Here is a 134,342-nt window from a genome sequence, read left to right on the forward strand (position 1 = left end):
AATGTATCCATTAATCCACATTTTTATACAACTGATAGCTATTTTCATGGCACCTTATTAATCTTGTTAATGTATCCATTAATCCACATTTTTTGCTCCACCTTTGCAAGATTAATTAGTGGAGACAGTGGAAAGTAAATGTAGGAAGTCAGAGGATATGAAAGTTGAAGATTTCAGCTATAAATATGATCCCAAATCACCATTCCAAATACACCCAAAACTCCAACAATAAAACCCTAACTTTTTGCCTCAAATTGATTTTCGAAATTCTTTTGTTCTAAGCTATTCAGTTTCGTTTTAAAGCTTTAATCTTCATATTTAAGCCTCTAATTTTATTCCACAAGCTTTCAATTTATTTGGATTCAAGTTTCAATCAATTTGTCATTTTCTCCAAAAAAAATTACAAACTTTCTTCAACATAAATTCCAAGTTTTCAAAATACATTTTTCTTCACTCCAATACTTCTCTAAATTATTAATTCCTTTCTCACTTCCATATTCAAGCTTATTAAATTATTCCAATCTTTGTTTTGAATTAATTTCTCATTTTTGCAATTCTCGAATTTTCACTTTTGATTTGCTCCGCCCTTCATTCAAATCTTATTTGTTGATTTTGATTAACCAAATCGAATTTCTGAAAATAATTCAAGTTACTTGTTGTCAATTTTTTCATATTAAATTTGACTCATTCGATTTGCGGTGTTCTACAAACTGATTCCCACGCTTTCTTTCTATATCTTCACGGCAAGTTACAACTCGTTTTTGTTAAAGCATGCGGCCTATATTCACTTAAATTCTCGTTTGATCATCCATAGCAATTATCATTCGCAAATACGAAATTAATTTCAGCTCCAAATGCTATAGAATTGTTAATTTATTTCCAGCTTCAAATTTGTTATTTTCAATTTCAACTTCGTTAATAATTATTCATTCATATTCAATTCAATTTTGACTAATTTCTATGGTTAAACGTGATTTCTCTATGAATTTAATGTAGTTTTTCAGTTGTAATTATTGCTTTCTTTTCCGATTTCTTCATTTGTAATCAAAATAATATTTCTAAAATCAATAAAAATGAAAAATTTCCAAATCCTTGTTGATTTTTTTTTCATAGTGTCATTAGTTAAGCTAGTAAAGCTTCTTATAGTGGAACTAGGAATCCAAGAAGATTTTTATTTTTCAATCCTTGAATCGCTTTATTTTTTAGAAGTTAAAATTTAACATGCATCTTACAATCCAAAACCATTAAAATTAATTGGAAATTAATTTCTCTGATACGTCTGCATCAAATCCACACAAGTCAAGGTTGAAACTGGCATATACACAAAATATCGCTAACAATTTTTGGTATGCCCAGTGTGACCATCATAATTCGGCCTACTACTTCCATGATTTTTTTTTTTTACATTTTCTATCCCACTTTCACTATCATCAAAATTTCCTAGTCTATCGCTAACAATTTTTGGCACGCTCGGTGGGACAATTTCATTGTCAAGTAGACGCAAAGCAATAAATCATAACAAGGACAATATACCACGATGCAAAGGATGCTACAATACTAGTGTATTTTGATGGTTTCAATCGAGATCGCTATTTTATAGTAAATACAAATGTAGCACAGGTCCATTGGAACACTATTTTTACATGCTACACATATGGATGGCTATATTCAATTTATTCATAGTGATGAACATGATATCAACTGTGAGTGTTGTGTTTATTTTCATCCTACGTCATTTTATGATGATGAATATGGTTGCTATGTGGAGCGAGTCTAGGAGTCCCATGAAAAACCATATGATCATGATTATGTTGAAATATAGGATCATCTATGCACAGTAATCCTTATTGACCGGACAATTATTTTTATAACAATAGGGACCAAAACCTTTATGAAAATTATACCTACTCTAATACTATGGCACAAATTCTTTCGAAAAAATCTAGTCATGATGCAGATATAGAAGCAGTACAAGTTGTTGAAAAAGACGGAGAGGCTGCATCCTTGCTTGTAAAAGAGAAGCAACCAGTGTAGGTTTTTTTCGAATCTCTTGCTAAATCAAATCAATCCTTGAAGCAGATGGCTAATATGTTAGAAGCTTATGCTGCTAAATTTTGCTCAAAGGACACTCACAATGAAGAAATTTAGCATAATATAGAACTAATGATGTCTCCCACACCTCTAACTCCTCTAAAAATAGGAAAGATTCCTGACTTGGATGAAGAGGCAACAATAAAAGGGAAAGAAGAGGAAGATGCTCCCACGACTGTAATTCTGAGTCTAGTCATAAAGATGATGGCATTTCCAATTTATAAGGAGTTATAACACGAACGATAAGGCAATTATTGAGGTTGATGAAGTCGATTTAGAGTCTCCACTTTCCATTGGACTTTTTACTCGGACCACATTGGATAGCCATATTGTAACACCCTGCCCAATACCATGTAGATATTGTCTGATCTGGCCCAAATCCAACACATTGGGTTTCATGGCTTTAAAACGCGTCTGCATATATTGGATTCACATCTTACTAATAAGCCCCAATCACTCCCTCTCCATTTCCGATATGGGATTCAGTTCATTCCTACCCCCATCGACATCCCATAGGGCCGCTCCTTGCTCAGGCTTTCTACCCCGGCGCCACCCACTCCGGACCGAGTCATTACAGGCCCGCCAGCTTCCGCCTGGTTCATCCCCGAACCATACATCGTACGTGAAGAGTCGGGTCTGATACCAATTGTAACACCCTGCCCAATACCATATAGATATTGTCCGCTCTGGCCCAAATCCAACACATTGGGCCTCACGGCTTTAAAACGCGTCTGCATATATTGGATTCACATCTTACTAATAAGCCCCAATCACTCCCTCTCCATTTCTGATGTGGGATTCAGTTCATTCCTTCCCCTATCGCCATCCCACAGGGCCGCTCCTTGCTTAGGCCTTTTACCCCGTCGTCACCCACTCCGGACCGGGTCGTTACACATATGGAGTAGTGTATCTTCTATATATGCTCCAAGCCTAGTAGTTTGTCAACTTCGGCCATGATGACCTTCTGCCTCTTTGGTCCATGGTTTCGTTTCTTTTGTATAATCGGCTTTGCCTCTAGATGTACATCTAACGTATGTATCATGACCTCCAATGACACCCATGTGACATCCTTTGGTCACCAAGGAATGGTTGAGATGTTTTCTTTTAAATTTTCAATTATTTTCTCTTTTGCCTCTGCTTATTTTTCTATTTCTCCTACTAGTTTGGCTTATTATCTCTCTTCCTTCCAGATCTCTTTATCCTTGGGTTTCATTTGGAGTGAAGTAACATATGTCTCTTTGGCAATCTTTTTTATTTCCCTAAGATGTCTCCATTCCTTATTCTACGTGTATTTTCAATGTTAGGCATCGTATAGAGATGGCACTCAGATTCTAAAATTAGGGGTCTACCGATTATTGTATTATATGAGAGAGTGGTGTCTACCATGGGGAACTTTGTTTGCTCTTTCCATTTAAGACGTTTGTCTCCAATTTCCACCCGTAATTTAAAACTACCAACAAGGGGTCATATGGCCGCTTAGCTCGATCAATAGAGTAGGGTGGCTCCAATCTGTCTGCATCAGTTTTTAGGACATTATATGCCTTATAGGTGATGATATTAGTTGACCTACATGTGTCGTCCAGAACCCTTCGGACCATGAATTTTTCAATCCCCATCTACATGAGTGGGGTGTCCTCGTATGTCTTATTTGGCGTGCCTTTAATAAAAATTCAAATGTAGAATCCTACAATCATTGCTTATCGTCATATGCCCTTTTTTGTGGTGTGATCCCTGGAGGTCCTCCTACAATTATATTGACTACCCCGGGGTGCTCTTTCTTTTACGAAAGATTTTTTCCTCTCTGTTGTAAGTGATTTAGCTTCCTTCTTCAAGAAGCGATCTAGTATCCCTCCTTCAACGAATTTATCTAACTCGATGGCTGGTTGCTTATAGTATTTTGTGCTATTCCCTTCCCCTTGTGGAAGTCATAGTAGGTTTTGTTGCTATATCGACCAGATTTCTTCAGCTTCAGGGGGGAGTTGATACGTTGTTTATTGGTTTTTACCTAATAGAGGACCTCATTTTTTAGAGTGTGGAGCTATGTATTTCCTTTCGGACTATTGTTTTGGCATGTGGTGATCTCTATCTCTATCTCCCCATCAGTGTTGTTTAGAGTTTTGTTATAGAGCTAAATGATATTTGGCACTAGAGCTTTTTATGAGAGGGTTTAACATGTGACTAACCCATTTGACAAAGTCTCTAGCCCATCGCATCAATTTTGAGAATGTTATGGTTTGTCATGTTGTAAGCTCATATGATTTATTATTAGTTTCTCATACCAATTCACAACTCAAATAAGATTTAACCCATAACAAAAATGACACACAAAAAAGCTTAGACATTTGAGTCTTTAGCTAGACAATTAGGTTTTGATAAGGAACAAAATACATTACAAAGTTTAATATATATTTCATTGTTTGAAAATTTTCTCCGAGTATGTGTTTTCCGACCACAAGTACAATCTACTATTATTCGTCACTCATTGAATCTAGTTTGTCTTTCAATGCTGCAGCCAGGGGCGTAGACAAGAGGGGCCTGGGGGGTTCGGGCCCCTCCAGCCACAGGAACCACCTTGACCCCGGTAGTTTCGGCCCTCCTGTCGTAAATTTTTTTTATCGAGTATTGAATTAGCCCCTGATGCGCCTTCGGTGAAGAATACTCACTAAGGGATAAGTGTACCCCGTCGTTATCAAGTAATAAATCTGGAAAGTCCAGGTATCGAATCCACATGACTTATTTACCACAAGTATCGAATTACTTGGTCTCAGGTGTTATCTAGGCTTTGTGGGTTTTGAATTTGTTTGCTTAAGTTAATCTACTCCTAGGTTGAATTACGCTACTCCTAGCTAAGTTATACTAGTTCTAACTAAGTTATTCTATGCCTAATTAAGTTAAACTACTCCTAATTAAGTTATACTACTCCTAATTGATCTTTCACTAATGCAATTACCCGAAGGAACATGGTATGAACGATAATAATGAAGTTAGGTTATCAGGTCTATTGATTAAAAACCTAATCTAAGTCACTTGTATTCAAGGCGATTAACCCTACTTACCCTCCTCAAGTTCCTAGTGCGTGATTCCCTTGTAGGGCCGAAACTAGGTCTAAGGCTCAGCAATTTGGGCTTAATCAACTAAGAGGTCGTCAATCTCCTAGGCTCTGACTAGGTCAGATTCAGCTCACAATATGTGCCTACTCGATTTTGGGGCTTTTGAATGAGTTAAACCAATTGAATAAAGCGTAAGACAGAGATTAAACAATTAAGCATAGAACAAAATAAGAGCTAAAATATTATTAAAGATGAAGGATAATGTCACAGGATACAATTAGCCTAGGATTCATAGACTGTATCAAAGAGTACAAACAAGGAAAGGTAAAAGGAGATACGAAAATCCCTTTCAAGGAACCTGTCTACTCTGCAATCGGCTTCCTAGGTCTTAAGGACGGACCTTGAATATTCCTCGAGAACAGCTTTGAAGGAGCTTCAATGGAGGTCGAAGAAGATGGAGGAGATGGAGAGGAAATTCAAGGGGAAAGCTAAAGTAATTTACAAATAATGAAAGATATCTAATTACATTGGAAAAATCATATTTATAGGCGTGGCTCGGACCCTTTTGATGACATATTTCGTGTCCTTATGCAGGTAGGAAGTCGTGGGGCCGATCGTGGAGTCGTGGGGGCGGAATTGGTCTTTTTGACCAATTCCCGCAGGTCTGCTCGCCGAGCAGGGCGAGCTGCTCGGCGAGCAGGCACTGCTCGTCGCGAGCAGGCTCCCTGCTTGCCCGAGCAGGCCTCTGAGGGCCTGCTCGGCGAGCTGGCCTACGAAGGCCAGCTCGGCGAGCTGGCCTAAAATAGGCCAGTTCGTCGAGCAGTCTTGCCCGATACGCCCCCGCGCGGTTGTCGAATGCCAACAATGTGTTTTTCGCCCGAACTTATCCCTGCGCATGCACAAAAACTCCAGATAACATTAGTCCAATGGCTAAATTGACCCGCCAATCGCTTATTTTGAGCAAACGCTTCGTTTGGTGCGACTTTTGACGGATCAATTAGCTTCAAAAGATAACGGAATTATAATATGCATGCCATTTTGGCCGTATTTGCCTAGGTTGATCATAAAACGAGCCTAAACAACGAAAAGTAAATAAAACATTTCCAATTTCTAACTAACTCACACAAAAGCATTTAAATGTGAGAATTGCTCGCTTATTAACTAAATAACGCTAAAACTCGTCCTAAAACCGTACCCAAAGATAGGGGTTTTTGACCCCTATCACCCCCCCCCCCCCCACCAAAATGGCCCATTATGTGTTATGCTTGTCCAAAATTCAAAATTTCATTATTTTGGACCTATTAGGTACTCTCTAAATCCAAGTTTCTAATTTTTTTTTGTCCTGTTAGGCCTCCTTAAATCCAAATTATTAATTTTTTGGTTTGGTAGGCTCTCTGAAATCAATTTTTTAAATATTTTTTACCTGTTCAGCCCTCCCTAAATCCATTTTTTTTACATGTTAGGACTATTAAACGAAATCTAGCTTAATTTTGAGAAATTGTGCATTAGTACTTAAAAATTGGTTCTTGACCATTCAAATTATAACACGCATGTACACACAAAAAAAATTGAGCAAGTTTGTTTTAGAAAAAAAAAGTTACGAACGCATGTGTAAAATCGGCCCCCCAACCGAGTAATCATGTATTCGTCACTGGCTGCAGCTAGTTTTGTCTTTCAGTTCTGCTACTCATTGAATCTATGATGAAATTATTCGTCACTTTTATTTACAACAACAACATCAACTATCGTATAATATCGAAATTTTTTTATTAGGAAACAATACATTCAACTAATTAAAAGAGAGCCGCATATTATTTTACGAAACCGATTGATATTAAAACTTAAGGTGAAGGCTATGCTTACTTTGTCTTTGACAAAGTAAGCCTTACTTTATGTGTTATCATCATTGGATTAATTTTATACTCCATCATCCAATGGTGAAAACATACCAAGTAACGGTACTTTGTCAAAAACAAAGTAACCATAGAAGGCACCTAAACTTAAATATAAAAAGGCGTGGAAGAGGGATCGTTCTCCCTAGCAACACATCAAAAGTATAGATGAGTTATTATCATCCGATTGCAGTGGGATATCATACATACAATTATTATCAAATCATTTTCATCACTTTAATTTCTCCATTGACAATAACCAAACACATTTCTTGGCCCCCCTCTTTTTTTTTCTTTAATTTCTTTATACTCACTCATTAGATATTAGTCGTTTTATTTTTGGGAATTAAATCTAAATTAAGATGTTTAATCACAATTACAAGAAATACATTATGTAATAGGTTTTTTATGTGATAAGAATTCTATTACGGAGCCGGTTACGTCGTACCAAACGGGTCAATATACAAACTATAAATTTAAAAAAAAAATCAATGGTCTTAGTATTTTTTTTTTTTAAATAAATTGGTGTAGATCTCTTCCTGACTTGGCAAGCTTAACCGGATTTTATACTAAATTATTTTATTTAAATTCAACTTAATTTACAGTGCATTTACATCAAGCTCGAGCCAAATTGGATTAAGGTATCCAAATTCAATCCGTCAAACTAATATATTCATGTTAAAAGATAAGTTTAAACTATAATTATGAATAATAATAATATTATTAATAAACTAAAATTTAATTAATTAATTCAACAAAAATTCAATGAAAATGATTTTAAATAAATAAAAATCAAATCTAAGTAAAATTATAAAAGCAAAAATCATAGTTAAACCCTTGAAGTTTTCATGTTATAAGGATCAAGTCTTTTGATTAATTATTTTTTCACATTGAGCTGTTGATCATTGATTTTGTTATGGATATGATCCTTATTTAACTTTTCCATCAAGTTTGGACAACATATGCCATTAAAGGATTCGCTTGCTGACGTGGATATTTTCACTTTCGTGTTGACAAATAAAAAAAAGTAAGCTTTTTTATTAGGAGAGAGAGTAAAAAATAAAAATAAATTACAGAATTTGATTTTCAATATGTTCTTCCAAACTGGAATTCGAGCTTGGAAGAATCTGCTGGAAATGGATTTTGGTGTTAGCAAATGAGATTGATTTGACGATTCTGATGCTGGAAATCACGAAAGAAGATTAGAAGACGAGTTTGGAATAACCTACTAGAAATTGATTTCTACAATTTCTTTTTACTCTATATCTCTCCTAGTCAATGAACTCTTATTTTTATTTGTCCACGTCAACAGACCGAATCGCCCTAACAACGCTTGATGAGGACATCAACTTGAGGGATCTGGGAAAAGCCTAAAATAAGGCTCACACGCCTTGTGGAAACAGCAACATGTCGTGTGAACCATTTAAAGGAGTCCATAATCGGAGAAGAGAAGGCCACACGGTGTGTGACCTTAGAGTTTTTGTTTCTATTTTGATAATTCACATGGTGTGTCACTCAAATCACACGTCGTGTGAGTTAAAATGTGCAGCAATGTTCACATGCACCTTAATGACCAAGTGAATTTGGTCATTCACCGTTAGATCCAGGTTTATTAAATCTAAGCTTTTGGATGCTTTGAATATCTACCCTAGAATTCTAATAAGCCTAGAATTAACGGTGAATGACCAAATACTACATGGTCATTAAGGTGCATGTGATCAAAATCGTAAAATGTGATGGCTCCCAAATCAGCCTGAAGGAAGGCCACACAGCATGTCATTCAAGCCACACGTCGAGTAACCTAACTTCATAGTGTCAATTTCTGTGATTCTGCCACAAATTCTACCAAGTGATATTTATTGTTTTGCCATCTTGTAATTGATGTTCTGCCATTTTATTCGACCTTATTTATTTGTTTGTCATTATCTTATTTCCTTCCATTTTACTCCTAATATTTAGCCACTATTTGCAATACCTAGCAGGAGTTATTAAGTTTTTTAGTATCTAAGGTTGGGAGGTATATAAGCTAAAAGTTTTGTAAGAAAAAATAACTTTTATCAATTAAACACAGATTTCTCTATTGGAGCCAAAGTTTATACTTTTGAATGATATTATTTTCTACTATAGTTAAACTAGTGAAGAATATATTTCTTTATTGGTTTACGATTAAAACCTTTATATCGTCACTGATTCGTATTAACTATGCCATCTAAACTTATCGGAAAAGTTAAATAAGGGTTTAATCCATAATGGAATCAATGATCAAGGATTCAATGTAAAAAAAATTGATTGAGTTATCTTTAAAATAGGCAAATTTAAGGAGATTTAATTATGGTTTTTGCCAATTGTAAAATAATATTGTAAAAGAGAGGGACAAGAAGAGACATTGGTGGGAGACAAGAGAGTACCAACTAGATCCCATATGTGTAGTGATTTGAATAGCACATTTGCCTTTAATTACCATACATTACTTTCTTTCTGCATTATATAGTGGAAACACTACTTTTTCTAGATTTTTATTTTATTTTAGCCTTTCCCTTTCATGCATGCAAATACATATATATATCAACACTTGTGTCCTTTACTCATACTAACCCTTTTCTTTTCTTTTTAATTTAAAATTAAAGTTGGTGATGTAAAGTTCCTATTTTGGACATGAAAATCCGTTAGATTTGAAATGCGTACAATACATACTTATTTTATCGTGTTAAAATTTCATTAACAAATAGAGTACTGAGGATTTAAACTCTCACTCATGTGATCAAGAATGCTTTGATATAATATCAAATAACTATTTGTTAGAGGTGATTAACCAAAAAAAAAACAAATCGAACATAGAAAAAACATATGAACAGTAAATCTAAAAATCAAAATGAAAGAGTTAGACAAATCTGAGACTTGTATTAGAAGTTTCCTTAAGATAGATATTGTCGCTATTGACAATCGTCTCCCAGAATACAACAGATTACGCAAGCGAGCTCAAACCATGTGAAGGCACGTTATCACCGGAGTAGGAAAACAAGAACACTATGAACAGACAGAAAGCATGAAAAATTCTAGAGAATATCTTTTCAACGGTCTAGTCACTAGATTTGACAATTTCATTCTATATAAATAGAACTCAAATGATATGTCTTTTCACGAACGAATATGAATGTACACGGACGGACACGACTGTTCATGTAGGAACACGACTGTTCATGATGGACACGACTATTCATGAAAAGAGGTGTTTGTTGGTATTTAAATTAATATATAATTTTATTCAAAATTTTCCTAACACTATTTGACCTAAAAAATTAATGTAATGACCTGATATTGATCAGAGGATAATGTCGAGGTAAAAGGTTTGAGCAAGAATGGGTTCCAAAGATGATGACAGGGGTAGGAATGAATTGAATCCCGATCGGAAATGGAGAGTGGTTGAGTTATATTAGTAAGACGTGCGTGTTTCTAATACATGTAGACGCATATCAAAGTCGTAAAGGCCCAATAAGTGGAATTTGGATCAAACCGGACAATGTTTTATAGTATTGTACTAGATAATTGCAATTGGTATCAAAGTCAACTCTCCATGTACAATATGTTGGTTTAGAGACGAACCAGGAGTATCCCGCTGGATTTGTAATGACACGGTCTTGAGAGGATGGTATCAGGATGAAAAACTTGAGCAAGAAATGGTCCTAACAATTGCAAGAAATGCAAGAATGAACAATCTCAAACCGGAAATAGAAAAAGAGTGACTAGATCGTATATTAATGAATTGTATTTCTAAAATATGTAGACGCGTTTTAAATCGTAAGTTCAATTAAATAAAATTTGGATTAAAGCTAATAATATCTATATTAGAAGACACATTAGACTTGCGCTGCGAAAAAAGAAATAATGTGAAACATTTATAAAAAATTTCTGAAAGATGTTTGTACTGTAGGGTTAAGTTATGCTTACTTTGTTTTTGACAAAGTAAGCTTTATTTTGTTTTTTCCACCATCGGATGGTGATGAACTTTGATAAAATAAGCTAATATTATAAAAAAAAATCTATATATATTCATAAACATTAAATCAGCTGGATGTTTATATTCCATTAAAATATTATCTATTGATTTTTATTTTAACTTTTTTTTTTAGTAAAAAGAACTTGTAACTTAGTTGAAAGCGTAAAATTTTCTTTTTTTATTATTGATTTACTATAATTTATTGGAAAAAAGATTTAGAATAGGAATAAGTTCATGCCTAAAAAAAAATTAGAGAATTTAGCTCATTAATGTACAAACTTAGTTGTTACTAAATGGAATAAGTTACAACTAACCATTAGAGAACTACTTACTTTAGTGTTATAAAAATTACTCGTTACAATAATTAGTAACATACAGTATTTAACTCCTTAAAATCCAAAAGCTTTCAGATCTGACGCCTGGCACGTGGCCTACACGCGCCAGATCTGACGCCTGGCACACCAGGCGTGGCCTCAAACTTGTAGACTGCTTTTTTATAAAAAAAAAATACCATTTAGTCCATCAATAATTACAATTGCAGTCCTTTTTATTAATTAATATTATTTTTTTACCCTATAAAATTTTAAATTTTTAATCCCTTCTAGTGGGATGTTACTTACATTTGTTGCTATCTCCCCTAAAGTTACAATGGTTATTACTAACGTGCCATTACTAACGTGCGAAAGTGAAATAATAATGAATACACATCAAAGAAATATCCATAAATGAGATTTTCTTTTGATTTCATATAATCTAAAAGAAATAAAAAAAAATAAGTGTTGGGGTAATTTTAATTTTATATAAATAAATTGTATAGGTTATATTTTAATATATAGTTAAAAATAAAAATGAAATAGAAATTACAAAAACAAAAACAGAAAAGAAAAGAAATAAACATGTGGGAGTAAAAGTTGTTACTTTTTAATATTCCGATAGCTATATTTGACTGGATTATTGGGTGTTTATTTGATGAAATTTTAGAATGCGGATGAGGAATCCTGAAAGTTCAGGTTGCAAGCTTTCCAAAGACTATTTATGAGCATTAAAAGAACTTGTAACGATGGAGTTATGAATTTCAGTGATTTTCACATAGTCAGTGATGGAAAAAAATCTTCTGTCCCGAATTCCCTGTCCCCTTTTCTGTCCCCCATTCAATTTTTGACACGTGTCCTTTTAACTACACTTTAACCAAAGTTAAGTATATCTAACCATAGTTAGTAGCAATAAAGTAAGATAAAAGGGACACGTGTCAAAAATTGAATGGGGGACAGGGAAGGGGACAGGGAATTCGGGACAGAAGATTTTTTTCCGTCAGTGATTGACCAAGTGAATTTGGTCAGTCACCGTTAGATTTGGAAGGTATAAATCTAAGTCATACGATTGTTTTAATCTCCACCATATGTTTTTAACAAACCTGAATCTAACGGTGACTGGTCAATTTCACTTGATCAGTCGTTGACCAGGTGAAAACTACTGTATGGATTTTCAAAGATTGTTGTAGAAACAGAAAAGGAAAAACAGACTAAAATTGGGGCTCCTAGTTTGTAGGCTTGTTTCAGCCATGATCTTCAAGCTCTGCCCATGTTTTTTCTTCTCTAAACCTCCAATGAAGTAATGGGTAAGAGGTTAAGTATTTTTAGGAGCTAACTTGAGTAATGGGTGTCCAACTTGGCTATCAATAGAGATTGTGTTCTTCCTTTTAAAGCCTAATCAACAACCAACAAAAAAATTAAAATCAAACAATCAAACAAACAATCTATCAACAACTAAACTCGGTAAAATCATTGCTTATCTCGTCAATTTTGAGTCTACTGTCTTCATTTCCAGGTTCAAGTTTATCTCCTTCAACTTTGAATTTTAAATTTCACCTCAAAAGTTTTGTTAATTTCATACCTTTTGATAATTGTTTTGCTAACTGATCATTCATACTCTTTAATTTAAGCCTAGTATACAATTCTTAATCATTGATTTAGATTAATTTCTGTCATTGTCATCTTCAACCTTAGCTTCAAGCTTCAACTTACAAACCGAAACACTTAAAATCTCATTTTTGTGATGTTTTCTGTTTGCAAACGTTTTCTAAAGCATATTTACAATCTATTCATTGATTCTAAACTATCAATTTTCTCATAACCAAGCTTTTGGTATTTATTCGATTTCAATCGAATTTAATTCCATCAAACAAATGTTTTGAACAACTCTTTTCTTGAATTTATTTCAACCACCACGATCAATCATTTTCCTTAAACTCAATTTTAGTCTCTTCATTGTCATATGATCTTTAGATTCCAGCTTTTGTTTCACTCAAAATGACTCTATATAGCCTCAAAAATCAACGTTGAAAGTGTACATCCAAAACTCGATTTTCACAAGTACATTTTCTCATTTAATTGGCAAATATTTACATCCTCCAGTGATCTGTTTCGCTCTAGTCACGTTTGGAATCATCAGAAAGTCCAACGATCTTTAAGCCCTCGTTCACGAGCTCTCAAACGATGCCAACGATCAATCCTTGGTCACTTGTTAATATTTGTTTGTTTTTGCACAATTTTTGTAACTAATTCCGTCGCACATATTGCTTTATTTTTACAATTTGCATAATTAACAATTAATTTGCTTGTTTAGTTACGTTTCCAAATTGTAATTTATATGCTTTATTTTCCACATTTGTGTTAGACAAACAATTACGTCTGTCTTAAAAATGTTAGATGTGATTAACCAAAAAACAAATAGAACACAGAAAAATAATAGAAACAGTAAAACTGAAATGAAAAGAATAGAGTTAGACAAATCTGAGGCATGTATTAGCAGTTTCCTTAAGACAGGTGTCGTCGCTATTGACGATCGTCTCCCAGGATACAACAGATTACGTAAGCAAACTCAAACCGTGCGTAGGCTCGTTATCACCGAAGTAGGAAAACAAGAACATTATGAACAGACAAAGAGCAGGAAAAATTTCAGAGAATAATTTTTCTAACCGTATGTGAATTTGACAATCCATTCTATATAAATAGAACTTGAAAGGATATGTCTTTTCACGAACGAACACGACTGTACACGGACAGACACGAATGTTCACGTACGAACATGACTGTACACAACGGACATGAATGTTCATGAAAGGAGGTATTTGTTGGTATATAAAATTAATATATAATTTTATCAAAATTTTCCAACAATCCCCCACATGAATAAAATTAGAAACGTGACGATTATGATGTGGTGATAACTTTCTACAGAAGATATTTGCATAGGATAGGTAGCTAATGTGCCTTGAACCTTCCCTTGTGAAAGTATATTTACTTTACTGGCTGACTAGTAGACACGATGTCTTTGAACTATTCTGTCGCTTGTGTAAACGATGATATTGTTAGGGATTAAAGCCAGTTAATCAACTGTAGCGCAGCGGAATTGCGGTTTAAAATTTATTTCTAATCCCTTTTAGTTTGATCTTTGTCCGTTAACCATTGATTGAATAAAACCTTTTGATCCGTTTAAGGATATAAACATACCCGGACTGTCTCTTCTAGAGACGGCTGAAGAATCCACAAGATAGTAAGATCTCCGTAGTCAGGTGCACGAACATCTATTGAGCTAGAACCGGTGCTAGCCGAAGAACGAAGAAGAACTGGAGAGATTCTGATATTCGCCAAAATATTTCCCTCTTTCTCACTTTAGTGGTTCTGCCGAAAATCCAAAGTGATTTTTGTGTGGTGGCCGAATGTGTAGGTTAGTTAATTAGGGTTTTAGTGTTTTAATTTATATATATAGTGTATTTCTAAATCTAATTGGTTTAGGGTTAATTGGTTAATTACAAAACTAATCCAATCCTAATCTAATTACATAAATAAATACCAATAATATTTATTCTATGCAATTAATTATGATTAGATTAAATTTAATTATCCCAATTAAACAAACAACACTAATTAATAAATCAACGTATTAGTTTAATTAATTATTCACCGAATGCAATTTCATTAATTTACAAATTAATTAATTACATCCCGTAAACTAATTAATCAATTAAATACTCAACACTTAAGACCATTAATCAATTACCTTGATACAAAGTATCAATTAATCAATTAATTAACCACCAATTAATTACCTTGATATTTTACTATCAATCAATTAATTAATTTCATCTCTCCAATGTACCGTTCTATAAGTTCTAACTCAGATGTTCGATGTGCACGATCCTATGGGACTGTCCTTAGCTAGCAGTGGGCTCACGGCTCACAGACAGTAAGTGGGTTCTAGCAAACCATTACTGCCCCTAACCAAGACAGAGTTTCAGCAGTCTAAAGATGCAGAGACCCTGTAGTTATCTCTTAACTTCTTTTACCATTTGATATCGATATTATAAACTAGAGGCATGACGGCTGTCATCCTCTCTGATGTTTATGATATTTCTTGATCTTAAGTAGATTGATGAAATAGATAAGTAAACTACTTATCAGGGTGTGGCCACACACTTGTCAATCTCACTTATCAAGTGGCTTGTGATATCATCTCACTATTACATGAGTGGTAATTCCATCACTTCAATATCAATACCAACGTGTTCACCTGTTCACCCAATCATACCCGTATTTAGCATCCTGTTACAGACCTGTTAGGCGTATGTCAAAGTGAATCGGATCCCATATTGATATTATAATGAAATCTGGTCTGAAGATAGTTAGAGACCTACTTAAGAAAACTAATGACACAACCACCATGTAGTTTTCTCGGGCGGATCGATCCAGTCACATGTATACAACATGTACCCATATTCACAACTGACTTATCAAGTGTTATGGCTAGTATCAATTACTACCATACAGTCGTCGAATATACAAGTCTGTGGTCCTAATCATTCCCATGATAGAATAGACTTGGGATATGGTTTTACGATTATCAATCAATGGATTCTCTATTCATATTATAGCACAAGATATAAATGAACTAGATTAATGCCTTTATTAACGTAACACAAATAGTGTATCTATGCAAGAATAATCAAAAAGCATAATACAATATACATGAACCAATGCCTAAGAACTAAGGCACACCAACAGTCTCCCACTTGGACTAGTTCCAAGTAGGCATTGCCCTAATCCCTATAGATCTGGTATGACCATCATGTAGGCGCTGTGCAAGTGCCTTGGTAAACGGATCTGCGACATTGTTCTCGGTGTCAACTCTCTGTAATGTAATGTCACCTCTCGCTTGGATCTCCCGGATGAGGTGAAACTTTCTAAGTACATGTTTGGATCTCTTGTGTGATCGGGGCTCCAGTGCTTGTGCTATGGCACCGTTGTTATCACAGAAAACATCAACTGCACCTAGGATAGTAGGAACTACACCTAAGTCAGTTATGAACTTCTTGATCCAAACTGCTTCCTTTGCAGCGTCGCATGCAGCTATGTACTCAGCTTCCGTTGTAGAATCGGCAATGGTAGGCTGCTTTGAGGATCTCCAACTAATGGCACCGCCATTAAGGAGAAAAACATAACCAGACTGTGATTGTTTCTGGTCCTCATCAGTCTCGAAACTTGCATCAATGTAACCTGATACTGCCAGCTCCTCTTGCCCACCAAAAACTAAAAAGAGATCCTTGGTACGCTTAAGGTACTTTAGGATAGCCTTAACTGCCTTCCAGTGCTCCTCACCGGGATCTGACTGGTACCGGCTAGTCATGCTAAGTGCAAATGCAATATCTGGCCTTGTACATAACATAGAGTACATGATAGATCCTATAGCTGACACATATGGGACCTTTTCCATGTTCTCTCTGTCCTGCTTTGTCTGAGGACAATCTTTCTTACCAAGTTTCAACCCATGGCGCATAGGCATGAATCCTTTCTTAGCCTGGTCCATGCTGAATCTTCTAAGAACTTTGTCTATGTACGTTGCCTGACTCAAGCCTAGAAGTCTGTTGGATCTATCTCTATAGATCCTGATCCCTAAGATCGTTTTGGCTTCTCCTAAGTCTTTCATTGCGAAGCATCTACTCAACCACTACTTCACGCCTTGCAGTGTTGGTATATCGCCTCCAATGAGCAGTATGTCATCGACATACAATATCAGGAAAGTGGATATGCTCCCACTGAATTTCATATACACACAAGGTTCATCAGGATTCTGCACGAAACCATATTCAGTTATGGCTTCATTGAATCTTTGATTCTAAGACCTAGATGCTTGCTTCAATCCATAAATGGATCTTTGAAGCTTACATACTCGGTTAGGATACTTCGGATCGATAAAACCCTCTGGTTGTGTCATGTAGACATCCTCCAGTAACTTCCCATTCAGGAAAGCGATTTTAACATCCATCTGCCATATCTCATAGTTATACCATGCAGCTATGGCCAGTACTATCCTAATGGATTTGAACATAGCAACTGGTGAAAAGGTTTCATCATAGTCAATTCCTTGGATTTGTCTATAACCTTTTGCCAACAGTCGCCCCTTGAAGGTGTTATCGGCTTTTAATTTGAAACACCACTTGCAGCCAATTGTTTTTAACACCCGGAGGTGGATCCACCAAGTTCCACACTTGGTTATCACGCATAGACTGCATTTCAGCCTCCATAGCTTTATGCCATTAATTTGATTGTGGGCTTTCAATAGCCTCTTGATAAGTCTTGGGCTCATCCTGGTCATCGACCATTATGTCCCCATCATCAGTCACGACAAAACCGTACCTTTCGGATTGATGACGTGTCCTATCAGACCTTCTAGGTTCCTGTGTAACTGGCTCAGCCTCCTCAATTTCTTGAGGATCTAAATCAGTTACCTGAGCATCCTCAGCATCTTCTGTAGGAGTCGGTGAGTCTTGAATCTCAGCGAGATCAATATTGTTCTCACTGTCTACTTTGGAAAGGAATTCCTTTTCTAAAAAGACTGCAAACCTAGCCACGAATGTTTTATTCTCGGCTGGGTTGTAGAAGTAATAACCCTTAGTTTCCTTAGGGTAACCCACGAACTAGCATTTGACAGATTTGGACTCTAGTTTGCCACTCATCAATTTCTTGACATGTGCATCACAGCCCCAAATCTTCATGAAGGAAATGTTGGGCTTTCGGCCTGTCCATAATTCATATGGTGTTCCTTCAACTGCCTTGCTCGGTGTATTGTTAATTATATGAGCAGCAGTTTCCAAAACAAATCCCCAAAAGGAGATAGGGAGAGAAGTTTGACTCATCATTGAGCGGACCATGTCGAGCAGGGTCCTATTCCTCCTTTCTGACACTCCATTCCATTGGGGTGTACCAGGAGGAGTGAGTTGGGATACAATCCCACACTCTCTCAAGAATGAGACAAACTCTTGGCTCAAGTATTCGCCCCCTCTATCAGACCAGAGCGCTTTTACTTTCTTGCCAAGTTGATTTTCTACTTCATTTTTAAAATCTTTGAATCTCAGAAGAGTTTCAGATTTATGTTTCATCAGATACACATACCCATACTGGCTATAGTCATCTGTGAAGGTAACAAAGTACAGAAAACCAGATCTAGCACTAGTGCTCATTGGACCGCATACATCTGAGTGTATCAGTTCCAATAGCTCCGTGGCCCTTACACCAGTTTTGGTGAAAGGCGCCTTTGTCATCTTCCCTCTTAAACAAGATTCACACGTGTCATAAGACTGCATGTCGAATGACCATAGCGCTCCACTAGAGTAAAGCCTAGTTATGCGTTTCTCATTTATGTGGCCAAGACGACAGTGCCAGATATATGTAGGATTTAGTTCATTAGTCTTAATCCTTTTAGCATTTATGTTATAGATTGATTCACTACGTTTTAGATCAAGGATATACAAACCATTTTCTAGAAATGCGGTTCCATAAACAATATTGCCACGATGTATAGAAATCCTACCACGTCCAATATTAAAATTAAAACCGGAAATACCCAACATAGAAACTGAGATAATATTCATGCGCATTGCAGGTACAAAACAACAATCTCTAAGTTCTAAAACTAAACCAGTAGGCATCTCTAAAGTGTAATCTCCGATCTCCAAGGCCTCTACACGAGCACCATTGCCGACTCGAAGATCCACTTCACCAGATCCTAACAACCTCCTATTTCTCAGTCCCTGCACATTTGAACAAATGTGAGTACCACATCCAGTGTCTAAAACCCAAGATGTAGAAATAACCAGATTTATCTCAACAATATAAATGCCAGAACCAGAAGATTTAGCCTTCTGTTTCTCCCTTAGCTTTGGACACGTGTTCTTCCAGTGTCCCTTCTCATTACACTCGTGACAGATATCATCTGCCAAGGCCAACCTACCTTTAGGAGCTGCCGCCTTCCTTGTCTTTGACTTGGCCTTTTGGGCATTCGCCTTGGACTTGGACTTGGCCTTTCCCTTAGGTGTGTTCCCTTTGTTGGCTGGTAAGGTAGCAATCAGTACAGATTCCTTCCACTCGTGTCTACAAACCTTTTGTGAGTTCATAGGACAGTCAAGGAAATCAGTCCCTGAAAGTTTTTCCTTTTCCAGGAGTGGTCTGAGTGAGTTGTTGCTTGTTGCATTCATTATTTCTTTTATGTAACTTGGTGATTTTTATCTACGTGGAAAAATTACATTAGAGTTAGAATAAAGGGCTTAAGCCAAAGATCAAATTAATAATCCATTTTAATTTGTTATTGGTGATATTTATTTGGCTGTCTTGACCAAGATCCACAATCCATCAATAATAGACCGAGCTAGGGCTCCGCCGTCGACCATTGATGATTTGGTAGGATAGACTATCCAATCCTCCACAAGGACTCTTGGTTTGATGGGTTTTGTGACACTTAGCCCATCTGTGCTTAGGGCCCGCTCTGAGCTAATGCTACCCACGTTGAGTCCAACCACCATACACGCGTTAGCCATACCGAAGTATCCTAACCCTCGACGGCCCACTAATTACTACAGCATACCTGCTAGGGCACGTCATACACTGTAGCACTACCTGGGAGGAAGAGGTGTGAATCTGGAAAGCACTTTTAAACGACTCAATATTTCATTATCCGGATTAATTAAGTGATACGGCTTTAACATATAATTATCGCGGGTGATGATCTGGTGATCGTTGCTACTTATATTTCATGTTATACTAAGCAATTGTATAATCAAAATAAATATAGAGACTCTATGGGCCTTATAATACATCCTAGTGAAACTAGATAAACTATCTAATCTTCACGGGCTTGCTTCAAGTCTCCTCGGGCTCCCACTATGGGCTTGGACCATCTGGGCTTCTTCACGATCAATTACAATTTTTTATAAATAGAACCTATTCTAAAATTACATTAATAAAAGAATGGCACGCAGACCATATTTCCCAAAATAATTAAATTACAAACCGACTTTAATTTAGGGCTCATAGAACTCTATAACACATTGCTGCACAGTAAGACATACAAATATAATGCATGATCATGGCATTCCAAAATCATCTAATAAAGTTAAGCCGAGTTACTTAGGGTGAAATCGCCAATTTTACCATATGTGACTAAGGCCCATAAAGGCTCAAACGGTTGACATCCATTTGTATGCAAAATTATAATTTCGCTCCCACTAAATTTTTAGGGTCGTCACATATCTATTGGGCCAATTTCACAAATTAACCATATTCAATTTTATACAAATTATCAATTCGATTAAAATTAAATATGCATGCCAATCAAAAACATTTTAATACCAATTAATTTTTATTCAAAACATGTTTAATAAGGTATTAGGACCCAGATTTAATTAAAATTACCCGAGAAAAATTTAAAAGATTAAATCTGTCCCAAACACCAAATTTAAAACTAAATTCGGTGATTTCGCGTTCAGGGACGGCAGTCGGGGCTGCTGTCCGTGGACAGCAGCAGTGCCGCTGTCCGCCAGACAGCAGCCGCGGGGCTGCTGTCCGCGGACAGCAGTCCCGCGATTACCGTTCCGCGAACCCGGACTATTTTTTTTCTGTTTTAAAAAAAAGGGCTGCTGTATTTTATTTAATTTATTATTTTAAAAATAATAATCTCATAACGAAACAAAAAAAATACAGACAGAAATAAAATTAGAAAACTTACTAGAACAATTCTATACGAGGAATTAATAGGAAATTTCAAAACTTGATTTGGAAAAATAATAAAAACCAAATCTTATTAATTTTCAACCAATCAAAACGGACTAAACCATGGCTCTGATACCACTGTTAGGGATTAAAGCCAGTTAATCAACTGTAGCGCAGCGGAATTGCGGTTTAAAATTTATTTCTAATCCCTTTTAGTTTGATCTTTGTCCGTTAACCATCGATTGAATAAAACTTTTTGATCCGTTTAAGATATAAACATACCCGGACTGTCTCTTCTAGAGACGGCTGAAGAATCCACAAGGTAGTAAGATCTCCGTAGTCAGGTGCACGAACATCTATTGAGCTAGAACCGGTGCTAGCCGAAGAACGAAGAAGAACTGGAGAGATTCTGATATTCGCCAAAATATTTCCCACTTTCTCACTTTAGTGGTTCTGCCGAAAATCCAAAGTGATTTTTGTGTGGTGGCCGAATGCGTAGGTTAGTTAATTAGGGTTTTAGTGTTTTAATTTATATATATAGTGTATTCCTAAACCTAATTGGTTTAGGGTTAATTGGTTAATTACAAAACTAATCCAATCCTAATCTAATTACATAAATAAATACCAATAATATTTCTTCTATGCAATTAATTATGATTAGATTAAATTTAATTACCCCAATTAAACAAACAACACTAATTAATAAATCAACGTATTAGTTTAATTAATTATTCACCGAATGCAATTTCATTAATTTACAAATTAATTAATTACATCCCGTAAACTAATTAATCAATTAAATACTCAACACTTAAGACCATTAATCAATTACCTTGATACAAAGTATCAATTAATTAACCACCAATTAATTACCTTGATATTTTACTATCAATCAATTAATTAATTTCATCTCTCCAATGTACCGTTCTATATTCTAACTCAGATGTTCGATGTGCACGATCCTATGGGACTGTCCTTAGCTAGCAGTGGGCTCACGGCTCACAGACAGTAAGTGGGTTCTAGCAAACCATTACTGCCCCTAACCAAGACAGAGTTTCAGCAGTCTAAAGATGCAGAGACCCTGTAGTTATCTCTTAACTTCTTTTACCATTTGATATCGATATTATAAACTAGAGGCATGGCGGCTGTCATCCTCTCTGATGTTTATGATATTTCTTGATCTTAAGTAGATTGATGAAATAGATAAGTAAACTACTTATCAGGGTGTGGCCACACACTTGTCAATCTCACTTATCAAGTGGCCTGTGATATCATCTCACTATTACATGAGTGGTAATTCCATCACTTCAATATCAATACCAACGTGTTCACCTGTTCACCCAATCATACCCGTATTTAGCATCCTGTTACAGACCTGTTAGGCGTATGTCAAAGTGAACCGGATCCCATATTGATATTATAATGAAATCTGGTCTGAAGATAGTTAGAGACCTACTTAAGAAAACTAATGACACAACCACCATGTAGTTTTCTCGGGCGGATCGATCCAGTCACATGTATACAACATGTACCCATATTCACAACTGACTTATCAAGTGTTATGGCTAGTATCAATTACTACCATACAGTCGTCGAATATACAAGTTTGTGGTCCTAATCATTCCCATGATAGAATAGACTTGGGATATGGTTTTACGATTATCAAGCAATGGATTCTCTATTCATATTATAGCACAAGATATAAATGAACTAGATTAATGCCTTTATTAATGTAACACAAATAGTGTATCTATGCAAGAATAATCAAAAAGCATAATACAATATACATGAACCAATGCCTAAGAACTAGGGCACACCAACAGATATACCCCACATAGATATCAACATAACACGATCTGGTTCTCATAGTTATGTTCGTTATGGTCATGAACATCACCTGGTTCTGTGAGAGTTTAAAAGAACTATGCCCCACTAGTCTCCATCGAAGCGACCCCACTTCACTCTAACATAGGTGATTTATTTGTTCAGCATTTCTGACGCACAATGTATCATTAAAAGCATATAACTTAACCTTTTTCCGTTTGTGTCACTGTTTACATCTAGGAATGGACTAAGGTTTAACCCCTACAGTGAACGTGCAAGGTTTATGCAATTAGGTTGTCCCTTTGAACCTAGAACTTGGGATCTCCAGTCAACTAGGTAGGGTTTTCTTTCACATAACGCCTCTTCTAATGGGCTTTAGTCCAATTCCTTTCGATGATTTTTCAATTTGATCTCGGTTTAACCTCTAGGTTAGCGGATCCGCTGGGTTATCCTTTGATTCTACAAAATCAACAAGGATGACACTCGTTGAGATCAATTGACTAACGGTGTTATCACATGGAAGCTTTTCTACTTGTAACTCATCATACATAAGCTTTTTATACCGCATATTCACCAACTGATATGATATTTAGTGTGTTAAATATGGACGCTAGCAAGTGTACTAGGTCATGTGTAGTATTTGGTAAGACCAAGTGTCGTATTCCACAGGGATTGCACTTAGTGAGAAGAATAGTTACCTTAAGTGTTAGATTCAGATATTGAGTGGGTGAATAATATCAAACTTAACATAAACAATAACTAAACAGTAATAAATGAAATAAATTCAAGATGAACAGGCACAGGCCTAACCATACACCTACGAACAACTGTGCCTAGCATTTATCTTTTAGTGAAGTAAATCCATATTCCTGAGTTGGGTCTCTCCCTCATTTGTCACTAAGGTCCGGTGTCCCATTTCCAAAGATTCTAAGTGATATTAACCAAGTGTCCTTGCGTTAATATACAAACAAGCATTAAGTAATAGGAAGCATTCATAAAGAAACCCCAATATGTGGTAGTTTTCGTGTCCGTCCACTACAACATATGTTGATTAGCTATTTCCGTTACGTCGGAGCACCGTCGTGCCATCTTCGGTAACTAGAATATAGATTTGATCTTAATCTATTTTTTAAGCATACTAATAACACTCATTCATGGATAGAAATACTTCATTAATCAACAAAAGATACTTACAGTCGTCATTTAATGGCTGGCTAGGCCTGCAAAAGGAATTACTCACTCATTGACATGAGCGAATAGCTTGTTCTTCCCAAAAACATTCTTCCTATAGTAATATAAAAACAGAGAATAAAAACTAATGGTGGCGGAAAATGAGGCCCCATTACAATAAGACTCATATCCTATTTATACCCTCTTACTAACATCAACCCTTAATTACAAGGGTAAAGAGTCACAAAAAGTAAATACAAGGACAAGTGAACAATCCTCCTATACTTGGCGCAAGATGGAAACTGTCTTGCTTTCCACATTTATCTCTTTTTCTCTCTCCTGTAGCTTGCTCGACCCGCGCGTTTATCCGTTTCCTTCGAAATGACCCGTTAATGCTGTTGTTTAAGTTATTATGTTCTATTGAGAGCCTGTTCGTGAGGATTCCTACTTTGAACTGTTATTTCTGCCTATTTCTTCCAATTCTGGTTGAAAACTAAGACTTTAAAGCTCTTTTCCATGAATGTTCATCCTTAAAAACTTGCTCTTTTTACTCGCATCAATATTTTTCTTTGATTCCATCATTGTGACGTACTTATTTTAAGGCAATTTGATTTCTAAAATTTTAGTGACTTTCATAAATTAAATCTAGTCAACTAGTGTTCATCTACCAGCGTCTAACTCGGTTAGATAACATTACTGCTCAGATTTGTCAATTTATGATATTTCACATTTCTAATGTAAATCCATCCTTACGCGCGAGAATATCAAATATAGAATTTTCGCATATCATCATCATCTCTAAAGAAAATGTATTTTCTTTTACCACAAAGTCTTTAAAATTCATACCAATGAATTTTTCTAGACTTTTAGTGTGGCTTACATATTGCCACTGGTACAAGTAGGCTTAAAGCGTCTGAAATGACCGTGTTCTTAGAACCGAACCCATCTTCAATTAACGTATGTACCATCATATGTCAAACGACAATTAATCTGTTTAAACAAACAGAGACAAGACAATAATTAACAAATCTTTCTTTCTGAAATCCAAACAAACCATGTTAGAATCAGAAAATCATAATCTATTTAAACAAATAGATACATAACAGATAATTAACAACACAAATATATACTATATATTTTTGGGTAAATTCCAAAAACAACCCCTGTGGTTTCATGTATTTCATAAAAAAAACCCTGTGGTTTGTTTTTACCAAAAAAAGGACCATGTTATACGCTGTTACCTGAAAAACGGAAAATGACTTAACACCGTTAAATTGAATGACGTGGCAAAGGGTAAAACTGGGAAAAATTAATTTTTTTTTATTTTTCTTTCTCTCCCTTCTTCTTCTTCTTCTTCTTCATCTCTCCCTTCTCTTCTTCTTCTTCTTCCTCCTCTCTTCTCTTCTTCTTCTTTTTCCCCTCTTCTATTTTTTTTTAAATTTTGATTCCAGAATTCTGGAAATTTTTGGAATTTATGGAAATTTCCAGAATTCCCTGGAAATTTCAAGAAATTCTGGAATCCGAATTTTAAAAAAAAAATAGAAGAAGAATTCCGCTGAAAATTTCTAGAAATTCTGGAATCCGGATTTAAAAAAAATAGAAGAAGGAGAAGAAGAGAAGGGAGAGAAGAAGAAGGAGGAGGAGGAAGAGAGGGAGAAAGAAAAATAAAAAAATAAAAAATGGTTTTTCCCGTTTAACCATTTACCACATCATCACTTTTAACACTGTTAAGCATTTTCCGTTTTTTGGGTAACGGCGTATAGCACGGTCCTTTTTTTTGGTAAAAACAAACCACAGGGTTTTTTGTGAAATACATGAAACCACATGAGTTGTTTTTGGAATTCACCCTATATTTTTTTATGTTATTCAATTTATCACAATATAATTTTGCAATTACGATCTGTTCGTCAAGAATAGTTCAAAGACATCGCGTCTACTAGTCAGCCAGTAAAGTAAATATACTCTCACAAGGGAAGGTTCAAGGCACTTTAGCTATCTATCCTATGTAGATATCTTCTGTAGAAAGTTATCACCACATCGTAATCGTCTCGTTTCTAATTTTATTCATGTGGGGGATTGTTGGAAAAATTGAATAAAATTATTTATTCATTTATATACCAATAAACACCTCCTTTCATGAATAGTCGTGTCTGTCGTGAATAGTCGTGTTCGTATGTGAATAATCGTGTCTATCCGTGTACAGTCGTATTCGTTCGTGAAAATGACATATCCTTTCGAGTTCTATTTATATAGAATAGATTGTCAAATTCACATATGGTTAAAGCTATTGTTGAAGTTTTTCAAAATACTCTTTGTCTGTTCATATTGTACTTGTTTTCCTACTCTGGTGATAACTAGGCTACACGGTTTGAGTTCGCTTGCGTAATATGTTGTATCCTGGGAGACGATCGTCAATAGCGACGACATCTGTCTTAAGAAAACTGCTAATACATGCCTCAAATTTGTCTATCTCTTTCCTTTTAATTTATAGTTTTACTATTCATATATTTTTCTGTGTTCATTTTGTTTTTTGGTTAATCATATCCAACATTCTTAAGGCAGACGTAATTGTTTGTCCAACAATTTGTAACCCAAAAACAATCGAAAAGAATTACAAAAATCAATTAAAAAATTAAAAAACGTTTTTGTGTTTGTTGATTTTATTTACTAGCCTCAAGAAAAACGTTTAATCGGCTGACCTGTCAAGTGAAACCGGGAACTCAAGAAGGATGTTTTTATTTTCATTCTATGTAGCCCTTGTCTAATCGCTTCGTTTTTTAGAAATCAAGTTTAGGCGCAAATCATTTATTTTATTTCTAACCCTTCGAGAATTAATTTCTCTGGCACACCCTACATTTATATTTAATATTTTTTAATCCACTAGTATATCAAAGTTGAAAATTGGGATATTTCAAATATCGCCGACAATTTTTTGGCACGTCAAATGGGACAAACACTTTACTTACTTGGGCTACCAAAAAAAATTATTTTCAATTAATACTTGTCTTTTCGGCTTAGTCAACAAAATTGCATGTACCAAGTTTTGGATCATTTTCAGAGGTTTGACTAGTCAAAACATCTGATAGTGGTTTTTGATGAAAATTAAGATAGTGGATTGAGCTCAAACCGCTAATTTAGAAAAAAAAAAACTGATTTTATGAGCTTCTTCAATTCGAGGATTAAAATATTTATATTAAAACACTTTTTTTTTGTCACAAATTACTACCCTTAATTACCTATTAAATATGAGATCATTTATTTATTTATTATTATTATTATTATATTTTTTTGGAAATTTGAACAAATTAAAATCAATTGAATTGAATTCTACCGAAAATGAGATTTTCAAACATTCTTGAAAGATTTAATTCGAATAGCTTTTATCAATTTAATAATATTTTATAGTCTTGCTTTTACTAAATTTTTAAGTATTGTTTTATTAAATTGATGATGATCGCAATAGTAAATTAAAATTGTAATGTAAGCTTAGTGAATGATGAAGTACTTTACATTGAGGAGTGACTTACTCTATTTTATACTATGATTGAGCTGTGAGAGGTGGTTATAAGCTTTAGAGTGGGTCGTGATATGTGTCATCTGTTGACATGTGCCATATGATTCCTAATCAAATGACCTTAGGACTCTAAGTCCATGTAACTTTGAGATATGTTTCTCATTTACATGTCCTAATCGATAATGCCAAAAATAAGTTGGTTTAAACTCCTTATACTTAACTCACTTAGTGTTTATGTTACCAATGTTATGAAAACCGGATCGGACCGGCCGGTTCGACCGGTTCAACAGTGTGAAAAAAATGTTGTGAGTGGGATTCGAACCTAGGCTTGTTGCCACTTAAGTCCAAGACATATAAACCATTGTTTAATGGTACCACAGTAAAATCATAGCCATCTTTGTCCAAGCAAGACACCGAGATTATGTTTATACTCATAACATGAACATAGTAACAGTTCGTAAGGACTAGAACTAGACATATTGGTATTTCGAGATAGAAATCGTCTGTCTCAAGGGCTGCAATCCGTATTATTCGAAACAGTAAAATCTTAGCCATCTTTGTCCAAGCAAGACATCGAGATTATGTTTATACTCATAACATGAACATAGTAACAGTTCGTAAGGACTAGAACTAGACATATTGGCATTTCGAGATAGAAATCGTCTGTCTCAAGGGCTGCAATCCGTATTATTCGAAACAGTAAAATCTTAGCCATCTTTGTCCAAGCAAGACACCGAGATTATGTTTATACTCATAACATGAACATAGTAACAGTTCGTAAGGACTAGAACTAGACATATTGGCATTTCGAGATAGAAATCGTCCGTCTCAAGGGCTGCAATCCGTGTACTATTTTCAACTCTAAGGCATACCTCACATGGTGCCAACACTCTCCAGTTCTGAAGCCCGGACACATTTGAACAAACGTGTGAGCCACATCCGGTTTCCAATACCCATAATGTAGGAACATAGAGATTGATATCTTTCTTTAGCTTTTCTATAATTGGGCTTACTATTTTGCAATAGCCCAGCTCATTGCAACAGAAGTAACCCAATTTCTTTCTTTTCAATTTTAAATTATTAGGCTCCAAGCCCATTAAATCTTAATTTGATTGAGCTCCATTTGGTGCTTATTATGCTTTATTGTTTTATCTACACAAATGGAAAAGAATGGTGCTTATTATTTTTTATTGAGATCCATTTGGTGCTTATTATTCTTTTATTGCACTAAATGACTTAATATCATATGTTAAATAGATCATGTTAATGTATGTATTCACTTAGTGTGGCGAGAACCCTATTTGGCTTTGACTTAGTCAAACTGAGTCTGTATATCTAAATCTCGGTTGGTTATGTGAGAAACATCGTTCCGATTGCAATCTTATGCAACTCTCGAATTTGAAAGAATTTATTTAGCACTTCTCATCCTATTTTTAGGGCCAAAGTTTATGGTCCATTTTAAGCCCAACCATCAACTGATGCTAAGGCATATCTAATACCCTTAACCCCTGTCCATAGATCCAATGCACCGGACTTGGCACGATCCCTATTTAGATGATCAACGCTTTGACAAGATTCGATTATGGAAAGCATTTTCTAACTTAATATTTTGGGATTGGTTACTATTTATATAACTCATGGATATACCAATGTGACATTACAAATGGATATATAACATAATATATAAATGTGAAAAATATATGCTCTTTTAAATTACAACCTAGTTGTAAAATTCCAGAACCTAAGTTAATCCTTCACCACCTGATCCGGTCCACCATGTCTAGGCTTGGATTCTGGGCTTCTTGAAATGAGATTTAATTTGAAAAACAAACTATTCTAATTAAAATAAATTATAAGAACATAAAAGGCACACAAGTTCGTACTTAAAAGTACAACCTAATAGGAAATTGATAAAAAAAAAAAAAAAAAAAAAAAAAAAAAAAAAAAAAAGCTCATATAATTTCACCACATCAAAATCACACACATAAACAATTTATATTTTAAAGGTCCGTAATCATTTAACTAAAATCACATGTCCAAAATTTACCTGAATTTACCTAATCAAACGTTGATCAATTTCATCCAATGAAAATATTCTACTACATTACTACAACTAATTATGCCTTAATTTATTCCTAGTGAAATTCCTTCCTAATGAAAACCATTCTAAAAACAAAAAAAAAAATATTTAAAATCTAATTTTAAAATCAAAGCTCCTCGATTGTCAATACAATTAACAAATAAATTCTAACTATTAGAATGTATTAATATTTTGTATTCAGTAATTATTTGGAACATTTTTAATTTAAATTAATTAATGAGTCTAGCCCAATTAATTTTAATTTAGATTAAGGGGACTAACCCATCCCCACACAATTGGATTAAACCTCTCTTTAGGGCTTAAATTATAAATTATTATAAGGTTGGGTTTGGTTAAAATTTATTTTCAAGGAATGGGCCGTTTTTTAACTATGGTTGAGAAATGTAACCATTCTGGTGCACATAGCGCCGGAATGGTTACTGTACCACTGCGTAGTGATATTATAGGTTAGTAACCATTCTGGCGCACCTGGCGCCGGAATGGTTATTGTTTTAATGGGTAGTGGCTTCACGCCACTACCCAAATAAATACATATGAATATTTTTTTGAATTATGATACGTACTAGTTGAGTGTGTCAACTGATGGTGCAAATTGTGTCCTGATTGTTTGGGATTCTTAGTGGTTAAATTATTCAAATAAGTTGTTCCTATTTTCTAGATAAGTTGTTCCTATTTTCTAGTTGGATTTTATTTGTTACAGCTGTTTAGCTGCTATATAAATCCTTTTGTTTTATCATAAGGGATATGAATAATAAATCCAAAAACACTTTCTTCTTCTCCAATTTCTTCTCACTTCTCATGTTTCTTATAACCATAGTCTGTGCTATTAAATTCAGTCTTATCAGTGGTATCAGAGCCTGGTTCCAATTATGGATACCCGTGGCAAAACTAATGTCGAGTTTCGCAATGAAGTCAATGACATCCTAACCAAACATGAGTCCTCATTTGATCAAGTTAATGCGACCTTACAAGTTGTGTTAACTGAGCTTCAAACGCTGCAAACTACACGAACCAGCCAACCAGAAGTTAATCCGTTTTGGCGAGCAGAGTCCTCTTCCAACAACCACAATACTATCAAATTGTTCATCCCTAAATTTGATGGTGTTGATCCTACTGGATGGGTGTATAGAGTTGAACAGCACTTTGATTTCAAAAACATTGCCCCAGGACAACAAGTACAACTTGCTTCCTTTCATTTGGAAGGTATAGCCCTCAAATGGCACCGTTGGTTAGCAAAGTTTCGGGGACCGCTGACATGGGGGGAATTTACTAAGGCTCTCCTCCTCCGTTTTGGGCCAACTGACTATGAAGATCCATCTGAAGCATTGAGTCTCCTCAGACAAACCTCAACAGTAGTTGTTTACCAAGAAGCCTTTGAAAAGTTATCGCACCGAGTTGATGGATTGCCAGAAACCTTTCTCATTGGATGCTTCATTGGGGGACTTCGCAATGACATTCGTATTGAAGTCAAAATCAAACAACCCAAAACATTGGCTGATGCAATAGGTGTGGCCCGACTCATAGAGGAAAAGACCCAAATACAAAGGAAACCAAACCAGACACTTCGTTTCAATCCTACAACCATCCCTCCCAAAGAAAACCATAACCCAACTGCTGGTATTTTAGGCCTTCCACCAAAAAGCAATAACTCCAACCCCACATTCCGACGAATTACCAATCAAGAAGCTAAGGACCGACGGGATAAGGGACTTTGTTATTATTGTGATGAGAAGTTCACTCCGGGCCATCGCTGTCAAAGACCGCAATTGTTCATGATTGAAGATGCCTCACTATCCTACGAAGAGTATAACACCCCAAAAGTAGAAGAACTAGAGTTAGTGCCAGAAATCTCTTTCCATGAAATTACAGGTACCAATCAATCACCCCCAAACCTTGCGAGTAGAAGGAAAAATACAAAGTACATCAGTAACTATTCTAATGGAGGTAGTACCCATAACTTTATTGATGAATCCATTGTTTTTAAGTTTGGTTTACCTGTAGCTCGAGATAAGAAATTTCAGATTATGGTGGCCAACGGAGACAAGATAGTTTGTTCTGGGCAATGTCGGGCACTCACTATCACCATCCAAGGGCACGTCATAACAGCAGATTTTTACGTTCTCCCAGTGGCAGCGTGTCCTCTAGTTTTGGGTGTTCAATGGCTGGAAACTCTTGGTCCCATTGAGACAGATTACAAAAGGTTGACTATGAGCTTCAAAGTTGGAGGGCATTCTCACACTTTTAATAGGTTGAAGCAACAAGCCATGACCCCTTTATCCAAAAAAGAATGTTGTCATCTATGCCACATACACGGTATGGGGTTCTTTTTTCAAATTGTTCCATATGTCGATGACCAGGTACCACAAACACACCCACCTGAAATTGACCAAATTCTAACCAAATTTTCCCATGTTTTTGAACCTCCCAATTCGTTACCTCCAAAACATTCACATGATCACCATATACCACTATTACCCAAAGTAGAGCCGATGAGTGTGCGCCCTTACCGTTACCCTTATTACCAAAAAACTGAAATTGAAAAATTGGTCAAAGAGTTTCTCGATGCTGGATTAATACGGCCTAGCTCGAGCCCTTTCTCTTCCCCAGTTCTTCTTGTGAAAAAAACTGATGGGAGTTGGAGATTTTGTGTTGACTATCGGGCCTTAAACAACATCACTGTGAAGGACAAGTATCCGATTCCGGTTATCGACGAGCTCCTTGATGAGCTACATGGGGCCAAATATTTTTCCAAATTGGATTTAAGGGCAAGCTATGACCAAATCAGGGTACACGATGAAGACATTCCAAATACCGCCTTCAGAACACATGAATGGCATTACGAGTTTATTGTGATGCCATTTGGCCTTACGAACGCACCAGCAACTTTCCAAAGTCTCATGAATGACCTTTTTTGACCTTATCTTCGAAAATTCATATTGGTTTTCTTCGATGATATTTTGATATATTCACAATCTTGGGATGAACATTTGGAACATTTGCAGGTTGTTTTAAATATACTGTCAACAAACAGCTTATATGCCAAGGAGTCAAAATGCAAATTTGGGGTCTCACAAGTTGATTACTTGGTTCATGTAATTTCAGAGCAGGGGGTAGCTGTTGATCCAACTAAAATCAAGTATGTTCTTGATTGGCCAACACCAACCATAATAAAAGGAGTTCGCGGGTTTCTTGGCTTGGCTGGCTATTATCGGAAATTCATCCGCAACTTTGGAAGCATTACTGCACCTTTGAACCAGCTCCTAACCAAAGACGGATTCCAATGGAATGAAAAAGCAGAAACAGCCTTCAAACAACTTAAAGGTGCTCTAACTACAGCACCCATCCTCCGCCTTCCTGATTTTACACAACGATTTGTCGTAGAATGCGATGCGAGCGGGATCGGAATTGGAGCAATCTTAATGCAAAATGACAGGCCAATAGCATACTTCAATGAAGCATTAAAAGGGTCAGCTCTAACCTTGTCCACCTATGAGAAAGAGATGATTGCAATTGTTAAAGCAATTAAAAAATGGCGTCCCTATCTGCTGGGTCAGGCATTCACTGTTCGCACAGACCAAAAGAGCTTAAAGTTTCTATTGGAGCAGCGCATCACTACTCCTGCTCAAACCAGATGGCTTCCAAAAATTCTTGGATATGACTATGAGATTGAATATAAGAAAGGATCTGAAAATCAAGGTGCAGACTCCTTATCCCGTGTAGTCGAATTTTAGTTTCTCTCTATATCCATGCCAAATGCAGATTGGTGGTCTGAACTATAGAAAGAGGTCAACGAAGACATTTTTTTATAAAAGCTTAATGGAAGAGTCTACAAACCACTTCGCTTCCAAATTGGTTCAGAGGGACGGAGTATGGTTCAAAGATGGCAAGGTTTACCTCAGTGCTTCATCTACTTTGATTCCAAAAATTCTTGCTGATAGTCATTCTTCACCGGCGGGTGGCCATTTTGGCTTCCATAAGACTCTTGCTCGCATCCGGCGCAGTTTCCTTTGGGCAAATATGAGGCAAGATGTGAAGGAATTTTTGAAACAGTGTGACATATGCCAACGCTGTAAATCAGACTGTATGCGACCAGCGGGATTACTGCAGCCCTTGCCAATCCCTAAAAAAATTTGGACTGATATTTCAATGGATTTTGTGGAGGGATTACCGCCATCGAAGAAGTGCACCGTGATCATGGTAGTGGTGGACAGGCTAACCAAATATGCCCATTTTTTGGCACTCAAACATCCCTTTACTGCTGTTGATATTGCTAAGGCTTTCATTGACAATATAGTCCGACTCCACGGCATGCCCAGTTCAATTGTCAGTGACCGTGACAAGGTATTTGTTAGTTCCTTTTGGAAGACTCTCTTTCAACTACAAGCAACTCAACTTTGCATGAGTTCCAGCTACCATCCACAATCTGACGGGCAAATAGAGGTAGTTAATCGGACACTTGGACAATATTTACGATGCTTTGCAGGTGATCAGCCACACAAATGGGTGGAATGGCTTGCTTGGGCTGAATATAGTTACAATACTTCTATTCACTCCTCCACAAAGATGACCGCATTTGAAGCAGTGTATGGTGTCGCACCTCCAAGTGTATTAAACTATGTCCCAGGGACAGCCCGTGTCCAAGCTGTTGATGAGTACCTTCGAGACCGCAATACCATTTTGAAAGAGCTGCAATATAATTTAGCTCTTGCTCAAAATCGAATGAAGATTCAAGCAGATCAGAAGCGAAGGGAAGTGACATTTGAAGTTGGAGATTATGTTTACCTCAAACTACAGCCGTATCGACAAACTTCAGTGGCATTCCGCAAATCCTTGAAGCTTGCCCCTCGGTTTTTTTGGACCGTACCAAGTAGTAGAAAAGGTGGGAGAGGTTGCATACAAGTTAAAGCTTCCACCAGGTTCTCAAATTCACAATGTCTTTCATGTGAGCCTGTTGCGTAAGCATATTGGCACATCAGCTCCGATTTCCAACCAACTTCCTTCTGCCACTGATGATTCTGTCATCCTTCCTCAACCTGAGACTATATATATACTTGATCGTCGGGTCATTACTAAGGGGAAGTATCGGCCTAAGCGGGAAATCTTAGTTCAATGGAAAGGTCCCCCAAAAGAAGATGCGACTTGGGAAAACGAATGGCGATTCTCCAAATCTCATCCGGACTTCATCCTTGAGGACAAGGATCAATTAAAAGGGGGAAGGAATGATACGTACTAGTTGAGTGGGTCAACTGATTGTGCAGATTGTGTCCTGATTGTTTGGGATTCTTAGTGGTTAAATTATTCAAATAAGTTGTTCCTATTTTCTAGATAAGTTGTTCCTATTTTCTAGTTGGATTTTATTTGTTACAGCTGTTTAGCTGCTGTATAAATCCTTTTGTTTTATCGTAAGGGATATGAATAATAAATCCAAAAACACATTCTTCTTCTCCAATTTCTTCTCACTTCTCCTGTTTCTTATAACCATAGTCTGTGCTATTAAATTCAGTCTTATCAAATTATATATATATATATATATATATATATATATATTTACTTTATTATATTATAAAAATAAAATTACATATAAATTATAAGGATGTAGATTAAATTTATATTTTATAAAATTTTGATTAAAATTTAAATTTAACCATGTTTGAAAATGTTAGGGTTAAATTTGCACAATTTCATACGTTAGGGTTAAATCTGCATTGCGCTTGAAATGTTAAGGTTAAATATTTAGTGCGTTACTGGCAAAAAAAAAATTTAGTGCGTTAACAACACAGTAAAATATCTTAGACAATTTCAATCGAAGTGCAGATTTAGCCATAACAGTCAAACAAGTCTTTTCAAATTTTCGGTAGCGTATGGTTAAAATTGATCTTGCTTAGAAACGTTAGGGTTAAATTTACACAATTTCATACGTTAGGATTAAATCTGCAATTCGTCTGAAACGTTAAGGTTAAATATATAGTGCATTAATAACATAGTGAAATATTTTAGGCAGTTTGAAAAAAAATGTGATGAATTTATATATAGTAGGTTTAGTTTTTTAAAACTGTCTAAAATATTTTACTGTGTTATTAATATAATTACAAAAAAAAAATATATGAAATTGCTTCAATTTATCGACATATTTCCGATGTGGCTAAATAACAGTTAAACAAGTCTTTTCAAATTTTTAGAAATGTATGGTTAAAATTGATTTTGTCTAGAAACGTTGGTGTTAAATTTACACAATTTTGTACGGCTAAATCTGCATTTCGCTTGAAATTGTCTAAGATATTTTACTGTGTTGTTAATACACTAATTTTTTTTTTTTTTCAGTAATGCACTAAATATTTAACCTTAACATTTCAAACGAAATGCAGATTTAACCCTAACATATGAAATTGTGCAAATTTAACCTTAACGTTTCCAAGTAGGGTTAAATTTAAATTTTAATCAAAATTTTATAAAATATAAATTTAATCCACATCATTATAATTTATATATAATTTTATTTTTATAAATACAAAAAATATATATTAATAATTCAAAAAAATATATTAATATGTATTTGTTTGGGTAGTGGCGTGAAACCACTATCCATTAAAACAGTAACCATTTTGGCGCTAGATGCGCCAGAAAGGTTACATTTCTCAACCATAGTTTAAAAATAGCTCCTCCTTTGAAAATAAATTTCAACCCAACCCAATCGTATAATAATTTATAATTTAAGCCCCAAATAAAGATTTAATCCCACATAATTCATCTTTGAAAAAAAAATTACAATTATGTCAAGTCATAATTTTAGATTATGTCAAACTTATAAAATCAGTACTTTTAATATATTTTAAGGATTAGAATTTATAAATTAGAAGTCTATAATATATTTTATAGAGTTTATGATTTATGAATTGGAGTCTAGAATTTTTAAATTATAGTATAAAATTATAATACATAGAGAATACTCACATATTAAGAATTGTGATATGAGTTAATTGTAATATTGTACTTAATTAATTATGATATTCATGTATTTGACCCTAAAAAATATGATTTTATTTCACAATTCGGCCTAACCCTCAACATAAAACGAAAGGGTTAATACACATATTTGCCCTTGTATTTTTCTGTTTTAGCACATATATCCCTATATCAAATAAACACATAAATATATCCTTATATTTTTCAAATACCACCAAAAATACCCTAATTTAACAGAATAAGTTTATTTGACTAACGGTCCAATACAAAAAAAATACCTCCCATTCATTGTTTGACACTTGTACTCCACTTAATCAATTTAATATTTTTATTACATATAAAAAATATCTCTCATTCATTGTTTGACACCTGTACATAAAATATATTCTTCCATGTTCTTCCTGTTAGTTCGATACAAAATCCAGAGCCACCGATCTATACCGCCGTCGTTCTAATGCCGCTTCCGATTTCCACCGCAGCTCTTCCAGACCGCCTCCGTTCTCCATTGCTTTTCTTCTCGTGATAAAGAAAATTCTTTCTTTCATATCCTAATTAAAAATAAACCAACATGTGTGTTTAGTTGTATTGCCAGAACTGAAATTCTGCTAAGTTTCTTCTTTAACATTACAACAAATCATAACTAAAATTTGATTGTTAATTTTATTCTTTAATTGGTTGAAAGATATAGGAAGGAAGAAGAGCCAGAACTAAAATTCATAGGTGAGCCAATGAGCGACGGCCGGTGACGAACGACATAAGAAGGTGGAGATCAGCAGCAATAGAAATCGGAGAACGGTGGAGGTGGAGAAAGTTTGATTTTATGGTCTGTGTTTTTGGGATTTTCTGCAAAGTTTGATTTTATGGTGTGTGTTTTTGGGATTTTCTGCGTGGAAGACGATGCATTTATTATATGTAGAAGATGATGAAAGGTCACAGTTGCAGTTATCAATGGGGCCAAAGATGTGAGTTACTTTGACACAATTGTCCAGATTATTCTCCAAGCTATCAATGGGGCCAAAGATGTGAGTTACTTTGACACAATTGTCCAGATTATTCTCCAAGCTGCATCATCCTTTGAAGAAGCCGTTTTCAGCCATGAAGGAAGAACTCAAAATTCAGCAGCACACAACCTTGCAAAATGGGATGCTAATTTATCTTCTCCTCATATTTTGTTGAACCATGTCCATGCTTCTATTTCATCTTGTATTCTCAAAGATATTTCTAATATTCAATACAAGGTTCTATTATAAGAAAAAAAATCAGTTAATGAGCTTTTTAAACTGATGAGCTGGGTTAAATGAAAAACAGGTGTCAACTAATCTATGGAAGGTCCTTTTAATAAGGAGGCTGACCGTGTTGACCGTTAGTCAAATAAATTTAATCTGTTAGTTTAGGGTATTTTTGGTGGTATTTGAAAAATATAAGGATATATTTATGTGTTTTTCTGATACAGGGATATATGTGCTAAAACGGAAAAATACAGGGATAAATATGTATATTAACCCTAAAACGAAATATCAAAATTCAATCAATTAAAAAGCACATGAGATTGTTCTGATTTGAGGGATTTTGTTGAGTAACTTCGGTGGAAAACCAACTGCCGAGCTAAAGTTTGAGGGACTGAGTACCTTCCGCTGAACCCAAAGCTATCGCAACACCTAATTCTTCAAAATTGTACTAATCTTGATTTTACTTGTTCTATATTTCCTAACATTTCTTCATTTATATGTGAGATTTGTTATAGAGTGCTTTGCTTTTGATAGTTATTGTGTAATTTGTCTGCTTAGCTTTGTCTATCGATGGATTTGGCTAGTCTATTGTATTGCTTTAGGGCATCTCCAACCCTCCCCATATGGAGGGTTGGAAATGAGGAATTGGGGAGAGTTGGCAGTCCAACCCTCCCCATTGTCTTCCCTAATTGTAGGGAAGAAATCAATTCTTCCCTACAATTGGGGAAGAATCTATGTTTCCCTGTTAATTTGGGGAATAAATAAAATAATAAAATAATAAATTAGAGATAAAAAGTAGAATAAATTATGGAATATAATTTATAGGGAAGAAAATATATAAATGGGTTGGAGAAAAAATAGGAATTGGGGATAGAAATATAAAGAATTAGGGATAGGGAAGGCAAAATAAAAAATTTGCCTTGGAGATGCTCTAAGCATATAAACCTCTTAGTTAGAATAAGAGATATTCAAGTTTTACAATCTAGCTCTAATTTCAGTAGAAGTACAGAGTTGTGCACTCTGTCAAACCATTGCTTCTCCTTTCAGAACGCTATATAGGGTAACGTGAACCAAATTTTGTATTTGAACCCTAGGAATTTCTAGCATTTTGGCCCCATGGCCTGAAGCTCAATTGTCTTATTAAAGGTTGAGCTTCTTGTAATTCTTGGTATTCTCAATTGAATATGACCCAACCCACAGCAAATTATAATTGAACAAAGTGAGTAGAGTTAAAAATCTCAAATCGGCATTTTGAGAAGAAATGGACTGGCTATCCATTTCTAGCATTGTAGACTTTGAAATGCGTCTGCTTAACCAGAAAAGGACTGGTTTCATCATTTAAACCTTTACTGTAGTAGACTAACAAATGCTGATGAGTGTGTATTTTTGTTATTTTGACCTTTAGGTTTTACTTAATAACAGGCTGCATAATGCTTAACTATCTAGTCAGTGTGGATGTATATTGGTTCCCTCTTGACTCGTTCCCTTGAAGCGATATTAGTTGTTGCTTTTTATATAACTCCCTCATCTCTTTGTTGAGTTGAGGGCAGCATTGCAGGAGCAACTACATTCCATTGTTTTTTGGATTTTTTTTTTTATCATATGCACTGTAAATGGAGCTTTGATGAGTCCTACAGACCTGTAATGATTTGCAGAAATGATCGCATGTCTTTTAAGAACATCTAAGGGACTGAGTTCCCTGTACATGGTCTTAATTCTGATTTTTTTTTTTTGGGATCAGTATGTAAACTGTGCCTAATAGATTGAAGGGAAAATTCTACCGCACGGCAATCAGACCAGCATTGTTATATGGTATGGAGTGTTGGGCAGTGTAACACTGTCACATCCATAAGATGTCGGTGGCGGAGATGCTTATGTTGAGATGGATGTGTGGTCATACGAGAAAGGATCGGGTGAGTAATGAAATAATTAGGACAAAAGTAGGGGTTACATCTATTGAGAATAAAATGAGAGAAAACCGACTAAGGTGGTTTGGCCATGTGAGACGTAGAGCGCTTGATGCGCCGGTTAGGAGGATCGAAGAGTGGCAAAGGGATGTAGTGGTGAGGGGTAGGGGAAGACCTAAGCAAACTTGGAGGAGGGTGATCGAGAGTGATATGAGTTTACTGGGAATTGAGGAAAATATGGTAGTGGATAGGACGGAGTGGAGGGAGCGAATTTGTGTCGCTGACACGACTTGATTTCACGGTTTTATATGATGGTTCATGTTAGCCGACCCCGAATCATTTCGGGACTAAGGCTTTGATGTTGTTGTTGTTGTTGTATCAGTATGTAAACTGTAAAGGCTTCATTGCAAATTTTAATTTTAACTTACTGCTTTACACTAAGTTTAATTAGTTCATGTTGTTGTTATGGAAGCCTAAAACACTGTTTCCCTCGCTATCCAAGGTTGAATTATCTCTGTTGCATTTGGATGTTGGGAACTACATCTCTTTTGTTGAATAAATGAAATGTTTTGTTATGGTATAGGTTCAATGGTGTATAAATTTTTTGGTGCATTTGTTGTGTTTATTGCTATATGCATAATACTCCATCTCCATGGACATTCAATGTATTGTAATCCACATAAATTGTATGCTTTTTTTGTTTATTAGTAATTTTAATGGCTTCGGAGCTTGATATGGTTCCGTTTGACACCTGTCTAGTAGCTTCTTTGTTTGAAATCACCGGCTTGAGCTCGTTCATGGTTCAAGAGGGTCATATCACCTGCTTAAATAAGGAGTCTGTAAAACCTGTTATCAGAAATTTTGAGCTCCAATACATGCAATGAGAGGACTGGTTGAGATGTTGAATTAAGGTCATTGATAAGCAAACAAAAAAAGAATAAAATTGTTGATAGAACTCAAGAAGTCTCTTAGGTTCTGTTAAGTCAGATGGAAGATGTTTCTTTAACATCTTCATTCTCCAGTTATGATTATCTTTGGCGTTTCTTAATTTCTTACATTATGTCTTTTTATAGTATTTTATTATTTTATTTATTCTAAAAGCTTGGTGGTTATTGCTCACAGTTGGGGGATTATATGCATTATAGTTGAGTTAAAAAGACAAATAAATGCAAAGGGTTATGAAAAAGCGGACCTAATTCAATCAATTAGTTTTATTTACACATTGTAATCTAGTATTCCTTTATGTACCTTGTTTCTTGTTTTCCCCTCTTGGTTTGTTTCATTTTCATATCTTTAATCTTATACATGGTTATTCTTCATAGGTCATGACACAATAAGTGAATTGTATAATGAACCACAGGTTATTGTGGTCGTGTCAGTTTCAAATCATATTTTGGAGATTAACTACCAGAGGCGGAGCTAGGGAGGGTCACGGAGGGTCGGACGACCCTCCAGCCGGCCGGAAAACCCCACAGTAGGATGCTCCGCCCCTGGTTATGATTGAAACCGCCATGGCTGGGAGCCCCAGCCCCATCTTTCTGTTCTGATTTTTGGGGGGGTACAGATGAATAAAACGAAGGTTTTGGGCTTTCAAAATTTCTTTCAAAGTCTGATTTTAAAAATTGGGAAACATAGTTATTAAAGGCGCGCCTGAGGCGCGCCTATGGCGCATGGCGCACCAGGCGCAGGCCTTAGCGCCATGGCAGCCCCATGGCAAGGCGCAATTGCCATGGCGCTCGCCTGGTGCGCCATTTTGCGCCAAATGCAATTGCCAAAGGCGCACCAAAGCGCGCCTTGGCAGTTAGAGGCAGTTATGAGAAGTTTTTTCATATATCTAGGATGGAGCACATGTTCTATTAACAAAAAGTATTAAAGAGGAGAGAAATTATATGTTTTAAACTAATTAGAAGACGAAGAGACAGAGTCATTTGAAGAGTTGAAGATGAACTCGTGTTTGAAAATGATACTCTAACATGGGGTTTAGTTGGTAAGGCTGCTGGAGTTGAAGAGATTGCATATAACACTAGAAGAGTAGGAAAAAAGGCTAAAGTATCATCTTCCAAGGGTCGAGGGAAAAGCCCATGTAGTTGTTCGAGATGAGGAGGAAGAAGAAACTGAGTTTGTTGATGAGGATGAAGAGGATCAGTTTGATGATGATGCTTTAGATGAGGAGTGTGATAGTGATGATGAGGAGTGATGGATTTGGAGAGTTTTGATTAGGAGTAGAACTTAGGAATTAGTATTCAACTTTAAAGTTTGCTAATATGGGGTTTATTTTGCATTTTAAATTTATTTATGCTTAAGATATTTTCATGATTTAGTATTCATTGCATTTTTATGTTAGTTTTATAGTTTTATAATTTTTATTTTTGTAAGTGCGCCTTGTCTCGCTATGGCGCGCGCCATCGCCGTGCGCCATGCGCCAAGGCTCCAGGACCCCTTGCGCCTTAGTGCGCCATGCGCCTTTAATAACTATGTTGGGAAATGACAAGTTTGACCTTACTTAATAAAAATAGAAATTGCTGTGAAAGGAAAGAAAAAAGACAAATTGAAGCTTGTGAACGGAAGGCTGCGACTGCGAGAGGAAGAGTAGAGACGCTGCTCTCGCCGACGAGAGTGAGAAAGGCTGCTGTCGTTGCCACCTGCTTAGGAAGAGAGAGAGAGAGAGAGAGAGAGAGAGAGAGGTAAGTACTTAATTTAGGGATTTTAATTATTTAGGGGTTTTTATTTTAGGGATTTTGATTAAATTGAATTGATAATGTGAAAGTTAGGGCCTCTAATTGAATTGATGATATTTAGGGGTTCTGATTTTAGAGTTTGGATTGAATTGATAATGTTATATTTTCAGGGTTCAATTGAATTTATGATATTTAGTTTAGGGGTTTTCATGAAAGTGATAATATGTCAAATTTTAGGGGTTTTGATCAAATTGAGTTGATAATGTGATAGTTAAGGGGTTTTAATTGAATTGATGATATTTAGGTGTTTTGATTAAATTGAATTGATAATATGTTAAATTTTAGGGGTTTACTTGAATTGATGATATTTAGTTTAGGGATTTTAATGGAATTGATAATATAAACTAACTAAAACTTAAAATTTGTTTAACTTATAACTTTACTGCTCTGTTATTAAACTTAAAATTTGTTCTCTGTTAAATTTAAGTTCTCTGTTAATGGAATTGATAATGTTGTTAATGGAATTAAGTTCTAAATATGTTTAAGTAGGATTTAATTTTTTTTTCCTTACACGGTCAAGCCCCCCGAGGTTTGGGTCCTGGCTTTGCCACTGTTAACTACTACTTGTTCTGAACTTCTTGCTTGCAGTTCAAGAACCCTTGACGGTTAAAAAAGAAGAAGATGCCACAGAGGACACGGCCTATGACAGCTCTGCTGGTTTTTACGGGGCTCAATTTTGTCTTGTTGCAAACAATTACTCCAGTCTATGATTTTGTTTGCTTTCACCCATATTGGGAAAGAAGGGTATGTTCTAATTTTCATTTCTGTAGGGGTAGAGGCACATTCTATTCTCTACTGCTTATTATGTTATTTATGAGTTGTTAACTTTTTTTATAAAGTTAAACATTGGCATTCTAGTTGAATAGTTAATGTCTAAGTGATTTAACTTACTAAAATGTTGAATAGACACATAAGCATACTTCCCCAATTACACTATCTGAGCAGACCCATGAAGCAAGTACATTTCTTGCTTTGGTTATTAATATGAATAGTTACATGTCAAGTGGAGTTTGATTTCCAAGTAGATAGAGATAATCCTTTCCAAGTTAACTGTCAGTAGGGCTGTAAATGAGTCGAGCCGCTCATGAGCGGCTCAGTGATCGGCTTGATAAAAGCTCGGCTCGACTCGGCTCGATTTGTAAACGAGCCGTTCGTGAACACGATTTACTGGCTCGGTTCGTAAACGAGCCGAGCTTGAGCAGGTCAAAGCTCAGCTCGAAAGCTCGCGAGCAGGCTCGATTAGAACATTTATGAACAAATTTTAGTTTTATAGAAAACTATATAGTTTTGTGTTAGTTCACAAATATCTAAACTTAATATTATTTCATTTGCTGTTAGATGAGTTCGTTCACAAACATAATAAATGAGTAATAGACGAACTATTTGTAAGCATCTTGTTTATTTATTCACGAACTTTGCTTGTGAGCTTGTTTATGTACACGATTAAAGAGTTATTTGCGAGCAAACTTCACAAATATAATTAACGATTTACTCACAAACAATTAATGGTTAGATAATTTTCTTAATGAACCAAGTCCAAAGAAGATTTTGGGCTCGAAACAAGTTCGAATCTCGGCTCAAGCTCGTTGAGCAAGCCAAAGCTCGGCTCGGACTCGGCTTGTTAATTTTATAGCAAGCTCGGCTCGGGCTCGAGCTCATTAATTTTATAGCGAGCCGAGCTTGAGCAGGTCAAAGCTCGGCTCGACTCGGCTCGATTACAGCCCTAACTGTCAGGGTCATGGTGTTTATAATCTTTTTCATTGATGTGTTTTCTTTGCCATATACGTTCTTGGAGGTGTCAAGACATGAATGAGATAGATCACCCCTGGGTCTTAGATGATTAGATTTTGCACAAGCAGTACTTTCCAAAACATTGCCTTAATAGTTCTTGTCTAATTTAGTAGAAATAACAGGTGGACACACATAAATTGTTGATGTTGCAGGTATACAGGGAAATCATATATGAGCAGAAGGAAAATATACATATATATATGATTCTGGTTACTTGTGTTTGATTTTTGTTTCAAAGAGATTTTTGGTGTTTAACTGATACAATTGTTGGTTACTTGTGTTTCAGAGAGAGTGTTGTCGCCAGGAACGTGAAGCTTCTTTAACAAGTGTTTCGAGATGAGCAGACGATGGCATTTACTTGTATGGTGATAGGAGATTAACCAGTGTCTGGTTTATGGAAGTCCCTTTTCACTCTTATTTCTTGAGTTGGGAGTGGAAGACAAGGAGCTAAATAACCTAGTTGCAAATTGAGTTTATGTGGATCATGAAGCAGTATTCAGCTCAAATTGACAAGTGTAGTGTGTATAATTTGCAAAAACTATAGCATAGTATTATTCATATACTTAAAAAGCTAAATCATGATGAGTGTTACATTTCCATCTGCACTTTTTTACTAAGATGTTGGATTAAGATCAGCAGATAAATTATAGAATATTTTGTGTTACATTTCCATCCCGCTCCTAAACCTAAACCTATAATCGTCTTCTACCAGAACTGAGATGTTCATTTATTGTTAAAATTGCATCATTAAAGCAATGTGTCCTGGAGGACCTGTGTGCACGATGGGGTTGGGGAGGTGGGGCTTTTGTATGATTTACAATGGATTGTGCAGCATCATATCTTGTCTGTAAGAAATAAGAATGATGTATCTAAATATATGAAGCCTTTTTATCTTTTGAATGTGCAAAGGAAGATTTAGATATTGTAGTGATTTGGTGAAAGTAACTATCATGTAAATGAAATTGCAGGTGCTCTTGTCTATGTTGTTGATTTCACTTTGGTGGACTTCAGCTTCTGATTCTTCTTTCATTTATTCAACTTTTGGTTCGTTTCTTATCCTTTGACCAGTTGACTTAAATTGTTAAATTGTTATTTTATTTTAGTAAGGGATAAGGTATAAAAATATTCCTAACGTTTACGTGTAGGAGTTATTTTACCTTTAACGTCTAAAATGGTACAGTTTTACCTCTAATGTTGACAGTCAAGAGCAATTTTACCCTCTAATGTTGGTAAGTTTGGTCAATTTTAGATATTATTATAAAACGAAGATATTTTGTTCATTATTTTGCACCAATTGTACGTAAGTAGTTTCTAAAAAATACATTTCATATTTGTTGTGATTCAATTGAAGATTAATATTTTTAAATTCGGTGAAATATTTGAACTTTTTTGTCCAATTCGGACAAAATACAATACATTTTTAAAAAAAAAATCACGTTTAATAATATGTTTGTGATCTGTAATTAATAAGTCATGAAATGACGTACATGTGAAGTGTAGATAATGAGATTTATGACCGATAAGACAATTTGATAAATAATTTTTCAAATTGACTCAACTTATCAACGTTAGGGGTAAAATTACTTTTGGCTGCTAATTTTAAGAGTAAAATTGCATCATTTTAAATGTTGGGTGTAAAATTGCTCCCAGATGTAAACTTTAGAGGTATTTTTTTTGCACATTATCCCTTTTAATAATGGTACATTTTTTCCTATATTTACTAACAGAATGAACCTTAATGTACCCATTTATCGATCTTTAAACCATGACGTTTATGTTTACAAATCAGTCAAACCATAAAAATTTTAAATTTTTCTTCTTATTTATTCATCATGCATATGATTAGTTAACTAGAAGCGGTTGATTAGTTAATAAAAACTCATTGATCAGTTCAATAGAATCGGTTGACTCTAATATCGGTCAATTTATTATTTCAATCGGTATTTTGCCGATTAATTGTCAGCCACGTTTCTTAAAGAAAAAAAATCTATAATTATTCATTTTAAAACTAATATATAATTGTGGTGAAGCTCTTAGCCTAGTGGTTGAGAGCTTACCTATGCCTTGGGAGGTCATGGGTTCGAATCACATCCGGATCTGGTGGGGATTTTTCTTTCTTCTTTAATGTAAGCGCATTGCGCAAATTTAAAAAAAAAAAAAAAACTAATATATAATTATTTAATATTATATTATAATATTTAAATTAAAAAAATACTAAAGTTTCTTTTAAAAAAAAATACTAAAGCTTCTAATATATATATATAATTTATTAGTTTCTAAATTTGTGCATATTAGACTAGTCAATTTCTGTATTTTCATAAACACGTTTTAAAGTCCTTACATTTTGATAAAATTAGTTACTTAGTTCATTCATTCATAAATTGTATATAAAATAACAAATTTACCTTTCTATTACTAATTAATTTTTATATATTTAATTAATTTTATATTTTTTATTATATTAATATAAGCATGAAAAAATAATATTAGTAATAAAATTATATTATTATTTAGTCAAATTTTAATTCAAAGCAGATACTCAAATTATACTAAGATCCTCTTTTTTTTTTTACTGAACTGAAATAAATACTACTGAACTTAACAATAATGATAATATTGTTAAATAAGATAATTACATAATAAAAGTAGAACCCTTGAGGATTTCTATTGATCAATCGGTGTATAAATACCAAAAAATTTATAAAAAACAATCCCTATAATTATGCCTATGATTATGGTATTATCACATTATTATAATTATACCTATAATTATGGTAATGTGATAATTTTATTTATTATCACATTACTATAATTATGTCTGTAATTATGGTAATATAATAATTGAAAATCAATCAAATAATAATTCCTAAATAAGATAATTACATATCTAACAATAGTAGCAACTAATCGGTGCGGTTCAGTTATTTCGGTTTTTATTAGAAACCGAACCGCACCGAAAACCAATATTCACCAAAATAACACATCGAATCCGAACCGTGTAATGATAAAACTGAACTGAAAAATCGAGCAGTGTCAGTTTTGTTCGGTTTTACGGTTTCAAACCGCATAATGCATAGCTTCAGAAGAGATGGATCAATAAACTAATTGAAAAAACTCATAAAATAAGTTTTTTTTCAAAATTAGCTTTTTGGACTCAATAGTCTCTTTTAACCCTTTTTCTACCAAACACTAATATTAAAGGTTTGACTAGTAAAAATCTTTAACGTGGCTCAAACCTTTAATTTTGCTTCAAAAAAGCTCTCAACCAAACAAGACCAATATCAGAAAAGAATAAAACAAATATGGATGTTAATGACTTTGAAAAATACTCATATTAATTTCTCAAAAAAAAAAACTCATTTTTATTTTGTTTTTAGAAGAATACTCATATTTTTATTTTAAGGTTTAATATATCATTTGCCTTCTGAATTTATCCAAAAAGTTTGATTGGTCCCTTAAACTTTTAAAGTATTTCGATAGCCTCTTCAACTTGCATAAAATGTTCAGTTCTCTATCTGAACTTGCATAAAATGTAATCAATTGATCAATCGATTGCAAAAAAAAAGTAAGTGAAATGCAGAAGATGTATTGCATGTGTCATAGAATATTATTATATAATTCACAGAATATATTAAAAATGAAGTTATTACCTATTCAATTATAAAACTTATCTTCTCTAATTTCAGAACCACATGCCACGAACTTGGTCATTTTACTTTTTTTAAGACACGTTCGATGCATATTTCGCATTTAACTTACTTTTTTGCAACCGAGTGATCAATTGATTACATTTTATGCAAGTTCATAGGCTAATGAATATTTTATGCAAGTTGAAGGGGCTATCGAGGCATTTTGAAAGTTCAGAGGCCAATCAAACTTTTTGTTAAAGTTCAGGGGCAAATGATGTATTAAGCCTTATTATCTCTTAAACTCCGTTAATGAAAAAAAAGATTCAAAATTCAGAAAAACTGGCTTATATATATGAGAAACCTAAGCTAGGGTTTTGGGGGCTGGTCACTTGTGCAGAAACCAGAGCCGTCGCAGAGCTTCATTCAAAATGGTAATCTAGCGGTATTTTTTATTCTTGACTTTTAGATTAGTAATATCGTTTCGTTTATATGATTCTGCAATACTATGCTTTTAGTTTCTCTGGTACTTTTTTTGTCCTCATTCCTTGAATACGGAGTTTGAGACCAAGATGGATTTCATATCAGATCCAACCAAAAGTCTACAAGTATTTACTGATTTATTACGTTTTGAAGGACAATGTGAGATCTGACATGAATGTTTATCATGTGTTTGCTTTATGCTACTTGATTTTGAAAATGGCAAATGAATCACTGGATTTTGTAGCATTGTTGAGAACTACCTATTAATACATAATGATCTTAGTTTAATTCTTTTATACTACACAGTGTCTGTCTATGGATTAGGCCAGTTGTTTAGGGTTAGAAACCTTCAATTGGCCTTCTGACCCTCGAAATCTAATATGTATGCTTTGAAATGTGTCTTCTCTTTATTTTTAGAGTTACTCTTGGGAGATTTCATTAAAATATAATAACTGAATTGGTTCTGTTAAAATGTTTTACACTGTATATTGATTATATGGACCTTTAGTTATATATATAGGCTGTCAAATGCTTCACTATCTAGTCATTGTGGATTCTAATTCCCTCTTGGCTGCTTCCCTTGAAGCAATAGTGTTTGTGTTGTTCTTAGTATATCCTCCTCATCTCATTGTTGAGTTGGGGTATCATTGGAGCAACTATATTTCTTTTACTTTCTTTTTTTTTTCAAAAAAGTAAATCTCATCACGTTTTAGATGGAACAGTGATGAGTCCTACAGACCTGTAATGATTTGCGTGAATGATAGCAAGTCTAAGAGAACATCTAAGGGACTAAGTTTCTTATACATAGTCTCAATTTTTGTTTTCTTTATGATTTGATGTCTTTTGGCAAACTGTAAAGGCTTACATTGCAATCTTTATTCTGAGATTACAGCTTTACACTAAGTTTGTTTAGTTAATGCTGCTGTATGGAAGCCAAAAACATTTGTTTCCCTCGCTATCCAAGGTTGAATTTTCTGTTGCATTTGGACGTCGGGAAACTACATTCTCTTGCTCATGGCTACAAAAAAAATAGAATTTCTACATATCATTAAAAGTGCAGGAGTTAAGGTTATGCTTTTATAAAGAATTACATGTTGGATGAGGTGATTCCTTTTTAGGCTATTTTAAAATATTGACAGAACAGTGATGAGTTCTACAGACCTGTAATGATTTGTGGTGATGATCGCAATTTTCAAGAACATCTAAGGGACTGAGTTCTAAATACTTTTTGAGTACATGTCTTTTATGAGCTTCAATTGTGCAATTTTGCTGTTCTTACTTTGGTTTTGAACAATTTGAGTCAACTATAAATACTGCATATCAGTCCAATTCTATCGTTATGTATAATCAGCTTTTGGTTTGATTTAATTTTTTTTTATGTTCAACTTGTAAAGCAGTACCTAAAAATTGATATATTTCTCAACATGCTGCTTATTGCTCTGGCATTGCTTCGATTTATTCCGTTTTGAAGGAGAGAGTGAGATCTGAAAGGGAATATTCGTTATGCCTCAGTGTAGTGTTTAGTTTATGCCATTTGATTTTGAATACCGGAAATAAGGCACTTGATCTTATTGCATTGTTGAAACTTAGTATGAATCTTAGTGTAATTCTGTCGTGCTTAGCTTTGTCTATCGATTTACAGGGTTAGAAACTTTGAATTCTCAAAATCTAGTTCAATTTACCTGTACTAGAGGCTGCAAAATGTTTTACACCATGTTTTACACCATATATTGATCATATTGACCTTTAGTTATTTTTTAGTATGGAAAGTGCTTCACTATCTAGTTAGTGTGGACTTCGATTCCCTCTTGACTGCTTCCCTTGAAGCAATAGTGGTTGTGTTCTTCTTCTTATATCTTCCTCATCTCATTGTTGAGTTGGGGGCATCATTGAAGCAACTATATTTCTTATTTTTGTTTTTTTTTTGAAATAGTACAATCTCTTAGCATGATTTGTTAGATGGAACTGTGATGAGTCCTACAGACCTGTAATGATTTGCAGAAATGATTGCAAGTCTAAGAACATCTAAGGGACTGAGTTTCTTCTACATAGTCACAAATTTTTTTTTTTGTTTTATCATTACGTTTTGATGTCGTTTTTGCAAACTGTTGTGGCTTTCATTGCAGTCTATATTTTTAGATTACAGCTTTACACTAAGTTTAATTAGTTAATGCAGCTGTATGGAAGCCTAAATTTTTTTTGTTTCCCTCGCTATCCAAGGTTGAATTTTCTGTTGCATTTGGACGTCGGGAAACTACATTTTCTTGCCCATGGCTACAAATGTTTTTAATTAAGAATTCTACATATCCTGCAATGCGATTTGCAGGAGTTAAGGTCATGCTTTGATAAAGAATTACATGTTAGATTAGAAGAGGTCATCACTTTAAGTTTTTAAAATTTTCTCCTTTTTTTCCCCTTCTCCATCAGGGAAATTGCATTTATTTTTCGTTTTCTTTTCAAATTTAGGTAAAATATTGACAGAACTGTGATGAGTCCTACAGACCTGTAATGATTTGCGGCAATGATCGCAACTTTTTAGAACATCTAAGGGACTGAGTTCTAAAAACTTTGTAGTACATTTTTTTAGCTGCAGTTTTGCAATATTTTCCACTTCCAGACTTTGCTTTACACAATTTAGCGCAACTTTTAGAACATATCTGAAGCTGAGCGAGTTTGTATGAGTTTTCAACTTTAGGACATATCTTTTGTGAGCTGCAATTGCACAATATTTTCCCCTTGCAAACTTTGATGTACACATTTTAATGCAACTTTTAAGAACATATCAGGAACTGAGTGAGTTTGGGTTGATTTGAATTTTTAATGTCAAATTTGTAATGCAGTAGCTAAAAATTGTTATATTTCTCAAATTGCTGCTTATTGCTATGGCATTGGCTTTTTTACAGCCGAAGCAAATTCATGAGATCAAGGATTTCCTTCTCACTGCAAGAAGGAAAGACGCACGCTCTGTGAAGATCAAGAGGAGCAAAGATGTTGTCAAATTCAAAGTCCGCTGCTCCAAGTACCTATACACCCTTTGCGTATTCGACTCTGAGAAGGCAGATAAATTGAAACAATCTCTCCCTCCAGGTTTAACTGTTCAAGATCTGTGAGTTCATGGATGATGTGAGGTTGGTTAGTTTGTAAGAGATCAACAATGATTTCATTTTTGTCTCAATTAAGATTCTGTGAGTTATATACTTGGGTTGTCACTTGGAATTTCATACTTGGTTGTCTGTAGTTTATTAATGGAAATTATGAAGCTTGTTATGTTGAATCACTGAAGAGAATTCTTTACTCAGTTGTGTATGGCTGGTTTCTATTATTCCTTTTCATTTTGAATTTAGACGTTTATAGCAAGTATGAAATGGTTAAATCTATCTAATTCTATGTGAGTTTGGAAGTGAAAATTGGCAAAATATTTTTATTTCATCAGTTACCTTGTTTCCTCCACTGCAAGAGCAATGCTTCGTAATTAAAGAGCATTTTTTAGGATTAAAAAGTAACTATACTTTTATTTGTTTAAAATGTTGGAAGTATTATATATTTATTTATTTTTATAATTAAAAATTTTTGAGGGATGAGAACGTTTAAAGGTTTTGGTGGGTGTTCTCCAATTTTTTTAAAAATAGTTCTGGGAATACCTTTTAGGGGCGTTTGGTTTGGGGTCTTTAGGAATGGGAATGGGAATGAGAGGGTTTCATTCCCTTTGTTCTTGTTTGTTTACAAAAAAAACTCATTCCCTTTACCCACTTTAGGTTAAGTCATTACCCCACTTTAGGTTTAGCCATTATCCCATACACTCTAGGGAATTGGATTCCCTTTACCCCATTTCCTTTCCTAAACTTATCCAAACACATAGGGGAATTAATGGTTATTCCTTTCCTTTAGTTTCCCTTTCTTTATTCATTTTCCCTTATCCCGTGTGAGCCAAACGCCCCCTTATTTCCCACAGCCCAACTTATTAGGAGTGTATCAACTTAATTCGAAAGATTGATTGAGATTGATTGGTCTCCTAGCCTGGTAGAGTATTGTGTATCAACTTAATTCAAAAGATAAGACTATTTGTCTTTTAAGGCTATCTTAAATTTGCTTAAAATGATATAATTAACTTTTTGAGTTCAACACTTTATAAGTCTAAGAGGTTAATTGGTTTTTTTACCATAACCCTCCACCTAGGGTTATTAGTGCCAGGGCCTTGCTTAAGAAGCGAAAATACATGATATGGAGAACCTAATGCATTTGGTGGCTTCAGGCTAGCAAGGGTACCTCCCAAGTGAGGTTGCTTAATGCTTCAATGACCAGAGTGTCGATAGAAAAGACCACTGAAAACCCTTAGGAACGACTGAAGGGGAAAATTGTGGATGTGGAGGATGTTTAGGAGCCTTCAGACCAATCTGCCAAAAGGCTCAAGGCTACGGTTGCCATCAAGAGAAGAACAGTGGATAGGTGAATGCAGTAAGAGGTCTAGAGAGAGGTAAGGACGAACTCGACGTGATGATGAGAAGTAAGTATGTAATGATTCGATGCTGATAAAAAGATTACATGGTCCACATGGGAGATGAGAGAAATCACCCTTCATTCTCAATAAATTGTCTAATCCATGAACTTCAACATGCCTAATTTCCAGCGGTATGTGGATCGTTGTTTCTCTAACTTAGAATACTTCGCAGAGCTTTGTTTTCGAGAGCAATTTTTATTGGTCACGACTGCCACCTCCATTGGTCAATGACAAAGTTTTCTCCATCTTATCTTTTCCATACTTCATTTTTACTCTTTTTATATACAATGTTGGAATTTATTACGTGTTTTAAGTGCGGAGAAGTGGGATAAACTCCAATTATTTTTCCCACAATTGTTAGTTTTTTTTTTTGTTTATTTTGCGTGCTTTTGTTTTCAGTTTTTGTTGAGTAGTTGTATGCCCAGTTCAGGTGTTTTGTGTCTAAAACCGTGCCTTCCCTCGAATCTGTTTTGTTATTTGTTTCTTGGAAGACTTAGCTCGAACTTGTATTTGACTTGTTTAGTTTGTTTAAGTCTAGACCAAAGTTTTGTAATTTGTAAACTCAAGTCCTAGGATTGCATCTAGTCTATTTTGATAGTTTAGCTTATTGTTAACTCTTTAGTTCATATGTTATCATTTAAAGGAATATGCAACCAAATTTGAACTTTTTCGGAGAGCTTGGAACACAATAAAAACTCAATGTCTTATGAGCTTATTTAATCCTTAAGAGCAAACATTTAAAAGTTTACTTTTTTTTTTTACATTTGAGTGTTTTTACTTACTTTCTAGACATAAGTTTGCATTAACTACTGAATTAAAACCGCATATAATGAGTTTAAACATTAGATGATGAAAGTCTTACTAGGACTAACATTGTACTTAAAATTTGGTAAACCTACAATGTTTTACCCCTATAGTTATCTCATTTGAGCCTAATTTTCATTTCTCCTCTCTTAGCCTAACATGTAAATGCCCTAATATTCATCTCATAAGAAGCATCTTTAACCATTTTATCTTTGTCCCTTAATTGCTTTTTAAGTTTTATTATTAGTTATAGCTCATCTCTTTAGGGTGCACTTGCTCTTATAACACACATATGCAATATATATTAATTAAGGTTGACATGTTAATCCATCTAATTAAAATCGGTGTCTATTTTTTTTGGTAGGAAAAGAAAAATAAAAACAAACACAACAAAAACTTAACCCGGGATTAGCCTCGGGAAGCTAACCCCCACTACATCCTCCAAAAGGAGCGAAGAAAGAAACGCAGGAGGAGAAGAAAATGTTGTGACTCCCCACATCTCTTCATGGCCAGCAGCCGCAAGACGATCCGCCACCCGGTTCTGCTCTCTAAAGACATGGCAGAAACTAATGGAAACAAAGGAAGGGCAAAGCCTCTTGATACCTTTAATTAAATTTTGGCTACTTAAGCAAATAACTTTATTATTGGAGATCATATTGATAGCCTCCTGTTTGTCAGATTCAACAATCAGCTTTTCCACACCCAGACTCTTAGCAAGATTAAGGCTAGAATAAATGCCCCACAGCTCAGCCGAAAAGGACGAACCTAACCCAAGATTTTGAGTAAACCCCGACAGCCAAGCACCTCCATCATCTCTCAAGACTCCTCCTGCAGCAATTCTACCATTAGTAAGGCAAGAGCCATCAGTATTAAGTTTCACCACACCTTCCCTAGGTCTTTTCCAGCAAAGGAGGTGAAAAGCCTTTCTCTGGGTATATCTAGCAAGAGAATCCTTTTTAAAACTATCAATAATATGATATAACTTTTTGGCGAAAAAATCAACCAAATTGGGGACAGTAACTGTTTCAGCACCAAAAATCTCCTTGTTTCTCCAATTCCAAATGTGGTGACAGACAAGAGCAAAGAAGATCTCACCATGATCCAGATTCGTTAGCACCTTCCCATCAGCAAACCAGTCAAGATTGGAGTGAGAAAAGAAAGTCGCAACCATACGGTTAGGGAGAATTTTCCTCCAAACAGCTTCACTTTTAGGACAATCTCTAAGAGCATGACAAATGGTTTCCTCATGCCCTCTGCATCTACTGCAATCACCAGACTCCACCAAATGACGCCTCTTTCTATCTGAATTAGTAAGTAATCTATTTTTAATCCCAAGCCACAAGAAGCTTTTAATTCTGTAAGGAACTTTAAGGGTCCATAAAATCTTCCAAATATCAGAGTGAGGACCTTCCTCATTGAGGCTAAAAGCCTCAAAGGCAGACTTACAAGTATAAGCTTCATTATTGGTAGAAGCCCAACAATGACTATCCCTATCCTCTTCCTTGCTACTAATCTTCACTCCTCTAATTCTAAGGAGAATATCCAAGCTGAAGAAGGAATCAAACTTTGACAAAATCCAATCCCCTTCAGAATCCACCACGTCAGCAATCTTCCAGTGATGAATATTAACAGTGGGAGGGGAGCTACAAACCTCTAATAAAGAATTTTCACCAATCCACTTGTCATTCCAGAAACTGATGGTCTTACCATTACCCACTGCCCAACCAATACCAGAACAGAACTCAGAGAAAACAGAACTGAGGCCTTTCCAGAGAAAAGAACAATTGGCAACTCTCTCTTTAGGGCCTCCAAAAACCTTATCTTTTCTATACTTACCGCACAATAAGCGAACCCAAAGAGCAGAAGGGAGCTGCCACATTCTCCAAAGAAGTTTCATTAATAAAACTTTGTTATTATCTTTAGCTTGTCTTATCCCTAGGCCACCTATATTTCTAGGTTTACAAACCTCCCTCCAAGGAACAAGATGGATTTTCTTATTATCAACAGAGTCCCCCCAAAGAAAGCGCCGATTAATTTTATCCAGATCATTAAGAGGCAATCTACAAGCTTGCATAATATGGTTAGGAACCGCACAATTGACAGACTGAATAAGAGTAAGACGACCGGCAAGAGACAAAGTTTTAGCTTTCCAAATTGCACACTTGCTAGAAGTTTTATCAAGAGTCTCTTTAAAGGAAGCTTTGGAGACTCTATCACTGTGGAGGGGGACACCAAGATACTTACCTAAAGAGTTAGTTAAAGGAATACCAGAAATATCACTCAAACTTTTGCAAGTTCTCATACTCATATTCTTAGAGCAAAGCATCCTGGACTTTTGGATATTGAGCTTTTGACCAGAAGCAGCACAGAAACAATTAATGATGTTCATAACCACACCAATTTGAACCTCATTTCCCTCCACAAAGATCATAACATCATCAGCAAAGAATAAATGAGTAATAGCAGGACAGAATCTATTGATAGATACCAGATGAAAAGTCCCATTATCAACTGCCTCTTGGATAAGGTGAGTCAACCTTTCCATTGCAATAACAAAAAGAAAGAGGCTCATAGGATCACCTTGACGGATACCCCGGGAAGAAGAGAATTCCTCCGACATGTCCTCATTAATCAAAACCTGAAAAGTATAAGAAATGCATACCTCAATTAGCTTCCTCCAACTCTCCGGGATATCGGCTCTTTCAAGACTATCGAGCAAAAAACTCCAGTTAAGGCGATCATAAGCTTTCTCCAGATCCAACTTAAGCGCCGCAATACCCCTCTTACCCTTTTTTATTTTCATAGAATGAACCATCTCCTGGGCAATAACCACATTATCCATCATTTGTCTGCCAGGAACAAAACTGCCTTGGTTCTGACTAATAATATCAGGAAGAATGCAACGGAGCCTATTTGCCACCATGTTGGTAATAGCTTTATACAGCACATTACAAAGGCTAATAGGTCTCATTTGTAAGAAAGAAGAAGGTTTTTCTACTTTAGGGATCAGAACTAGAAGGGTTTTATTCACAAGCCTAATATCTTCAGGACTTCTAAACACACCTTCAATAAACTTATAAATACCTTCCTTCACCGTTTTCCAATGTTTATGATAAAAACCAGCAGGGATGCCATCAATCCCAGGAGCTTTAGTGGCCCCCATACTAAAGATTGCTTGATCAATCTCTTCCTTTTCAAAAGGTTAGAAAGCTTTCATAAAAATATCCTCCTCCATCCTTGGGAAAGTGGTATTAGACAGAGCTCTAACTAGGTCCACATTCTCTTCTTTAAATAAGTCTTTATAAAAATTTAGGGCCAGATGACGAATATCTTCATCTTCATAGACCCAGTCACCATTTAAATCTTTAATAGCATCAATCCTGTTTCTTTGTCTTCTGATAATAGTAGAAAGATGGAAAAACCTGGTATTACGATCCCCATCTTTAATCCAAGCTTTTCAAGACTTCTGAAACCAGAGTAACTCTTCCTGTCTTAACACAGCTTCAAGCTCCTTCTGAAGGGTCCTGAGAAGCCCATCCAAACTATGATCAAATCTAACTCCAACATGCGATGAATACCCTCTATTCTCTTCAATAAATTGTTCTTTCTCCTAATGATATGACCAAACACTTTCTTGTTCCACCCCATAACATTCTTTCTAAAACCTTCAGATGCTTGTAAGACATTAGAATGAGGAATCCAATTATCTTTAACAAAAAATTTAAACCCAGGATGAGATTCCTAAGCTACCTGATACCTAAACGGTTTATTCCCTCTAGACTGTTGGGCTCTCATTAGCCTAAATAAGATGGGACAATGATCCGAGTGTCTGAATGGAAGATTTAAAACAGACACCTCAGGAAACCTTACTTGAGCAGAAACATTAGCATAAACTTTGTCAAGACGCACAAAAGTTTTGGTGTGCCCTAGTTCATAGGCATTGGTTCTTATAAAATGTATTTGTGTCACATTAATAAAGGCATTAATCTAGTTCATTTATATCTTGTGCTATAATATGAATAGAGAATCCATTGATTGATAATCATAAAACCATATCCCAAGTCTATTCTATCATGGGAATGATTAGGACCACAGACTTGTATATTTGACGACTGTATGGTAGCAATTGATACTAGCCATAGCACTTGATAAGTCAGTTGTGAATATGGGTACATGTTGTATACATGTGACTGGATCGATCCGCCCGAGAAAACTACATGGTGGTTGTGTCATTAGTTTTCTTAAGTAGGTCTCTAACTGTCTTCAGACTAGATTTCATTATAATATCAATGTGGGAGCCGGTTCACTTTGACGTACGCCTAACAGGTCTGTAACAGGATGCCAAATACGGGTATGATTGGGTAAATAGGTGAACACATTAGTATTGATAGTGAAGTGATGGAATTACCACTCACATAACAGTGAGATGATATCACAGGCCACTTGATAAGTGAGATTGATAAGTGTGTGGCCACACCCTGATAAGTAGTTTACTTATCTGATTCATTAATCTACTTAAAATCAAGAAATATCATAAACATCAGAGAGGATGACAGCTGCCATGCCTCTAGTTTATAATATAGATATCAAATGGTAAAAGAAGTTAAGAGATAACTACAGGGTCTCTGCATCTTTAGACTGCTGAAATAGTTGTATTGGTTAGGGGCAGTAATGGTTTGCTAGAACCCACTTACTGTCTGTGGGCCGTGAGCCCACTGCTAGCTAAGGACAGTCCCATAGGATCGTGCACATTGAACATCTGAGTTAGAACTTATAGAACGGTACACTGGAGGGATGAGATTAATTAATTGGTTGATGGTAAAATGTCAAGGTAATTAATTGGTGGTTAATTGATCGATTAATTGATACTTTGTATCAATGTAATTGATTAATGGATTTAGGCGTTGAGTATTTAATTGTTTAATTAGTTTACGGGATGTAATTAATTAATTTGTAAATTAATGAAATTGCATTCGTGAATAATTAATCAAACTAATACGTCAATTTATTAATTAGTGCTATTTATTTAATTGGGGTGATTAAATTTAATCTAATTGTAACTAATTGCATAGAATAAATACTATTGGTATTTATTTAAGTGATTATGTTAGGATTAGATTAGTTTTGTAATTAACCAATTAACCCTAAACCAATTAGGTTTAGGAATAACTACACTATATATAATAAAAGCCTAAAACCTAAATCTAACCTAATTAACTACAATTCATTCGGCCAACTAATTTTTTTTTTTTTTTGAAGAAGCAGTACAAAATCGCAGCCACCATTCATGGCTTGTGATTTTATTGGCTAATTACATAATTCCTCCAGTTCATCCTCCGTTCTTCGGCTAGCACCGGTTCTGACTCAATAGCTGTTCGTGCACCTGACTAAGGAGATCTTACTACCTTGTGGATTCTTCAGCCGTCTCTAGAAGAGACAGTCCGGGTATGTTTATATCCCTAAACGGATCAAAAGGTTTTATTCAATCAATGGCTAACGGACAAAGATCAAATTAAAGGGATTAGAAATAAATTTTAAACCGCAATTCCGCTGCGCTACAGTTGATTAACTGATAATAATCCCTAACAGTGGTATCAGAGCAATGGTTTAGTCCGTTTTGATTGATTGAAAAATTAATATGATTTGGTTTTATTATTTTTCCAAATCAAATTTTGAAATTTCCTATTAAATTCCTTGTGTAGAAATTGATCTAGGAAGTTTTCATATTTTTATTTCTGTCTGTATTTTGTTTTGTTTGGTTCTGAAATTATTTTAAATAATTTAAAAAAAAAAAAAATACAGCAGCGTTTTTTTATTAAACAAAAAAAAATAGTTTCGGACATCGAACAGCAGTCACGGGACTGCTGTCCGCGAACAGCAGCCCCGCGGCTGCTGTTGGGCGGACAGTAGCACTGCTGCTGTCCGCCAGACAGAAGCCACGGGGCTGCTGTCCATGGACAGCAATCCCGTTGCTGTCTCGGATCCGTTTTGGGTCTAAATTTAGTCTAAATTTAGATTATAGGGACTGATTTAAAGTTTTAAAATTTTTCATGGGTATTTTAATAATATCAGGGCCCTAATACCGTTTAATTTATTAAACGTGTTTTGAATAAAAAAAAATTTAATTGGTATTAAAATGTTTTTGTTTGGCATGCATATTTAATTTTTAATCGAATTGATAATTTGTGTAAAATTGAATATGGTTAATTTGTGAAATTGGCCCAATAGACCGTGACACCAGTTTAAATTGGGAGGGCTAAATTTTAGATATGTGACGACCCTAGAATTCAGTGGGAGCGAAATTGTAATTTTGCATACAAATGGATGTTAACCATTTGGGCCTTTATGGGCCTTAGTCACATATGGTAAAATTGGCGATTTCACCCTAAGTAACTCGGCTTAACTTTATTAGATGATTTTGAAATGCCATGATCATGCATTATATTTATATGTCTTACCGTGCAGCAATGTGTCATATAGTTCTATGGGCCCTCAATTAAATTCGGTTTGTAATTTAATTTATTTTGGGAAATATGGCTTGCGTGCCATTCTTTCATTAATGTAATTTTAGAATAGGTTATATTCATAAAATTGTAATTGGTCGTGAAGAAGCCCAGATGGTGGGAGCCCAAGGAGACTTGAAGCAAGCTCGTGAAGATTAGATAGTCTATCTAGTTTCACTAGGATGTATTATAAGGCCCATAGAGTCTCTATGTTTATTTTGATTATACAATTGCTTAGGATAACATGAAATATAAGTAGCAACGATCACCAGATCATCACCCGCGATAATTATATGTTAAAGCCGTATCACTTAATTAATCCGGATAATGAAATATTGAGTCGCTTAAAAGTGCTTTCCAGATTCACACCTCTTCCTCCCAGATAGTGCTACAGTGTATGACGTGCCCTAGCAGGTATGCTATAGTAATTAGTGGGCCGTCGAGGGTTAGGATACTTCGGTATGGCTAACACGTGTATGGTGGTTGGACTCAACGTGGGTAGCATTAGCTCAGAGCGGGCCCTAAGCACAGATAGGTTAAGTGTCACAAAGCCCATCAAACCAAGAGTCCTTAGGGAGGATTGGATAGTTTATCCTACCAAATCGTCAATGGTCGACGGTGGAGCCCTAGCTCGGTTGATTATTGATGGATTGTGGATCTCGGTCAAGACAGCCAAATAAATATCACCAATAACGAATTAAAATGGATTATTAATTTGATATTTGGCTTAAGTCCTTTATTCTAACTCTAATGTAATTTTTCCACGTAGATTAAAATCCACATCAAAATTACACGAAAAGAAAATTAAATGGCTGCAACAAGCAACAACTCACTCAGACCACTCCTGGAAAAGGAAAAGCTTTCAGGGACTAATTTCCTTGACTGGTCCAGGAACTTGCAAATAGTTCTTAGACACGAGTCGAAGGAATATGTGCTGACTGCTGCCTTACCAGCAGCTCGTCCTACAGGTCGGGGCGTAACCGCTGATCAAATGGCGGAGTACGACCAACATGTTAAGGATGATAGAGATGTGTCATGCATTATGCTGGGTACCATGGTTCCTGATCTTCAGAAACAGTTCATGGAGCAGCACGCCTTTGAGATCATGGATCAACTCAAAAGGATGTTCCAAGATCAAGCTCGTCAGGAAATATACTTGACAACAAAGGCGCTATGCAGCACTACGATGCAAGCCGAGACTTCTGTTAGCACACATGTGCTAAAGTTGAAGGGTTTTATTGACACATTGTCAAGGCTTGGCTCACCAGTGCCTGCACAACTAGCAGTCGACATCATTCTTGGATCACTTCCGGCATCCTACAATCAGTTTATCATGCACTACCACATGCAGGGCGTTGATAAGTCTGTAGTAGAATTGCATGGCATGTTGAAACTTGCTGAGCAATCCTGCAAGAGGACTCCAGAAGTGTTGCTGGTTAACAAAGGGAACGTGCCTAAGGGAAAGGCCAAGTCCAAGTCCAAAGCGAAGGCCCAAAAGGCCAAGCCCAAGGCTAGGAAGGCGGTAGCTTCTAAAGGTAGGTTGGCCTCAACAGATGATATCTGCTATGAGTGTAATGAGAAGGGACACTGGAAAAATGCGTGTCCAAAGCTAAGGGAGAAACAGAAGGACGAAGCTTCTGGTTCAGGTATTTATGTTGTTGAATTTAATCTGGCTATTTCTACATCTTGGGTTGTAAACACTAGATGCGGTACTCACATTTGTTCAAATGTGCAGGGACAAAGAAATAGGAGATTGCTGGGATCTGGTGAAGTGGATCTTCGAGTCGAAAATGGTGCTCATGTAGAGGCCTTAAAGATCGAAGATTATTCTTAGAGATACCTAGTGGATTAGTTTTAGAAATTAGAAATTGCTATCTTGTACCTGCAATGCGCAGGAATATTATTTCAGTTTCTATGTTGGATATTTATGGTTTTAATTTTTAATATTGGACGTGGTATGATTTCTATACATCGTGGCGATATTGTTTATAGAACCGCATTTCTAGAAAATGGTTTGTATATCCTTGATCTAAAACGTAGTGAATCAATCTATAACATAAAAGCTAAAAGGATTAAGACTAATGAACTGAATCCTACATATATCTGGCACTGTCATCTTAGCCACATAAATGAGAAATGCATAACTAGGCTTCACTCTAGTGGAGCGCTAGGGTCATTTGACATGCAGTCTTATGACATTTGTGAATCTTGTTTAAGAGGGAAGATGACAAAGGCGCCTTTCACCAAAACTGGTGTAAGGGCCACGGAGCCGTTGGAGCTGATACACTCAGATGTATGCGGTCCAATGAGCACCAGTGCTAGATCTGGTTTTCTGCACTTTGTTACCTTCACAGATGACTATAGCCGGTATGGGTATGTGTATCTGATGAAACATAAATCTGAAACTCTTCTGAGATTCAAAGATTTTAAAAATGAAGTAGAAAATCAACTTGGCAAGAAAGTAAAAGCGCTCCGATCTGATAGAGAGGGCGAATACTTGAGCCAAGAGTTTGTCTCATTCTTGAGAGAGTGTGGGATTGTTTCCCAACTCACTCCTCCTAGTACACCCCAATGGAATGGAGTGTCGAAAAGGAGGAATAAGACCATGCTCGATATGGTCCGCTCAATGATGAGTCAAGCTTCTCTCCCTATCTCCTTTTGGGGATTTGCTTTGGAAACCGTTGCTCACATAATTATACACCAAGCAAGGCATTTGAAGGAACACCATATGAATTATGGATGGGCCAAAAGCCCAATGTTTCGTTCATGAAGATTTGGGCTATAATGCACACATCAAGAAATTGATGAGTGGCAAACTTGAGTCCAGATATGTGAAATGCCAGTTTGTGGGTTACCTTGAGTAAACTAAGGGTTATTACTTCTACAACCTAGCCAAGAATAAAACATTCATGGCTAGGTTTTCAAACTTTTTGGAAAAGGAATTCCTTTCCAAAGTAGACAGTGGGAGTGATATTGATCTCGTTGAGATTCAAGACTCACAAACTCCTGCAGCTCATGCTGTGGATGCTTTGAGAACCGATATAGATCCTCAAAACATTGAGGAGGCTAAACCGGTAATACAGGTGGTGTTTCAAGTAGATTCATACAGAATTCTGATGAACCCTGTGTGTATATGAAATTCAGTGGGAGCATATCCATTTTCCTAATATTGTATGTCGATGACATACTACTCATTGGAGGCAATATGTTCACACTGCAAGATCAAGCAGTGGTTGAGTAAATGCTTCACAATGAAAGATTTAGGAGAAGCCGATCAAGATCTACAAGGTTAGATCCAACCGACTTCTAGGCTTGAGTCAGGCATCGTACATAGACAAGAATCCATCATGTACTCTATGTTATGTACAAGGCCAGATGTTGTGTGTTGCACCAAACATGACTAGTCGGTGCCAGTTAAACCCCGATAAGGAACACTGGAAGACAGTCAAGGCAATCCTAAAGTACCTTAACCGTACCAAGGATGTTTTTCTTAGTATTTGATGGGTAGAAGGAATGGAAATATCAGGTTACACTGATCGAGACTTTGAGGATGATAACCAGTCACATACTGGTTATGGATTTCTCCTGAATGGCGATGCCATTAGTTGGAGATCCTTAAAGTAGCCAACCATTGCCGATTTTATGACGGAAGCTAAGTACATCGTTGCATACGATGATGCAGAGGAAGTAGTTTGGATTAAGAAGTTCATAACTGATTTAGGAGTAGGTCAAACTCTCTTAAGATCAGTTGATGTTTTCTATGACAATACAGGGGTCATAGCACAAGCACTGGATCCCATGTCACACAAGAGATCCAAACGCGTACTTAGATAGTAACACCTTACCCTGTGACATTACATTGTAGAGGGTTGACACTGAGAACAATGTCGTTGGTCAGTTTACCAAGGCAATTGGTAGTACTAGATCTATAGTGTTTAGGGCAATACCCGCTTGGAACTAGTTCAAGTGGGAGACTGTTGGTGTGCCCTAGTTCATAGGCATTGGTTCTTATAAAATGTATTTGTGTCACATTAATAAAGGCATTAATCTAGTTCATTTTTATCTTGTGCTATAATATGAATAGAGAATCCATTGATTGATAATCATAAAACCATATCCCAAGTCTATTCTATCATGGGAATGATTAAGACCACAGACTTGTATATTTGACGACTGTATGGTAGCAATTGATACTAGCCATAGCACTTGATAAGTCAGTTGTGAATATGGGTACATGTTGTATACATGTGACTGGATCGATCCGCCCGAGAAAACTACATGGTGGTTGTGTCATTAGTTTTCTTAAGTAGGTCTCTAACTGTCTTCAGACTAGATTTCATTATAATATCAATGTGGGAGCCGGTTCACTTTGACGTACGCCTAACAGGTCTGTAACAGGATGCCAAATACGGGTATGATTGGGTAAATAGGTGAACACATTAGTATTGATAGTGAAGTGATGGAATTACCACTCACATAACAGTGAGATGATATCACAGGCCACTTGATAAGTGAGATTGATAAGTGTGTGGCCACACCCTGATAAGTAGTTTACTTATCTGATTCATTAATCTACTTAAGATCAAGAAATATCATAAACATCAGAGAGGATGACAGCTGCCATGCCTCTAGTTTATAATATAGATATCAAATGGTAAAAGAAGTTAAGAGATAACTACAGGGTCTCTGCATCTTTAGACTGCTGAAATAGTTGTATTGGTTAGGGGCAGTAATGGTTTGCTAGAACCCACTTACTGTCTGTGGGCCGTGAGCCCACTGCTAGCTAAGGACAGTCCCATAGGATTGTGCACATTGAACATCTGAGTTAGAACTTATAGAACGGTACACTGGAGGGATGAGATTAATTAATTGGTTGATGGTAAAATGTCAAGGTAATTAATTGGTGGTTAATTGATCGATTAATTGATACTTTGTATCAATGTAATTGATTAATGGATTTAGGCGTTGAGTATTTAATTGTTTAATTAGTTTACGGGATGTAATTAATTAATTTGTAAATTAATGAAATTGCATTCGTGAATAATTAATCAAACTAATACGTCAATTTATTAATTAGTGCTATTTATTTAATTGGGGTGATTAAATTTAATCTAATTGTAACTAATTGCATAGAATAAATACTATTGGTATTTATTTAAGTGATTATGTTAGGATTAGATTAGTTTTGTAATTAACCAATTAACCCTAAACCAATTAGGTTTAGGAATAACTACACTATATATAATAAAAGCCTAAAACCTAAATCTAACCTAATTAACTACAATTCATTCGGCCAACTAGTTTTTTTTTTTTTTTTTTAAGAAGCAGTACAAAATCGCAGCCACCATTCATGGCTTGTGATTTTATTGGCTAATTACATAATTCCTCCAGTTCATCCTCCGTTCTTCGGCTAGCACCGGTTCTGACTCAATAGCTGTTCGTGCACCTGACTAAGGAGATCTTACTACCTTGTGGATTCTTCAGCCGTCTCTAGAAGAGACAGTCCGGGTATGTTTATATCCCTAAACGGATCAAAAGGTTTTATTCAATCAATGGCTAACGGACAAAGATCAAATTAAAGGGATTAGAAATAAATTTTAAACCGCAATTCCGCTGCGCTACAGTTGATTAACTGACAATAATCCCTAACAAAAAGTACTATTCCGCTTCCAAGTAAACTTATGACCTGCAGCTCCCAAATCATAAAGCCCACACAAATCCATACTTTGCTTATGATTCAGACAGCGATTAACATAGTGATTAGCACCCCCTCTCTGATCACTCATAAGAGCAATATCATTAAAGTCTCCAGCCACAAACCAAGACTCTGTCATACTTATACTCATAGAATAAAGAACCTCCCAAAGCCTTTTTCGATTAGTCATAACAGGATCAGCATAAACAAAGGTAATAAAGAAAGGACTATTACCCGGAAAGATCACTTTACTATGAATAAACTGTTTATCCATACTTACAATATTAAAATCGGTGTCTATTATATTCACCCAAGTGAAAATCCAAGCTTGATTCTTATTTCACCCGTCTTTGATAACATTAAGTATCATTCTTGGATCAACATCCACTATTCGTGGGTTTCGATTTGGCATAAGAAACACTATAGGGTGACAGGGATATCTTGGCATCAGATCTCCACCAACTCCTGGCCAATTATCGGTATTGGTTTAAGCGATTTACCCTAGTCCCTAGTGGACTAGGAGAGTCGGGCATTCGGCCTTTGGATTCCGAACAGGGATGGAGCCAGCCCAGATCTTGGGAGGAGGGGGGGGGGGGGGGGGGGGGGCGAAGCCCTCCGGCCACCGGCTCCGCCCTTAAGTATCGTTAGTTTTATCTTGTGTAGCCCCCCTAATATTGGTATATATTTAACATATGTAATTATTTTAATAGTTTAAAGTGGTCAAGTTGGTTAAGAGTCTTGTTTGAAGTCATGGGTTCAAACCACATCAAGCTTATTTTTTGTTTTATTTGAACTTATTTTTATTATATCTATTTTTTTAAGAATTTATTATCTATAAAAAAATCAATTCCTTACTTTTGAGACTCAGTTAACTTAATTTCTAAATTAAATTTTATGAAAAATATAAAAAATTTATAGCTAAAAATAAAAAAAAGTGTGAAAATATTATAATTTTTAGTCAAAATACCAAAACGACAAAGTTTTAGTGTGCTGGAAGCTTAAAAAAATTTGCACAGCCCTAACGAGATGGACTTCAAAAAATTACTCCCAATAGTCGGACTAAAATTAGCCCCTCAACTGTCAATTCCTGGCTCCACCACTGATTCCGAAGTTAGCTCACAGTTTGTGTCCTTTTATAAGGTGAGGTTTAAATATAGGAAAACCCTCCTGGAGGGAATACCGACAGATGAATTGACGGAACGCTTGAGGCTTAAATGGGATAGACCCTTTGGTAGGAATTGGTTGGCCGAGGATCTGAGAAAATCTCGGCGATATATGGGGCTTTGACTTGGCTTCGACCTAACCCGGTGACATTTCTAAGAAAAAAGCATTAATCGTTAAGAATAAATTGGGTTTTATATATGATATTGTTTTCCAACCTTCTTAATCTAATAAATTTTATAATCAATTGATGTTATCTTGGATTACACATTCTTTTCCTCATGATATTGCTCAGAGTGTTATATGGTATGATTTGTTAGATCTTATATAGAAGAATCTAAAAAGATGTTTCCCTCAAGGGGATTTACTTAGATAACATAGATATACAAGATGAAATTTTAAATATTTGTAAAGAAAATATCTCTGTTTCTGAAGTTTTTATATTGAGCATTAGTTTTTTCATTATTACTTATAGGACCTCCAATTCACATTTGCACACGTTTTATTGTGATTCAATTGAATAAATAAAATCGTGAGACCTCTTATAATATGTGTAAGTCTATATTATATATGACAAAATATATATAAAAGGTTTTCCGTTTGATATGGAAAATCAGAAGCTTATAATAATTTTTTCCATTTTTTACTTATTTTTTAAAATTGTAAGTTGCATGGGGAAGAGTTGGTTAATTTTACGCTAATAAAAATTGCAATTGCAATTTTGTTAGTTCTAGTTGAAAAACATGTTTATGAATTAAAGAAGTGGGAAAAAATCCAGAGAAGAGGAAAGAAACAGATTGAAAAGATAGTCTGTATACGTTGTCTCACTCTTTCGGAATCCGCAATTATCCATTCTTTGGGTCATGCTGTTTGATTGGCAGGAATGCCGGGTTATACTCTTTTCTATGCGCTCCGTCGTTTTCCATATTTTCCATGAAGGTGATCAGGTAGTTGACACATTAGCCAACTTTGGATGGCTCAGTACCGAGGCTAGCCATCCCTCATTTTGTTATAGTTTTATTCTTTGGAATTCTTTAGGCCGGAATTCTTTTTGGTTTATATAGCTTTGCTACTCATTTGGTCATTTCCTTGTATTCTTCTATTTATTCATTTATTATATTTGGGTTCTTGTTCGGGGTGAGCTAGGGGTGCCAACCTCGTTGGATGTCCTAGTTCCTTCATCCAGTCCTCCGCCTTTAATAAAAAAAAATGATTAAAATATTTTTAAGAGACTCTTTTATTAGGTTTTGAAGTTAAATTTTAAGGAGTTTGTGGCAAAATTCAATTTTAAAAGTTTTTTAGTTCCTCTTCAAATCAGCAAATGACGTTTGTTTTGGTGACTTTTGGAACAGGATAAAGGAGATATGATATTTCATTCCCTTTGTTAGTACTTGTTTTTATTTAATATTGTCATTTTTTTGGTCTTTTATTTTAAATAAACTAGAACTTTCCTTAAACTGTTGGAACTAAGAGTCATGAATCAATACATATTCTAGAAAGCGTGGAATCAAGAAAGAAATAAAAGGGTTAACATTGGAAAGAGCACTCCTAGCTAAAGTATGAGCTACTCCACTCGTCAATCGAGGGTAAAAAGACACTGAAATGTCATTTCGATTGATTGCAAGAGCTTTTGCAGTCTTATATCATGCTACCAAAGTCTTAGATGTCATCTTTTTTAGAGTAGTAGTCCGCCACCGTTTGGGAGTCATTTGCCATAATCACATCATGAAAGTTTATAGATAGGATTTTCTTTATTCCAAATCATAAAATGCGAGCTTCTATAGATTTAGCTTTTTTTTTTCTAGTTTTAAGCTCACCTCAAATTCTTTTAATCTCACTACTCAATTTTTTAATGTTTTTTATTCCATTTCTCATTCTTTAATTTTTTTTTATGATGGGATTCCCGACATCCATAGAGACTTGTGCGGGACAGACGTGAAGATAAAAAAAATCTCAAAATCTTTTTTGGGAGATTCTCCAAAACCACCTCTGAAGTGGAATGAGAAATAGATCTTTGCTCATGCTCGACGTTGCCACCCCTAGATATGAAACTAAATAGTGAGATGAGAAAACATAGAAAGGCGCGCGTTCTTGGGATGTCAAACATATTTCAACAAAATACTAAACTAACCCTCCATAGTCCTAGATAAAATAAGCAATAAATGTTCTTTAATACAAAATTTACTAACTAGAGTGTAAAAGTTGAACAAGTCTTTTAATTTTTTTTATTAATTGGTTTTCAGAAAGAATTAGACCCTCTTATATGATTTTATCACTATCTATATTTAAAAAAAAAAAACAACTTTCACATACATATATAACACTATTTTTTTTTTGGCCCTCTCCAGCCCTGGGCCCTAGGCCGACGCACTTCGGGCATAGGCGCAGGGCCAGCCCTGTCTCCATTGAAGCTACATCGTTTTTATATGCGAGGTTTGATAAAACTTAAAATTAAGCGCCGAAAAAGTGAGGACTGGATTTTAAGTGTTTTTTTTTTAAACTGAATTTTAAATATTGAATATTATAAATACTGAATGTATTAAATGGTATAACTGTTTGATAAATATTAAAAATAAGTACTTCATTTAAAAATATTAATCGATAATGTTTTAAAATTTTAAGTTAATTTTTTTTTACTTTTAAAAATAAGTTATTATGTGATTTAACTAAAATATTTAAATTATATTATCGAACAAATTTAAAATCAATAAACACTATTAATTTTAAATGTTGAAAGTTGTTATTAAATAAGACATTAAATAATTATATAATTTAACTGAAATATTTAAATCACATTATTAAACAAACTTAAAACAATAACTATTCGATGTATTGCATCAATTTTTTTTGGCTTAATACATCATTTGCCTTCTGAACTTGTCCAAAATGGTTGATTGACCTCTGAACTTTTAAAATGTCTCGATAGTCTCATAAACTTGTATAAAATGTTTAATTAGCCCCCTGAATTTTCATAAAATGTAATCAATTAATCATTCGGTTGTAAAAAAGTAAGTCAAATGCGGAAAATATGTTACACGTGTCTTAGAATGTTATTAGATACTTCACAAAATAGATTAAAACATGTTAAAAAAGAATTTCTTACTTATTCAACTATAAAACATTTTTTTTCTAATATTATAATCACATACCCCGATCTTGGTCGTTTTACTTTTTTTTTTATCTTAGTCGTTTTACTTTTTTTAAGATGCATGCAACATATCTTCCGCATTTAAGTTACTTTATTATAACCGAGTGATTAATTGATTACATTTTATGCAAGTTCAGGAACTAACTGAACATTTTATGCAAGTTCAAGGGACTATCGAAACACTTTAAAATTCAGATGATCAAGGGATAAGTTCAGAGGACATGATATATTAAGCTTTTTTTTTCTGATAAATTACATCGATTTTTAAAGTGGATTGCTATACGTCGCCCCTATTTTACTTACCGTCGCCTCCTATTTGACATTTTTGCCCTTTTCATTTTCCATTCAAAAAAGTGAAATTCTCTCAACCCCGAAGAACAAAACGAAGAAAAATCATGCCTCCAAAAAACGGGTAGGCTACCCGTTTTTACCTAGGTAGAAATGGGTACCCGTTTATACCTAAGTAAAAACGGGTAGCCTACCCGTTTCTACCTAGGAAAAACGGGTAGCCTACCCGTTTTCCTTTAGGGAAAACGGGTTTATTTTATTTTTAATTGTAATAAATATTAAAAATTGATTGGACGCTTCAATACGTATTTTTTATTTCCAATTTATCTATACGTTTTTTCTATCCAATCAATACATAATTTATCAATAATTAAAGTTACGTTCTAAAAGATAAATAAATATAAAGTAACAAATAAAAATTAATTGCACGCGTTAATACGTATTTTTTTTATTTCCAATCAATAATTTATATATATGTTTTTTCTATCCAGTCAATACATAATTTACGTATAATTAAATTTACGTTCTAAAAGGTAAATAAATATAATTTACCAAATTAAAATTAATTGGACACTTCAATACGTATTTTTTATTTCCAATCAATAATTTATCTATACGTTTTTTCTATCCAATCAATACATAATTTATCTATAATTAATATTTATTATAATTAAAAAAAATAAACCCGTTTTCTCTAAAGAAAAAACAGGTAGGCTACCCGTTTTTCCTAGGTAGAAACGGGTAGCCTACCCTTTTCTACCTACGGAAAACGGGTAGGCTACCTGTTTCTACCTAGGAAAAACGGGTAGTTCATATTATCGGTCCATGGACCGGACCGTATGGGCTACCTGTTTAGTGCAAATTCAACGGAAAAAAAAATTCGTTTCAAGTTAAATTCGTTAAATTTCAGATTATTGGTAAATACGAAACTTAGATGTTCAAGTATTTTTCCTTGTTTTGGATGCATGATTTTTCTTCGTTTTGTTCTTCGGGGTTGAGAGAATTTCACTTTTTTAAATGAAAAATGAAAAGGGCAAAAATATCAAACAGTAAGCGACGGTAAGTAAAATAGAGGCGATGTATAGCAACATGGCCTAAAAACTAAGCAAATTGCTGCAGTAAGTATTTTGGGCCGGTTGATTTGGAGGGTAAAATTGGAATAAATTGACAAAAAAAAAAAACCCTCCGATTTCAATTGAAACGCTGTACTCAGTTTGTATATATAGACAAGATATAGAAGATAAATAGAGTAATAGATATAATTTGCCGTCGCCGCTGATCTGGGTTCTGAGGGACGGAGGAACTACGGCTGAAACCACAGTTGTCGCAAGGCCTAATTCAAAATGGTAAACTACATGTTTATTTTCTGTAACTTTTCTTCATTGATATGTGAGATTTGTTGTAGAAGACTTTGCTTTTGATCTAGTTATTGTTGCATATGAAGTCTCTCTACATGAAGATAAAGATGGTTTTCTTACTATCTCTGACCTTTTTTTCATCATCAGCGCTACTATAATTGTAGTGTTTGTGGTACTTTCTGGTCCTGGTGCGTTATTTTGTTCTTATTTCGTTGAATACTGAAGAATTTCATCCGTTTTGGAGGATAAATGAGATGAAAAGCATATTTATTGTCTTGATGTAGTGTTTATTTTGTACTTAGTTTTGTCTGTCGATTTGGTAGTGCACTGTATTGCTTAAGCTAAGCATACAAAAACAGTTAGTTAGGATTAGAGACATTCCAGGGTTAGAATTTAGAAACCTCGAATTGGTCTTCTATCCTCTCTAGTCCTAGTATGTATTGTTTGAAATGTATATCTTTATTTGATATATTTCTCAACGTGCTGCTTATTGCTCTGGCATTGCTTCGATTTATTCCGTTTTGAAGAAGAGAGTATTCATTATGCCTCAGTGTAGTGTTTAGTTTATGCCATTTGATTTTGAATACCGGAAATAAGGCACTTGATCTTATTGCATTGTTGAAAACTTAGTATGAATCTTTTGAGCAATTTTCCTTTTCTTTGCTTCTTGGTGCTTAGCTTTGTCTATCGATTTACAGGGTTAGAAACTTTGAATTCTCAAAATCTAGCTCAATTTACCTGTAATAGAGGCTGCAAAATGTTTTACACCCATAGTTATTAAAGGCGCGCCTCGGCTAAGGCTCCAGCCTTAGCGCCTCTGGAGCCCAAAGGCGGGCGTGGTCAGTCAGGCGCGCGCCTTAAGCCAGGCACAAGGCGCGTGCCTCAGCTACCTTAGGGTATTTTAGGGTTGAGGGTATTTAGGGTTTTGAGGGTATTTTAGGATTAGGGTATTTTAGGGTTTTTTAAGTTCAGAAAATAAAAGAAAAGCATGGATAGACAAAGATCGACAGTTTTTACTCCACATATTGCAACAGTTAACTCATGCCTTATAGTTAACTAGAACTTAACTCATGCATTTTATGGTTTTATTATTGTTATTTGACTATTTGTGATTATTTGTGACTAGTATTATGAATTTATGATTTTTTTTTTGTGTGCGCCTCGAGTCACTCGGGCGCGCGCCTTAAGTTGCGCCTTGCGCCAAGGCTCCAGGACCCCCCTTGCGCCTTTAATAACTATGTTTACACCATATATTGATTATATCGACCTTTAGTTATTTTTAGTATGGAAAGTGCTTCACTATCTAGTTAGTGTGGACTTTGATTCCCTCTTGACTCGTTCCCTTGAAGCAATAGTGGTTGTGTTGTTCTTATATCTTCCTCATCTCATTGTTGAGTTGGGGGCATCATTGCTGAAGCAACTATATTTCTTATTTTTTTCTTTGAAAAAGTACAATCTCTTGGCATGATTTGTTAGATGGAACTGTGATGAGTCCTACAGACCTGTAATGATTTGCGGAAATGATCGCAAGTCTAAGAACATCTAAGGGACTGAGTTTCTTGTACATTGTCACAATTTTTTTTTTTTTTTTTTTAATCTTTATGCTTTGATGTTGTTTTGGCAAACTGTTGTGGCTTTCATTGCAGTCTATATTTTGAGATTACAGCTTTACACTAAGTTTAATTAGTTAATGCAGCTGTATGGAAGCCTAAATTTTTGTGTTTCCCTCGCTATCCAAGGTTGAATTTTCTGTTGCATTTGGACGTCGGGAAACTACATTCTCTTGTCCATGGCTTCAAATGTTTTTAATTAAGAATTCTACATATCCTGCAATGCGATTTGCAGGAGTTAAGGTCATGCTTTGACAAAGAATTACATGTTAGATATCACTTTTAAATTTTTAAAATTTTCTCCTTTTTCCCCCTTCTCCATCAGGGAAATTGCATTTATTTTTCATTTTCTTTTCAAATTGAGATAAAATATTGACAGAACTGTGATGAATCCTACAGACCTGTAATGATTTGCGGCAATGATCGCAACTTTTTAGAACATCTAAGGGACTGAGTTCTAAAAGCTTTTTAGTAATCTTCTTTTAGCTGCAATTTTGCAATATTTTCTGCTTCCAGACTTTGCTTTACACAATTTAGCGCACTTTTAAGAACATATCTGAAACTGAGCGAGTTTGTATGAGTTTTCAACTTTAGGACATATCTTTTGTGAGCTGCATTGGCACAATACTTTCCCCTTGCGAACTTTAATGTACACATTAACTGCAACTTTTAAGAACATATCAGGAACTGAGTGAGTTTGGGTTGATTTGAATTTTTAATGTCAAATTTTTGAACTTGTAAGAACATCTAAGGGACTGAGTTCCTTATACATAGTCTTAACTCTGATTTTTTTTTTTTTTTTTTTTTATGTTCTGAGATTGGTATGCAAACTGTAAAGGCTTCGTTGCAATTTTGCTTTACACTAAGTTTAATTAGTTAATTATGCTGTTACGGAAGCCTAAAACATTGTTTCCCTCGTTATCCATTGTTGAATTATCTCTGTTGCATTTGGACGTCGGGAATCCCTTTTGTTGAATAAGTGATGTATAATTGAGTTTGTTATGGCATAGGTTCTTGAATTGTAACTGTTACTGCAGTCTCTTATATAGCATAACATCAGAAAAAATGCATTTGTTGGAATATTAATATGCTTGTTAATATTTTGTCTAGTGACACCGGGTTTTTATGGTGCATTGCAGGCAAGAGGCTTGAAGAAACACTTGAAGAGGCTCAATGCCCCAAATCATTGGATGCTTCAAAAACTTGGAGGTGCTTTTGTAAGTTAGCAATCGATGACTTTGTATTTCTTACAAAAATCTTGTCATGGAGTATTTCCTTAATTTATGTGTTTTTTTTCTCTGCTATGGTATTAGGCTCCCAAGCCATCATCTGGACCTCACAAGTCTCGTGAGTGTTTGCCGTTGATCCTAATTCTGCGCAACAGGCTGAAGTATGCTCTCACATATCGTGAAGTGATTTCTATTCTGATGCAGCGACATATTCTTGTCGATGGGAAGGTTAGGACGGATAAAACATATCCTGCTGGTTTCATGGGTATGTTGTCCTCACTTTGTTACTTCAAAATGTTCTTTTTTAAATTGTGTTAAGTTGTTTACCCGGATAAAATTATTGTTGAATACAGTTATATATATATATATATATCTACCTTACTGTATTTGTATTATTATTCATTTTTCTTTATTTCTGCTTTAACAGATGTTGTGTCAATTCCTAAAACAAATGAGAACTTCCGTCTCCTTTATGACACCAAAGGCCGGTTTCGGCTACACTCTCTCAGAGATGATGAGGCAAAGGTTTGTCTGCTTCTTTTGCTCAAGGGGTTTTGTTTATTGAAATCTTGTGCAATTTGCACTGTTTTATCTTTAGATATTAAATTTAAATCTGGCACTAATCCGTGTTGAATTGTGGAATAATACTGTGCAGTTTAAGCTATGCAAAGTCCGATCTATTCAATTTGGTCAAAAAGGCATCCCTTACCTGAATACATACGATGGTCGTACAATTCGCTACCCAGATCCCCTCATTAAGGCAAATGATACCATCAAGCTTGACTTGGAGAGCAACAAGATCACTGAATTTATCAAATTTGATGTAGGAAATGTTGTTATGGTCACTGGAGGGAGGAACAGAGGAAGAGTTGGGGTGCTTAAAAATAGGGAAAAGCATAAGGGTAGTTTCGAAACTGTTCACATCCAAGATGCAACTGGTCACGAGTTTGCAACTCGATTGGGCAATGTGTTCACCATCGGTAAAGGTACTAAACCGTGGGTTTCTCTTCCTAAGGGCAAGGGTATTAAGCTGTCCATCATCGAAGAAGCTAGAAAAAGGCAAGCTGCAGCTCAAACAACTGCCTAAGATGTAATTGATTTTTTTTTTCTTGCTGTAGTTTTTGTTTAACACATCTGATGAGAGGTAGTTGCCTAAGATGTAATTAAATTCTGAAATGTTTTATTGTATTTTCGTTTATGGTCACAATTTTGAACAATATATATATGTTATCAGAGAACTTGAGTCAATCAACCATGTATCACGTCAAACATTCACTTGCTATTTGTTCCCTATTCGCCACCTTAAACCATGCACAAGCACGTCCTAGAACTCTAAGGGTACGTTTGGTAAGACGTAATGGATTTCGTAATGGAATGCCCATTACATCAAAAGCCCATTACTATGTTTGGATGCACTCTATAGTTTTATTGGAATGTAATGGGAATTCCATGACTTTAATTTTCTTCAATAAGTTTTGTAACGAGGATTACCAAAGAAATCAATAGGAATTCTCATTACATTCCAATATGTATTCCTAATTCATTCAATCTAACATTTTCATTTCCTCCATTTTTTACATCACATTATTATTAATTTTTTATTATTACTATTGTTATATATATTTATAAGAGTAAGTAGAAATTTATGATTATACATAGCAAAACAAACATGATAATTAGGGGTGTGCATCGGTTCGGTTTAAACCGCATACCGAACTGAGTGAATTCGGTTTTTCGGTTCGGTTTTTTAACAATTCGGTTCGGCATCGATTTTAATTTTAAGTTTATTTCGGTATTCAATTCGGTTCGTTTAGGTTTGACAGAAAATGTAAAAAAACTGAACCGCACCAAATTACACATATTTTACATTTATATATATATATATATGAGATAAACCAATATAGATATATTTTGGAAATATTTCAATTTTTGTTGTTGAGGTAAATTTAATGAGAAAATATAGTGATTTTTATTTGTTATTTGTTATTTTTAACTTAATTCGGTTTGTTCGGTTTAAACCGAACCGAACCACATATTTCGATTCGGTTTTAATTCGGTTTTACCTATTACTCGGTTCAGTGTCGGTATGAATTATTTTGATCATTTGGTATTCGGTTTTTTCGGTTCGGTTCGGTTCGGTTTTGCACCGATGCACACCCCTAATAATGTAATGGTAATTACATTACATCAATTGTAAAATTTTACTAACCAAACATCGTAATGTAATGGTTATTCCATTCCATTACATTACAACTTTGATTACATTACATTGCATTACAGCGTACCAAACGCACCCTAAATACCATGTCGGATTAAACTCAGATTACAACCTAACCGAGATTGAAAAATATGTCTTTGAGAAGATAGCAAGAAACCCAGTGAATTCATCCTTTTCCTAAAGGGTTCAAATCCCACTGGAATGAGTTTATCATACAAAAAATGCACTCATACAAAAGGTAGGAGTCACTTGGCCCACCGATTTCAAGAGAAAACTTTCTTTCGAGCTTGAGACAACAATTTATCGTAACAACTGATTTCATAAACAATTTTTAAGATACCCAAAAATAGCTTTTTTTTTTTTTTATTATTATGACCAACCATTGTCGGAAGACCAAATAGTGACTTACATATAAAATTTGAAATAGAAGACCCATCCTCCTCCTTAACCTTCTGACTGAAGAATATGTTCGACTTCTGATAATTAATTGTTTGGCTAGATCCGTTCGCGCTTATGCCAGCAGACAAAACATATATTTTAACAGAGACACTTAACCACTCAAGATATTTATCTTTTAAAAACTCATTCGTTTGATGATTGATGAAAAGGAGTTGTGGAAGCCTTGGAGAACCTTCATGATCCTGAGAGAGTGTTATTACGATCAGTGGCGAATCCAGGCAAAATTCTACGTAAAAAAAAATTAGACAAAAAATGTAAAATTGTTTAATTTTTTATGCCAAAAAATGCAAAATTGTTCAATTGTCATGCATTATTTTTATGATTTTTTTTAATAAAAAACGTAATGTTTCCGACTCGTAATCATCCATTTCCGGGATTCTCAGGTTGTTACGCATCTAATATCCCTAACGTTTTGGGTCAGGTGCAATTTTACCCCTAACATCTAAAATGGTGCAATTTTACCCCTAATGTTTGTAGCCAAGAGCAATTTTATCCCTAACGTTGATATATTGGATCAATTTCAGACACTATTATAAAATACAGTCATTTTTTTTCTTTATTTTGCACCAATTGCATATCAATTTTGTAATTTTGCACCAATTTTACCTCTAATGTTGATAAATTGGATCAATTTCAGACACTATTATTCATGACCGAGAAGACAGTTTGATGAATTATTTCTCAAATTGACCCAATTTATCAACGTTAGAGGTAAAATTGCTCTTGGCTTCCAACATTAGGGATAAAATTGTACCATTTTAGACGTTAGGGATAAAATTGCTCCTGACCCAAAACATTAGGGGTATTTTTGAAATCTTATTTCTCAAATCAATATTATGTAACTTAAGTAGGGTTAATATAGTAAAACGTATTATTTTATCTCTAATTTCATGCCACAAAACAAACATATAATAATAATTATCAACTATTCTATTTTTATCTTATCCCGATCTTTTATTTTTATCTTTATCCCCATCAAATACCAAACGCCTTCTAAAAGTGTTGGGTAGAAAAGTTGGCTTCAGATAACTTTGAAAAATACTCATGTTATAAGTTTACCCTTTATGGTAAGTTGGGATAATCTCAGACATTATTATAAAACACGTATATTTTGTTTCTTATTCTGCATCAATTACGTATCAGTTCGTTAAAAAAAAGATTTCATATTTTCTATGATTTCATAATAAAATTTGAGATTAATATTTATAATTTCGGCGAAATATTCTAAATTTTTTTCCAATTCGTACAATAGATAGTATATTTATTATTTTATTTTTAAATTTTTTCACGTCTAATTATATGTTTATGATATGTTACTAATAAGTGATAGATGATAAGATTCATGTCCGAGAAAACAATTAGATGAATTATTTCTTAAATTGATTGATAAGATGAGGGGTAAAATTGCTCTTGGGTGCACACATTATGAGTAAAATTACAATATTTAAACGTTAGAGATAAAATTGCTTCTGATTATAAACGTTTGAAGTATTTTTTGCGTTTTATCCTTTTAATAATAGTTATTTCTTAAGCTCCATTAATAAAAAAAAGCTTAATACATCATTTGCCTTCTAAACTTGTCCAAAAAGCTTGATTGACTCCTGAACTTAAAAAGTGTCCCGACAACCCCCTGAACTTGCATAAAATGTTCAATGAGCCCCCTTAATTTGCGTAAAATGTAATTAATTTATCATTCGGTTGCAAAAAAAATAAGTTAAATGCGTAATATGTATTTCACGCATCTTAAAATGTTATTACATAATTCAAAAATTGATTAAAAAGGAAGTTATTACTTGTTCAACTATACAACTTTTCTTCTTTTATATTAGAACCGCATATCCGATTTTGGTCGTTTTATTTTTTTTTAAGACGCGTGCAATGCATCTTCCGCATTTAACTTACTTTTTTTACAACCGAGTGATCAATTGATTACATTTTGCACAATTTTAGGGGTTACCTGAATATTTTATGGGCTATCGGAATACTTTGAAAGTTTATGGATCAATCAAACTTTTTGGACAAGTTTATGAGCAAATGATCTATTAAACCAAAAAAAAAAAAACAAATCAAAATTCCGAAAACTCTCCTATATATATGTTGAGAAACCTAAACTAGGGAATTGGGGGCTGGGCACTTCTGCTGAAACCAAAGCCGTCACAGAGACATTCAAAATGGTAACCTAGCAGCAATTTTTATTCTCGTCTTTTAGATTTGTAATATCATTTCATTTATATGATTTTCTTACTATCTCTAGTTATTTTTAGCTTTGTTTGGTCATCTGCAGTCCTATCTTTTTATTTTCTCTGATACTCTCTTTTGTTCTTATTCGTTGAATTGAATACCGAGTTTGAGAGCAAGATGCATTTCATAGCAGATCCAACCAAAAGTCTACAGGTATTTACTCTGATTTATTCCGTATTGAAGGAGAATGTGAGATCTGAACTGAATATTTATCATGTTTTTATGCTATTTGATCTTGAAAATAGGAAATGAATCACTGGATTTTGTAGCATTATTGAAAACTACCTATTAATACATGGGTGATCTTAGTTTAGTTCTTTTGTACTTAACTTTGTCTATCCATTATTCAAGGGTTAGAAACCTTGAACTGGCCTTCTGACGCTTGAAATCTAATATGTATGCTTTGAAATGCGTCTTCTCTTTATTTTCAGAGCTACTCTTGTGAGATTTCATTAAAATATAATAACTGGACTGGTTCTGTTAAAATGTTTTACACCTATCAAAATAGTCCTATGGTTTATGGGGGAAGTATAAAAAATAGCACCAATATAGGCTTAACTTTTAGAAAAGTATCAATTTAATCCTCAATAACGGATTGAACATGTCATTTATATTACTCAATTAAGTTTTGATTTCTCCCTTCATGTACAAACAATTGACAGAACTTTAATTTATCGAGGTCTAAATTGGTACCGTTTTAAACGTTAAGCCTATATTGGTGCTATTTTGTAGATGAAGTCTAAATTGATACTTCCCCAAAAACACCTTATCCCTATTAATTATATTTGGCCTTTAGTTGTATATATAGGCTTTCAAATGCTTCACTATCTAGTCAGTGTGGATTTTGATTCCCTCTTGGCTCGTTCCCTTGAAGCAATAGTGTTTGTGTTGTTCTTAGTATATCTTCCTCATCTCATTGTTGAGTTGGGGGCATCATTGCTGGAGCAACTATATTTCTTATATAATTTTCTTTTCAAAAAAGTAAAATCTCTTAGCATGGAACAGTGATGAGTCCTACAGACCTGTAATGATTTGCGGAAATGATCGCAAGTCTAAGAACATCTAAGGGACTGAGTTTCTTGTACAGTCCCGATTTTTTGTTTATCTTTATGCTTTGATGTCTTTTTGGCAAACTCTTAAGGCTTTCATTGCAATCTTTATTTTGATATTGCAGCTTTACACTTAATTTAATTAGTTAATGCTGATATATGGAAGCCAAAATAATTGTTTCCCTCGCTATCCAAGGTTGAATTTTTCTGTTGCATTTGGACGTCGGGAGACTACATTCTCTTTCATGGCTACAAGTTTTTTTAATTAAGAATTTCTACATGTCCTGCAATGCTATTTGCAGGATTTAAGGTCATGCTTTGACCAAGAATTACATGTTAGTTGAGGTCATCACTTTTAAGTTTTAAAAAATTCTTCTTCATCAGGGAAATTGCATTTAATTTTTTGTTTTTCATCTTCTTTTCAAATTTAGATAAAATATTGACAGATGAGTCCTACAGACCTGTATTGATTTGCGGTGATGATCGCATCTTTTTAGAACATCTAAGGGACTGAGTTATAGAAGCATGTTTTTTGAGGTACGATTGTGCAATATTTTCCGCTTGCAGACATTGGTTTACACATTTTAATTTAACTTTTAAGAACATATCTCTAACTGAGTGAATTTGTACAAATTTTATAACTTTAGTACATGTGTTTTGTCAATATTTTCCCCTTGCAAACTTCGATGTACACATTTAAATGCAAACTTTAAGAACATATCAGGAACTGAGTGAGTTTGTACAAATTTTCAACTTAAACTGTTCTATTTAGCTTTTGGTTTGATTTGAATTTTTAATGTTTAATTTGTGAAGAACGTTTCAATTTTTCTCAAAAAAGTAAATCTCATAGCATGAGTGAGTTTCTTATACATAGTCTCAATTTTTTTTTTCTTTATGATTTGACGTCTTTTGGCAAGCTGTAAAGGCTTACATTGCAATCTTTATCCTGAGATTATAGCTTTACATAAGTTTGTTTAGATAATGCTGCTGTATGGAAGCCAAAAACATATGTTTCCCTCGCTATCCAAGGTTGAATTTTCTGTTGCATTTGGACTTCGGGAAACTACATTCTCTTGCTCATGGCTACAATTTTTTTTTTCTTATTGAAGAATTTCTACATGTCAATAAAAGTGATCCTTTTTAGGTTATTTTTAAAAAAATCTTCTGTATTTAAGTTTCTTTTCTCAAAATTTCTCTTTTTTTCTTCCCCATCAGGTAAACTACATTTAAATAATTTTCTTTTCAAATTTAGATAAAAATATTGACAGAGCAGTGATGAGTTCTACAGACCTGTAATGATTTGCGGTGATGATCGCAACTTTCAAGAACATCTAAGGGACTGAGCTCTAAATAATTTTTCAGTACATATCTTTTATGAGCTTCAACTGTGCAATTTTTTTCGATTGTCAACTTTGATTTACACATTTTAATTCAACTTTCAAGAATATATCAGGAACTGAGTAAGCTTGAACAAATTTTGTACTTCTGCTGTTCTTTACTTTTGGTTTTGAACAATTTGAGTCAACTATAGATATTGCATGTCAGTCCAATTCTATCCTTATGTATAATCAGCTTTTGATTTGCTGTAATTTTTTTTTTCTTTCACTTGTAAAGCAGTACCTAAAAATTGATATATTTCTCAACTTGCTACTTGTTGCTTCTTTTTTTCAGCCCAAGCAAATTCACGAGATCAAGGATTTCCTTCTAACTGCAAGAAGGAAAGATGCACGCTCTGTGAAGATCAAGAGGAGCAAAGATGTTGTCAAATTCAAAGTCCGCTGCTCCAAGTACCTATACACTCTTTGCGTATTCGACTCTGAGAAGGCAGACAAATTGAAACAATCTCTCCCTCCAGGTTTGACTGTTCAAGATCTGTGAGTTCATGGTTAGTTTGTAAGAGATATCAACAATGATTTCATTTTTGTCTCAATTAAGTTTTTGTATAGCAAAAATGATATGGTTATAACCTATCTAAATCTGTGGTTGAGTTTGTAAGTGAAAATTGGCAATATTTTTATTTCATCAATTACTTCTTTTCCTTGGTAATTAAAGAGCATCTTTTAGGATTGTAATCGGGCAGAGATTTTCTGACATTTCTAAAATTTGAAAACTACAAAGTAATTATAATATAAATTAAAAAGGTATCTATATTATTATTTATTTAAAATGTTGAGCTATTATTAGATGAGTAAATAATACTCAGATATGATTTCAACACAGGAGAATTTCAGAGAGAAGAGAATAGGGCTCAAAAGTTCTTTATTCCATCATAATGATTGCAAAAACAAAATACCCAGCTATAAAGGGCAATGTACATAAGCAAACAAAATAGAAAAACAATCTCACCTATTCTGCAGCCTACACGTGTCTAGCATAAGGGAATAACTAACAGTACAAAAAAGGATAAAGGGAAAAATGCTACTAGAACCACTAAATTATTAATTTGAGCTAGAATGTCCTTCAATACTTCCCCTCAAGCTGTGAGTGAGACGTTGGTGAAACTCCAAGCTTGTGAACATGGCGGAGATGGTCTTTAACTGGCAGGGCTTTTGTAAGCAAACAACTTGATCAGATGAGGATACATGGGAAGGAACCACAGTACCAACATTGGCTTGATCACGAACATAATGACAATCAATTTCGATATGTTTTGTGCGTTCATGGAGCACAGGATTTGCAGCAATTGAGATAGCTGCTTGATTATCACAATGAAGGATAGTGGGAGGTAAATGCTTAAGGCCAAGATCTCGAAGTAAAGCAGTAAGCCACACAATTTCACAAGTAGTAAGAGCCATCGCCCTGTATTCCACTTCAGCAGACAATCTAGCAACAACTGGTTGCTTCTTTGCTTTCCAAGAAACAGGAGAGGTTCCAAGGAATATGCAGTAACCGGTAGTTGATCTCCTTGATATTGGGCAGCTAGCCCAGTCACTGTCGCAGTATGCAGTGAGGTGAGCTGCAGTAGAAGAGGCTAGGAGGATCCCTTGAGACAATATTCCTCCTAAATACCTTAAAATGCGCTTTGCAACCTGCATATGAACAGTAGTAGGCTTATGGAGGAACTGAGTTAGAAGTTGAACAGGAAATGCAATGTCCGACCTAGTGATGGTTAGATAAATTAGTTTGCCAATGAGTCTTTGATACAGAGATGGATCAGGTAGGAAGTCTCCTTGATCAGGTGTAAACTTGATATTCCCTTCCACATGTAACTTCAGTGGCTTAGCATGCATCATACCAAATTCCTTGAGGATATCATGAGCATATTTCTTCTGTCAATTTCCAGACCTAAAAAATATCGTACAGGACCAAGATCTTTCATGTGAAACATTTGAGACAACAAGATTTTCAAGTGATCAATGAAAGACATGCAGTTTCCTGTGATAAGCAGGTTATCAACGTAGACTAATACCACTATAATTGTATTGTTAATGTGATGCACAAACAGACTATAGTCCGACTTTGATTGAACATATCCCAATGATAGAATAGAGGTAGAGAGTTTGGAAAACCACTGCCTAGGGGCCTGTTTAAGACCATAGAGCGATTTTTTAAGCTTACAAACAAAAGATGATTTGATTTTGATCAAGAGAGAAGGACCAGTTTGTGTGACAACCCTGTAGCCAAGATGTGTATATCCTTGTGGCATCTGCATATAAACATTCTCAAGGAGATCACCGTGCAAAAATGCATTAGTAACATCCATTTGCAGTGTTTGCCAATTACCAATTGCAGCAACTGCTAATAGAGCACGCACAATAGTCATCTTTGCAACAGGAGCAAAGGTTTCAGCATAATCCTCTCCATATTTCTGTTTGCACCCTAAGATGACCAGCCTTGCTTTGTGTCTTCAATGGTTCCATCTCGGTTGTACTTGGTTTTATATAACCATTTGCATCCAATAGTTGTTTTCCCTGCAGGCAAAATAGTAACTTTTCAAGTGTCATTAGATTCTAGAGCATCAAGTTCAACATTCATGGCTTTGACCCAATGATCAAGAGCAACTGCATCCTTGAAGTATACTGGATCACAAGTGTTAGTGATCACAGTCATAAAGCAATGGAATGCTGGAGCAGTGTTAGTGGAAGCCAAATTTGAAATATGTGGAGTATTGAAGTCTTTCAACCATGTTAGAGCTGTGTGGGTTCGAAGAGATCTTCGTAGAGGAATATGAGAAGGACATTTAGGAGCAGGAGGTACAAAATTTTCAGGAGAGCTTTGAGATGGGGATGCTGAATTTGGTAAAGTAACAACAAGTAATGCAGGTGAGGAAGGTGAAGATGAATTGATGAGCTGGGGATTTGGTGATCTTGGTGTAACTTTGTTAGAATCAATGGATTGAGACAAGTAAATGTCATCAAACATATCAGTTTGTGGAGTGGTAGATTCAAGGGTTGGAACATGATGCATATAAGAGGAAGAGGAGCTAGAATGGAAGAGAAAGATAGATTCATGGAAGAGCACATCCCTTGAGATGAAAATCTGTGAAGTGAGGAGGTTTAAGAGTATGTATCCCTTCTGAGTGGATGGGTATCCTAGAAACACACATGGGACTCCTCTGGGAGAAAATTTATCTGAAGAAAAATCAGGGTTATAGGCAAATGATAAGCATCCAAATACTTTAATGAGTGTGTATGAGGGAAGATTTTTATGGAGGATTTCATAGGGAGTCTTGTAATCAAGAATAGGAGTGGGGAGCCTGTTAATAAGGTGGACTGCTGTTAAGACACAATCTCCCCAGTAGGAAAGAGGTAGGCCTGCTTGAAATCGAAGGGCCCTTGTCACTTCAAGGATGTGTCTATGCTTTCTCTCCACTTTAGCATTTTGCTGAGGTCTCTTAACACAAGAAGTTTGATGGATGACTCCATGAAGTGAACAGAGAGCTCTGCATTGTGCATCATCAAACTCCAAAGCATTGTCAGATCTCAAATACTTAACATGAGCATTAAAATGATTTTTAACATATTGGATGAAACTTTCCAACACATGCAAGGATTCAGACTTGTACTATAATAAGTAGACATATGTAGTTCGAGAATGACCATCTACAATTGTGAGAAAGTGTCTATATTTACCCCTGGTTTGCACTTTATAGGGTCCCCAAATGTCAATATGAACAAGTTCAAAAGGTGCGACAACATGTGATTTGCTCAAGGGAAATGGAAGTTTGGTGAATTTTGAGAGAGGACAAGTGAGGCACAACTTGGATTGTTCATAAACCGGATTTTTGACATAGGGAATATATCGAAGTTTGGCCATTGGGGCATGACCTAAGCTATGATGCCATAGGTCTAAACTGTCTGATTGCATGGTGGAATCAGCAGTTAAGCAAGCAGGTTTTTTCTTCTGAGATAATAAATCTTGAAGTAAAGAAGTATTGTTATGATTCAGCAGATAATATAACCCATTTTTGGCTTACCTATCCCAATCACTTTCTTAGTTGCACAGTCAACTATTAAACAATGAGAAGAAAAAAAGGATACCTCACAATGAGAGTCTTGGATCAATTTCTGCACATAAAGCAAGTTATGCTTAAAGTAGGGCACACAGAGAACATTATACAGCTTCAGACCAATAAGTAAAACTAGACTGCCTGTGTGAGATATAGCAGCAGTGTGGCCATTAGGGAGATTAATTTTAGGTGTATTTAGGGTGACAATAGGTTGCTCAAGGTTGTGTAAGTGGGGTGTCATGTGATCTGAGGTTCCAGAGTCTATGATCCATTCACCAATCATTTCTGCTGCAGAGAAGCATGATATCATTCTAGAAAAATGGTTGCCAAGTTCTTCATCGGTCTCTGGCCCTTTATATTGATGCATCTGCAATTGTGGCATTAACTTTGCCAATTGCTCTAATTGTTAAGGGCTAAACAACAACCCTGCTTGATCTGAGACACCATTAGTTTGAACTGTTGCTGCAGTTCTAGGTGAATTAGGATAAGTTTTGGATCCAGAAGAACTTGGATTCCATCTGGAATTAGAAGGGTTAAGTGCTGGTATGGTATTTGTTGCAGTTTTGGATTTATTTTTGCTCTTCGAGTGCCATTTTGGGTATCCTACAACAGTCCAGCACTTATCAGCACTGTGCCTTTTGCCTCCACAAGCATTACAAACCTGCATTTTATCACCTTGACTCCTGCTGTAGATAGCAGAAGCTTCATTGTCACCCTTAGCAAAGTTTAAAACCTCTCTTTGTGCCTCTTCTTGTTGTAATGCTGCTGATGCAGTTTCCACGGTGGGAAGTGGACTCTGCATCAACAACTGACTTCTTTGAGCATTATACGTATCATTCAATCCATTAAGAAACTGAAATAACTTAGCTTCATCACGTTGAAGTTCAATCGCAGCAAGCAAAGTTTTTATTTCTACAGTTGACTCAGTTATAACAGGTAAGAGGTTTAAAGAGTCCAGTTCCTCCCATACAGATTTCATAGCAGTATAATATTCATTGATACTTGATAACATCTGCAATGATATCATGAAGACCTCATTGGGAATATTCCCTAAAAAGAGGATCAAAAAGGAGAAAAGACATAAAAAAGATCCGCCAACTTAGTATATATGGCGTACAGCTAGATAAGGGATACGCATACGGTGACACGCCTTTGACCATCCTAGATCCAAGGTCCGTTACATAAGATGATCCGCCACGATAGAAGGATACGGGGTCCGTCCCGTAAGACAATCTGCCATGATAAAGACAAATAGTTGTTATACGGCGAGGTCACCATCATTAAGGAACATTAATGATACCTTAAAAGCAATAACAACTCGGAGGTTAAAGGTCAGAGTTAAGCTGCATTAAAAGAGCATCACACTTCATTAGAAAGGCATTAAAAGGGAGTTATTACGGTTATCACTCAAACCTATATAAATACCCCTATAACATGACAACAAAGGTACACACACAATATTCTAATCCTACTTTATGATTATAGTTTATTCTCTCAAGAATATTACTAACTTATAGGCATCGGAGTGTCCCTGGCTGATCCCAATGGCGCCTTACAGGGATGTAATCCGATCAAGGACTTTTTCACAAGTTATCAATACTGTAACACCATAGACGTAAATTATTTTTTTTAACTGAAACTAGCATATTATTAAATAAAAACTAATGCAAGCTATATGATATTCACAAGACACTAACTCCAATATTCATGCAATCTAATTTGTTTATCTTAGAATCTCACATGACCTACTTGGGAAGGGAGTAAGTGAATCAATCCAGATTTAAGTTCAAAAAGTACCTCTGGATTTGGGAACTCAATGCAAAATGATTGGCGATTTAAATTGGGTGCTGCAAAATCCCTTAATGTTCTATTTTCAGCCATCGTCGTCCTCACTTTGAAAAACAAAATTTTCTCTTATTTCTTCAAAATTTTCTAAAGATGATGAACACACACTCATTTGTTTTGTTTCTTTTCTTAACCTCCGTATTTCTTTTTCTATTTCAGAAATAAATATTTGTTCACTTCCACGGGAGGTGCGAGTCATAAAAAAGTATCAAAAACAAAGGAAAATGAATCAAAGAAACTAAATTGTTCCCCATCAACGGTGCCAAATTTGGACGAGTTTGTCGAAGCCCGACAAAATAGATTTATAGTTTTTTTACTGATTTATCTATTGGACTACATTTTGATTTGTAGTAATAGTAAGACCAGGTCGAATCCCGAGAGAACAATTAACCTCTTAATTCAAATGAGCAAATAAAATAAAAATGTGGGTTTTGATTGTGATAGATGATTAAATCAAATTTAACAAGTAAATTGGAATTCAATAAAAACCTAATTCAAGAGATTGGGTTCATTGGGTGTTTGTTGATCCTCGGTTTAAATGATAAACAAATTAAAATTCAAATCTTTGATTAAAGAGTATAAGGATTACCTAATTCATTCTTTCACTTTCCCTTCATTTATAAATTAAATGAAGCATCTAAATCAACCTAGTTGTTAAGAAAAAGGAATGAAGCATATCCAATTTCTCAATAACTGCATTAAGATTAAGAAAGTTTATCAAATCAATTCCTATTGTGAGGAACGTCGACAAACAATAGCAATTGACTGAATTTGCTTCCCAATCAATCTTAAGCAAAAACTCAATTACTCAAGATCGATTTTTGCTACTTGTTGTAATTCATTCAAGACAATTACGGATCAAGAATAAATACTTAGCAATAGAAGATTGAATACGATTCAATAATCATAAAAAGAAATGAAGAAGAAAATCAGAACTTGAATTAATACTTGAAGAATTTAATACATGAAACCTCACAACTTTCAACCTAATGAAACCCCTCTTGAATCATGAAATGAAACTTAGCTACTCATAATGAAAACAATTCAACAATACAAATGAAAATCTGTAAAACCTAGTTTTTTTCTCTAGGGAATATTAAGCCTCTATTTATAGGGGAAAACCCTAAGAAGAAAGACTAAAATATCCCTAAGAGATCAGGAAAGAAACTAAATCTCTAATTAATTAATGATTAAATAGAGATAATAGGAAATATTCAAATCCTAACTAAAATAAAATACAACTAAATAAGATAATATCCCAAAATCAAATCTGAAAATATCTTCTTTTCTCTTCCAAATTCATCCAGTCAGGTGCCCACGCCTTAACTGAAACTAGTCTCTGATTTGCAAATACTCCAAAATGCTCCAAAAGGCCACTAATTTCCAGATTTTTCACCAAACATCTAAACTTTCTCTCAAAACAAAATATGAAACAAAAACATCAATTGAACACCAAATATTTCCAAATTACATAGAATAAGATAGAAAGTAACAAGACTAAAATGGTCTTGTCAAACTTCCTCACACTTAAACTATGCTTGTCCTCAAGTATATAAAACATCCAAAACTCAATTAAGAACTATCTACACGATCTCACTAGTGAGTATGCATCAAGAATTTCCATTAAGAAGAATGTCCCATAGGCAAGTAATCTAAGCATTAAATTTTAATAGAGAAAACAAGCATTTCACTTCTTTCAACACTTTCCTTGGAATCAAAGCACACAATTTAACTCTCTCAAAAAGGGAATTCACTCTATTCACTCAAAGTGTTTAGGGCAATCAATAAGCACTCGAATCAAAACATAAACATGTCATTACCATAAGTTTGCTCAAAGATCAAATCGCGACCACTTGGAATGAAAGTATGCAATCAATCAACGGGTCTTTGTTCAAGGTTGTAACGGGGCTTAGGTAAGGGTGTGAAGAGAAAGGAAATTTTGGGTGAAAATAAGAATAGTAAGCCAAAGTAAATAACGTGAGTCTGCAATTAACGAAAATAAAAATTTAGTCCCTTTTTTTTGAAGATAACAAGACGCTACTAAAATAAGGAGATAGCTTTAAGAAATAAGCTACTGATAACAAGTGTTCAAGCATAATAAGGATATTGGAGTGACGTTTGAATCCTTGATACTTCATATAGGAAGAGTAAAATGAAACAAGTTCTTGTAGGATGAACTTTGTTTAGTTATTTATTTATTTTTATTTTTTTTAACATAAAATTAAAAGAAGGCGATGGTGGAAAGTTCACCCGACCTATGATAATAGTTGAATGAAAATATTGATAATTGCAGAGAGAGGACTCGACTTACTAATTCTTAAATAAAAAAATAGGGGTAATTTAGAAGGATAAAAGTGAAAGGGAAAGGGATGAAATGAGGTGTGTTAATGAAAGAAAAAGGCTAGAGGCTCAAAAGGGCTAACTAATGGAAAAGAATAGGGTAGGCTATTTAAGAATTCAAAATTGGCTATACCTAAATGCCCAAATCATTTTGAAAGCAGACAATCATCTATGTGGTCTTGAAATGCATCAAAAAAAAAATTCTAGAATGAACAAGTTATGTTTGATTAAACACACAGCAAGAAATATGGAGCAATAAGTGATGAATTGCTCAAAAGGCTCAAAAGCTCACATATGTTATAGAGTTAAATCTTGCACTTTTTCATCCAATTCCAATGTTAAAAATAGCAAAAATGCCCAAATTTTTGAAGAAAAACTACTTTGATACTTGCCTTCATCATTCATCAAAACTTAAATTTGAAGAATGCATATCACGTTAAAAATCAATGCAAAACAGTTGTATAAAAGAGAAATGGAGTTCCAAAACCTGTTTTGACTTTTTTTTCTTGGAAACATTTAGGCAATTGATGCAGATGTTGGTTACAATCATTGATTTCCCTCCCCACACTTAAAATCTACATTGTCCCCAATGTATGCACAAGCAAACGGCTCAGAAAGATAAAGATAGAGATATAGAAAACGTCCCTTAACTGAGCCGATAACAGATCAAAGAGTTGGTGGAGAAGGTGGAGCGAAACCCAAAAAATTACAAAACTCTTCCACAATGTGAGTTAGTTTCCTGACTTCATCCTTCAATTCTTGATTTTGAGTCAATAATTTCTGAATATCCGAACTCGAAGATGAAAAAGGTTCACCATCCTCAAAAACATTGTCACTTTCAACTATTCGCTTCCGCTTGGTGATTTTCTTGGGTTCCCCATAATCCCCGGATGGGAAGAAAGTAGAAGGTTCCTGCACAGAAGAAACTAAACCCATCCTATATCACAAGCTATATGCAAATCATTTTTCTCAAGACTGAACAACTTTAAATTGACGGTCAAGTGAGTGATAATTGAACCAATGATTAAATTGCGAGAATTAGTTACAGCCGACTGAAATTGGTTAGCTAGCCAACATCCCAAATTAACCTTAATACCTTTTACCATACACCAAATAAAATATAATTCAGTTTTAGAACATAAGCTTGAACTATCCTTACGACCTGAAAAATTATACGCTAACAAGCGATGAACATATCTCCACACAGGTTCAATAAAGTAAGAATCCTTATTTGTACTTGCCCTATACAAACTCTTATCCGAAGACAATTCTTTCCAAGCATTAACAGGTTCGAAATTTCCAAAATCAACAACTGACTGCTTATAAATTTCAGTTTTAGCAAATGCTTTGTCAATAAAACCCAAGGCTAAATTGAATTCAGTAACTGAATATTTAAGTTCATGTCCCAATAATCTAAATTAAATAACCCTAGGACTATCCAAATCAAAATTAGCAGGTTTGTCAAACTGAAATGTAGTGTAAAATTCTCTTGTTAACTCAATATAAGCATAACAATTAATTGACAAGTAAATTTTCCAACAATTATCAGCAACCAATTCTTCAAAACACTCAACCAAGCTAAAATATTTAAGGGTAGCATAATCGATATACTTGCAAGGAAGTACAGTTTTATGTTGAATCAAAGTATATCGATTTCTCCTAGCCTGAGTTGAGAAAGAAAGGTTACATTTTTCGAAGGGGGGAAGAATAACCTTACCTTTTTGCATTTTGGATCTGCTAGTAGGAGGAATTTTAGAACCTTTTGCTTTGGTTTTCTTCTTGTGACTGGAAGAAGGGACTGCTCCGATCACGTCCTCTGATGGGTCCTCCGGCGTTGCTGATTTTTATGCTGAAGGGGCGAATGGAACATTGATTTTCGTTGTTCTAGTGGCGGGCTTCCTTCCCATGATTGTAAGAAGGTACAGATGGGAAAAGAAGAGAAAGAAAAACGACAAGGGTAAAGCGTCGCTGCTGCTGTGGATCGCCGTTGCTGCACAGAGAAAAGTCGAAGGAAAAAGATAGTTTAGGTTAGAATTTTGGCGATGGCACTTATCTCATCAAATTTTATTTTTTTTATTATTAATTGATAAGTCAAAAGAAATAATCACATGGTCTTTTATTAGTCGGATAAAACAAATCCTAACAGCACATTACGATTTATTTATTTATTTTATATTTATTTTATATATTTTTTTTTATTTTTAAACGGAACCAACCCCTTTTTTTTAACAAATTATGATATAAATAAATAACTTAATGAAAACTATTAATAATACTAAAAAAATAAAATAAATAAATAATAAATAAATAATAAATAATAATAAAAATGGTAGTGAAAGAAAAAAAAGGAACAAAGACCAATTTTTCTTAAGTCGTGGGCACGTCAATCGTCAATGCACTTATGCAATAAAAGCTGTAACCAATTTTTTATAAGCCGTGGACAAGGTTTAAACAAAATTGGTTTCTGCTTTTATTTGACCTAAAGGTTATAATTTGACACGTGGTCACGACTTAAACGAAATTAGCCCCTGAAATTCAAACTAAAAATTAACAATACTAAAAAAAAATTATTTAATGGGTTGCCTCCCAAGAGCGCAATTATTTAACGTCGTTATGCTCGACGAACTCTCTTTTCTTAATTTTTCTCATAATGTGGGATTCCCACACTCATCTCTGACTCTCGTTCCTCCTTGAAACCTTCATGGAACACCTTCAAGCGATGTCCATTTACCTTGAAAACTTTATTCGTCTCGAGACTCTTAATCTCAACTGTACCATAAGGAAAAATGTTAATCACAACAAAAGGACCAATCCAACGAGAACGTAACTTACCGGGCATGAGTTTTAATCGAGAACTATATAATAAAACTTTTTATCCGATTTGAAATTGTTTTCTCAAGATCATACTATCATGATACAACTTCGTCTTCTCTTTATAAATTCTCGAATTCTCATAAGCTTCCAAACGTAGCTCCTCAAGTTCTTGCATTTGCAATTTTCGATTTACACCGGCTATCTCCATATCCAAGTTACATCTCCGTATTGCCCAGAATGCTTTGTGCTCAATTTCCACTACAAGGTTTCCCGAACACTAACCTGTAGGGAGACATCCCTATTGGTGTTTTGTACGCGGTCCGGTAAGCCCAAAGTGCATCTTCGAGTCGCAAACTCCAATCTTTTCTTCCTGGATTGAGCGTTTTCTCTAAGATAGATTTGACCTCTCGATTTGCCCATTTATTTGGGGATGATAGGCAGTGGATGTTCTGTGATTTACCCCGTACTTTTTCAACAAGACCTCAACCGAGCGATTGCAAAAGTGACTCCCTTGATTGCTTATGATGGCTTTCGGAACTCCAAATCTACTGAAAATGTTAGACTTGATAAAACCTATCACAGCTTTAGAATCGTCAATTTTGGTGGTTTTAGCTTCCACCCACTTTGATACATAATCAACAGCTAAAAGTATATAAACATACCCACAAGATGACAGAAAAGGACCCATAAAATCGATGCCCCATACATCAAAGATATCACAAACAAGTATAGGTGTTTGAGGCATTTCATTACGATTAGATATATTTTCGGTCATTTGGCATCGTTCACAACTTTTGCAGAACATGTATGCATCTCTAAACAATGTTTCCCAATACAAACCACAATCCAAAACTTTCCTAGCTGTTCTTTTGGGTCCAAAATGACCACCACATGCAAGATAATGACATAAATTTAAAATTGATGCATGTTCATTTTCAGGTACACAACGTCTAATTACTTGATCCGAACAAAATTTCCACAAATATGGTTCATCCTACATATAATATCTTGCCTCTCTTTTAATTTTTTCTTTCCTAGAACGACTCATATCAGTTGGAAACTGTCTAATAAACAAATAATTAACTATATCAGCATACCATGGAAGCAAACTTTGCACTTGGAATAATTGTTCATCAGGAAAGTGCTCGTAGAGAGGGAGAGGTTCTTCTTCTTGGATAATTCTACTCAAATGATCAGCTACTGAATTTTCAGATCCCTTTCGATCCTTAATCTCCAAATCGAACTCCTGAAGTAGGAGAATCCATCTTATCAACCTCGGTTTAGACTCCTTCTTTGCCAAAAGATATTTCAATGTTGCATGATCAGAAAACACAATTACTTTAGAACCTAACACATATGATCTAAATTTATCTAAAGCAAAAACAATAGCCAAAAGCTCTTTTTCTGTTGTAGAGTAATTTCGTTGTGCATCGTTCAAAGTCCTTGAGGCATAATAGATGACATGGTTCTTCTTATCAATTCGTTGGCCCAAAACAGCCCCGACTGCATAGTTGCTTGCATCACACATGATTTCGAATGGTTCATCCCACTTTGGTGGCTGAATGATGGGAGCGGTTGTTAGCAATGACTTTAACTTATCAAAGGCTTCCTTGCACTCTTCTCCAAACTCAAACTTCACGTCTTGCTTCATCAACTTAGACAAAGGTTGAGCTATCTTCGAAAAGTCTTTTATAAACCTTCGATAAAAACCTGCATGTCCAAGGAAAGAACGTACTTCCCTAACATTTGTAGGGAAAGGTAAGCTAACAATTAAATCAATTTTAGCTTTGTCAGCTTCAATTCCCTTAGACGAAATCACATGCCCCAAAACAATTCCTTGATTGACCATAAAATGACATTTCTCATAATTAAGCACTAAATTAGATTTAATGCATCGTTTCAGTATTTTAGTCAAATGGTTTAAACAACTATCAAAAGAATCACCATAGACGGTAAAATCATCCATGAACACTTCGATGCATTTTTCAATATAGTCAGAAAATATACTCATCACACAACGTTGAAATGTTCCTGGAGCATTGCAAAGTCCAAATGGGATCCTTCGATAGGAAAATGTTCCAAATGGGCATGTAAACGTCGTATTCTCTTGGTCTTCTTTGGCAATAACGATTTGGTAATAACCTGAAAAATCATCAAGAAAACAAAAGAATAAGTTTCCATCCAACCTTTCCAACATTTTATCAATAAAGGGAAGAGGAAAATGGTCCTTTCTAGTAGCTGGATTTAGCCTTTGAAAATCAATACACATTCTCCATCCATTTTGCACTCTCGTAGGCACCAACTCATTATTCTGATTTCTTACCACTGTGATTCCCGTTTTCTTTGGCACAACATGAACGGGGCTCACCCATTTGCTATTTGAGATGGCATAGATTATCCCTTCATCCAAAAGCTTGATGACCTCTTTCAACACTACCTCTTTCAATACCGGATTGAGTTTTCTTTGTGGCTCCCTCACTGGTTTTGTATCTTCTTCTAAGAAAATTCGATGCATGCAAACAGATGGGCTAATGCCTTTAATGTCAGCTAAAGTCCACCCAATTGCCTTTTTATGCTCTTGAAGAACTTTGATCAAACTTTCTTCTTGCTCCGTGCTTAAACGTTTTGCAATTATCACCGGAAGTGTCTCCTCTTCTCCCAAATAGACATACTTCAAATGATCTGGTAAATCTTTCAATTTAAGCCTTGGAGCCTGCAAAATTGAAGGTAGCATTTTCTTGTAAGTACTAGGTATTTCAATATCAGATTTTTCTATACCTTTTTTCATCTTCTTCAATGAAATATCACTTGCTTGTTCACCTTCTTCCAACTCACATAGACCATTTTTTGCCAGTTACATCAACATGATAAACAGTATCTGAATTTTCTAGGTACTTCATGGCATAAAAAATATTAAATTTTACAATCTCTCCGTCAAATTCTACGGAGAGAGTACCCCCATGAACATCAATCTTTGTTCTTGTTGATTCCATAAATGGCCTTTCAAGTAGCAAATGTGCTGAATTTCCAGATGTATCATTCTCCATTTTCAAAATATAGAAATCCATCGGAAAAATCAATTCATTCACCTGCACCAAAACATCTTCCACAACTCCTTTCGGATAAGAGTTAGAACGATCAGCTAATTGAATCACTACCCTAGTTTCTTTCAAAGGTCCCAAATTAAGAGCATTATAACATTACATTTATTGATGCTCCTAAATCTAGCATGGCATGTTCAATTCGTTTATTTCCAATAACACAAGGCATTGTAAACATGCCTGGGTCCTTACATTTAGTAGGTAGACTCTTTTTAATCACAGCTGAAACATTTTCCCCCACTCTTACTCTTTCATCAATTTTCAATTTTCTCTTATTTGTGCACAATTCCTTCAAAAATTTAGCATACTTTGGAATTTGCTTGATAGCATCAAGGAGTGGAATGTTTACCTCTACCTTTCAAAAGGTTTCCAATACCTCTCTCTCATATTCTTCCTTTTTTTATTTCGCCAATCTTGAAGGAAAAAAGGCCAATTTAGATGGAATTAATGGAATAGGAGCAGATTTTACCTTAGGATCTTCCTTGGGTACAATTGGTGGTTCCTCTTGTTCCTCTTCTCTTTTTGGAGGTGGAGTTGATTGAACTTCCTTCCCACTTCGCAATGTGATTATAGAAGCATTTTCCTTTGGGTTCTCCATAGTTTGGGAAGGCAATTTTCCAGAATTTTGTGGCTCCAATTTATGAACCGAGGTAGCTAATTGAGTCATTTGACTTCCCAAATTCTGAATTTCTGCCTCCATTGTCTGTTGAATTTAAAAGTACTTTCAGCTGGGCTTTTAACAATGTCTTCTAAAGGCATACCTTAGTTAGAAGTTGAAGGTTTTGATGGTCCTTACACTTGAGGTGGTCGATTATATGACTATTTTTTCAACCTTGGTTGTCCTCCTTGATTTCCATAATTAAAATTTGGATGATCCCTCCATCCCGAATTGTAAGTGTTGGAATAAGGGTCATATTTGCATTGTGGTTGTCCTGGAAATCCTCCAATAGCATTTGCTTGTTGGAAATCTTTTTGTAATGATGGACACTCATCATTATGATGTCCCACACTTGAACATACTCCACATACCTTTTCAGGTTGCACTTTATCTGCATCAATTTGACAAACCAAAGAAACTAATTCAGTAAACTTATTTTCAATGTTAGAATTACTTACCTCATTAACTTGCTGGGTCGTTTTGTTTGATCTTGTTCCGAATTGTTGGGATTTTTCAGCCATTATGGACAGTAATTGTCTTGCCTCATCGGGTGTCTTATTCACTAATGCTCCGCCATTAGCTGCATCAATCATGCTTCTATCAATTGGAGCCAATCCTTCATAAAAATATTGGATCAGGAGTTGTTCAGGTATTTGATGATGTTGGCAACTAGTGCAAAGTTGCTTGAACCTCTCCCAATATTCATATAAGGTCTCTCCACAAGCTTGTCTAATTCCACATATCTCCTTTCTAATATTCGTTGCACGTGAAGATGGAAAGAATTTCTCAAGAAATAACCTTTGCATTTCTTTCCACGTCGTGATAGATCCCGATGGAAGATAGTACAACCAATCCTTAGCCTTATCTTTTAAAGAAAAAGGAAAGGCTCGTAGTTTAACTTGCTCTTCGGTTACTCGTCCGGGTTTCAAACCGGAACAAACGACATGAAATTCCTTCAAATGTTTATGAGGATCTTCACCTGTAAGACCATGAAAAGAAGGGAGTAAGTGAATTAATCCAGATTTAAGTTCAAAAGGTACCTCTGGATTTGGGAACTCAATGCAAAATGATTGGCGATTTAAATTGGGTGCTGCAAAATCCTTTAATGTTCTATTTTCAGCCATCGTCGCTTCCTCACTTTGAAAAACAAAATTTTCTCTGATTTCTTCAAAATTTTCTAAAGACAATGAACAAACACTCCTTTGTTTTGTTTCTTTTCTTAACCTCCGTATTTCTTTTTCTATTTGAGAAATAAATATTCGTTCACTTCCACGGGAGGTGCGGGTCATAAAAAGTATCAAAAACAAAGGAAAATGAATCAAAGAAACTAAATTGTTCCCCGTCAACGGCGCCAAATCTGGACGGGTTTGTCGAAGCCCGACAAAATAGATTTATAGTTTTTTTACTGATTTATCTATTGGACTACAATTTGATTTGTAGTAATAGTAAGACCAGGTCGAATCCCAAGAGAACAATTAACCTCTTAATTCAAATGAGCAAATAAAATAAAAAGGGGTTTTTTTTTATTGTGATAGATGATTAAATCAAATTTAACAAGTAAAGTAAATTGGAATTCAATAAAAACCTGATTCAAGAGACTGGGTTCATTGGGTGTTTGTTGATCTTCAGTTTAAATGATAAACAAATTAAAATTCAAATCTTTGATTAAAGAGTATAAGGATTACCTAATTCATTCTTTCACTTTCCCTTAATTTATTAATTTAAATGAAGCATCTAAATCAACCAGTTATTAAGAAAATGGAATGAAGCATATCCAATTTCTCAATAACTGCATTAGGATTAAGAAAGTTTATCAAATCAATTCCTATTGAGATGAATGTCGGCAAACAATAGCAATTGACTGAATTTGCTTCCCAATCAATCTTAAGCAAAAACTCAATTACTCAAGATCAATTTTTGCTACTTGTTGTAATTCATTCAAGACAATTACGGATCAAGAATAAATACTTAGCAATAGAAGATTGAATACAATTCAATAATCATAAAAAGAAATGAAGAAGAAAATCAGAACTTGAATTAATACTTGAAGAATTTAATACATGAAACCTCACAACTTTCAACCTAATGAAACCCCTCTTGAATCAGGAAATGAAACTTAGCTACTCATAATGAAAACAATTCAACAATGCAAATGAAATTTTGTAAAACCTAGTTTTTTTCTCCAGGGAATGTTAAGCCTCTATTTATAGGGGGGAAACCCTAAGAAGAAAGACTAAAATATCCCTAAGAGATAAGGAAAGAAACTAAATCTCTAATTAATTAATGATTAAATAGAGATAATAGGAAATATTCAAATCCTAACTGAAATAAAAAATACAACTAAATAAGATAATATCCCAAAATCAAATCTGAAAATATCTTCTTTTCTCTTCCAAATTCGTTCAGCCATGTGCCCACACCTTAATTGAAGTTGGTTGCTGTTTCTCAATTACAGCTGAGACAAGACGTGCCCACGCCTTAACTGAAACTGGGCTCTGATTTGCAAATACTCCAAAATGCTCCAAAAGGCCACTAATTTTCAGATTTTTCACCAAACATCTAAACTTTCTCTCAAAACCAAATATGAGACAAAAACATCAATTGAACACCAAATATTTCCAAATTACATAGAATAAGATAGAAAGTAACAAGACTAAAATGGTCTTGTCAGCAGACTACCTCTCACTAGCGGGGAGAGCAACCCTGGTCCAAGCGGTCACCTCGGCTGCACCCAACCACATCATGCAAATAAATATGCTCCCGGCTGGCGTCCAAAAAAATGGATAAGCTGAAAAGAAGTTTCATGTGGGGTAGCACAACTCATAAACAGAAACTACATCTTATCCCTTGGGGAACTGTTTGTAGACCCAAAGACCTTGGGTGCATTGTGTTGTCTTAAAATGTGAACACTATCAAGTGCACTAGGTACAAGTAATAAAGTGTAAGTAAATTATCATATCCACATGGATAGAACAATTGAATATTATTACTTAAAAGGATGAGCATAGTCAAGTTTAAAGGTAACTAATCACTTAAGTTGAGTTGGTGTTGATTTGATAAAATAAAAAGATAAAGCAAGTTAAAAAGAAGTTTAATTACAGATTTGGGAAGAACAGGCATACAGCAGGCACAGAAATGGTAGTCAACAGGCACTTCGCTCCTTGTTCATTAAGTAGAAACAACTTTGGCTTAAGGTATCTTTCACGAAAATCGATTGAGTCAGGTGTCCCTTGTTCCCAACGTTCTTTAAAAACAATTAAAATAAGTCTCATTGAGATTAATATATCTCTAAGCTTTAAGAACATGAAAGCATTTAATTTGAACAATTAAAACCCTTAACATATAATCAATTACGTCTCCGTTTCATGATTAAATGTGTTTAGTGAAAGTTCATTTTTGCAAAGAGAGTCTCCTCGTAATTGCTCCGCTAAGAAATAGGTTATCTACTCCTATTTAATGCTAATTACTCACTGAACAGCCAAGCTAAGTATACTTAATGAATTTAGAGGGAAGTAAACCTGCTCTTTTACCTGTTCCTGGATAGCTGCATACCTGTTAATTAAATTACTTACTCATAATTAAATGAAGTAAGACAAAACTAATAAAGAAGAACAAACAATGCATTAAAAGAACAAGAAACAAAATTACACCCTAATGATTCAGATCTAAAATCTGAATGAATCAAAACATACAAGAAGGCTCTTTAAATAGCCTAAAAATCCAGTAGAAATCATTGTTCTAGATACATTAAAATATTGAAGATATGGTCTGCCAAACTGTTTTGACAGACAGAGAGCAGTTTGCTGAACAGTCAGACAACCCATGCTTTATTATTTTCTTCCACAATCATGGCTATTCTGCAGCAAATTCAATTTCTCCTTCATGAAGGATCTCTAATAAATCAAGGAAGAGTGATAATCCACATTTTTGGGTTCATCTTTCATCCGAACAGTTGTTCTCACTCATTCCTGGTTGTTCTTCTCCTTGCGCACAACATGAGCTCTTCCACTGAACAGCCAGTGACCCTTGAACAAGCAAAATATGTTTTCTCCAAATACCTCTTTGATCCTTGGTTCTCCATTTTGGTCTTTTTGTTCCTCCAAAATATCAATTTCACTCCAATTAAGCACAAGTGATCTACCAAGGTCCTCTTTCTTTAATCTATAGAAAAATCACTTAAAATTCTCATTAATAGCTTAATTATCCAATTAAATCATGAGAATTAAGGGGTAAAAATAAGTATAATATACATGATAACATTGAGATATTATCCTGATGACCAAAAGGGATATTCACCTCAAAGTACGCCGCGTAGTGGTCTCCAAAAGGAAGCTGGTTGGCGGATCTCCCCAGATCAGCTCAGAGAGATCCGCTGGCGGACCTATAGGGCAAATCTCTCCCTTCGCCTCTATAACGGCTGGCCGCTGACTCGGCCATAAAAGATCATTAATGAGTTATTAATTAGCTAATCCGCCAGGTTCAGAATAACCCGTAACCGCCATTAATGAGGCATTAATGGAGACTTTCTAGTTACCTGAAGGTTACAACTTCCCAGCTATATATAGCCTGATCCCCTAGGTTATCAAGGTACACACACATTCTCATCATTCTTGTCAATTTCGTTGGTTTCCTTGATCCATCTTACTGACTTTGGAATCGGAGTGTCCCCGACCGATCCCAACGGCACCTCACAGGGAAGTGCTCCGATCAAGGATTTTTCCTCAAGTTAACACTGGTGCGGTGATCGTGGAATCCTTAATCAAACAAAGGGTTTTTTCGTTCACGCTGAAAACGCAATGACCAACGGAGGTGAAAACCCATCCTCAGGGATTGAAATACCGTTAGTTACACCATCTAGTGCTGGTCGCACCGATACAACCGCTCCAATAACACATGTCGACAATAACATGCCTACTGCTGCTTTTATCAATATGTGTGCACAAGATATCGAGGCGCGATATGGACTTGAGATAGGAAATCGCCTTCGAACATACATGACTCTTCCTCCGCGTTGGAGTACGACGTCTACTTCAACCGTTTCATCTTTGCCTTTGTTAAACTTTGGCCTTGGACCAAGTGCCCATAGCTCCTCGTTCCTTCAAGCTCACAACACGGATTCCATGTTAACTGCCACGACATCAGGTGGCGAGCGACCAATTAATCGGGAGTTATTCCCTGGTGAAGGAAGTCAAAGAAATGATACGACCCTTCCTGGCGGATCTGGGGGTCCGGGGTTGAATCTTGGTGGGTCCGATATACCCAAGCGTCCACGGACGAATTTATCCCTTGGCGGATCTAAAGGGCCAACTCGCAAGAAGTATAGAAAAGAGAAGGATAAGCGGATAAGGTCACCTTCGCCCCGACGAGCAAGATCCTCCCGTCGTGGTAGATCGCCCCCATCTACTGGCCGTAGGCGAAGTAAAAGGCCAGAAAAGGCATCCCATGCAAGTGGACCACCACCGCCGCCGCCTTCAGGAACTGTTGGACACATCTCGTCAGGAGGCCAGGGGGGAGGAAGCGGTCCGACTCCCCCAGGTGGAGGAAATAGAGGGAGAGGTGGTGGTGGAGGAGGAGGCGGAGGAGGAAGTGGACGCGGTAATGAAGGAAGACGTTCGCCATCAAATCCATCGTCTGATTCGAGTTCTTCTTCTTCTTCTTCTCCAAGCAGATCGCCACGAAGAGGCCGTCCCAGGGTGGATCCGGAAAATTTTGATGATAGGGTAAGGGCCCTGGTGCTTCGTATGAATGAATAAAATGCCAGGCACAACCCGTTCGCCAATAGAGATTCGCCTTTTGCAGCTTGGATTGAGGCGGAGGAGACAGAAAGAGCTTTTAAGATTCCCAATCTCGCAATATACACAGGCAAAGATAATCCAGAAGCTCACGTTCGAAAGTATCGAATACTGGCCAGGCTCAATCGAGCCACCGAGCCCGTGCTCTGCAAAATGTTTGTCACCACGCTGGGGGCCCCAGCCTATTTGTGGTTTCAATCTCTACCTCCGGGCTCAATAAACAGCTTTGATCAATTGAGCAGGGAATTTTGTGCTAAATTCGCCGGTTGTATTCCTGCAGTGGTGAAATCTGGAAAGCTTTTTGAGTTAAAGCAGAAAGCGAATGAACCCCTTCGGGAGTATGTGGACACTTTCAACCAATTGTGCATACAAATCGTTGATGTAGATATCTCCGTAGCTGTGGAATGTTTCGTAAGAAACACTACCTGCAAGAGTTTGCAGGAAGATCTCATCCGAAAGAAACCCACCAGCATGGCGGAGCTGATGGAGCGTTGTAAAGATTTTATAGAGGTGGACGACATTCGCCGAGGTTCACCATCATCGCCAAAAATAGACAGGGGCGAATCTCGTCTTCGAGATCGGGACAAAGACAAGCATCAGGATCCTTCCTCCCGAAGCAAGCGAAGGGATTCTAGGAATAAATCAACATTTGTCACCTCCTTTACACCTCTCAATGCTTCTAAGAGTGAAGTTCTTATATGGATCGAGAACAGCCAACACAAGCGGAGCATTTCATACCCCGAACCAAAGGGGGGGAGTATACCAATAATGGTAAAAACCCTAAAAACTATTGTAAGTACCACAGGAAAAATGGCCATGACACTGATGCATGCTGGGAATTAGCTCGAGAAATTGAGCGTCTCATAGAAAGGAGCAAATTGGATCGGTTCATCCAAACGGAAGGCAAAAGAGGAGAAGGTGACAGACCCAAGGAGGACCCAAAGAAGAAAGTAAAGGGTACCATCAATGTCATAGTAGGCGGACCTGGGTACCAGCCAACGTTGAAAAAGGCAAGGACTACTGCCCTTGACAGGACGTCATTAAATCGCCCCTTTTCAGAGGCAGGTCCAGAGATACCACCCCATGCAGATGCTCTGGTCGTCACTATGATGGTTGAAGGCTGGGAGATGAAAAGGGTAATGATTGATACTGGAAGTTCATGCAATGTCATTACCCGAGGAGCTTTCGCCAAACTCAGGATTGATCCTGTTCAAGTAGAGCCAACCGTGGTCGATATCTTGGGAGTAACGGGACATACTATTCAAACAAAAGGCCAAGTTACTTTGGACTGTGAGCTTACAGACGATGATCAAGTTTGGAGGGGAGATTTAGAGTTTTCGGTCTTGGATGGTCAGTTAGCTTACAATATCATCCTCGGACGACCTTTTATCTCTGAAGTTGCAGCTCTTATCTCCATTCGCCACTTAACACTTTACATTCCCACGGCCAAGGGAGGTGTAATGATCAAAGGTAGCCAAAAGGTGGCCCAAGAGACGTATTCGGCATCATTAATGATTCGCCCCCAGTCTAAAGAGGAAGATGAAGAGGAGCGCGTCACAATGGCCTTAGGCGAGACCGAAATGTACCTTATGGCGGATGGAAAGCAGGTGCGAATGGCGAAGGGGCTCAAGGGCGAGATTAAAGATGCAATCACCAAAGTGCTCTGTGAGGCGGAGGATGTCTTTGCATGGAAGGATGAAATTCTCTCCGGAATCAGCCCAGACGTAATCACTCACAAACTCAACATTGATAAGGATGCAGTTCCTGTGGCTTAGAAACGGAGAAATCATGGCCCGGAAAGGCCGAAGGTGATTGAGAAAGAGATCGCCAAGCTCTAGAGGGCGGATGCCATCGAGGAGGTACTTTACACTCAGTGGTTGGCGAACGTCGTGTTGGTGAAAAAAGCTGGCGGATCTTACCGTATGTGCATTGACTTTACAGATCTCAATAAAGCTTGCCCCAAGGACAACTATCCTTTGCCATGTATTGACATGCTTGTAGATGGAACCGCTGGTCACGCAATGTATTCCTTTACTGATGTGAAGTCAAGTTATCATCAGATCCCTATGGAGCCCTCAGATAGAATCAAGACCTCGTTCGTAACACACCAAGCCACTTATTGTTTCAAAGTTATGCCCTTCGGGCTTAAGAACGCAGGTGCAACTTATCAGAGGATGATGAACAAGATATTCGCAGATAGTAAAAGGGGTAATTATTCTGTCTATGTAGATGATATGATCATCAAAAGTACGACCGTAGAAAAGCATGCAGATGATATAAAGGAGGTATTGGACATACTCCGACGCCACAACATTAAGTTAAACCCAGAGAAGTGCACTTTCGGGGCAACCTATGGAAAATTCTTAGGGTTCATGATCAGCGAAAAAGGAGTTAGCCCAAATCCTGACAAAGTTAAGGCAGTCCTGGAAATGCAAGCACCACGGAATATCAGAGAGGTACAACGCCTTAACGGGCGTATCATAGCCTTGGGCAGGTTTATCTCTTGTTCAGCTCGCAGATGCCAGCCCTTTTACGAAGTCATCAAGAAACAAAAGGCATTCGAGTGGAATGAGGATTGTGAAAGAGCCTTCGAAGGAATCAAGCAGTTCCTCACAGAGCCACCCATGATGAGTCGACCTTTGAAGGGAGAAGATCTCTACATGTATGTATCGGTCACAGATAAAGCCGTATGCACGGTCATGATACGAGAAGAGGATGGCCAGCAGTTTCCGATTTATTACGTGAGCAAGGTTTTGAAAGACGCCGAAACCAGGTATTCAAAGCTTGATAAAATGGCACTGGCTATTGTAACCACGGCAATCCGCCTTAGGCCATATTTTCAGGCGCATACTGTAGTGGTTCAAACAAATATACCAATGAGAAAGGTGTTGCAGAAACCAGACACTTCAGGAAGGTTGATGGAGTGGGCAATTCGCCTTGGTGAATTCGATGTGAGGTATGAAAGCAGGTCAGCTTTAAAGAGTCAGGTCCTGGCGGACTTCGTGAATGAATTCACTGACGAAGGGATAGATCATCCCAAGCCTCCGATAGAGGAATGGTCAATGTACACCGATGGAGCCTCCTCGGCGGATGGAGCGGGTGCAGGCGTTGTGATCAAAGGTCCCCAATACATAAAATTACGATACGCAGCAAAATTAAATTTCCATGCCACTAATAATGCTGCTGAATATGAAGCTCTGATACTGGGATTACGCCTACTCCAAGAAATCACTCCGGAGCGGATCGTAATCTATAGCGACTCTAAACTAATGGTCAACCAAGTAATCGAGAATTACGAGGTGAAAGATGAGGTTCTGGCCAAATACGTAGCGGAAGTCAAAAAGTTGCTGGATCACCTTGAAGCTAAGGAAACTAAATGGGAGCTGATTCACGTACCAAGGGAGTCCAACACAGAGGCTGATCATTTGGCCAAAATGGCCTCTTGTGAAGAAAACTGGATAGATCCGGATTGTCCCTTCGAAGTTAAAATAGCTCCAGCATTTGCCTCAGAGGAGGTATCCCTACTCACAACGGTAGAAGATGATTGGAGATCGGTCATTCGCCAATATCTGCTAAATGGAACCTTACCTGAAGACAAGGAAGAGGCACGACGGATAGTCAGGAGAGCAGCTTATTTCTCCTTGATCAATGACGGCCTTTACAGAAAGTCCTTTAGTCATCCTTGGTTGAAATGCATTCTAACGGAAGAAGGGCAACATATCCTCAAAGAGCTACATGAGGGATCATATGGGGCACATGAAGCATCCGCCGCCATCTTGAAAAAATCCAGGTTAGCAGGTTTCTACTGGCCCACGGCTGAATGGGATGCCCAAAAATTGGTAGAATCTTGTCACAATTGTCAGATTCATGCGAATGAATCACATACTACCAAACACATTCAGAGGCCAATCATAGAAGGACGTCCATTCGCCCTCTGGGGAATAGATATTGTCGGCCCATTTCCCCCGACTCGTCGGCAAAGAAGGTACGTGGTAGTGGCAGTGGACCATTTCACCAAATGGGTAGAAGCCGAAGCTGTTTCCTCCATTACTGCAGAACGAATGGTGGAATTCGTCAAAGACAACATCGTAGGAAGATACGGTGTTCCACATACCATCATCACCGATAATGGAACACAGTTCAACTGTGGCGAATTCAAGGCTTTCTGTGAGGGGTTGGGCATCCTGAACAGATTCGCCTCCGTTTATTATCCCCAGTCCAATGGAATGACCGAAGTAACCAATCGAACGATCGTGAAGGGGATAAAAAAAAGATTGGGAGAGCATGATAAGAAATGGGCGGATCAACTAACAAGTGTTTTATGGGCTTATCGCACCACCCCAAGGACGGCTACAGGGGAAACACCGTTTGCCCTTTCTCATGGCGTTGAAGTCGTTATTCCAGTCGAAATACAGGTCCCCAGTGACCGAGTGGCCTTTTATTGTGAAGAGGACAACGGCAAACGACTAAGGGAGCACCTAGATCAGATTGAAGATCGCAGGGATCAATCCTATGTACGCATGGCAGCATACAAACAGCGGATTGCAGCTTACCATGATAAAAACGCCAAACTTATGGATCTAAATGTGGGAGATCTCGTGCTCCGTAAAGCTGATAAAGTCCAATCTCGAGAAGGCAATGGCAAGCTAGGACTTAACTGGACGGGTCCATATCAGATAGTGGACAAGATTGGACCAGCCACGTTTAAAATACAGGACATGGAAGGCAATACACTACCATGCACGTGGAACCTCCAAAATCTCCGCAAATACTTTGTCGGAAAATGAAGTGTATACACGGTCTTGAGTACTCTTTTTCCCATGTGGTTTTTCTTATTAAAGGTTTTAACGAGGCTCACTTTTAAGACCTACTTGCTGTAATAAGGTTTCTCCCATTAATAAACATCATTTGTTCTATTATCTATGTTCTTTTTATTGTTTACTGCAGCAATATCAATATTCCAGTCTTAAAAAGAGAGGGGGCATCCAACGCTCTCCACATTTGCAATATATCGTTATCTTAGATATACGTCCTCGATGCCCTTAAAAACATAAGAGGATCAATCTTATGGGCGGATCCGCCTCTAGGCGGATCCCAATCTCCAATAGAGTTAAAACGATCCTTGGACGCAAGGTCTTTACACTCTCTTATCCTTCCCAGAAAGGAATTCACAAGTCCTACGGGCGGATCATTTCACCTCAAAGATAGGTAGCAAATCGATCCCCTGGGCAGCTTTACTTCCTCTAGAAGGAATAGAATAGCTTTCAAACCTTCACAAAGGTTCATACAGTGGAGTATGGCTGGCCACCTACTCCAAATCCTAGGTGTCTATATATTTCCTTACGCAAACGTAAAGGTAAAATAACATAGTTTCCATAAAGGATCAAAACAAATTGTACTTAGAAATGTTTTTACAATATCCCAAATAAAAGCAAGCTAAACAACAATAGGAGCATCCTCCTTTGCGCTTTCTTCGCCCACGGTGCTTGCTTGGGGATCCTCCTTCTCCACATTCGCAGATACGCCATCAGGAGATACCTCCTTATTCACCAAAGATACGGGACCAAGTGGAGGAGCCTGGTCAGGAATTGGTTCTGCATCCACCTTAAGGGGCACTTCATCAAGCTCATCCATTAAGACCGTAGTAGAGGGTTTGGTTTCCTCCATAGGTCCCTTCATCCATCTCTGAACGTAATCACGGAGGTACTCCTTAGCGTCTGGCATTTTATTGAACTTTGCCACATCTTCCGGTTCAGGGACGGCGAATTGCGGATCGGTGAAGTTAATCTCAGGATGCGCCAAGGAGAAGTACGCCATAAGCATCTCGCCGTAATAAAAAGCTTGCACACCCGCCGTGTATTCAGCTTCTCCAAGGGCGTCTTCGTGGCTCTTGGCATCAGATGCAATCTTTGCCTTTAGACTTTTAATCTCCTCATCCCTGAGAATTAAGGCGGCTGTGGCAGAAGCAAGGTTTGCATTCACAGAAGCAAGACCTGCATTAATAGAAGCAATAGTGGAATTGGCTTCCATTATCTCTTTCTCCAACCTCTCAATAGTTGCCTTATCTGCCACATTCTGAAGGAGCTCATTTTCCATGGTGCGAAAGCGAGCATACAACTGTAAAAAACAAACGATTCAATCAAAAAGCAAAAGGACTAAGGAACTAATACTTTCTACATCTTTTCTAAAAGAAACTCACCGAAAGGAGCTCCGTCTTCCCCTTTTGAGCATGAATTGAACCAGGAATCCGGTCATAGTTCCTCTGCACTTCGCCCACCTGACCCAAGGCCTCATCCAGATCATTTAGGATGGATTCGTTCTCGAAAGAACCTTGGGCTCCCAATTTAGCGGACCAGTATCCACCAATATCAGGCTTCGCCGTCTACACAAACATGAAAGAGTCATACTCCGGTCCGAAACTTGATGAACGAAAGGAAATCAAAAGGTAGACTACCTGTGCAATCTCCTCGGCAGGTTTGGCGGACCTCATGGCATCCGCCATAAGCTTAAGGCCCCCAGTGGTGTTGGGCTTCCTCTTCTTTAGTGGCGGATCAACCACCTTCTCTGTGGGACGTTTACCAGTATCAGCTTGAGGATTCACCGCTTGACCTTTCTTGCATGCTTCAGCCTCCAAAAACTTCCTGCGTGTCTCTGCAAGAGCGTGATTGGCCTTAGATACACCCCTGCCAAAGAAAACATTAAAGTAATCAAAGTTCACGAAGAAATGAACGGTACCTTGGTCAAATTGCGCAATCTTTGAGTAAATAAATTTATCCTCTTCCCGGCGAATCAATGGGATATCACTCATCATGAAAGCTAAGGCATCTGCATAAGTCCATGCATCCGCCTTAATCTGCTTCATGAGCTCCGCCACCTCCTCATCACTGTTTGTTAAAATTCGCATGTCACCCGCCATATGTAGCGGCCTGGGATTCCAGACTGAAGGAAAGCCCAATGGTTCGCCATCCTTTATCTTCACGTAGAAGAATTTCTCATCCCAACAATGAACATTAGATATTTTTTCGCTAAAAGGCGAATAAGCTCCGAACTTGGCGAACGTGAGATAAGATTCGGACTTCCTTTTTGAGGGTTTGTGAAAAGCTCTAAAGATACGGCCCATGTATACAACTCCTAAATTCGAGGCAAGGTAGCAGTCTAAAGCAATGTCCAACCAGCAGTTAGGATGTAGCTGGCTGACTGTGATGTCAAAGTAAGAGAGGATGTCCGCCATCATCTTTGGAAGAGGAAGTCGGAACCCTCTCTCCACATGACTACTATACACTGTGAGGAAGCCGCTAGGCGGACAGGAAGGACGTTGATGAGATGCGGCGAGCTGGGTCTCATAATTTTTGATCCAGGGAAAGCGATCCGCCAGATTCGCTAGATCCGCGACATTCATACGAGACGGAGTGGACTCCGCTCGGGGATTCTTTTTCTTGGGAGGAATCGAAGAAGAGGCCATTGATTCCCGGAACCACCTAGGGTCACCGTCCGGAGCAGCGCCGGAGATAGAAGTAAAAAGAGAGGGATTCCTAGTGGAACGAGTCTGGTAATGATTACGCGCCGAGTTATCAAACTCAGCTAACCGTGTCCTCGGAAGAATGTGAGTTCTCCGATGACGAGGTAGTCCAGCTAAAATCTACTTCAATTTCAGGAGGAGGAGAGGAATTAAAAAGTTCTGAAGTTGATCTAGAAGATGAAGACGAACTTCTAAACATCCAGGAAAAGTTAAAGTGAAAAGAAAAACTTACATGAGAAATCGGAAGCTTGGTGCAAAACCCAGAAGAAATCCCAGAAAAGCTTCGAGCGCAGGAGAAAATGGGAAAATGAGGAAGAAAGAGAAAGCGTAAGAAGAAGAAAGAAGTTTTCTTCTTCCTGGGACAGTGTGTCCACTACACGTGTCAATCATCCAATGGCATTGAACAATGTGCCTCATTAATGCAAGTGTTTATGACGGCGCGCGGAAGTTCAAAAGCCCTAAAGGACTTTAAGGACATTTTGGGGGGGCTTCTGATAACATTGAGATATTATCCTGAGGACCAAAAGGGATATTCACCTCAAAGTACGCCGCTGTTAGACGAGGTGCCGCGGCCTAATCTCCCGGGCGGACCGGGGGGTGGACAACCTCATGGCGACGTAAGCGGTGATTGGCGCCGAAAGCAACCAATCGTGGAATCAAACTGCTCGGCAGGACCGGAGCTCGGAGATATGGAAGAGTCGCCACCCACGAATGGGAAAATGAACACCGATCCCTTGCGGAAGACCGGTGTGGGTTCGGGAAACTTAGGTACGAGCCGAGAAGGCTAGCTCCTTTTCAGAGAAAGGCTACTAGGCACCCCGACATCGCCCGATTATGAACCACCGGCCTCCTACTCAGCATGTTAGGCGATAACGGACTAATCGTATACTTCTTTAAGTTTAAAATTCATTTGAAACCCTTTTCTTTCTCTTTTTAGAAACCGTTTTGAGCATATGATATTGAAAAGCCACACCAGTAAAGAATCACTCATTTATGTTTATACATACACAGAGAGGGGGAAGAAAGAAGTGGTTTATTTACAACCGTGTTAAATATTATGTCGTGTGCTTATTCTACATTAACTTATTTCCCCAAAACGGATTTATTTACATGGTTCGCACCTTAATCGCCGTTGGAACGATTAGGGTGCGTTTCAAAACCCCGTTTGATGAAGTTCACTCGAATCGCCGTTGGAACGACTCGAATATTTGAAAACGTTTGAGATAAAAACCTTTAATGAGAAAACGTGGTTAAACATACAAGTCAATTTTACTTTGTACAAATTCTTTAAGGAATTGGTTCAAAACTCTATTATTTGCCAAGAAAACGATTTTAATTACAATGTTCGCTTAATCCGTCGTTGGAACGGGCTAAGGTTTTAAAACGTGATATTTTGAAGACGGTTTGAAATATTAACAAGAATGCCTCTATTTATTTACATTACAAAAAAACATTAGTTTAAATAATTCAATTTGAAAACTCTTTTTTTTGTGATTTATTTTCCCCACTTATTTAATGGACTCTCTACTTATTATAATCACATTAACAAATCCATTTAAACCACCATTTATACTTAAACAAAGCCCACTTGAAATATGGGCCCATGAATGGGCCAAAAGAATAAAGAAAATAACTTAACATATACATATACCTTTAAATCAAAAGGAGATTATGAGAATAAAAATTAATAAAAAGGGACTACATAATACATATATGAAAATACTATATATAGTACATTTACATTTTAAAAGTGTTGAAAATAGCAAATGAATCTTATAACTAGGAAAATAACATTTATCCAAAAATAATAATCAATGAAATAACCCAACTATCCCAAAACTACATATATACATAATTATTATAGTTTTAAACATAAAAAATAATATATACTAATATCTACTAATTATTTCCCCAAAATGCCCAAGTAAATAACATTTAAAATAGAATTTAATGTAACTTGAATGGATAACAATAAAAAGGAAGGTAATATAATATATACATATATATAAAAATAGAGTAAAAATGGAAAAAACAATCTCCTAAAATAATCATATATGTTAAAGTTCTAAAACAATTTGAAAATCATATATTAACTAACTATATATATGTATACTAAGGATTAAAAGTCTAAAAGTTAAGAAAAAGGGACCGAAATGACATTTTTTACATTTGAACAGATGTACCGACGGAAAATCCGTCGGTAAACAGCATTTAGTGACGGAATTGGCAAATTACAGCAGCACTCCAATATTTTCCAGATTTATTCAAAAGCTTCAAATTAAATCTAATTCAATCGTTTTGGACTTCCGAACTACCAAAGATGGATCATAGTCGAAAACGGAAGTTCCTAAAACGATGTTTTTATTTTAAAACGTTATTTGGAAACCTCTTTTAAATCAAAAACTTATAATTACAACATTTTCGATACCCGAACTACCTTTTTATCGGATCACGGTTCGTATGGGGATATTCAAAACGAGGTTTTTATTTTAAAACAAAACCGAATTTTATTTAACACGAAACGAAAATTAAATAAATACGCTAACTAAATAAAACGTGACAAAATAAATAAATGACTAAAGGAATAAAAACTATAGCATAAAAAAAAATAGAAGGAGAGAAATAAATTAAATAAAATAAAGAGTCTAGTCCTCGGATAATACCTTTGATTCGGTATCTGACAGTCGAAGCCGATTGATTCCACGAACCGCGAGCTCCCGATTTTAATAAAAATTTAGTAAAAATTGAACTTAGGAAATTTGGAATTTTTGAGGAAAAAAAATATTTTTCTCAAAAAAATCCACTCTCTCTCTCTAAAAATGTTTAGAGTGAGAAAGTTTTCCTCCCAAAAAGGCCTCCCCTTCACCTTGGGATCCATACCCTTATATAGGGAAACGGATCCCGGAACAATGGACGACGCCCAAAAAAAATTGGGCGTCGCCCATTGTGGTTGGGCGGCCGCCCAACCTAGTGTTGGGCTACCGCCCAACCTTGTTGGGCGGTCGCCCAACAATGTTGGGCGATCGCCCAACTTTCGTTGGGCGAGCGCCCAACGCGAGGTTGGGCGCCCGCGCCCAACCCTCATCGGGCGTCCGCCCGACGTGGTTGGGTGCCCGCCCGGCGACCCTCGGGGCGTGCCCCGCGCCGTCGGACGAGTCCACTCCGTGGCCGCCGAGCGCGCGTTCCGTGCAGCTAGACGCTCGCACGTCGCGGCCGTCGAACGCGCGCCTCGCGCTGCCAGGCACGTGTGCTCAACGGCCCACGAGGGCGCGCACCGCCAGCGGTCCCAGGCATTGCCCGGGCGTCGAGAGCGTGCCACTCGCGGTGCGTCCGACGGACGCCGCGCGCACGTCTCGAGCCATCAAGCGGGCGTTCGACCGTCGTCATCCGCGTGCGGGATGCCGTTGCGTGCCCGCGCCGTGCCGTTAATTTTCCTCAGCTTATTATTCTTTATATATTTTTCAAAACTTTCAGAATCAATCGCTTCGACCGTCTTGTTTCAGGTTTTCGTCACAGGTCCTCCGACTCGGTGTCTATAGTTGCCCCTACTTTTCTATTTTGACAGTGATGTGTGTGGTTGGAAAACATTTTTGCTAACGTAACACATGCAATGTAAAACATATAAAAGTAAAAGACACGTAACGAGTAGGAGGAAACATACCTGACCTTTGCGCTGCGCGCTCCGGTGTGGCTCTCTGACTGCATCAGACTCTGCTTCGGGCTGCACCCTAGTTCACGGCCGCGGGGATAATGGCTAAATAGCTACCCTAGTTTATGACCGCGGGGATAATGGCTAAACAGCTACCCTATTTCAAGATTGCGGGGATAATGGCTAAATAGCTACCCTGATTTACGACTGCGGGGATAATGGCTAAACAGCTACCCTGATTTACGACTGTGGGGATAATGGCTAAACAGCTACCCTATTTCAAGATCGCGGGGATAATGGCTAAACAGCTACCCTATTTCAAGATCACGGGGATAATGGCTAAACAGCTACCCTATTTCAAGATTGCGGGGATAATGGCTAAACAGCTACCCTATTTTAAGATCACGGGGATAATGGCTAAACAGCTACCCTGATTTACGACTGTGGGGATAATGGCTAAACAGCTACCCTATTTCAAGATTGCGGGGATAATGGCTAAACAGCTACCCTATTTCAAGATCACGGGAATAATGGCTAAATAGCTACCCTATTTCAAGATCGCGGGGATAATGGCTAAATAGCTACCCTGATTTACGACTGTGGGGATAATGGCTAAACAGCTACCCTATTTCAAGATTGCGGGGATAATGGCTAAATAGCTACCCTATTTCAAGATTGCGGTGAAGATGGCTAAAAAGCAACTCCGGTCAACGACCGTGAGTCAGATGGCTCAAAAGCAACTTCGGTCCACGACCGAGAGTCAAATGGCTCAAAAGCAACTTCGGTCCGCGACCGAGAGTCAAATGGCTCAAAAGCAACTCCGGTCTGCGACCGTGAGTCAAATGGCTAAAAAGCAACTCCGGTCTGCGACCGTGAGTCAAATGGCTAAAAAGCAACTTCGGTCTGCGACCGATAATCAAATGGCTCAAAAGCAACTCCGGTCTGCGACCGTGAGTCAAATGGCTAAAAAGCAACTTCGGTCTGCGACCGAGAGTCAAATGGCTCAAAAGCAACTCCGGTCTGCGACCGTGAGTCAAATGGCTAAAAAGCGGGGGCTGTTTCTGGATTTTCTTATCACACTGTTGTCTGTATTTTTTCACTGGAGCTATCATCTCGAAGATTCGATAGGCCCACGTCTTAGTCCGAAATGACATAGACTACTGATTGTTTTTCTGTTGACTGTCGTCTGTATTTTGACTGGTGTCACTGTCTTGTAAAAATTAGCTATTGTCTGGAATTGATGTTTTGACGATGTTGGTTACTGTCTGGGAGAAACGCATGCTGAAACGGACTGCAAATCGGAGGTCTGTGCACCTGGTAATTAATTATTTACTTTTTACCTTTATGTCAAATCGTACTTTTTTCACTATTTATGGGAATGCCATTCCCTTTTCCTATATAAGGTGGTGGGGTTTCATTCCAACCCCACACCTTCTCTCTCCTCTTTCTCTCACTAGACTTCAATTTGGATTATTCTCGGGATGGATTTAGATGAATGGGATGGCACCAGAGGCATGGACGAGGTTTACGTAAACCTGGATAGAGCGGATACCTTCCACGACCCTACGACACACTTGAGCAGGAAACGCTGCAACGAGGTAAGTGGTTTCTCACTTTTATTTGATTTGAACTCTAGGCTTTAGCACTCCTATACGAATATGATTTGCATGCTAACTCTTAGACTGCCTTAGAGGACTTTAGCTAGAAAACGTGAATTCCTTTATTTACACGTAACACCTGTTTGTTTTTGTAAGAATGCGCGCTATATGTATGTGAATAGTACACTACGAATTATGCATGTTAACAGTAAAAACGATGTGAATAGTAAAAACGTGAATAGTGCACATGAATAGTAAAAACGTGAATAGTGCACGTGAATAGTACACGTGAATAGTGACAACGTGAATAGTAAAAACTTAGCTAACGCACGTGAATAGTGACAACGTGAATAGTAAAAACTTAGCTAATGCACGTGAATAGTAGAACCTAATCTATGCTCCTCGTCACCGCAGACGATGGTGGATTAAAGAATTGACTAAACCTTACGTGAATGACCCTACAGGAGAGATTTTTACAGAAAATTGGTCCTAACTGACCGGATGTCTCCAGGTTAGATAATGAAAGAATACCCGTTCTTGACGCGTTCTTATCAAATGCATGCTTTAGGAGCCGTATTTAAATTTTCTTGTCTTGTTCTTTTTAGTTCATTGAGATTTCGGGGACCACCGCCGAGATTCACTCATGGTACGATAGGCTAGGCGCCGCGGCGAGAGCCCGCGTGCGCGAGTTGGGCTTCGAGCCCTTTATTGCAGCGCTGCCCCGCACCAACGGGGTATGCGATCCTTTTGGCCTACGGGCCTTATGCGAGCGGTGGGTTGACTCGACCCACACCTTCCACCTTTCCTTTAGGGAGATGACCATATCGCCTCGAGATTTTTCGCTGTTGACAGGATTGCGAGGGAGCAACACTCCCGTCCCTTTCCACTTTGGTATGATGCGACCACGGGTCGACCCTGCTAGGCTTGCTACCTTGATTGGACCGGGAGTTCGTCTATACGCCAAGTCTACTCCGGCGAAGTTTGTCTCTACCGCGAGCCTCTTGAGTAGACGTGATTTCTGCAAGACTGACGCTACCGACCTGGCGGTTCGTAGTTTCTTAGTATATGCTCTGAGTGAGACGATTTTCCGCACGAAGGGCGGGAAGGTACACGCAGGTCTCATTCAGGCACTTAGCGATCTGGATGCAGCGGCTTCTTATGATTGGGCAGGGGCAGGCTTAGCCTTTCTTTACAAGTTCTTGGATCTGACTTGCCGGAAGCGCAAGGACTTCGGCGGTTATACCTTTGCCCTGCTGGTGCGTGACGCCTTCTTGACTTATCCGTCTTGTCTTTTTCGCATTTTTCACACTCCTAGTCCTCATTTTTACCGCAAGTGTGGGCGTACGAGAGACACATCCTTCCCAGCCGGTCTCGATCTCGACCGAGAGTACCGAGGCCGCCCTTCATGACCCGATGGAGGGATTTTGACTTGAGTGCCGAGAGGAGTCGGACAGTGTCGCGGCTTCTGGATTGGATCGACTCGCTAACCCTGGGACAGGTAGATTTTGCCTAATCATGCTAGATTTTTGTTTGAGTCCCTCTGACTTTCTCTTTGTGCATTTTTCTTTAGATTAAGTTCAGGTGGGATGATCTTGACTTCGGCCCTGATTATGCATACGCATCGATGATCCAGGAGCAGCAGTGCGTGCTCACCGGCCCTTGTGTGCGGGCGTGGTATTTGGGAGATCGAGGCATCACCGGAGTGAGTGATGTTCACTGGACGCCGGGGGAGATTCCCGTTTCCATGTTTGCTGTGCGGACTCTGCCCTTATCGACCATTCGTCGAGATCTGACCCGTCGTTTTGTCGGTAGAGTGGTCTGGATTCATGCCGGGGGCCGCGAGCCTTATTTGTCTACTTTACTGAGCGCGAGGGATGCCCCGGCGGCAGCGATGGAGGTAGATCCGGTAGCGGACGTGTTTTCGAGAGAGGCGGTCGAGGCCGTCTTTGGTCAGGCGGAGGTTCCGGTAAGTGATTCCGCCCTCTTTTCATTTTATTCATGATATGCTCGGAGGTTTTATTGTGTGTTGTTTTTTTTTTTACTTTTTTGCAGGAGGGATCCTGGCGGAGTGCCCACCTATCTGATTTTTTCGATGATACTCGGGCCCAAACCCCGGTGTGCGAGCAGCCCTATTTTGTCGGCGAGTCCTCCAGTGCAGCTCGACCGGAGAGGTCGTCCATAGGCGTGCCTATACCAGACTATGGGAGAGATTATGCTACGATCTGCTATGACGAGTCCGGGGCACCTTACGCGGGATTTGAGGCGGCCCCTCCTATCTTCTCCTCGAGGGTCCCGTTTGATCCCTCGGACGCTTCTCTGACCACGAGAGAGACTTGTACTGATTACGTAGGGCTGTCTGGTTATCTCCGAGACCGCCTCAGCTTGTGCTGCACCGATCACCTGGTATGTATCATTACTGTACTTTAGTGTAGTGAAATGTATGCATGTATGTATGATTTATGCTTTTGCCTATGCCGCTTTTTATCTGTTTTTTTTTTCTTTTTCTGTAGAGTGATCTGCATGCCCATGAGCGGAGATAGAGCGAGCTAGTGCGGGAGGCTGATGCCCGAGTTGGTCACGTGTATCAAGAGAGGAACGACCACTGGTCGAGGATGATGCGACGGGAGACTGAGGGTCCCCTTGCCGTCGAGGAGAGGGCGCGTGATGAGTCGATCAGCCGCCTTGCTGCAGAGGAGAGAGCACGAGCTGCTAATGAGAGAGCACGGGTTTCCGATGAGAGAGCGCGAGTTTCTGATGAGAGAGCGCATGCTGCCGAGGAGGCACTATCTGCGGAGCGGGCATCCCACCTGAGAGACTTTGAGAACTATTGGGACTTCCCTCCGTATTAGGCTCGTAGCTTTCATGGTTGCTTTGTAGCTTTCATTGTTGCTTTGTAGCTTTTATTAGGGTTTCTCCGATGTATAGCTGATGTATAGGGAGTGGGGTGGATAGTAGGTAGGCTTTTTGTGAAAAGTAGGATAGGAAATGTATAACCCGTGATTCATATTACCATGCATGCGGTAGATTATAATGATTCCAATCATTCTCGTCAAATATATTCATGCCTTTATTTATTTACAAACAACAGAAATACTTAGTCTCTTATACATTATTTTTGTAATTGCTCAAGTTATAACTATTGTTACCAGGACCCGCCTTTCGGTTTTCGGATCCCGGCGATTTTTCTCCTCTCCTTTTACTATCCCGGAATTTTTAAATGAGTGCCCTTTCGGGTTTTCACCCATTGGGATTTCCCTTATTGTTGCATAGGTCGCCCTTTGCGGGTTTTCAACCTATCGGGAATTTTCTTTATTTTTCTTTTTTTTTTTTTTTTTTTACGAAAAGTATTTCTTAAGCCTATCCAGATTGGTAGGTTCGGAGAATTCCATGCCGTCCATTGTGGTTAACTTCACCGCTCCTTTGCTTAGTATCTTCTTTACGACGAATGGTCCTTCCCAGTTAGGCCTGAACTTCCCCCTCGGGTCGGTGTGCGTCACACGGATCTGTTTCAGCACCAAATCTCCTTCTTTGATAGGGCTGGTCTTGAATTTTTTATTGAAAGCCCGAGCCATCCTTCTTTGATATAACTGTACATGGTAAAGGGCTTCCATCCTTTTCTCATCAACTAAAGCCAACTGCTCACATCGCCTCTTCACCCATTCCGTTTCGGGAATTTCTGCTTCCACTGCGATTCTCAACGATCGCTTTTCGATCTCAATCGGCAGGACTGCTTCTGTTCCGTATACCAAGGAGAATGGCGTTGCCCCAGTCGAGGTTCTGACTGTCGTGCGATAAGCCCACAACGCGAGTGGGAGGTGCTCATGCCAATTCCGATGTGATTCCACCGTCTTTACGAGGATCCTTTTAAGGTTCTTATTAGCTGCTTCTACTGCCCCATTAGCCTATGGACGGTACGGAGAAGACCTGTGATGTTCAATGCCATATTCTCGGAAAAGATTCTTACTTCCCCCTGAAACTGGACCCCGTTATCCGTGATCATGTGATGAGGCACTCCGAACCTGGTGATCAAGTGTTTTTCAATGAACTTTCTCATCTGCTTGGATCCCAGTTTGCTAAACGACTCTGCTTCTACCCATTTGGTGAAATAATCGATGGCGACTGCAATAAACTTATGTCCATTTGAAGCATTAGGCCTTACTTCGCCGACGATGTCAATGCCCCAGGCAGCGAATGGCCAAATAGGTGCTAGCACATGTAGTTCCATGGCCGGAAGATGACTGCAATCGCCGTGGATTTGATAATCGTGACATTTCTTCGCATACTCATTACAATCTCTTTCCATGGTGAGCCAATAAAAGCCTTGCCTAATAATTTTCTTAGCTAGTACTGCTCCTCCCATATGGGCTCCACAAATTCCCGAATGTACTGATTCCATTGCCTCGCGGGCTTCCCCCGCATCCAAGCATCTTAGTTGTAATCCGTCAAAGTGCCTTTTGTAAAGCAAGTCGTTATGGATGACGAACTGACGAGCTAGCCTTCTAATCACAGCTTGATCCCTAGGTTCTGACTCTGCCGGATATGTTCCATCTTTCATGAAGTTCACGATATTGAAATACCACGGTTTTTCATCTGCCCCTAACAGCATTACGTCTTCGTAGCACGGTTTGTGAGATCTTCTCAATACCAATGGTTTCGAAGCAAGGTTCCGGGGGTTGTCCCAAACTGACACCAAAGTGGCCAAGGCATCCGCGGCCTGATTCTGAGCTCGAGGAATGTGATAGAAGCGACATTCTTGGAATCTCAATGCCAACCCTTCTAGCTGATCTAGATACGGACGTAGCCTTTCTTCTCTCACTTTCCAGTTTCCTTGTGCCTGTTCGATGATCAACTTGGAGTCACCCCAAATTTCGACATATGACGCTCCCAGTGCTGCTAATGACTCCAAACCATAAATGCATGCTTCGTATTCGGCCATATTGTTGGTAAGGGGGAAGGATAACTTCTTCGCCATCAGGATTCTTTCTCCTTCCGGGGAGATAAGTAGTACTCCTACTCCGGCTCCATTCGAGTTAACTGCTCCGTCGAAGAACATTTTCCACGGTATAACTTCGATTGCATTCAAATGTTCATCGGGGAAATCATAGCTTATCTCTTCTTCTTCTGTATTCAGGGGTTGATTAGCCAAAAATTCTGCCACGGCTCTTCCTTTGATAACCTTCTTCGTCACATATTCAATGTCAAACTCGGACAAAAGCAACAACCATCTGGCTAACTTCCCCGTCAAGGATGGAGTTCGGTATAGATACTTCACGGGGTCCATCCGAGAAATAATGATCACTTTATACGATTGGAAATAGTGCCGCAGTTTCTTCGTCAACCACACCACTGCCACACATGTCTTTTCGATCATGTTGTATTTGAGCTCATACTCTAGGAACTTCTTACTCAAATAATACACCGCATGTTCCACACCGGTGTCTCCCTCTTGAGCTAACATTGCTCCGATAGATCGCTCCTCAATTGCTACATAGAGGAGAAGTGGCTTTCCCAGTTTAGGCGGTCTCAACACTGGCGGATTAGACAAGTAACTTCGGACACTCTCCAACGCCTGTTGACACTTATCATTCCAAACGACGGGTTGGTCTTTCCTTAACAACTTAAAGATTGGCTCGCAGATTGTGGTGAGTCTTGCTATGAACCGACTGATATACTGAACTTGCCCCAGAAACCCCCTCACTTCCTTCTCATTTCTCGGCGCTGGCATTTCCTTTATAGCCTTCACTTTATCGGGATCCACCTCAATTCCCTTATTTCCGATTACATAGCCTAAGATTTTACCCGACGAAACGCCGAAAAAGCACTTCTTCGGGTTTAACCTTAGCTTGAATTCTGCAATTCGGGCCAAAAACTTCTCGAGTGCGGTAAAATGCCCTTCTCTTGTCTCTGATTTGACCATCATGTCATCCACGTAGACTTCTACCTCCTTGTGTATCATGTCATGGAATAGGGCTGTGGCCATTCGTTGGTAGGTTGCCCCGACATTTTTCAAACCAAATGGCATCACTCTGTAACAGTATGTTCCCCACTCTGTTGTGAACGAGGTTTTCGCTTTGTGCTTTTCGGCCATCTGAACTTGCATGTAGCCCATGAAACCATCCACATTTGTGTGTAAGACGCTTGATGCTGCACTGTCGATCAATACATCGATATGAGGCAAGGCGAACTCATCCTTGGGGCATGCCTTGTTAAGATCTCTGTAATCCACGCACATCCTCACTTTGCCATCCTTTTTCGCAATGGGCACTACATTTGCGACCCAAGGGGGATAGTCGATCACTTCGATGAATCCTGCTTCTAACTGCTTCTTCACCTCCTCTCTGATCTTATCTGCCCATTCGGGTCTCATACGCCGGAGCTTCTGCTTTACGGGCCTCGCCTCGGGATATGTTGGAATACGGTGAGTTACGATTGATTGATCGATTCCAGGCATGTCTTCGTATGTCCACGCGAATACAATTTCGTATTTTTTAATTATTCTCTCAAATTCTTTTCTCTCTTCAATAGTTAATTCTTGAGCAATTTGTATAAGTTTAGGATTTTCATCCGTACCAAGATTGAAAGTTGACATTTCTATTGTATTGATTTCAAATGTAGGCATGTTATATGAATGAGAATGCATGGAATGATCATGATCAACATCAAGCAAGTAAGCAAAATCAGAATTCATTTCATTGATAGCGTGGGTGATTACATCATCGGACTCAAACAAAGCAGTAATACAATTTTCATCCTCAATATCTTCGGACTTCTCATATACTCTCGAGGTACTAGGCTCAATTTCAGCTCCTGTAGCCGCTTCAATGGTAATGACCTGCTCCTCGGCATTTGAATCCAGCATCATGATCTCCTCGACAAAGCAGCTTGCCTTTCCTTTGCCCCAGTCGGCGACATCATTGAAGATTTCAAACCCTGGCAGAATCTTTCCTTCCGTGCTAGTCCACGACTCGGAGGTTCCCGAATATGGCTTTCCATGCCCCTCGCTTACAAAATGCTTCCTCAAGCCTATTTTTCCTTCTGCACTCATGTTGGATGGACTCCCCTGCTCACATCCCAAACCCCTCCGGGTTTTCTGACTTTTAAAATTCGGAAACTCCGACAACCCTTGATGGTGTGCTCCTAATCCCATTCTCGGGATGAAACCTCCCTTCATCATCTTCACCACATCGGTGGTCATGCTCGACTCGTAAATCCCAGAGACTTGGAATCCGGAGAAGAGTTGAGGCTCAATTCCCAATGCTGCCACCGAGCTCAATTTCTCAGCTCTAATTGTTACTATCTCCTCCCCGAAAGGGAACTTGATCATTTGGTGGAGCGTGGAGGGCACACCTCCCAGCTTGTGGAACCAAGGGCGTCCCAACAACACAGTAAAAGTTACCGGGATGTCCAACACTGTGAATTCAGTCTCTTCCTCATACGGCCCTACTTTCAATTTGGCCTTGAAGACTCCTTCAATATGCCTACGGCTGTCATCGTATGCTCTGATCACTGTTTCACAAGCTGTCAAGTCTCCTCTCTCCACTCCCAACTTCGACAAGAGTTTCAATGGACAAACATTAATGGCCGATCCATCATCGACCATCACACAGCTAGTCTTCTTCCCGTTAATTTCCGCTCGGATATACAATGGCTTGTTGTGAGCCTTCCCCTCTTCTGGGAGATCCTCGTCGGTAAATGTGATCTCAGTCTTCTTTCGGGCCATTATTGCCCCTACTAGCGCTGCCGGCTCAGTGTCGGTGGAGATCACCAAATTCTGCAACTCCTTCATCAGGTTCTCACGATGGTACTTAGAGTGGCATAAAACTTCCCAGACCGTAGACTTAGCTTGCGTCTTCTTCAACTGTTCAAGAACTTGGTCGTCGGGCTTAGGAGCCGAACCTTCTCCAATCTCAGTCTCTACCATTGGTGCCTTTCCCTCGGCCACACGACCTGATCTCGTCATCACCGCAACTTCCGGCTCGTCATCCGACTCGTCCCAAATGTTAATAGGAACCCTTCGATTGGCATCCTCCTCGTCAGAGGAACTCGCCCAAATGTCTACGACCATTAAATCCATGACGTGAGGAACACTCGGATTCAGGAAAAAGGGATCCGCCGATCCATACAAGGCCCAATCTATCAACTCATCATAGTCACGGAGGGACACTCTACTCATCCTTCTTGCGGCCAACGGAATAGCGCTTCGTTGTATGCACATAAGCTGCACCTTATCACTCATTGTCTCATTACACCGCTCATAACGGTGCCTCCACCTCCTAGCATAATCCACAAAATGTTCCTCGGGGAATTGCCTAATCCTGTCCAAATCATCCAGGGATCCCGTCCACGGAATGTACATTTCGTATCTCGCCACAAAGGCATTTTTGAGTGGTACCCAATGACACATCTCTTCCTCCGACAGACCCTGATGCCACAATAAGGCTTCACCCATCAAGGTTTCCGAAAAATGTTCATGCAACTCACACTGTGGAAATCCAGCGTTATACATATGATCGCGGAATATCCTTGCATACTCCACAGGATCCTGGTATCCACCATACCTAGGCATCGCTAACACCGCATCAGGTGTTTGGTAAGATGGGGAATCAGGGGTTTGCTCTGCTAACATCCATACCGTATATTCCTTGATAAATCTCTTCGTCATAGCTGCCCAATCGGTCTTAACATACATCAGCAGCGACATGTACCACATCAGCGGTTCACCCATCAATGAATTACAAAACAAGCTAGTGATCTCTTCCTCTTTGAAACTCAAGGCTGTCATAGCCGACAAATAGAAGTGAAGGTGCTCCATAGGGTCCTTATTGCCGTTATACTTGCTCACCCTTGGCAATGGACGCTTGATGGGTCCAATCTGCATTGCAAAGTGCTCCGCGGTTCTATCCTCAGCTCTCTGATACTTTTCAAGAAACAAATCCGACAACCGATCCCAATCGTGCTTGCAAGAGTCGGGCAATGAATGGAACCATTGCAAAGGCTCACCTACCAGCGAATGGTGGAACCACTGAGCAATTTCATCTACCCCGAAGGATTCAATAAACATGTCGTGCATATACTCACGCAAGTGCACTTCGGGATCCCTTCCTCCACTGAACAAACCCAAATTTGGCACGATAGTCCGAGACGCCCCTTCACCGGTCTCTTCGGCACTATCCTCGTCATATGGTGCTCCACCATCTGATCCCTCCTCCATTGGTTCTTCCTCTTGTTCCTCACCCAAGAAGGACACATACAAACCATTTCCCACATTGCTTCTTTCGACGGAGTCCAACAACTCCTCGACATCTTCCTCAAAAGATTCCATCACTACAGTTTCCGTCAAACCAACTCCGATCACACTCACCCTATGATTAGGCAATGGATTGTGCCTAACGGAAGGGTTTGCTGACGAAGGATCAGCTATCTTCTTCTCCTCAATCAAATCTTGGATTTCGTGTTTCAGCCTCTCGCAATTCTCAATCGTATGTCCATAACTGCTGTGGAATTCACAATACCCTCTAGCCTGAATCTGCGGAGTAGGTTGAGCTTTGTTATACGGGGTAAGGGCTTTCAACAACCCCTTCTTATGCAGACGTTCAAAAACTTTCGCATAGGTCTGATCGAACATGGCGAACCGCCTCTTTTCGATAGCATTAAGATCAACCACTTTCACTGTCGCAGATTCCGTACTCGCGCTAGGCCCTCCGGCACTATATCCAAACTTCGTCCACTTGGTATAAGCTTTCTTCGGCTCCCCATCGCCTTCGACAGTCAAGGCACAACTATACATCTGATTGAAATCTGTGAACGGCATATATCTCAACTCATTCTTAATATACGGCAACGTATTGCCAATCACCATTCGGATCTGATCTTGCTCAAGTGGCTTCTGTTTCATGACCGCGGCCTTAGCCCTCCATCTCTTCACGAAGTCTGAAAGGGATTCCCCAGTCTGCTGCTTAGTGCTCTCTAACTCTTTCAAAGTGACTTCCAACATGGTGTTAAAACTATACTGAGCGATGAATGACTTCGCTAACTCCTTCCAATCCTTCTTTGTCACCATTGGCAGCGCATGGAACCATGTGAGGGCAGCCCCCTCCAGGTAAGTGTTAAACAGCCCCAAGACTTGATCCTCGGTCAGGATCGTGTGCTTCATTACCGCAATGTACTGATTCATGTGAGCGGTGGGATCTCTAGTTCCATCGAACTTTTTCATGTTAGGGAGCCGGAATTTCAGAGGCAAAGCTGTTGCTGTCAAGCAATTCTTCAAGTTATAGAAATCCTGACTTTCGGAGCTTCCTCCGCGCAAGTCCTGCACTTCCTGTGTGATGTGTTGCCTCCACTCCTCTTCCTTAGCTTTCGCCTTCTCTAACTGTTTTCGGGCATAATCCTGATAATCCTCCTCATTCCCAAAGTGAGGGCCATCGTTCACCTCATTCTCAGCACGCTTACTACCACTCTTGTTGTCCTTCAGTGCTAACTCAGCTAGCTGGGCCAAGATTGCGGCCAGCTGGTCGTTGATATTGTTCACAGAATTCTCCAATTCGGCCACCTTCTCGTCGGTTGCAGACATACTGACGGAAGACTGAGTATACTCGGATGAAGATGATTCAGAAGCCACAACTACTGATTCGGGACTGTCTACTCGCGACTGATCAAACTGTCTGACAAGCCGATTACTCTCGCGAAACCACAACCGCTTAATGATGACGTCTGCGCGAACGGTATCCATTAGTATGTATGTATGATTTCATATGCATGATTCGTGGTGTGTGCGTTTATTTATTTGCGATTATAGGATAAGAAGAACAAACGTTAGTCCTAATTACACGTATCACAACATCTCTCTTCCACCCTTATTCCTCCACACACTCGTTGGTCCAGGTCTCTTTCCTAGGATTTTGGTTTTTTTTGGCTCACATTGCGGTCCAGGGGACGCGTGATGCCGTCGATTATTGCGGGAAAGTAAATCAACCATCAGACAATACAGTTCGTTTTGACGTATCCATATTCAGTGACTAAGAAATCGACCAAGTTGGATTGTCCTTTCGGAATAACTCATCTTTTGTCCTTTCGCGAGATGCGTTAATTCGAGTTTTGACTCCCTTTGAGCGCATCTCGGTTTTTAGACATGGTTCGAGTTATTCTTCTAGTCCAATCGTTCGTTTATTGTCAATGACTCGTTCCCTTTTATTCGCGTGGGTTCATGTCTCGATTTTTGGGTTACAATGGGGATTTTATCGAGAACATAACCATGCGTTTGTTTAGTGATGGAATCACTTTTGGATTTATTTTAGGGAACGGATTCATTGCGTAACGTGTTTGTTTTTAGCGTTGAGATTCCGTTTGCTCATTTTGCTACATGAAAAGACGACGAGTCTTATTTGAGCGCACGATAATCTTTCGGCTAATTACAACTCTTTGTTCCTCCCAATCCACGGGATATATCATCTCAGTGTGGTTATAGAAAATCAACGTTTCGTTGAATCGCATGTTTATTCGAAGCGAGGATATCACCGTTTTCCTTCCTTTAGGCGCGAATTTAAGCAAACACGTATATCGGGCCATATTTCTTGCAGTTTTGGTAACGGTCGAAATGATCGAGTCGTTAGCCAAAACCCGCAGTCTCGTCCATATGGCGCAATTATATGGTTTGGCTTAATTCGGCTTCGAGATTTTAAACGGGGTATACTCTCGTCCGAGGCACGTATTCAACGATATTAGTTTATTTTCTTTAACTACTCGCGGGATTAACATATATCGTAGATTCAGAATGATTTTGGTCGATTAGTTCCTTTTTGTCTTTTTATTTTCTTAGTCACCTTTTGCGGACACGTCCATTTCTCTTAAGAATGACACCAGGCATAACGTAAAAGCTCGTCTTTTATTCGGAAGGGACGGGCTACTTGTGCGAAACTTTTCACGTTACAACAAGGTCGTTCGAAACAGAAATGTTCTTCGTTTTCATTTCGTCGTGATCTCGTTTTATCCCAATTAATTTAAAGAATGTGAATAACGGCTACCGTTAATATAGTCTTTTGTATCGAAATGTAACTATCCTTAACACCGAACCGATTAATACTAATACGTGCTTACGTCATAACGTATTTCCTGAACACGTGCCTTCGTCGGGACACCGAAAGGGACAGGGCGGGTCGCACATGTTCATTCATATGAGATGACTAAGTCGTCTTTAGTTCAAATCGTTTCGATGTTTTAGGGTAATTAGTATGTCGATTCATGAGTATATATTAACGCATCGTCTTATTTTCTTTACATAATTTAGGATTAGACACGTATCATGGCGGTTTGAAAACACGAACTGATTCATTTATCACGTCAAAAATAGTAACGGGTAATCCTATGGAAACTTCTAAGGCTACTATATGCTGACACGGCTGACCGCGGGACCTCACAGGACCGCACAGATTCGCCCCTAACGAATGGATGGGGACCCTCTGGCGCCTTACTGTAAGGGGGAACTTACGCTAGCCTCTTTCGAGCGATGAATGGACTCTCGCTAGAGGTTTCGCGGAAATTACCCAAAGGGTTTGCAATAATGCTCGTGAATGCATACGAAAAGAAATAAAACGATCCGTCCCCGTTAAGGGCTTAGTGCATGCCTTCCGGAATCAAATTTCTCACTTCCCCAGCAGAGTCGCCACTTGTTAGACGAGGTGCCGCAGCCTAATCTCCCGGGCGGACCGGGGGGTGGACAACCTCATGGCGACGTAAGCGGTGATTGGCGCCGAAAGCAACCAATCGTGGAATCAAGCTGCTCGGCAGGACCGGAGCTCGGAGATATGGAAGAGTCGCCACCCACGAATGGGAAAATGAACACCGATCCCTTGTGGGAGACCGGTGTGGGTTCGGGAAACTTAGGTACGAGCCGAGAAGGCTAGCTCCTTTCCGGAGAAAAGCTACTAGGCACCCCGACATCGCCCGGTTATGAACCACCGGCCTCCTACTCAGCATGTTAGGCGATAACGGACTAATCGTATACTTCTTTAAGTTTAAAATTCATTTGAAACCCTTTTCTTTCTCTTTTTAGAAACCGTTTTGAGCATATGATATTGAAAAGCCACACCAGTAAAGAATCACCCATTTATGTTTATACATACACAGAGAGGGGGAAGAAAGAAGTGGTTTATTTACAACCGTGTTAAATATTATGTCGTGTGCTTATTCTACATTAACTTATTTCCCCAAAACGGATTTATTTACATGGTTCGCACCTTAATCGCCGTTGGAACGATTAGGGTGCGTTTCAAAACCCCGTTTGATGAAGTTCACTCGAATCGCCGTTGGAACGACTCGAATATTTGAAAACGTTTGAGATAAAAACCTTTAATGAGAAAACGTGGTTAAACATACAAGTCAATTTTACTTTGTACAAATTCTTTAAGGAATTGGTTCAAAACTCTATTATTTGCCAAGAAAACGATTTTAATTACAATGTTCGCTTAATCCGTCGTTGGAACGGGCTAAGGTTTTAAAACGTGATATTTTGAAGACGGTTTGAAATATTAACAAGAATGCCTCTATTTATTTACATTACAAAAAAACATTAGTTTAAATAATTCAATTTGAAAACTCTTTTTTTTGTGATTTATTTTCCCTACTTATTTAATGGACTCTCTACTTATTATAATCACATTAACAAATCCATTTAAACCACCATTTATACTTAAACAAAGCCCACTTGAAATATGGGCCCATGAATGGGCCAAAAGAATAAAGAAAATAACTTAACATATACATATACCTTTAAATCAAAAGGAGATTATGAGAATAAAAATTAATAAAAAGGGACTACATAATACATATATGAAAATACTATATATAGTACATTTACATTTTAAAAGTGTTGAAAATAGCAAATGAATCTTATAACTAGGAAAATAACATTTATCCAAAAATAATAATCAATGAAATAACCCAACTATCCCAAAACTACATATATACATAATTATTATAGTTTTAAACATAAAAAATAATATATACTAATATCTACTAATTATTTCCCCAAAATGCCCAAGTAAATAACATTTAAAATAGAATTTAATGTAACTTGAATGGATAACAATAAAAAGGAAGGTAATATAATATATACATATATATATAAATAGAGTAAAAATGGAAAAAACAATCTCCTAAAATAATCATATATGTTAAAGTTCTAAAACAATTTGAAAATCATATATTAACTAACTATATATATGTATACTAAGGATTAAAAGTCTAAAAGTTAAGAAAAAGGGACCAAAATGACATTTTTTACATTTGAGCAGATTTACCGACGGAAAATCCATCGGTAAACAGCATTTAGTGACGGAATTGGCAAATTACAGCAGCACTCTAATATTTTCCAGATTTATTCAAAAGCTTCAAATTAAATCTAATTCAATCGTTTTGGACTTCCGAACTACCAAAGATGGATCATAGTCGAAAACGGAAGTTCCTAAAACGATGTTTTTATTTTAAAACGTTATTTGGAAACCTCTTTTAAATAAAAAACTTATAATTACAACATTTTCGATACCCGAACTACCTTTTTATCGGATCACGGTTCGTATGGGGATATCCAAAACGAGGTTTTTATTTTAAAACAAAACCGAATTTTATTTAACACGAAACGAAAATTAAATAAATACGCTAACTAAATAAAACGTGACAAAATAAATAAATGACTAAAGGAATAAAAACTATAGCATAAAAAAAATAAATAGAAGGAGAGAAATAAATTAAATAAAATAAAGAGTCTAGTCCTCGGATAATACCTTTGATTCGGTATCTGACAGTCGAAGCCGATTGATTCCACGAACCGCGAGCTCCCGATTTTAATAAAAATTTAGTAAAAATTGAACTTAGGAAATTTGGAATTTTTGAGGAAAAAAAATATTTTTCTCAAAAAAATCCACACTCTCTCTCTCTAAAAATGTTTAGAGTGAGAAAGTTTTCCTCCCAAAAAGGCCTCCCCTTCACCTTGGGATCCGTGCCCTTATATAGGGAAACGGATCCCGAAACAATGGGCGATGCCCAAAAAAAATTGGGCGTCGCCCATTGTGGTTGGGCGGCCGCCCAACCTAGTGTTGGGCTACCGCCCAACATGAGTTGGGCGGCCGCCCAACCCTCATCGGGCGTCCGCCCGACGCGTTGGGCGTTCGCCCGACGTGGTTGGGTGCCCGCCCGACGACCCTCGGGGCGTGCCCCGCGCCATCGGACGCATGCACTCCGTGGCCGCCGAGCGCGCGTTCCGCGCAGCTAGACGCTCGCACGTCGCGGCCGCCGAACGCGCGCCTTGCGCTGCCAGGCACGTGTGCTCAACGGCCCGCGAGGGCGCGCACCGCCAGCGGTCCCAGACATTGCCCGGGCGTCGAGAGCGTGCCACTCGCGGTGCGTCCGACGGACGCCGCGCGCACGTCTCAAGCCGTCAAGCGGGCGTTCGACCGTCGTCGTCCGCGTGCGGGATGCCGTTGCGTGCCTGCGCCGTGCCGTTAATTTTCCTCAGCTTATTATTCTTTATATATTTTTCAAAACTTCCGGAATCAATCGCTTCGACCGTCTTGTTTCAGGTTTTCATCACAGGTCCTCCGACTCGGTGTCTACAGCCGCGTAGTGGTCTCCAAAAGGAAGCTGGTTGGCGGATCTCCCTAGATCAGCTCAGAGAGATCCGCTGGCGGACCTATAGGGCGAATCTCTCCCTTCGCCTCTATAACGGCTGGCCGCTGACTCGGCCATAAAAGATCATTAATGAGTTATTAATTAGCTAATCCGCCAGGTTCAGAATAACCCGTAACCGCCATTAATGAGGCATTAATGGAGACTTTCTAGTTACCTGAAGGTTACAACTTCCCAGCTATATATAGCCTGATCCCCTAGGTTATCAAGGTACACACACATTCTCATCATTCTTGTCAATTCCGTTGGTTTCCTTGATCCATCTTACTGACTTTGGCATCGGAGTGTCCCCGGCCGATCCCAACGGCACCTCACAGGGAAGTGCTCCGATCAAGGATTTTTCCTCAAGTTAACATTGGTGCGGTGATCGTGGAATCCTTAATCAAACAAAGGGTTTTTTCGTTCACGCTGAAAACGCAATGACCAACGGAGGTGAAAACCCCTCCTTAGGGATTGAAACACCGTTAGTTACACCATCTAGTGCTGGTCGCACCGATACAACCGCTCCAATAACGCATGTAGACAATAACATGCCTACTGTTGCTTTTATCAATATGTGTGCACAAGATATCGAGGCGCGATATGGACTCGAGATAGGAAATCGCCTTCGAACATACATGACTCTTCCTCCGCATTGGAGTACGACGTCTACTTCAACCGTTTCATCTTTGCCTTTGTTAAACTTTGGCCTTGGACCAGGTGCCCATAGCTCCTCGTTCCTTTAAGCTCACAACACGGATTCCATGTTAACTGCCACGACATCAGGTGGCGAGCGACCAATTAATCGGGAGTTATTCCCTAGTGAAGGAAGTCAAAGAAATGATACGACCCTTCCTGGCGGATCTGGGGGTCCGGGGTTGAATCTTGGTGGGTCCGATATACCCAGGCGTCCACGGACGAATTTATCCCTTGGCGGATCTAAAGGGCCAACTCGCAAGAAGTATAGAAAAGAGAAGGATAAGCGGATAAGGTCACCTTCGCCCCGACGAGCAAGATCCTCCCGTCGGGCGTGTTTTCATATAAATCTGCTTACAATCTCCTTATCAACAGAGACTCAGAGAACGAATATGATAGGGTGTTCTAGAATATCTAGAAGTTAAAGATATCCCAATGATACAAGACTTTTGCTTGGATTGCTACTCATGAGCGTCTGAGACGACATATTATCGACAGTGGCGTCTGTACCCGATGCAAATTGGTGGATGAAAGCATTCGTCACGCCCTTCGCGACTGTCAAGTTAGTGCGGAGACGTGGACAGAAATTATCCTTGTTAATATTGCAGGTCTCTTCTTTGATCACCCCGATGAGAATTGGTTTTCTAACATCCTTGCAAAATCGGATGATTTTCTACGAATCTACAACTGGCGCACTAGATTTGTCATCGTGGCGTTGACCTTTTGGGAATGGCGCAACAAGCTGGTGTTCCAGTTGGAATTCTCTGTTGCGAGGGATAAGGGGATCAGTGTAAATGGAAAATGGCAGGAAACCAAAAACTGTTGGGCTAAAAATCCAGGTTCGAATCTGACTACGGTGAAGTCGAGTGTGTGGATTGGTTGGGCCAAACTAGAGCGGTGGTTCAGGAAACTCAATTCTGATGGCTCGAGGAAGACGGACTCAGGGGTGATTACATCGGGGGGCGTGATTCGTGATGAGAATGGGAGGTGGTGCAGTGGATTCCTTCAGAACGTTGGGATAGGAAGTTCGTTTGAGGCGAAACTTTGGGGAATTATATCGGGATGGAGGCTTGCGTTGGAACTGCAAATTAGAAGACTAATAGTTGAGTCAGATTGTATGGAGGCTGTAAACATGATCCAGAGGACCTTCCTGTTACATCATCTGTCTCGTACCCTGATCTGGAATATACAACAGCTTTTAAAAAGGTTCGAGGAGACACATATCAGCCACATTCATCGTGAAGCCAACAGAAGTGCGGACTGTCTGGCGAATTTGGCCCACGGTTCCATGATGGGTTTGATTACCCTTGATCAACCTCCTCTGGAAGTTCAAGATCTTCTTCATCAGGACTATATGGGAGTTTCTTCCCTTAGAAATATAGCTACATAAGGTAGCCACCTGTTTGATTGTGTTTATTTTGTTCTGCTGTTTTTGTTTTCTTTCTTTCAGCTGCTGTTTCTTGGGTAAATTTCATCAATGGTGTATAACCTTTTACCCCAATTCATACTTTGGTGTGCAACCTTCAATTTGTCTCACTAATATATACGAACTTATAGGTAACCTCCCACTATGGTATACATCACGTAAAAGTGACCGGCTAATACAAGTCAAATTGTCATGTCACCCATTTTCAACTCATCCTTTAAGAAAAGTGGGACCCACTAAATATGTAATTACCCTATTATCCCTAAATAAGACCCACCAAATAAACATTACTTTTTTACCCCTTTTCTCATTCACCGAATTTGCCTTTCCTTTTTCGTTGTTTATTTTCTTATCTCTGACATTTTCTTTCTCTCTCTACTTTCTCTCTCAACTGTAATATTTTTTCTTCTCTCACGCTTTCCTTTTCATCTCCCTCCCTCTCTTTGTTTCTATAAAAAAATTTGAAAAACACAACCTGATTAGAAACTATAGTTGAGCTGTAATAGTTTTGATGTCGTGCTTAGTCCTCATTGTCTCCATAACATGTTTTCTTCTTTTTCTCTCTGGTGCAGAGATCCATTATTAAGCCACTTCGAAGCTATACATGTCAGCATCCCCACCTCTTTAACCCAAAACAAAAAAAACCAATTTCACAAAGGAAAAAAATCCCAAAACTCAAATCCAAGGCCAATTCGTATAATCTACTGTAATCTACTTTCTATCATTATTTGAAGAAAACAAGTAAATATAAATCCCCTGTGTGGGTTTTTCCTTGTCAAATAAATCCCAGCCATATATCGAAGATGAAATTGATCCATACCAGATATTTCCATCTCTATTGTACGATAAGATTTGGCCATATCCCGCGACCAGCAGCCACTCCAAGCGGTTGAATCTAAATTTAGATTCAAGATTTAGACCTTTATGCATTTTTAGATGATTATATTTGGGATTTACATATTTTTTTAACTATCTTTGTGGTGGGTAATTCTCGATTGGAGACTCATGTGGCTGCTTGAATCTAAATTAGATTTGGAATTTAAATATTTTCTCTATTCTCACATTTTCTAGGCAACCAAACATAGTTTATTCTACTTTTCACTCTTTGACATTCAAAT

General features: G+C 37.4%; 3 protein-coding genes, 2 long non-coding RNA genes and 18 other non-coding genes across 30 annotated transcripts; 22 read left to right on the plus strand and 1 right to left on the minus strand.

Moving 5' to 3' along the window:
- The first annotated feature begins 38,183 nt into the window (after nt 1-38,183).
- Nucleotides 38,184-44,974, plus strand: LOC136222977 (uncharacterized). 5 transcript variants are annotated; one of them, XR_010685779.1, is made up of 4 exons: nt 38,189-38,319; nt 42,298-42,465; nt 43,108-43,263; nt 44,597-44,974. It is a non-coding gene; the product is annotated as an uncharacterized lncRNA (long non-coding RNA). The 5 variants fall into 5 exon arrangements; XR_010685781.1 differs by having other exon boundaries at nt 38,196-38,319; nt 42,313-42,465; XR_010685780.1 differs by having other exon boundaries at nt 38,196-38,319; nt 42,318-42,465.
- LOC136225340 (small nucleolar RNA SNORD25) lies at nt 39,489-39,574 on the plus strand. The gene has a single exon (XR_010687058.1). It is a non-coding gene; the product is annotated as a small nucleolar RNA SNORD25 (small nucleolar RNA).
- On the plus strand, nt 40,177-40,326 carry LOC136225323 (small nucleolar RNA snoR136). Its single transcript, XR_010687043.1, has one exon. It is a non-coding gene; the product is annotated as a small nucleolar RNA snoR136 (small nucleolar RNA).
- A 3,266-nt stretch (nt 44,975-48,240) lies between the features above and the next one.
- On the plus strand, nt 48,241-51,713 carry LOC136223439 (large ribosomal subunit protein eL38z/eL38y). The gene is made up of 2 exons (XM_066011432.1): nt 48,241-48,370; nt 51,323-51,713. Exons 1-2 carry the CDS (start codon nt 48,368-48,370, stop codon nt 51,527-51,529), a joined length of 210 nt encoding a protein of 69 aa, XP_065867504.1. The 5' UTR covers nt 48,241-48,367; the 3' UTR covers nt 51,530-51,713.
- Nucleotides 49,134-49,218, plus strand: LOC136224976 (small nucleolar RNA SNORD25). The gene has a single exon (XR_010686718.1). It is a non-coding gene; the product is annotated as a small nucleolar RNA SNORD25 (small nucleolar RNA).
- On the plus strand, nt 49,286-49,425 carry LOC136225319 (small nucleolar RNA snoR136). Its single transcript, XR_010687039.1, has one exon. It is a non-coding gene; the product is annotated as a small nucleolar RNA snoR136 (small nucleolar RNA).
- Nucleotides 49,556-49,639, plus strand: LOC136224973 (small nucleolar RNA SNORD25). The gene has a single exon (XR_010686715.1). It is a non-coding gene; the product is annotated as a small nucleolar RNA SNORD25 (small nucleolar RNA).
- On the plus strand, nt 50,380-50,462 carry LOC136225339 (small nucleolar RNA SNORD25). The gene has a single exon (XR_010687057.1). It is a non-coding gene; the product is annotated as a small nucleolar RNA SNORD25 (small nucleolar RNA).
- LOC136225316 (small nucleolar RNA snoR136) lies at nt 50,539-50,681 on the plus strand. The gene has a single exon (XR_010687036.1). It is a non-coding gene; the product is annotated as a small nucleolar RNA snoR136 (small nucleolar RNA).
- Nucleotides 50,898-50,981, plus strand: LOC136224970 (small nucleolar RNA SNORD25). The gene has a single exon (XR_010686712.1). It is a non-coding gene; the product is annotated as a small nucleolar RNA SNORD25 (small nucleolar RNA).
- A 20,007-nt stretch (nt 51,714-71,720) lies between the features above and the next one.
- Nucleotides 71,721-75,961, plus strand: LOC136223440 (small ribosomal subunit protein eS4z-like). The gene is made up of 5 exons (XM_066011433.1): nt 71,721-71,862; nt 74,624-74,701; nt 74,798-74,978; nt 75,141-75,238; nt 75,369-75,961. The coding sequence occupies exons 1-5, from the start codon at nt 71,860-71,862 to the stop codon at nt 75,798-75,800; spliced, it is 792 nt and encodes a 263-aa protein (XP_065867505.1). The 5' UTR covers nt 71,721-71,859; the 3' UTR covers nt 75,801-75,961.
- LOC136225337 (small nucleolar RNA SNORD25) lies at nt 73,352-73,434 on the plus strand. The gene has a single exon (XR_010687055.1). It is a non-coding gene; the product is annotated as a small nucleolar RNA SNORD25 (small nucleolar RNA).
- Nucleotides 73,514-73,655, plus strand: LOC136225318 (small nucleolar RNA snoR136). Its single transcript, XR_010687038.1, has one exon. It is a non-coding gene; the product is annotated as a small nucleolar RNA snoR136 (small nucleolar RNA).
- On the plus strand, nt 73,861-73,944 carry LOC136224975 (small nucleolar RNA SNORD25). The gene has a single exon (XR_010686717.1). It is a non-coding gene; the product is annotated as a small nucleolar RNA SNORD25 (small nucleolar RNA).
- LOC136225321 (small nucleolar RNA snoR136) lies at nt 74,320-74,455 on the plus strand. The gene has a single exon (XR_010687041.1). It is a non-coding gene; the product is annotated as a small nucleolar RNA snoR136 (small nucleolar RNA).
- A 3,531-nt stretch (nt 75,962-79,492) lies between the features above and the next one.
- On the plus strand, nt 79,493-82,706 carry LOC136223441 (large ribosomal subunit protein eL38z/eL38y-like). 4 transcript variants are annotated; one of them, XM_066011437.1, is made up of 4 exons: nt 79,526-79,564; nt 79,765-79,784; nt 81,112-81,217; nt 82,352-82,706. In XM_066011437.1, exons 3-4 carry the CDS (start codon nt 81,206-81,208, stop codon nt 82,556-82,558), a joined length of 219 nt encoding a protein of 72 aa, XP_065867509.1. In that variant the 5' UTR covers nt 79,526-79,564; nt 79,765-79,784; nt 81,112-81,205; the 3' UTR covers nt 82,559-82,706. The 4 variants fall into 4 exon arrangements, with proteins under 4 accessions (XP_065867507.1, XP_065867508.1, XP_065867506.1 ...); XM_066011435.1 differs by having other exon boundaries at nt 79,493-79,784; XM_066011436.1 differs by having other exon boundaries at nt 79,493-79,784; nt 81,140-81,217.
- On the plus strand, nt 80,629-80,711 carry LOC136225336 (small nucleolar RNA SNORD25). The gene has a single exon (XR_010687054.1). It is a non-coding gene; the product is annotated as a small nucleolar RNA SNORD25 (small nucleolar RNA).
- On the plus strand, nt 80,780-80,919 carry LOC136225317 (small nucleolar RNA snoR136). Its single transcript, XR_010687037.1, has one exon. It is a non-coding gene; the product is annotated as a small nucleolar RNA snoR136 (small nucleolar RNA).
- Nucleotides 81,119-81,200, plus strand: LOC136224977 (small nucleolar RNA SNORD25). Its single transcript, XR_010686719.1, has one exon. It is a non-coding gene; the product is annotated as a small nucleolar RNA SNORD25 (small nucleolar RNA).
- LOC136225322 (small nucleolar RNA snoR136) lies at nt 81,613-81,751 on the plus strand. Its single transcript, XR_010687042.1, has one exon. It is a non-coding gene; the product is annotated as a small nucleolar RNA snoR136 (small nucleolar RNA).
- LOC136224972 (small nucleolar RNA SNORD25) lies at nt 81,946-82,029 on the plus strand. Its single transcript, XR_010686714.1, has one exon. It is a non-coding gene; the product is annotated as a small nucleolar RNA SNORD25 (small nucleolar RNA).
- Nucleotides 82,707-88,891: 6,185 nt separating the features above from the next.
- Nucleotides 88,892-92,381, minus strand: LOC136222981 (uncharacterized). Its single transcript, XR_010685782.1, has 2 exons — nt 92,032-92,381; nt 88,892-91,240 (listed from the first exon to the last, which is right to left on the minus strand). It is a non-coding gene; the product is annotated as an uncharacterized lncRNA (long non-coding RNA).
- Nucleotides 92,382-97,538: 5,157 nt separating this feature from the next.
- On the plus strand, nt 97,539-97,645 carry LOC136225273 (small nucleolar RNA R71). Its single transcript, XR_010686997.1, has one exon. It is a non-coding gene; the product is annotated as a small nucleolar RNA R71 (small nucleolar RNA).
- Nucleotides 97,646-134,342: the final 36,697 nt, after the last annotated feature.

The sequence above is a fragment of the Euphorbia lathyris genome, chromosome 3, assembly GCF_963576675.1.
Source record: "Euphorbia lathyris chromosome 3, ddEupLath1.1, whole genome shotgun sequence".
Classification (NCBI taxonomy): domain Eukaryota; kingdom Viridiplantae; phylum Streptophyta; class Magnoliopsida; order Malpighiales; family Euphorbiaceae; genus Euphorbia; species Euphorbia lathyris.

Coding starts and splice junctions, on each gene's coding strand:
- LOC136223440 (XM_066011433.1), top strand. Junction 74,979..75,140: donor ATATCCTGCTGGTTTCATGG/GTATGTTGTCCT, acceptor CTGCTTTAACAG/ATGTTGTGTCAATTCCTAAA. Junction 75,239..75,368: donor TCAGAGATGATGAGGCAAAG/GTTTGTCTGCTT, acceptor AATACTGTGCAG/TTTAAGCTATGCAAAGTCCG.
- LOC136223441 (XM_066011434.1), top strand. CDS start 79,749: ATGCATTTCATAGCAGATCCAACCAAAAGTCTACAG. Junction 79,785..82,351: donor ATCCAACCAAAAGTCTACAG/GTATTTACTCTG, acceptor TCTTTTTTTCAG/CCCAAGCAAATTCACGAGAT.